This window comes from Prunus avium, chromosome 4, assembly GCF_965620075.1.
Source record: "Prunus avium chromosome 4, drPruAviu1.hap1.1, whole genome shotgun sequence".
NCBI classification, from domain to species: domain Eukaryota; kingdom Viridiplantae; phylum Streptophyta; class Magnoliopsida; order Rosales; family Rosaceae; genus Prunus; species Prunus avium.
In genome coordinates, this window is record NC_142287.1 from 28,253,087 (window position 1) to 28,393,017 (window position 139,931).

At 36.4% G+C, this 139,931-nt stretch overlaps 16 protein-coding genes and 1 pseudogene across 25 annotated transcripts; 7 read left to right on the plus strand and 10 right to left on the minus strand.

The window, feature by feature from the left end:
• The first annotated feature begins 756 nt into the window (after positions 1-756).
• On the plus strand, positions 757-4,273 carry LOC110768974 (LOB domain-containing protein 4). The gene is made up of 2 exons (XM_021972864.2): positions 757-1,084; positions 3,652-4,273. Exons 1-2 carry the CDS (start codon positions 908-910, stop codon positions 4,009-4,011), a joined length of 537 nt encoding a protein of 178 aa, XP_021828556.1. The 5' UTR covers positions 757-907; the 3' UTR covers positions 4,012-4,273.
• A 6,048-nt stretch (positions 4,274-10,321) lies between these two features.
• On the minus strand, positions 10,322-12,016 carry ASML2 (activator of spomin::LUC2). Its single transcript, XM_088252543.1, has 4 exons — positions 11,483-12,016; positions 11,203-11,349; positions 10,779-10,943; positions 10,322-10,670 (listed from the first exon to the last, which is right to left on the minus strand). Exons 1-4 carry the CDS (start codon positions 11,939-11,941, stop codon positions 10,593-10,595), a joined length of 849 nt encoding a protein of 282 aa, XP_088108669.1. The 5' UTR covers positions 11,942-12,016; the 3' UTR covers positions 10,322-10,592.
• Positions 12,017-16,673: 4,657 nt separating this feature from the next.
• On the minus strand, positions 16,674-22,796 carry LOC110768978 (interactor of constitutive active ROPs protein). Its single transcript, XM_088251814.1, has 10 exons — positions 22,406-22,796; positions 20,969-21,037; positions 19,805-19,858; positions 19,603-19,666; positions 19,364-19,438; positions 18,169-18,426; positions 17,790-17,835; positions 17,615-17,693; positions 17,376-17,505; positions 16,674-16,983 (listed from the first exon to the last, which is right to left on the minus strand). Exons 1-9 carry the CDS (start codon positions 22,715-22,717, stop codon positions 17,413-17,415), a joined length of 1,050 nt encoding a protein of 349 aa, XP_088107940.1. The 5' UTR covers positions 22,718-22,796; the 3' UTR covers positions 16,674-16,983; positions 17,376-17,412.
• A 178-nt stretch (positions 22,797-22,974) lies between these two features.
• Positions 22,975-29,908, plus strand: CYP59 (cyclophilin 59). 2 transcript variants are annotated; one of them, XM_021972868.2, is made up of 16 exons: positions 22,975-23,362; positions 23,488-23,538; positions 23,968-24,074; positions 24,647-24,751; positions 25,145-25,262; positions 25,446-25,496; positions 26,228-26,319; positions 26,423-26,522; positions 26,989-27,111; positions 27,219-27,296; positions 27,379-27,425; positions 27,523-27,578; positions 27,876-27,916; positions 28,266-28,371; positions 28,694-28,829; positions 28,940-29,908. In XM_021972868.2, exons 3-16 carry the CDS (start codon positions 23,977-23,979, stop codon positions 29,739-29,741), a joined length of 1,953 nt encoding a protein of 650 aa, XP_021828560.1. In that variant the 5' UTR covers positions 22,975-23,362; positions 23,488-23,538; positions 23,968-23,976; the 3' UTR covers positions 29,742-29,908. The 2 variants fall into 2 exon arrangements, with proteins under 2 accessions (XP_021828560.1, XP_088107939.1); XM_088251813.1 differs by lacking the exon at positions 22,975-23,362 and having other exon boundaries at positions 23,375-23,538.
• A 354-nt stretch (positions 29,909-30,262) lies between these two features.
• On the minus strand, positions 30,263-36,949 carry LOC110768986 (cyclin-T1-3-like). Of its 2 annotated transcripts, XM_021972881.2 has the most exons (8): positions 36,624-36,949; positions 36,246-36,339; positions 35,802-36,121; positions 35,501-35,582; positions 33,078-33,212; positions 32,308-32,483; positions 32,072-32,223; positions 30,263-31,748 (listed from the first exon to the last, which is right to left on the minus strand). In XM_021972881.2, exons 3-8 carry the CDS (start codon positions 36,026-36,028, stop codon positions 30,685-30,687), a joined length of 1,836 nt encoding a protein of 611 aa, XP_021828573.1. In that variant the 5' UTR covers positions 36,029-36,121; positions 36,246-36,339; positions 36,624-36,949; the 3' UTR covers positions 30,263-30,684. The 2 variants fall into 2 exon arrangements, with proteins under 2 accessions (XP_021828573.1, XP_021828572.1); XM_021972880.2 differs by lacking the exon at positions 36,246-36,339 and having other exon boundaries at positions 36,624-36,948.
• Positions 36,950-38,092: 1,143 nt separating this feature from the next.
• On the minus strand, positions 38,093-45,967 carry LOC110768985 (cyclin-T1-3). 3 transcript variants are annotated; one of them, XM_021972878.2, is made up of 7 exons: positions 45,808-45,967; positions 44,071-44,390; positions 41,800-41,881; positions 40,673-40,807; positions 40,064-40,239; positions 39,831-39,982; positions 38,093-39,576 (listed from the first exon to the last, which is right to left on the minus strand). In XM_021972878.2, the coding sequence occupies exons 2-7, from the start codon at positions 44,295-44,297 to the stop codon at positions 38,519-38,521; spliced, it is 1,830 nt and encodes a 609-aa protein (XP_021828570.1). In that variant the 5' UTR covers positions 44,298-44,390; positions 45,808-45,967; the 3' UTR covers positions 38,093-38,518. The 3 variants fall into 3 exon arrangements, with proteins under 3 accessions (XP_021828570.1, XP_021828569.1, XP_088108150.1); XM_021972877.2 differs by having other exon boundaries at positions 39,804-39,982; XM_088252024.1 differs by lacking the exon at positions 40,673-40,807 and having other exon boundaries at positions 39,804-39,982.
• Positions 45,968-47,383: 1,416 nt separating this feature from the next.
• On the plus strand, positions 47,384-49,618 carry LOC110768984 (Tetratricopeptide repeat (TPR)-like superfamily protein). Of its 2 annotated transcripts, XR_002528510.2 has the most exons (4): positions 47,384-47,779; positions 48,039-48,227; positions 48,633-49,327; positions 49,414-49,618. XR_002528510.2 is itself a non-coding variant. In XM_021972876.2 (3 exons), exons 1-3 carry the CDS (start codon positions 47,600-47,602, stop codon positions 49,158-49,160), a joined length of 897 nt encoding a protein of 298 aa, XP_021828568.1. In that variant the 5' UTR covers positions 47,384-47,599; the 3' UTR covers positions 49,161-49,618. The 2 variants fall into 2 exon arrangements, 1 of the variants encoding a protein (XP_021828568.1); XM_021972876.2 differs by having other exon boundaries at positions 48,633-49,618.
• Positions 49,619-49,870: 252 nt separating this feature from the next.
• LOC110768983 (acetylornithine aminotransferase, mitochondrial) lies at positions 49,871-52,422 on the minus strand. The gene is made up of 3 exons (XM_021972875.2): positions 51,915-52,422; positions 51,339-51,773; positions 49,871-50,622 (listed from the first exon to the last, which is right to left on the minus strand). The coding sequence occupies exons 1-3, from the start codon at positions 52,332-52,334 to the stop codon at positions 50,083-50,085; spliced, it is 1,395 nt and encodes a 464-aa protein (XP_021828567.1). The 5' UTR covers positions 52,335-52,422; the 3' UTR covers positions 49,871-50,082.
• A 6,413-nt stretch (positions 52,423-58,835) lies between these two features.
• LOC110768995 (putative potassium transporter 13) lies at positions 58,836-63,841 on the plus strand. 4 transcript variants are annotated; one of them, XM_021972888.2, is made up of 11 exons: positions 58,837-59,146; positions 59,727-59,889; positions 60,058-60,289; positions 60,386-60,634; positions 60,774-60,824; positions 61,067-61,327; positions 61,406-61,458; positions 61,655-61,769; positions 62,100-62,354; positions 62,437-62,959; positions 63,089-63,841. In XM_021972888.2, exons 2-11 carry the CDS (start codon positions 59,788-59,790, stop codon positions 63,552-63,554), a joined length of 2,307 nt encoding a protein of 768 aa, XP_021828580.1. In that variant the 5' UTR covers positions 58,837-59,146; positions 59,727-59,787; the 3' UTR covers positions 63,555-63,841. The 4 variants fall into 4 exon arrangements, with proteins under 4 accessions (XP_021828581.1, XP_021828580.1, XP_021828582.1 ...); XM_088252163.1 differs by lacking the exon at positions 58,837-59,146 and adding an exon at positions 59,472-59,583; XM_021972889.2 differs by lacking the exon at positions 59,727-59,889 and having other exon boundaries at positions 58,836-59,146; positions 60,055-60,289.
• A 3,848-nt stretch (positions 63,842-67,689) lies between these two features.
• LOC110769004 (uncharacterized) lies at positions 67,690-68,590 on the plus strand. Its single transcript, XM_021972903.2, has one exon. It carries the CDS (start codon positions 67,758-67,760, stop codon positions 68,364-68,366), a length of 609 nt encoding a protein of 202 aa, XP_021828595.1. The 5' UTR covers positions 67,690-67,757; the 3' UTR covers positions 68,367-68,590.
• A 3,311-nt stretch (positions 68,591-71,901) lies between these two features.
• On the minus strand, positions 71,902-73,699 carry LOC110769005 (amino acid transporter AVT1I-like). Its single transcript, XM_021972904.2, has 3 exons — positions 73,574-73,699; positions 72,867-73,474; positions 71,902-72,490 (listed from the first exon to the last, which is right to left on the minus strand). Exons 1-3 carry the CDS (start codon positions 73,659-73,661, stop codon positions 71,972-71,974), a joined length of 1,215 nt encoding a protein of 404 aa, XP_021828596.1. The 5' UTR covers positions 73,662-73,699; the 3' UTR covers positions 71,902-71,971.
• A 1,141-nt stretch (positions 73,700-74,840) lies between these two features.
• On the minus strand, positions 74,841-84,235 carry LOC110769010 (putative LRR receptor-like serine/threonine-protein kinase At1g56140). Of its 2 annotated transcripts, none has more exons than XM_088252631.1 (24): positions 83,887-84,235; positions 83,159-83,345; positions 82,991-83,062; positions 82,826-82,897; positions 82,642-82,713; positions 82,323-82,394; positions 81,817-81,888; positions 81,635-81,706; positions 81,407-81,478; positions 81,247-81,324; positions 81,050-81,121; positions 80,687-80,758; positions 80,532-80,597; positions 79,815-79,880; positions 79,545-79,589; positions 78,852-78,916; positions 77,981-78,357; positions 77,607-77,802; positions 77,349-77,507; positions 76,778-76,896; positions 76,104-76,314; positions 75,792-76,026; positions 75,515-75,665; positions 74,841-75,430 (listed from the first exon to the last, which is right to left on the minus strand). In XM_088252631.1, exons 1-24 carry the CDS (start codon positions 84,008-84,010, stop codon positions 75,038-75,040), a joined length of 3,120 nt encoding a protein of 1,039 aa, XP_088108757.1. In that variant the 5' UTR covers positions 84,011-84,235; the 3' UTR covers positions 74,841-75,037. The 2 variants fall into 2 exon arrangements, with proteins under 2 accessions (XP_088108757.1, XP_021828602.2); XM_021972910.2 differs by having other exon boundaries at positions 74,842-75,430; positions 75,792-76,023; positions 83,887-84,234.
• Positions 84,236-108,868: 24,633 nt separating this feature from the next.
• LOC110768970 (auxin-responsive protein SAUR72) lies at positions 108,869-109,921 on the plus strand. Its single transcript, XM_021972858.2, has one exon. It carries the CDS (start codon positions 109,064-109,066, stop codon positions 109,481-109,483), a length of 420 nt encoding a protein of 139 aa, XP_021828550.1. The 5' UTR covers positions 108,869-109,063; the 3' UTR covers positions 109,484-109,921.
• A 5,537-nt stretch (positions 109,922-115,458) lies between these two features.
• On the plus strand, positions 115,459-116,190 carry LOC148295167 (uncharacterized; annotated as a pseudogene).
• A 2,507-nt stretch (positions 116,191-118,697) lies between these two features.
• Positions 118,698-121,058, minus strand: LOC110768976 (sedoheptulose-1,7-bisphosphatase, chloroplastic). The gene is made up of 8 exons (XM_021972867.2): positions 120,838-121,058; positions 120,518-120,637; positions 120,180-120,365; positions 119,934-120,015; positions 119,632-119,853; positions 119,394-119,494; positions 119,212-119,283; positions 118,698-119,098 (listed from the first exon to the last, which is right to left on the minus strand). Exons 1-8 carry the CDS (start codon positions 120,952-120,954, stop codon positions 118,817-118,819), a joined length of 1,182 nt encoding a protein of 393 aa, XP_021828559.1. The 5' UTR covers positions 120,955-121,058; the 3' UTR covers positions 118,698-118,816.
• A 559-nt stretch (positions 121,059-121,617) lies between these two features.
• Positions 121,618-129,692, minus strand: LOC110768975 (nucleolar complex-associated protein 3). The gene is made up of 13 exons (XM_021972866.2): positions 129,139-129,692; positions 128,807-128,976; positions 128,498-128,688; positions 128,177-128,385; positions 127,585-127,687; positions 126,995-127,158; positions 126,165-126,303; positions 125,406-125,582; positions 125,172-125,308; positions 123,806-124,123; positions 123,348-123,487; positions 123,169-123,266; positions 121,618-122,359 (listed from the first exon to the last, which is right to left on the minus strand). Exons 1-13 carry the CDS (start codon positions 129,303-129,305, stop codon positions 121,847-121,849), a joined length of 2,526 nt encoding a protein of 841 aa, XP_021828558.1. The 5' UTR covers positions 129,306-129,692; the 3' UTR covers positions 121,618-121,846.
• Positions 129,693-137,278: 7,586 nt separating this feature from the next.
• Positions 137,279-139,053, minus strand: LOC110768973 (filamentous hemagglutinin transporter). Its single transcript, XM_088252632.1, has 2 exons — positions 138,766-139,053; positions 137,279-137,953 (listed from the first exon to the last, which is right to left on the minus strand). The coding sequence occupies exons 1-2, from the start codon at positions 138,982-138,984 to the stop codon at positions 137,423-137,425; spliced, it is 750 nt and encodes a 249-aa protein (XP_088108758.1). The 5' UTR covers positions 138,985-139,053; the 3' UTR covers positions 137,279-137,422.
• Positions 139,054-139,931: the final 878 nt, after the last annotated feature.

A 139,931-nucleotide genomic window follows, 5' to 3' on the forward strand; every position in this document is an offset into this window, starting at 1 on the left:
TTCCTCACTTAAAACTCTCCGTATATAATATGTACGTACCTTTGTACTTGATTAAGATCATATGAATTCACTAAGTAATGAATTATTTTCCTTAAATTGATTTTAAATATTTGGAAGCTATCTATTATTTTTCAGAATTTTTTTAATCGATCCAAATTGTTTATTTTTCAAGTATTCATTCATAGATCATTCTTCTAAAATATCATGCGAATTGAAAATCATTAAGGCATCTAGTTTGGACCAACAAAATAGACAAACAAGGTGCTTCAATAAAAGACTTAAATAACAACCATCTAATTGAGTGGTCAAATGGTTTCGGATTCAATTTTTTTTTTTTTTTGCATAGATGATCTTTGAGAGAATATCTAAAAACTAGATAATTCGGATCATTAAAATACAATATGGGTTGTCCCTCAAATGAGCCTCAACCTCACTTAACTTTCATTTAGTTGGTTTTAAAATATAATTACTTTTATTAATTTGAAATATAAATTGAATCTGTTGGAATCCAGTATGAGTTTCCCACATTAATCTGTGAAGAATTTATATTCTCTATATAAAAGCTTTTATATACGAGGCGGGAAAAAGAAGAAAAAAAAAAGGGAGACAAAATATATTATTGTTGTGGGGCTAAAGATCTTATCAAAAACGATGTTTTGTCCAACAAAATCTAGGGGTTCGTCTTTTATGGGACCCCCCAAAGATTTTCTGTCACTTTGCACTTGTCTATATAACCTCCACCACGCCTTCACCTCAAGTCCCCTTCCCTCCCTCTCTCTCTCAACACCCTGCAAATTAAATTTGGCCAATTATATACCTTGTTTTCTTTCAATTTTTCAGTTAATAGCTCCCTGAAATTGTAATTAAGCTTTTAGCTTTTGAAAGAACAAAAAACAGAGCTGGGAAAATGAAGGAGAGTGGCAGAAAACAAGGTGCTATGTCTCCATGCGCAGCATGCAAGCTTCTGAGAAGGAGATGTGCGCAGGATTGCGTGTTTGCTCCTTATTTTCCAGCTGACGAGCCCCAGAAGTTTGCCAGTGTGCACAAGGTTTTTGGTGCCAGCAATGTCAACAAAATGCTACAGGTTCATTTCTGTCACTATGCATCTCTCTCTCTCTCTCTCTCTCTAACATTATTCTTTAGGGTTCTGTTATTACTACATACATACATCACATATTATGTTGTCAAATTTTCAAAATAAACGGGCGTGCATTCAAAGTATGACAGTCTACCTAAAAGTATGCTCAGTACACCGTCTAATTAAAAATATGACAATATAATATTTCAAATTACCATGTGAAATAATATTTCTATTGTTTTATATATAAGTCCTTTTCAAAATATAAATATTGGAATTGTGACCTTTGAGTAGTTAAAAAAGTCTCAAATAACCAAGCAGATACCCAATCAATCCTTTTATGAACATTATTTGAGAATGCTTTGAGGACTACCCCTTGTTTCTTTTCTTGGAGTGATTATAGAATACTACAGTAGTATAGCTACATGGTACATCTTGTACACATGTTATAATATAAGTGGATATATTTATTGATACTATTCCCTAAAAAATGAGAAAATAATAAACCTTGTCGTCCACTCATATTATAACATGCGTACAAAATGTACCACGTGACCAAACTATCGTAATATTTTATAATTTCTCATGTTGTTGGCCGTCAACTTCAAATAAAATAAGTGACTTGAGAGGGATATTGCAACATTTCCTTTTGATTAATTTCTTGTTACTGTCATCACAACTGTTGTAGCATGTGGTGTGACTATGAGGATTAAACTTTAGCAAATAGACCCAAAAAGCTTAAGATAGAGAAAGGTTATTAGTTTATTGGTTTTGGGAGGAAAAAACAATCTTTGAGTTGTTAGCTATACATTAACCAAGTTTGTATAATGAGGTGGTTGCTTCTAGCTACCATCTACAAAAAAAAAAAAGATTTAAGGCACTTTGATATTCTATTTAGCTTTGTTTTGTTGAGATCTTATAATGATGAAACCCATTATAGGTAATTAGCAAGAGGGAAAAAGCATGCATCTTTCTTTTCTATCACTCAAAATGAAGGCCATGCATGCTAGAAGGATCATTATTATATATGTCATCTCTATGCATGCAAATGAATATTGAGTAGTGGATAGAACTACATATGTATTCCTCATTAGGCAGAGAAGAAACTTTTTAGGGTTCTTTTGCTATTCATGCTATGCCTTTGTAAATCTTTTTCAAAGAATTTGATACTTTGTTACTATTTTAGGAAGAAAATATTCAAAAAAGCTGAAAAGTGTTCTTCCATTTCTTCCCCCCACCTTTACTTCAGTTATAGTAGTTAAAAACAGTTGAAGACCACCGGTCGTAGATAAGAACATTGCTCATCCTTCTTTTAAAAAAGTAGTGTATATATATATCAAATTACTGATTCGTTTGTACTTAAATGAAAGAAAATCAGGGGTTAATTGTAAATCGATCGGAATGCTAATTACTTCTCGATCAAGTTACGTATACACGAGTATAAAGGATAAGGGAATTGAGTGGTTTCCGAGGAATTTAGTTATAATCTTGTGTTTATCTTCAACTTTTATGATCATTAAGTTGCTTTTTTTTCTGGAAATGAGGCTGATTTAAGGTTTTGGTCCTCAAATTCGAAACCTTTATGTACACTTAGAAAAAGAAAGTCGGATGTCTGCTTATGCATTCTCTTTGCCTTTTGCTTTTATGATTATGGGTTACAATGTTGGTATAAAGACAAAGAGGGTTTACATATACGTCCAAAAAAATGTTGATCCCAAGTAAGCGTAAAAAGTTCTTGAATATTTGTAATATTTCAATAAATTTAGCTAAATAAATATGAAAACATCATGACGTCACGATGACACACACACACATATGTATATATATATATAATATGATGGCCATCTTGTAAATTCCAATTCTTTCAATTAGTTAGATTGGATGCATGTTTTTGTTTTCAGTAAAAGAGATTTATTATTTATTTTTATATTTAAATACTTGTGCTTAATTTCTTTTTCTTTCTTTTCCTTTCTAATCTCTCGTTATTAATTTGAAGTTGGCAACGTTGATGTCAATCAATTAATGTTGACAATTGTCAAACCAAAAGCCTCGATGAGGAGAGGAATCAAAATGTGAAAGACTGGAAAGCTTATTCCATGCATGAACCTAAATCAAACATCATATTCACACATCATATAAAAGGCACCAAGCTAAGTAAGATATAAGATGGGTGGCCCTACTAATTGCATAACGAGGCTCTCTCGGAGTACTTGTTGAAATTTTTATTCGAGTTAAGTCCGAGAAAATATCAGTAGTAGAAAGAGAAATAAATTATCTACGCACGTCCTGGGAAGTAAAATTATTATTATTATTTTGTCCATATGAAACAGAATTGTTGATTATGATGCATTTGGAGTGGGAAAATAGCTCCACCACTTTGGTTGGTGTCTTTTGTTGAAATTCTTCTACATCTTGATGCTCATAATTAAGATAACTTTTGATTTTTCTTTTTGCAAACTTTGTTTTTCCCAAGAAAATTAAAGCAAATTCTTCTTCTTTCTTTTTCATTTTCTCAAGTTCTTTATCGAGATTAAGTTTCATTGACATAATAATTAATGGATATAATTAACTAGGAATTACCAGAGCACCAGCGCAGTGATGCAGTGAGCTCCATGGTGTATGAAGCAAATGCCAGAGTGAGGGATCCAGTGTATGGCTGTGTAGGAGCAATCTCATCTTTACAACAACAAATCGATGCCCTCCAAACCCAATTGGCCATTGCTCAAGCTGAGGTGGTGCACATGAGAATGGGCCAATTCTCAACTTCATCAGCAACATCCAATGCTGCCACCACCACCACTTGTTCACCTGATCAAAAATCAACGGCTCCTAATCATTCTCATCATCATAATCATCAGACTACCAAATCCTTTTTTACCATGGACATGGTGGTTGATCAGGCCAATATGGGAGAGTCTTTGTGGTCATGTTAGCTACCTACCTTAATTTGCATGCTAGCTACCACTTTAATTATTATATATCTGTTGTTTTCTAATACGTAATTAGTACATGGGCTTGCTTTAGTGTCTGCCTCTTTAATTATTACCTTTTTTTTAAAATTTTCCTTTTACTTTCTTAGTGCATCTCCCTGTCTCTCTACTTGACTAGGGATGATGATGATTAATGAATTAACCATATTGTAAATGTGTACTAATTACTTTTTGCAAGTATATATATATACGACATTAATTATAATATTGTTACTATGAGCTGCTTGCTTGATTTTCCTTTTTTAATCAACACTACCTTGTATTAATTTGATTATTCTCTCCGTAAGCTTCTCGTCTGGCTTAGGCCATTGAGAAAGTTTTATCAATGTCTACTATATTGTTATTGGGATGATTCCCTTTACAGTCCGTGTCCTTTGTATTCCTTATTCATATTTGTCTCAAATTTTTTGATTATTCTCTGCAGAAACTTCCTCAAAACATTTCTTTCAAAAGGAAAAGAAAAAAAAAGGAGAGAGAGAGAGAGAGATTTATGCTAGTCATGTCATACTCAATTCCTACACATATATCATCAATCACCACCACCTTATGCTTTGGCCATATGGAAAGAATAGAAATGAAGCTGTAGATGATGGTTTTTCTTATTATTATTTATTGATAGAAAAAAGTTTGCTGGTTATTATAGTAAATTCACTACAGATATACATATGCCATGCTCTGTACCTGCTGCAGCATCTAGAAATTAATTAATTAATTATATTACTTAACAGTTTATAAACTAATTAATCATCCTGTTTAATATTAGTAAGCATGCAAACCAATATTGTCTTTTCTGATGTGAGTTTGTGTGTGTATATATGTAGTTGGTTTCTATTGCGGAATCTTATAGGAGCATCCCCACCCCTCATAAATTCGAGGTGAGATGACTAGAGCTCTCTTTATTTCATTGTCGAAACCAAATATGTTAGTTAAACGACCCACTTCAGCTACCCCACTCCCCCAAAATTATAAATTTTAATACAGTGTGTGAAAAGAACATCACAACTACATCTCCACATGAAGACACACAGTACAAGGAAGTCGTGGGAGCACAAAATCTCCACACTAACACCAGAGTAGATCCACATTAGGGCCGGCGAACTCGATTGCCCCTACTCCCCATTGTCTCTATACGTGAAATTACCCGATGTTCTCGTTGATTAGATATGGCTATGATCATGAGGCAAGATGTTCAACAAAATACCTCGAAGAGGTTGGCTAAGGGCAACTGGGCAAAGTGGCACGTAGCCTTCACCTTGCCCCTGCAAAGAAAAGTTTCTGAATCCGCTACTGTGTACATACATCGATACGTATACACACACGGATTATACATCACAAGATGTGCATGAATTTCAATTTTCAATTTTCACATCAAAGTCACAATTTGAGCAAGAATATCAAGCCCGATGTATCCAGGTGGGTTTAAGCCTCAAAACATCATCCAGCTACCTTAAGATTACACGTGACCCAACTCTACTCAGCCCATGTCCAAGTCCAGTTAGCTGCTAGTTTAACAAATTCTTGTATTTTACTTTTTTGGAATGAACTGCAACTTTTTTGGTGAAGTTTTTGCTGTTATTGATGGCAAATTGGAAAAAATGTACACCCTTGACGGCCACGAACACCGAGGTTGTTATATGCATAATCTAAGATGTGGTTACTAATTAAGATCCTCCTCGTATACACAGTCTCCATATTAATCATGAGGCTTTAGAAACAAAGCCTTCACTTACTTGATCAGTCTAAAACAGAGCGCGCACACAATTTTGCCCAATTCATTGTTATTTTCAACCCATTATATTTGCATTAGGGCATCATCATACATATTTTAAGAATGTAAAATTTAGCACGGGGTTTGTAGCTTAATTAGTTAAGAGCAGTTAATCTTGCACCCGAAGTTGTGTGTTTGAATCTCCCTTCCCTAATATTGCTCGTAAAATTTGAGGGTATTTCTCCAACCACACAAACTTGAAGTATATATATCAAATTGACTTAATATCCAAGGAACTATACAGCCTTACATTTCACATACCCCATTAGTCCCTCCTAGACCAAGACCCTCTAATAAGAGTCCAAGAGGCTGTGCACTCAGTAATAATTAGGCAAGTTGGGTTTTGAGGGGACAAAATAATGACAAACTTGGAAAAATATGCACTCATCAAGATAAGACATCTTTCATAGACTAGCGCTGATCACTTGAAAATAAATAAGTATGAGCATCTTTCACAGACACCTTTTATATATATATCCTAGTGCAATTTTCTTTTCCACTTTCTAGTGCTGGACGTTGTTGTTACATTTGATATAATTGGGACATCAAAATCATATACTTGGAATCCAAACTTGACTAAACACAGTTGAAACTTGAAACACAAAATTCGAGGCTCTCATGTAGCATCAATAGCCTCACCGAAAGAAGCAACAAAAAAGCCTCACATGCAGTATATATTTCTATCATGCCGTGAGAGATCGGGAGTAGCAAAATAATACTATCTCCATTTTACACAAGTGTTTCTCCTCATGTAGCATAAATAGCCTCACCAAAAAGAAGTAACAAAAAAGCCTCATCACCTGCAGTAATTTCTATCATTTGCCTCCACAAATTCTGCATGAACTTGTGGTCCTCAAACTCAGATTAGTTTTAGCTAGCGCAAACACACACACACACAAATTTGGTCAACCAATACATTGTTCCCTAGCAATCCCATGGGGCCTGAGCTTGCAGTTGTTGCAATTGTGGCCTCTTGCTAGTCTTGTGGGTCATCCATGGTGGCTGGCTGGGTTGTCCATGATCACCGACATATCTTACTTGATGATAATGAGATTGAACTCAGTCTGGACTTGATCCAGGGAATCCCACTGAAATAGTAGTTTAGCTTTATCGATTCCATTGATTCTATTGGCTTGAACCCACTAACACTACTCTTTACCCTTCCCTCCCCTTCAAAGGGCAGACAATGATTTTGATCAATTTTCATTTATAGTGCTTGATTTGGATTTCTTTGCTCTTGTCATTTTCAGAGCTAGGCATATCTGAGGAAAATAAACACTCCAATGGTTCCGTATATATATCATATATGTAATTGTTGTCTATGCACAATACACCTCTGATTAGAGTGTTGAAATACTTGTGGCCTTACCAAACACGCAAATTGTGATACCACGTCCAATTCAAAATCTCAAGACTTACTTTATATATATATATATATATATTGTGATGACAAATTAAAAATGCACCAAAGGGATCCACTACTCCTCCAAAAGGAGGATCATGTTTCCACCAAAATAATCATGTTTGCATCCAATTGTTTGCTCAAAAAACGTACTGTTAATGTGAATTATTTAATTGTCACTAGGTTTAAGCCCCAATGAAAGTCATATTGCAATGGGGTCACCTTATGAACATGATAATGTTTCAGAGACTTTGGGGCTAGTATATAGTAGTGCGTTCTTACGATAGTAAGAATGCTTGCTTGTGACACTCCATTTCCCCCTTTTTTTTTAATTTCTATTTTTTACTTATCCCCAATTCCTTTTTTAGAGAAAGATGTGAAGTGTGAACAAACAAGCTGAAAAGACTCAATTTCTTTCCTGTTGCGTTGTCATAGACTTTAAATTCATTAGGAAACTCCCCCTAATTAATATTGAATAGAAAATGCATATATGGGTTTAGTCAAGTTGGCTAGAACGGATGTGTTCCCCACTCTGCATCTGAGTTTGAAATCCCTACCCTGTAATTTAGATGAGACTAATTAGAATATCGTTTGTAAAAAAAATTAAAAAAATTGAATAGAAAACAAAAGAAAAGAAAAAAAAGAAAAAAAGAGTTCCATAGGAGTTGGCCCTCTCTTCCTTCCCTTGTTTGACTTCCCTGCCTTTAGATGCCGGGGCCAAAGCATTCATCACTTCTAGTCAACCCATATCTATGAAGGGTACCTTTTCAATTTAGTTATTTTTCTCCTCTCTTTTGCTGGAAAAATGTTTTCCAGCCCACTTTGGAGTAAGGGAGAGAGATAGAGAACGAGAAGAGTCCAAGAAGTACAAAATCTTTGTTTTCAAGATTCAAAATAAAAATTATAGAGGTGCAAAAGATATAGGTGAGGGTCAAACAGCAAATCTAATCGTGTCGGGGATTTTGGTTTATTATTAGGAATTTTGGGTTTTTATTGGATAACGGGTAGTTTTGAATTTCGAGATTTATTTAAGATATTTAATAACTTTGTTTATAATAATGAGGTTAATTTTTGATTTGTTACCCTAAACCCTAAAATAAAGGACTTCTAACCATCTTCTTACCCTAGAATTAACATAAAGGACTCCTTGTTTTGACTGTATCTTACTATATATGTATCATTTGATAACCCAATCAAATCTCTGTAAGTGTAACTAATCCCTACCCTTCCCTTCTTTTTTTTCTTTGGTTTTTCTAGAATAATATATCCAAGCTTGGGACATGTGTACAAGCAGTTGTGGCGGGTTACTGATAGTTGCAGCATGGCCCCACACTTCATGGGCGAGTTTTTAGGCGTGGAAAACTCCCACTAAGTATGCCGACATGCTAGGGAGGCATCAGTAAGGCCATGAGCAGTTTTAGCAAGTTGCATGCATGAGATGGCAAAGTATGGTGCTGCCAGCAAATCCTAACGGTTGGGGGGTGTCAACCGCATGCTTATGTGTTGGCTGCTGAGTGGTGCAGCAAAGCATAGCAGTTGGGGGTTGTCCTCTGCACGTTTTATGAGAATTAATACAAGGTTTGGAGTGAGTTCAAGTAAAGTTTGCGTTTGATTACTTGATAGTATGTTTTCTTGAGTGTGTGAGAGTTGTCACTTATTTCTCTACGTAAAAGAGAGCTTCAAGTATATGAAGAGGTGTGTGTGGGATGATCTTAGAAGGTGTCTAAGAGCCAAGAAAGGGCAGAATAATTTGTTATAGTAGGTTAACAAATTATTTGGGTGGGTTGAAATCCATTTCACAACTTGTTTAACAAATTATTATACATTTCACATTTTTAAGAGGATACATAATTCAAAATCGAGATGAGAATTAGAATGATGAGGAGATCGACTTTGGTTAAGGGTTTTTATTTGGGTGGGTTGAAATTCACAACCCTAGTGTGCATGATGGAATAGAACATAATTTGTCAATATATGCAGCCACATATTTATTATTAATAATAAAAATTAAAAATTAAATAGTAAACGTGTCAAATAGGTCATTTCACAGGTTGACGGGTTGATCATAAACCCACCGTTAATTAGACATGTCATAGCAGTTTGACCCAAATTTGACCCGTAATTTTAATCGTGCAGGTTGACCCGCTAATTTTCAGTGCAGATTTCGAGTCGTGTATAAGGTCGTAATGAGTGTGGACAATCACTTTCCATGCATCAGAATGCATCTTAATCATCTTTTACGGCGGTGCTGGGCAAGTTGACCTAAATGCCAGGGCATCATGATTTTGTATTTTCTTCTTGTTAGCTTCCAGATCGATGAGAATATATTATATATATGACTAACACATCCCAAGGTGAATGACCAGAAGCCCTATATAGTGAACGTGATGATCATAATTCATTTTGAGATTTGGTGGGGAATATTATCATGATAATAACACCACTACTAAAAGCTCTAACTAGGTGAAGTTGATAGTTAAAAGAAAGTGGTTGAGGCCGCAATCAATACAGGCCTTGCAAATGTACTAGCTAAGTCCTAGCTACTATTCTAAATTTTCTTCGCCAATATTATACCAAAGGGATTTCATAGTTTTATAATATATGTGGCATGCATGCATCCTGAAGAAATTTCTCATGTGCGGACGACTGTCTGTAACACAACTCTTATAATATGAAATTCCTTAATTATTAGAAATTTTCACGTACGAATGACTATCTGTATGTGTTTGAGGTAATTAAATTGATGAAAAGCTCATAATTATAAAAGAATTGTTCCATATATAGTTTCATTATATGTTGACCAAATTTCAACCAGTATTTTCTCAAGTGAAAATTCTTGATGCCCCTTACGCGAGTTTGATTACTTGGAGCCAAACCTTATCTCTAGTCATTTCTTGAGTTCTTTATGGTCTGGAATTTGGCTTTTTATCCATTGTTTAAAATAAAAAATTCGGATTAATCAAACTGCAAGTCATCATCCCATTGGATTAACACGAAAGTTGATTTCATATGTCATTTCATTAGAAGCCTGTTGGAGTGTGTGTCGGGCATAAATATAGCGAAGAATCATTTTAGATAAATGGTGAAGGATAAAAAGAAACCTTAATTATTCTTTGATCAAATCACAAACCCTCTCCTAATTACAAACACCCTAGCTATACGTATACGTAGATACGCATTAAAACCAATGCACCAATTAATTTTACGAGTAGAAAAGACTAATTAGCTAGCTTGTTAGATCATATACTTGTACAATACAAGCGTGCCGTACGTACGTCTTAAACCCTCTCATTTCATTTCAATTAGACTATATAATATAGTTGATTAAGCAGCTAATTAAACTGCACCATATGATCAGCTGGTAGCATATGGTAAGTACATTAGACCCATAGCCTCTTGCAGCCAGTAGTCGTCCTCATCATATTTCATCATCTGTAAATTAAACGATGTACATGATTCAATAATGTCAAAATGATTTCATAATAAGTAGCTAGATGATTGTACTTTAATTTATGCCTGGATTAATTTGCATGCACAAACCTGGACTGCATCATTACTACAACACATTTCTGATCTCTGATCTTTGCAAGTATGATTGCTGTCAATCTTTTTTGCTGCTATTTCTTGATCACTTAGTTCAGTGTTCCTTGCAAATCTCCCACGAACTCGGACCCTTCTATCAGCTAGGGTTTTGCGACAAGCATACTGTACATATACATAGCCAATGAACACAATTAATGAATTTCTCAAACGTCGTAGATGCATATAGGATGGTTATATTGTAAGGTACTATAAACCTGAATCATTAATTATATTGTTTTTTTCGCTTAAATGTGTAGTTCAGACTTACAGTGTGACAAGAGAATGTTAGCGATATGTATTTTATAGATTTAGATTGATGAACAATAACCTATAGCAAAATGGTTGTAAATGTTCAAGTATATCGTGTGGATGAGAAAGAAACCTTGATGGTTTTGTTGAAGTTCCTTTGGTTTCTTTTCTTCAAATATCTGCCAATCCTTTCTTTCCTTTCTTCTTCTGAATACCTTCCCACCTTCATATTAGACTGATCTTGATCAATTGTAGGCACCTGCTGGTTCCCTTGAATTCCCTGCACACAAAATTGTACTTAATTAACAATCAGTATATCTTGATGAAAATTAATTAACCATATGCACAACACCTTTGCATCCTATACTAAATGATCAAACGCAATACCAAAGAGCTATCTAAAAATAGCATACCCAATTTTCTTGGCCAGCAAGGCCAAACGGCTTGATATCTGACATGTTGAGACCAGTACAACATTCCTCCCCAAACTGATCACACATATATGGTTGGCTAATTTCTCCCCCAAAATTCTGATTAATCCCTGCAAGTCCATGCAGCCCCATATTCCCATAATCTGAAAATGCAGCTGCAGCAGGCACAGAAAGATCCTCCGAAATCCCAAGTAGCTCTGGGAACGAAGCCGCCATAACAGACGAAGAGATGTCGGATTCCGGTGACACCACATCAAAATTTACTGCAGCACTACTAACATTACAAAATGGCACCAAGTTTTCTTCACAAGTAGCACCCCACATTGCTCCACTGAAAACCGAACCACAACCATTTTCTCCGGCCATTTCCGGAGTTGGGTAGCCGTAAAAACCACAAGGGAGTGAATAGTCATTGTAGAATTGATGAGGAAGGGAATCCATGGACAAGAGAGAGCTAAAGCTAGCTGGTGGGGGCTAAGGAACTGGTTGTGGGTCAGTTATGTTATGTGGCACTTTGTGTTAGTGAGGCTTGAATATATATAGCAATAGGGATAGTGCACTGGCTTTTAGCCTTTTAGGCAAGTTGTTCTACCCGTCCTGTTTCGGGCAACTGACTGGGGTGGCGTTTCTTAGACAAAAATAGCTAAGTCGAGCTAATTAACATAGCTAACACAACTAACTGTCACACTGCAGCGTAGTGCTTTGTGAGGCTGTAAACGCGTAAATATTTGTTGTTAAACTTTTTAAGTTTGTATATGTATTTTTGTTAAGACTGGTTTCTAGCTAGTGTGTGTTATTAAATAGTTGAGCTTGTATGCGTTCTTTCTAGAAACTTGGTTTAAGAGAGTTTTCAAATACAATCTTACCAAAACTAGCATGCATGCCATGTACTATAGGATGTCGTTTTCAGCAATAAGGAGCGGATTACAAAATTAATTACACAAACTAAGAAGATTACCAAAATTAATTATTTTATAAGGGTCAAAAAAGGATGTTGAAAGAAGCATATATATGATATAAAGTGAGTAAATATGAATCTGGGCAAGGCAAAATAAAAGGTGGGCTAAAGAGACCTGAAAAAGAGAATAGAGGGCCTCATGTGAATACTATTCTTATACTGTTTAAAGCTGCCTGTACACCCACAAGTACTAGCCTAGTATGTAGGCCAAGAATCTAACACATGGGCTTGTATTATATGATTTTGCTTCAACAAATCAAGTACAACATATATGCCTCAAACTTTGGTAAAAAACATTGGTCTAATCCAATACAGAGTCGGTTAAATGACAAATATACCGTCTGTAGTTATTTTTTTCTTTTTCCCAAAGTTAGAAGGGAGGAGGGGTTTTTCTCACACACATACACAACCAAAGTGTCATGAGAGTTCGAACTTGAAACAATTAATCTGCAAATCAAAACCATTTTACACTAGGCTAGATTCCGTTGTCGAATGCCTCTCTAGCTAGGTAGTACGAATATATGTGTAGTGCGCAAGGACAAATGGCCCTCGTAGTTAGGAAGCTGCTTAGTTTAATATGCATGGGCATGGAACATGTCCTGCTCATGATCACATATATGGGAAGGTTCTTATAGTTTTTCTATTTCTTGTTTTGGGTAAACAATTCTTTAGCATTTGCATGTGAATACGTACGCGACTAGGTTTTCTAGAATTTATCCCCTGTAAAATGGCAGAAATTTATTGCTCTTTATATAAACGATGAGAAAGGAATATATATATATATATATATATACTGGAGAATTTATAAAGATGGCTGGCCCCATTTTAGCTGTGCAACAACGCCAAGGTCCACATTGGATTGGAGGAATTATTGGTTTAAGGTTTAAAAATGAAAAGTGCGGCCAATCCTACCAATGCTAATACAAATTATGTGTTCCAGAAGTGTCTTAGTTTAGTAGAGGATAGAGATTGCATGATATTTACTATCTCATCATTTTCAGCCACAAATGCTCGTCACCCACCTTCTCTTGTCTTCACTGTGTTCAAAGTAGATGAGTTTTAATTGGATTGATTCTTATGATTTTTTTATTGGATTGATTCTTATGATTTTTTGATTGGATTGAATTGGGTTTTTAATTTTAAAAGTCAAAATTTTATATAGACTTAACAATGTTAACTTAGCCGTTAACTTGGAATTTGACTTGTCATACCTTAAGTTGTTAGATTATTGGAACAGTCAAGATGTAATGAAATGCAGGTAAATGCATGATTGTTAAATGCAAAGGCTCAGGATCCCAAATAGATTATTGATTCTTATGATTTTTTGATTGGATTGGATTGGTTTTTTAATTGTAAAATCCAAAAGAGGAATAATATATCAAAATTAACCCTTCGAACCCAACCAATCTAAACCGTACACCATGTAGTTTCTTCTGAATTGACTAACTTACTTACCAGCCCACGAGCACCATTAGAAGCACCCATATTCAAAGTATTTATGATAAGTTAATTTATTCCTATGTTGTTGGAACTTGGAAGCTAAGCTATAAAACTAATAAGAAAGAAAGGAAAAAGATTTACAAAAAGGAATAGAAATTCCAAAAAGTTTCAAATGACACACGCCATGTATAGCTTTTTTTGGTTGGGCAAAGCCATGAATAACTTAATAGGGACGTAACTACCTTTTCAGATTCACCCCACAATATAATTTTATGATGTAGTCATAAATCAGCCAAAACCAACTTGAAGTAATCGATAAAAACACTATAAAAAAAATAAACAGTTCGGATCATGAAATGATATTGTATGATGAGTCTCAGAAAAATGGTTCGCGTCGTATTAATTACACATTATAAATAGTGATTTTACAGCATCCATGCATGTATTACATGACTTTTAAACATTTGGCAAGGGAAGGGGTGATGGTGGTGAAATTTAGAGCAGAAATGAAGCACTTTTGTTATCTCTTCTGTTTTATTCTTCTGAGAGTTCTGTTTAAAAAAAAAAAAGGAGGGTATCTGGTTCAAAATGATTTCTTAAGGTGGTTTTGCACAATCTTTTGTTATCTTTGAAAGATTCCTGGCTTTACTTCCTTTCATACCAACTCCAGTATCAATTAAAATATTTAGATAATTCAAAAGGGCTCACAAGTTGGGGACCTGTTTTATCTTGAAACTAAGGTGAGGGAGCATTTTTGGGTACACTTCATGTGTGCAAAATTTATCTCTAGCACAGGCTATTTGCCACAAAAAGTAAAAATTGAGATAGAATTGAAGATTTTGTAGGCTAGTACATAGCATCAGGTCCTCTGGTAAACCTGCCCATCCCATCAACCAGCCAGCCAGCCATCTATAGCCTCTCCCCTAAAACCCACTTGCATGTGAAAACCTGTTCCTCACTTCTGTTCTTTTCACCTTGTCGAAGAGAGAATGAAATCCAAAACAGTATTGTCTAAAATCTAAACAGATATATATGATCTTAAGCCAACCCCTTATTTTCTATGCTAATGGTACATATCCAAATTTGTATGTTTTTTTTAATTTTTTTCTGGTAATATATGCGGATTTGATATGTGCCAGTCCTCGAACTTAAGACCTGCTAGATCCGGCTGTTTTATTTATTTATTATTGTTTGTGTAGCACAACTCTTACAAATTAAAGAGAAAGCTATAACTTAAAAGCTATCTTATCTTGAGTTTTCGAAAAGCTAATTTCTATTTAATTTTAGGAAATTACAAGTTGGTCCAACGAGGCATCTAAAGAAGATTAACTTTATGATCTATCTTAGTAAAATCGAAAGAAGATTAATTAGCAATCATTTACCACTTGTATCAAAAGAAGATGGGATTATTAAGATATTAACAATGATTAGCAATCATGCAGAAGATATTTGAGTTACCAAAAAAAACCAAAAGAAGAAAAAAGAACAAGAACTAAAAAGATGAGATTTAATTGGCCAATTGGACCCTGGTCGTCCAACATGACATGTTCATGTTGATACAACGTGCATGTTGCTTGGAAAAATGAATCTAGGCAGATTTTTGGAGCATAAGATCACCACAGCATTTTTTTGTGTTTCCCATCATTTACCATTCAAGATTTATTCTTGGTTCCATTTTGTTTCTATTTGCCAAGTCCAGATCCACCTGCACAGATTTGTCCAGACTTTACCAAACAGGCCAATCCTCTTCCAGGCTACGCATGGCCTCCTTCGTACAAATGCCACCACATTTTCTTCTTCTTCATATTCCTTTGAAAGATATGCTTCAAACCAGAAGATATGAAAAGAGAGGAGGCTTGGTTTTCAGTCAATCAATAGGAATACAAATGTACTTTGGTCAAACTTGAAATCTTCTTTGTTTTTTGGTCGGGAAGAAAATTTGAAATCAATTCAATGACTAGACATTAATGAAGCCAACAACAGGTAGAGCAAGTAGGCTTGATTTTCATTTCCCATGTAATTTCTGATATTTGTTTCAAATCCAAAAATACTTCTGAATGCAGATGGGAAAAAGATATCTCGTAAATCTCGGATCATAAGATTAACTCGAGCAAGAAAAAAATTAACATTCACTTATCACAACGATGGCAAAATATGAATTTGAGAGAACCATTCAAATCTGATTGCAAAAAACACAATGTGCAAGGCAGACAAAAAATATGTGAGTGTAAGTAAGATGCTATGTTCTTGAGAAATCAGATATAATCCAAAGGTCACTACAGCTGTTCAAAGACACAAAAAAACATAGGAGATTCTTTCCTGGTTTCTGTACACATTGATTAGGGACCATATGTTCTACACTGATCATCATTCCAGCCGATAGTTGCTAACTATTCAATATATACACATATATTGAACAAAACAGAGACTAAACTTGCACGGTAGATGAAATATTTATTTTGTTTATCATAGTAGACGAACTAATTTATATATTAAAAAAACCCACAGAAACTACATAGATATTGCAATTTAAAAAGAAAAATCTAATCTTGTCTATAGGTGGTCTAAAACTAAATAGGGAGTTTCACTATTTTCATGTGTGATAACATGTAAATATGCTCCTCAACATTGTTGCGTACTACCGGATGTTCGCAAAGTTAGCAGTTGATCCACATGCATACATTTATGTGTGTGTGTGTGTGTGTAAGAGAGAGAGAGAGAGAGAGAGAGAGAGAGAGAGAGAGAGAGAGAGAGAGAGAGAGAGAGAGAGATGAATTGAGGATAACTCCCAAGGTTCATTTGAAAGGTCAGGTCAATTTAGTTCTATCTTAAACAATCAGGCAGGTAGACTGAAAAATAAAGCAATTATTTACACAGCATACCTGCATTCTATGACATTGTGAAACCTACAAAACCCTACTCTAGTTTGCTGAAACTCAACTTGATGTTGATTACATCTCAAAAAATTATATGCCACAGAGAACGAGCCATGGACCTTCCATCCAAAGGACCAAAGCAGCCGAGAACAAGCTCAATCCACAGCCTAACACACACAGAGAGGATCTGCGAACAACTTTTGCACAACCTGTCAAAAAGAACTTTATTGTTCAGTATGATTGACAGGGATGATGAACTCAACATTCGGGGTAATTCAGAAGGATAAACATAGGTGAAATGTTTTTAAAATTACGAAAACTCCAAAAGGCATAAAACCCATCCGATGCAATCAATTATGGATTTCACAAATTATAAAAATCAAAGAGAATTGTTTTTTGTTATTATCCCATATAAAAAGGCCTCCTGACCATCCTTGCACCTTCAATTTCCAGTTTCTCAGGTCAATTCAAGGCATGGGGGGTATGCCATTCTCACATAACTCATAACAATAATGTAAATTTTGTGCGAAGATGGCTGGCATGCGACAGCACATATATGAAAGCAGACACAGAGAGAGAGAGAGAGAGAGGTTGGACATACCGATTATTATAAGTACCCAGCAACTAAGCTTTGAATGCTAGTGTATGTTGCGGTTGAGCAATCCTTGGAATGATAAATAAAGATCTTTGTTATCAGTCCCAAATATCTCTTCCGCTTTCCTTAGAGTTTCCTGGAAAACAATATATACAAACCATTCACTTATTTGGTAATCAATGGGTCTGGTATGTGTTTAGTTGCATCAGATAATCATTCAATCAAACAATTCGCTAGTGTTTTACCTCTCGGGTTTGCTTATGAGCATTTAGTTCCTTGATGTTAGCCAGAAATGCACTGAACTGCTCATATGACAGGCGACTCCTAAATTGCAGCATATTCAAATCAGTCCATGAAGGGCCTCATTACTATTGCAACAAATCAATCAAAGTGTATTAGAATTGCAATAATTACACCAACCTGGCTTGACGAAAGAACTCCTTTCCATCAATTCGAGGAGTGCGTCCTACCAAATTTGCAATGCAGAAGATGAAAAGTTTTAAAAGGTAACTCAAAATAGGAGAAGAGAGTGTTTGTATAGGGTCATCAATTACAACTAACTGTTGTATTGAAAGACTAAATAGTAGAAGAGAGTGTTCATATAGTGTCATCAACTACAACTCACTGTTGTAATGAAAACACATATAAAATTTATGTTGAAGAGAGGGGAGGACAATGGGCAGGGTTGGTTTTGATAGATAATTGCAGATTTGGGGCCAAGGGAAAAAAAGGCCACAGAGAACCGGCAGTTCCTATTTAGGTTTAGAAGAAAAATAGTGAAATTAACAGAATTCCAAACCTGGAAGTGGACGTCCCCGAGGTGGAGAGTTTGCTGCTGATGACTGCTGGCTTGATGAGTACCATGAAGACATTGACGTCCGTCCTTCATAGTGGGGTCTTGTGGGAGATGTGGCACCAGAGGATTGCAGAGGAGATGAAACAGCAGAATATCCTCTAGGTGACCCACTTGTGGAAATAATCTTTGGAGTTCCAGTTGGAGTAAGCCGCGGTGTGATATATGGAGTCACAGAAAATCTTTGCCCGGAAGTCTTCAAGGCTGTGAACCAATAATTAGGTTTCTAATCATAAAATAAAAACCCCTTACTCTGAACTAACTTGGTTTCATGATTTTCAGTAAACGAACGATATTTAAATCTGCAACTTCATAGTAACAAATTGACATAATTCAATTATGAGAAACAAAGAACGAGAGTATAAAAGTAGAAATAGCGGGAATCAATCAAGTGATTAGCAAATTTATTAACTAACGGACAAGCACCCACTGAGAGAAACCAGAAGGTTCAATATCGCAAAAACCACCAAAGTGACTAAATTATGAATCAGTACCCTCTAAACAAACTCAAGAGGTTCAATATCACAAAACCCTTCATTACCATTTCATGAATCACCAACAGAGAGAGAGAGAGAGAGAGAGAGAGAGAGAGTATTTTGTCTTGTTATTACTTTTAATTCAAGATTTGAACTAAACCATTGATTATACATCTTGAAACTTGATGATAAGGCATTACGGAAGTTAATTACTTGGATATCAATAAACTAACCATATTAACCACACAAGTCAGGGATATCGTCTTAAGGGTAAATCAATTCACTTCTTTTGTAGAGGAAGATGTGAAGTTATTGAAATCCCTCGAAAATATTTGGTACCGTAAGAATTATTTATCTCGGAGACACTACAACTTTTTGATGTTTCAATGCACCATGCTATTTTCTTATGTCTCACCTTTAAATGAAAAGGTGTTATTATTGTTCAGTAGAGAAGCTCTGTTAGAGGTGTCTGTACAATCATTATATGAAGGAGCATATGATGAAAGGATACTGATTAGGAACATATGGTGAGTTTATTATTCGATGACAAATATGTTCTCCTCTAATGTATGACAAAATATGCTTCTAAATGTTTGTTACTTATTCTACGAGGTATTATACAGGCAGGATAGAGATCTATGAACAGTAGGGTCCAGTTTAAATACCTTCATCAGTTGTATTCCCCTTATCTGTGGAACCACTTGAGGAATATTGTAGTGTGTAGCCATTTGTCTCCTCATCTGTAGCAGACAGAAATAATGCACATTGACCACCAAATCAAAGGAAATAATAAGAAGCAAAGTTAGAACCCCTGACCATTGAAAAAAAAAAAAGGAGTTGCTAAAGATCATTAATTTATTACAGAAAGACTATAGAATACTTGATAAAGTCAAAGAAACAGTACCCTTATCAGGATATGCCTTTGGAACTGATTGGTCACAGGTGCCAATATCAACAGTTTCAGTTGGCTATAAAAGGAAAAATATAGTTAATTAGTTTTACCATAGAAAACTTATCCAAGAACAAACTTCCATGAGAGGAAGAACAATAACAAACTTAAATTTTCAGAGATTAAAAACCATAATTGGTAAAGTTGAAGTCCTCACAGATGCATTATCATCATTTAGAGACTGCATTAGTTGTCTCTTAAATGTCTCCAACTGTCAACAGGGAAAAAAACTGTCATTCCTTAGGTCAACATGCTACAAGAATGAAAAGAAGTTGAAGAGATAAGTTTGCAATATCCTTAGTATAGATACAAATTGCAAACATACAAAAACAACGAAAATAAACAAAACGAGGAAAATAAACAAGGAAATAATCATGAGTTTGCTGGGTTAGAGTTTTATCCGTATGGATCTGGAAGAGTTGAATAATCATAAGAATAATAACACAAAACGCTGATGTCTATACAGTTGTAAACATAATATAAATTTGGTCAGTTTCAGCTACCCAATAGTATGCCAAACAGTTTATCTTCACATCATTCTAGCTTTTCTTTTCATTTTAGAGGCCTGCAAGCTCATGTTTGTGAGGCAAGGTGGGGTATGAGCCCATAAAAGAAAGCATAAATAAGCATTGCCACATAACACGAAGAATCCAATCTTCATTGATATGAAATCCTATAACAGTTTAATTAATATAATAATTTGAAAACACAGAATTAGGATTAAATCAAACATAGGCATGCAGGAGACAAGATTATGTATTACTACACTTCTGGACCACATAGGGCCTTGTACCATGTAATTGGCATAATATACTGAAGTTAATGAAGAACTACAATAGTTAATATTGCATCTCTAAACAAGTTATTGATAGGATACGAAAGGAAACTTTGAAATGTCACATTGCACAAGTTCAAACAGATAACAAATTCATCTTTTGATTCACACAGTTTCCTATCGAAAAGAAATGAGATGGAATAATTCATCTGAAGAGAAAAAGAAATGGATTAGCGCATATATTCACCACTAAGGAACACTGAGTGATTAGTGGCTTCCCCATTAATTCTGGAAAAAATGTCATATCATTTTCATTTCTACACATAGAATGTATTACAAATTCTAGAATATATCATCCATGAAACTACATTTACAAAGGGAAAATAATAATACAACTAAAAACCAAAAGGCATCCCCAAATTCCTCTTGCAATGTGTAAAAACTTTTGTGTTTCAATCTCCAAACAAGAATAGTGCATAAATTGTTTGAACAGTTTGAACAACGAAGAAAAAAACTCTTCCACTTAAAACAAATAACAAATCACACCTTTGCCAAGTCACGGTTGAGCTTTTTCGCAGTCACTGCCAGTGAATCTCGTTCTTTGGAAAGCTTCACCTTCATGAACAACAAGAATGTAACATAGCCATAATTAATGCAAGTTTGTTTTGACAAGAAACTCAAAAGGTGATGCACCATCCATTGTTGAGGACATAAAGTTATCAAGAAAAGACAATAGTTGAATCTTGAGTACTATTATTCTTTTTGCATAAAGACTCCAGAAAGTAAATGACAAAAGGAAGATGCCTCCACCTAGTTGAACAGTGTTACAACTAGTTGATGTAACCATGTGCACTATGTTAGTAAATCTTTATTTTTTATAAATAAAAAATTGAAAGAAACATATGTGCGTGTTTATTAGAAAAGAAATAAATTATCACATTTCAGTCGCTCAGCCTTATACAACTATCTCTAATATCCAAAAAAAAAAAAAAAAGACCGATATAACAATTCTGTTCAATTTTAAAATAAAATGTGCTTTCATCACTCCTGCAGGTCTTTTTTTTTTCATAGGAACTCCTGGTCATGTTGTACAGAAGGAAAAATTAATCAAATGGTAGCAGAAGAGGAGTAAAACGCAATGTTATTATCCATTGCTTACATTAAAAGCTACCTTTCTTTTTTATATAGGAACAAAGAAATTAGTTCCTTTCTACTTCATGGTACGTACCAAATTTATTTCAAGATCTAAAAACTTTATTGAAAAGTGCCATCCTTCTCTTTTCTCTAGTATGAGCCAAAAGCGAAAAGGAAGAAATTTTGTTTACATAGTAATGAACTAAGGAGTAGTATCGTCAAACTTAAGAATTTAGTGGTTGCATTCTTTCTGTGCTACATTCATCAAGCATCACCCCAGCTTCTCACTTTTCTAATTGAAAAGCATTTCAATCTTCAAATATTTATGGTTCTCCATCAACTGACTCTTGATTCCTGACTCCAGACTATGATGAAAAGATTTCACACTTATATTATCTACAATCACAATTCCGTAACCTAACCCAAATACTCAATCCCATTGAACCTAAGTCCCTCATATCCCACTCAATTAAACGAAAACAATTAATAAAAACAACAACCACAACAGTATCAGCAGAAAACACTCAATCTCCCCCCAGAACTCTCTCCTTTTCTTCCATTCCTATCAATTTTCTCAGCAACCAAACAGCAAAAAATAAGGACCACATATGAAATTCAGAATAAGGTATCACATTTCTTGGATGCTAATTTGAAAGGGGGAAAAGACAACTATAGTGAAACCCCCAAATATTCCCCAAAAAATGACTAATTTCTCTCCCTTCTCTTCCCTTTCCATAATCTTCTTAGCAGCCAAACAGCGGATATAAAAAAACAAGAAAGAATTCAAATTTGATACAATTCCCAAAATGAAAAATGAAAAAGTACGGGGTGGGGGGTCTTAAGCCTTACATTCTCATCCAGGGCAATTCTCAAGCGGGAGTCAGCCTCGTGGTTTGCATGTTGGAGGCGCGAGAGCCTTTCCTCAAGCTCAAATACAAGCCTATCTTTGTCCTGGAGTTTCTGCCTCATTTTCCCCATCTCCGACTCGAGCTTGGAAACCCTAGAGGCTATGGCCATGGACGTGATCTTTCGCGCCAGATCCAGCTGATCGTATGGATCGCTCGGTATCACCGATAAGATCTCGTCCGGTAGCTGAAAGTCGTGCCCGCCGCCATCACCACCAGCACCAGCACCTCCTGCGCTTCCACTGCCCTGCGACATAGTTGATTGCTCCTCCTCCTTCTCCGAGTCTCTCTGTGGTGGTGGTGTTGTTGGTTGTTGATTTGTTGATGGAAAATGCTAGGGAGACCAACTTGGTATACCAACTTGTGTACCAACTCTCTAACAGAGCGTGGACCCATTGTATTGGTGGGCTCCACCTCTATTAGAGAGTTGGTACACAAGTTGGTATCCCAAGTTGGTCTCCCTAGTATGACCCGTTGTTGATTGATTCTCTGTTCACACTTTGGGCACAACGTTGAAGTTGAATAGGATTTTCTCTATTTTTAAATTAATTTCAATTTTTCATTTGAATGAATTTCCCACTATCTGTCCTTTCCCAATGAAGAAAATTTATTTTCATTTTTTATTTTTTATTTTAATGTTTGGTTCCTTTTTGTTTTTGGGGTTGCTGTCAAAGTTCGAAATGTGCGGGGGGTTTCCCTCCAAAATCCAAACAAACTTTGGGTATGAAACATATAAAGCCCAATAAATTTTGGGCCTCATTCAAAATTGGGAGACAAAGATTTGTTCTTTTCTAGGCCCTAAGTAAAACAAACTTTTAGCTTATGCCCAGACCACCAAGAAGACACTCTCTCTCTCTGTCCCTCTGCTTCCAATTGCTCTGAACGTAACTCGAAGAATTGAGTGAGTTCTCAAATCGCTACTTTTAATCGTAATTTTCCCGCAAAATTTTGTTCCCTGGTGCTGTCTGTTTAGGGTTTGGAGTTTTGTTATTCATATTCTTCTTCTTGTCTGCTGTTACATCGCAGAAGGCTTGCAATAATAGCCCTTCAATCAGCTTCAACAAGGAAAAACAACAGGTTCGTCGAAACCCAGCTGTGGTTTTTAGATTTAAAGTACCTTTTTTTATTTTGAAGTTGGGGAGGAGGGGAGAGATTTAAGCTTTCTTTTTTCTTCTTTTGTAATGCAATATTGGGTTGTTAAAGTTTCAATCTTATGTCAAGATAATGCATTTTGCGGGTTTATTTCTAATATCTTAGTGCTCAAGCTCTGTTGAAAATCAAATAAATTAAAATATGAATAAATTTCTTTTCTTTTGCGTTTTGCTAATCTTTGAAAACGTATTTTTCAGATTAGATTGGACCCAATTGAATTTGTCAGTTATACATATGTATATGTAGAATAATTTTCATAAGTTGGTTTCAGTTTAACTTGAATACTTCTAGAAAATATATATAATTTTCTTCTGGGTGATTAGTTAATGAATTTAATACTTGCGTTTGATACAGAGAGAGACTATGTCAGTGCTTATAGTGACAAGCTTAGGGGAGATAGTTGTGGATTTGCACACAGACAAGTGCCCTCTGACTTGTAAAAACTTCTTAAAGCTCTGCAAGTAAGTATATCTTCACTACCCTCTAACTAAGACTATTCAGTTTACTTTTGTTTTATGTTGTGTTAATGTATGTAGATTGAGGAGAGGTCTTTTTTTCAGTTAAGAAACTTAACAAACAAATAAATATCTAAGCCTCGAGCTTCTTTTTCATTTTGTTAAATTCATGTATTTTCTCAGCAGCCAAATTTTTTTTGTTACTTCAGCTATGGATTAAATATATGAACTTTGAAAACATAAAACTGGGTTCATGTAGGATTTCCATTATTCATTGAGTCTTGAGATTGTATTTAAACTTTGTTTAAGTACTGGTTTCTATTTTCAATTGCTTACAAGCTTGTTAGGGATTATAGAGTTTCTTACTTGCCCCAGAAATTTTGGCACGTTATTGTCATGGCTGATTGGAATATCATTTTTAAGAATCATACTAATGTTTTATGGTTGGAATTTATCTTTCTCCTTGATTGCTTACTTTTTTGAGTTTGTTGAGTTTAATTATGAATTGTATTATCTATCTCAATTTTGGTATATCATCTTATTTTTTTCTCTGTTCTTTAATCTCAATAATGATTCAGGATAAAGTATTATAATGGGTGTCTTTTTCACACGGTTCAGAAGGATTTTACTGCACAGACTGGTGACCCAACTGGAACAGGCTCCGGTGGTGATTCAATCTACAGGTAAGGAGTCTGCCCGAGCTATTCAGTGCTATGGCTATTTCGCAGAGAATATTTTAGTTGCGCCAAAATATTGAAATATGTTTTTCTTCCTACACTTCTTGCTTCTTTTTTCTTTCTTGCCTTCCTCACATCAACAACTATTACTGCATGAATGGCTATTTTCGCATTCCCACTTTATCCATTTGCACACTTCCCTCATTGCTTTGGTAATTAAGTCAATGAAAGGAGAATCAAAGCATACAAACAAGGAGATGAGTGAAAACAAACAAAATGGGAGTGTGAAAATCACTAAGTTGCATGTGTTTATAGTTATCAATTGCTGTACTTAATGATAAGTGACTACAGTTTTTAAATTACTCCATATACTCACCCTGGACCACGTTCTACTTTCAGATTTTTATATGGTGATCAGGCTCGCTTTTTCAATGATGAGATTCATCTTGATTTAAAGCATTCTAAGACAGGAACTGTTTCCATGGCTAGTGCTGGAGAGAATCTCAATGCTTCTCAGGTATAAGATTATTGCTTCTTCTTTTTCTGGTATAAGCTAGTTTTTCCTGCATCAATAATATTGGGAATAAGATTTTGTTTAGTTGATTTGTGTACTTGTTATCAAACTTATGCTTTTTGAATGTTGAACTTTTCACTTTTCAATTACATTGAGGTGATGTGTTAATTTTTTTTTGTCGTCCAGTTCTACTTTACATTGCGTGATGATCTAGACTATCTCGATGGGAAGCACACAGTAAGTCTCCAGTCCCATCTACTAATATTTACTATTTATATGTATTGAATTATTTTCTCTTTCTCAACTTTGTCAAATATAAGAAACTTTATTAAATTTAAATTCCTTGCTGGGTGGATGGATGCTTAGGTCAATGAGACTTCAATCTTGATAGGAGCAGACAAGTGACAACTCAATATTGTGATATTGCATGTACGATAGTTCCTTTGGTCTCGATGTCTTTAAAAATATAATGAATAAAAATGGGCAATATTTCTTTGTTGCTACATCTGCTAGAAAATGCTGGATAGTGGGAGAGGGAATGTCAATCTACTGATGCACTGACTTAATGTGGAAAATCAGATATTGTTATCACCTTCCTATGCATCAATGCTTAGGGCTTGTGTTTCATATTGTAAACATAGGATTGTTCCTGTACAATAGCATTCTCTTACTGTTTGATGGGGTTGCATGATTATCCTTCCTTGTGTGTGTTTATGTAGAGTGTATTACATATATTTATGCTAACAGATAGTCTCTTCCAATAACTCTGCAAAATCTGCAAGCAGATGGCATATGCATGTCCGGCGATTATTCAGTTGGTCTACCCCTAATTAACCCAAGAGGGAATGTATGATTTAGAAGTAGTCTTGTCGGTCTGGTAGTTCTAAAATGGAAGCTTTTCTATGTTTGTGCTCCTGCAATTTGCTATTGGTTTTCTTTGATAACTTAAGTGATGTATGTCAATGCAGGTTTTTGGGGAGATAGCAGAGGGGTTTGAGACATTGACAAGGATCAATGAGGCTTATGTGGATGAGAGAAACAAACCCTATAAAAATATCCGGTCAGTTCCTGTTTTTCCTTGAATATATTTTTCAATTGTATGTATGTTTCAATCTAGATTGACTTTGTTATGGCTTACACTTATATTTTATTTGTGTTAGCAGAATCAAGCATACTTACATATTGGATGATCCTTTTGATGATCCTTCACAATTAGCTGAGTTAATTCCTGATGCCTCCCCAGAAGGAAAACCAAAGGATGAGGTAGTGGCTAATTGCAACTTTTCTCAACATTTATCGTGCAGTGTGAAACCCCAAAATGAAGATAAAAATGAAACATGAACTGCTCATATAACACTTGAAATCGTAGGTTCCCCAAATAGCATGGTTGCCGATCTTTAGTATGAACACTCTTCGTATTTTGGCTAGTGCTGATAAAGTTTATGTTTGACCACTATGTCCAAAAGCTTTGTGAAGCAATAGTTATTTTATACTCTACCCTTACGTCTGGGTCTCTCTCTATCATTAGGTAGCCCAACTTTTGAAAATTAAACTTTTATTGGAATGTTGCAATTGTAGGGATCCGAACTCAGAATCTTATGCTTTGATACGATGATAAAGTTTGTTAGTCTACCACCTTTCTCAAAAGCTTAAGCTGTTTGGATGAGGGCTAACAATTTATATATGTTCTCAGATCTTCAAACTTCTTACTTATCTCTATTCTGACTAGGTTGAGGATAATGTGCGGCTTGAAGATGACTGGGTTCCTTTGGATGAACAATTAGGACCACAAGAACTTGAAGAGCGTCTTCGTGCCAAAGACGCACATTCCAGTGCAGTTGTACTTGAGAGTGTAAGCACCTCAACCATAATTCCATTATTCTAGTTGCAGCGTGTGATGTTTGTGTATTCACAGCTTAATCCTCTTTTTCCCATTTTTCTTGCCACATCTGTTTACAGATTGGGGATATTCCTGATGTTGAGATAAAGCCTCCTGACAATGTGCTTTTTGTTTGTAAATTGAATCCAGTAACAGAAGTAAGTTGTTTTTCTCTTTTCCATTTCCTTTAATAGTTTTAACTTGTGGTGTGGTGCACATAATTGTCTGTTTTCGGTGCAGGATGAGGATTTGCACACAATCTTTTCACGTTTTGGAACTGTGCAAGCGTAAGTATTGATCTTGTTCTTTAATTATTAGTAGTGTGTGCGATGGGTGGGTTAGGGATTGTCATGATGCATATTGATGATATGTTACTGATGACAGGGCTGATATAATCCGTGATTTCAAGACTGGAGACAGCTTATGCTATGCATTCATCGGTGAGTATATTTTATTTGATTACTTATTTTTCTGTTTTATAGTAGGAAATTGACTATCTCTTATCTGCTGTGCCTGTTAATCTATGGTTTTCGCACCTTTGTTTGATGAGTTCCTTCCAATATTCCTGTCCTTTTAAGTTTTGTGCACAAGTTCATCGGTCAACCTTAAGTACTATGAAGTTCTTTGTCCTTCTGCTTACTTCTTTCCTGTTATTTTCCTTTTAATTTTTTTAAAGTAGTATTCGATTTTCTGATTGCGTACTCAAATCACTGACATTTGATATTTTGTAATGCCAGAATTTGAGACCAGAGAGGCATGTGAACAAGCATATTTTAAGGTATGTTAAAAGAAATTAACCTATTGTAGAGGATAGGAAAAAAAATAAAAAAACTTTGTTGTATTCATGCAACAGAATGGTTGACATTTTCGTATTTAGGCTATAGATTTGTTATCCTTTCCTGGCGTGCTTTGTTTCCACATGCATTTTTTAAAAGCATGCTCAGATAGTCCCTTCAAGTTTCAACAATAGGGTTGTAAAAATAGTATACTTGCTGCAGAACTTATGTAAACCTTGCTGAAGGCTTCCCATTTGTAGGCAGTCTTTTAAAATAAGGAGTGAGATCCTTTGACTCTATTTTATATACTCTGTTTTGCTTTCCTTTGCTTATTGAATTTATTTTTGGTAGATGGATAATGCTTTAATTGATGACCGGAGAATACATGTGGATTTTAGTCAGAGTGTTGCAAAGCTGTGGTCCCAGTACAGGCGCAAAGATCAACAAATGGGCAAAGGTATAGACTTCAAAGGATGCAGGAAACAAACATACATAGTTTCTTCTTTTCCATTTTTAATGTGTGCCTAGATGCAGCTTGCTTGATCACCTGCTACTGCTCAAAGGAATGTTTTGTTTGGAGAAAAATAAATAATTAAGTAAATGCCTGAATGTTGTTTTTTACTGGAAGGAATTTGCTATATGTGCATTGTTATGGCATATGCTAAAGGCAATCTGACATACTTTTGTATCAAGAATGTGTCCTGTATTCGAAATTGTTTTGGATCCTTCTTTAGTTAGAATACCTAGGGTTAATATTTTTCTCTTTTCTGTGGCTGTAGGCAAAGGTTGCTTCAAATGTGGTGCGCTTGATCACATTGCCAAGGATTGCACTGGTGATTCTGCCAACAGACAGCAACCTCAAAAGTACATATTAAAGGATGACAATGCGCAGCGTGGTGGAGGCAACAACTCTAGGTTGGTAGTCTTGCATGCTGTCGCTCTCTCTCTCTCTCTCTCTCTCTCTCTCTCTCTCTCTCTCTCTTATATATTATGTAATTGTATTTCTGATATTAAAATTGTTGCAGTTATGAGATGGTATTTGATGGAGACACTCCGGAAAGTCCAAGACAAGAACAGAGAAATCAAGGTCGCAATCCAAATGACCGTGGAGTCGAGAAACAAACGAAAAATAGGCGGAGTTCCGAGGACCCAAGGCATAGGGATCAAGAACATAAAGACTCAAGTGATAGGGAGAGGCACAGTGACAGAAGTAGAGGGTTCAGAGAGGATTCAAGTCGAGACAGTAAAGCAAATCGATCCGGTGGAAGCAGAAGCGGTCAAGATTATCTTGAAGAGCGAAGGGATAGAGAAAGGCATAAGGACAGAGAAAGAGGCACAGATGATAGGAGAGATCAGCGTGAAAGCAGAAAGAGATATGCTGATGATGGTACCTATGCAGAGAGGAGGGGTGATGGAGATTACAGAAAGAGGAGTGCAGATAGTGATAGAGATGTGCATAAGGAGAGGCAAAGAAACGTAGATAATAAGAATCAGCAGGAGAGTGGAAAGAGATATGCAGATGATTATGCGGAGAGGAGGGGTGATGAAAATTACAGAAAAAGGAGTGCAGATAATGATAGACTTGCGGAAAGGGGTAGTGACCGAGAGTACCGAAAGAGAAGTGCGGCTGATGATAGCCTTTCAGAAAAGAGGGACAGTGGAGAGTATAAAAAGAGAAGTGCAGAGAGGAGGGATGATATAGAATATAGAAAGAGATATGCGGATGATGACAGACGCAACAAGAGAGATGAACCAGTGCACAAGAGAAGAAGTGCAGATGTTGATGCCTTTAAAGGTAAAAGGGAAGACAGAGAACACGGAAGGTAATGATGAGACCTTCATCCCGAGAAATGGCAGAGCAGAGAAAAAAGACTTGTACTTACTATTCGTGATGTATAATTTTGACCTCAGAATATTGAATCAGACCCTTTTTTGTTTTTTAGCAATACACTTCTCTACAAAAGGAATTAAATTAACTTTTGTCATTTTATGCATGCAAACTCGTGCAACAATCACGTTTTGTTACTAATTCACTCATATTATTAATTTGTTAAAAATAAGTCATTTAAATGGAGCACCAAAAAGATCGCCTATAGAAACGTATTTACGAGATTGAAGACTATTAATGATGATACTCCATGATTTTGTAAGAAGACAATGTAGCACGTTAATACTGCTTTATGGAAGTAATTTGAGGCAATTTCTGGAAGTTAGGAGGAAATAATTCATACCTACATGTATAATATATTTATTGCGAAGTTTACGGTAACATAATCCAATACAAGATCCAACATTTCGCATTAGTTTGAACAAAGGAAGGGGAGGACATGCACGAGAAACAAAAGGAAGAAAAACAAAAATCCATTTCAACCATATACGACTGAGATGGATATACTAAACTGAATTGATTAGACAATATCGAAGGGTTTCTTCTCTATTTTTACTACAATGATTCTACAATCAAATTATCATCATCTAAACTAAAATACATCGTACATGGTTACATCCAAAACATCTTTAGAAAGACATGAGATTCAAAAAGAACCTTTATGTATGGTCCACTTAGGACTTTGATATGCCTCTTAGAGAATTCTGAAGGGCAGAGGATGTCATATACATGGAAGCTGGTCAAAATCATCAAGCTGAAGGAGCCTTAGAGCACATAAATACTTTCCCAGAAGCTGGGAGAAGACAGGAGAGTGTGCCCATGATCATCACCAAAGAAATCACAACAGAAACCGAGGATCGTTTGTGGCAAGCAGTACACACATCACACATGATTTTCCGGTGCATGCCTTTTGCTATCCCTTTCTGTATGGGCAGAGCGGCCCACCCTGTTGTGATCTTCTGTATAATCACCATGATTATGGTGATGGGGCCCAGGCACATAATCATGTCGCTGCTTCCTTTCCATAGGAACTGCTATTGGGCTTCCTGCCTTTCTCTTACGACTGCTTGATTTTGGTGACTGAAATTCTTGTCCGGCATCAAGTGCTGATACCTCACCTTCTTCTATATTGTTTAAATGTGGTCCGCCATCTCCAACACCGTCCGGATGTTTTCCCTGATGCAGGCCCTCATGTTCTTGTCTATTTGAGGGCTTTGACCAGCTTTGCCTCCTGTCCCGCTTGTTCTTCTCACTCCCCGTAGCCAGTTCAATACCATCTTCGAGTTCCCTCTCAATCAAATCATCCTCATCCAGCACATCTGTCTTCCGAGTCACATCGGCCACGGATTTCCTTCGTTTCTCCAGTGCTGCCCTTACCTTGTCCTTGTCAATTTTTTTTATAGCTTCCTGTGGAGATCGGCCATGTGCACTTTGTCGATTCTCCAAACTTCGGCCAAATTGTTTATCCTTTGGTTCCCATCCTTCCCTTGTTTCACCTTTCCCGACATTGCTCTCTCTTTCTTGTTCTTCACTATGTCCCTCTGACACAAACCTTGATATATTTTGAGATTCCCCCACCTTGTCTAGGTGCAGTGAAACTGCTTCGGGGGGTTGACTATCTTTGAATTCAACATCCATATTCTGATCCAAAGCACCTTTCATTTCAGCACTTCTGTAGTCATTACTTTGACTGTGGGTAGTTCTAGCAGGTCCACCATTCTCAACATAAGACTGCTCAGACCCTTGCCTAGATGCTGGCTTTGAGGTTCCAGGTCTTGTACCTCCGGCCTGCGAATGACTGTTGCCTGTTGCATGTTCTTCATTGCTAGTTGTAGCTTTTGCAGAAGGCTGATGATTAGCACCACTCACTGAACTTCCATCAACTTCATTAGTGGACGGCGGTAACCGATTTTGTTCATATAGTTCCAACATTTGATTGCTCACTTCTGCAGCAAATAATGGTCAATTGAAACTGATACCCAACATATTTAATAAGATTCTTAACTAAATACATTACACATGATCACAGGATTGTACGAACGGAGGAGGAAGGAAGAAACAGAGGGAGAGATTTCATTCCTCTCCAAAACATTTTATCCCCGCAATTGATTGGTTTCACACTGACTAACAAAAAGAATAAGCGCGCCGAAAATATTGGAAGAGTGAAGAGTGATGAAGTAAGTTCATCAGATGAAGAATATGAGGCTGGGAAAGGACACTATTGATTGCTCTGCAGCATCACTTATTGAAATAAAGCAAGGACACCCACCCTCCAATTGGCGTGGGGTGACATCAAACTCTTGCCACCAGACCTTCTCGCCATCTGATGGAAGCTTTACTTTGAGGAACTTAGCAGCAAGAAAAATGGCACCAGCCGCAATGTGGTGGGGCTTAAATTGCAAGCAAAGTGATGTCCGAAGTCTGCATGCCACATTCCAAGTTCAAGAAGAAACTGAAGAAAGGCCAAGAAGAGCAAGCAAGATATATGAACTAAGAGAACCATACCCGTCATTAACAAAATTCCATGCAACTTGAGCAAGGGCATTTTGAGCTACTTTGAATTTCTTTATTGCCTCAACCAGCGGTTTATACGGATGGTTTACATTAAGATCAAAAGCAAGAGTTGCAAGAACAAGCCTCTCTCCAAGTAAAATCAACTCTTTCTGCTGTTCATATACCTCCTGCATGATTGTTGCAAATGTATGAGAATAGATAATAAATTGCATTATAAAGCAAACAATAAATTAAAATCAAATTTGGATAGTAGTTCTGGGATAAAAGAAACATTAGAATGAAAAAGGGGAAAAGCAACAGGTGAGAGAGAGAGAACAATTAATCAAAGCCAGTTGGATTTATGTCTAGGAGATTTAGCAACTGGCTACACCTCTTGACATGTACAATTGCAGCATGGATATGCAGTCTTTGTGCTCAACCTATACGGGGAAGTTGGCATTTCTAAATAGTAAAACCAGGGTAACGATAGAAGAATAATAGTGCACACATCAGGATTATCTTTACAGAAATTAGGAAGAACTACATAAGTAGCATAACTAACATCAATAAATGTGTTGATAGATAAGTATAGGAATGCCAAGTGCAAGCACTTAATGAAAATTTTTTTCAGTAAGAAACCATACTTTTATTAAAATCACCAGAATGTACAGATCAGTGAACAAGAAATCCAGCAAAAATACAACCAGCAGAATCTTAAAACTAAAACCTCTCTCTACCACATTTCACCAGAATGCACTATATAGTGATAAGCTGATAACTACCTTTTGCTTGATTCTATGAACTGCTTCAGGATCCTTTTTATTAATAATTTCATACGAGACAAGAATGACATCTTTCAGCGGCCTGGGAGTTTCTTCAACCTTCCCAGCAAGAAACATACACACTGTTGCAATGGTCTGCAGAACAGTTTAGTAGAATTTAGTCAATAAAATAAAACATCATCCCTTTTTCTTTGATACGAATCATTTTCCCAATTAATTTCACCTTAATCGTTTGTGGGATAGGAAACTTAACAATTCTACAAATGAAAGTTCAACAATACAAAAACAGTGAAGCAGCAACACACTGAGGGTTCACCCAACATTAAAATTGCAGAAAAGCAATATAACCTTTAAAAAGAACTAACAAATACATATAACAACCAGGCCCTACCATAACACACAATAACCCAAACAAACAGTTGTCTCCAAAGAAAGAACAAACTTTAAACTCATCTACAAATGAAGCCCATAATGACGGGCAACCCTATCGAATAAGAATCCACTGCCTATGAACCCTTGCCCACAAACATCTTGCTACTCATTTCCATCCAAACAGAAAATTGCCAACACATTACAATTCCACTAAAACTTTGGTCTTTTTCCAAGCACAAGCAGGGGAACCACCCAGCTCAAACTCGCTAACAGGAATAGCTTGTACCCCTGAACTCAAGGCAATAGGGCAATGAGGAAAAATCTGATCAGTGATTTTGGATGCCTTATGCGCATGGTACACACCAGTGAGGAGATAAATAGGAGTAGGCTATTTCCTTCCAACAACATCAAAAGTATTTACTCTCCCACGAGCAATAATAGAATCATAAAATTGTACCTAAAAAGGTGCTCTAGCCTTTCAAATCATCAAGGATGGGTTGAAAAATAGGAAGAGAAGGGTTATCAATTAAGGGGACATAGTAAGACTTGCACGAATAACTAACCAAGGATTCACAATGACATGACCTATCTAAATCACAACAAATGTAAAGTGAAATTTTAATCAAATAAGGGAGGGAAAATAATTAATATCATTCAGGTTTCTATGGATATTAAGATTCCGGAATATTAGAAAGTAGAGAAGACCGACTAGCTACCTATGGAATACATTATGCGATGAGGAAAGATAAGACACAAATATTGTACCTCAGATGCTTCCTATTCATTGGATTGAAGATTATCAAGGTTTCGACTTAAATCTTTCATATGTTCCTTCTTCTTAGATAGATACTTAAATGAAAATACCCCTAAGCATAAAAGGATTGCATCTCATATGCGGGTGTAGCAATTAAATTATCACTGTTAACTATCATACAAAGTCAAGAGGAATTGTATATTAGGTTACACCAATAGGAAATGTAAACTCGATCACTCCATCTTGCGGAATTGCAACCACAAACAGACAGTATGAGTTTTCTTTCCAGAATGTAAGTGTTGGTACATTTCTAAATTAGATCTCCAGAATCGAACTATGTCCCACAAATAATTTGTACCAGCATATTTCAGGGACATGCATCATGTCCCAGTTAATCAGGATTAAGATTAAGGCTTAGTTGAGCAGATTCTATGTTTAATCTATGGTAACTTTAATCACATCATGGAAAACAGGCATAGTGATAGCCATTGAATGAGGTTAGTTGATCCACTAAAACCTATAATATATGCCACACAATGAAGATCAAAGGTCTAATAGAAAGCATAAGCCAAGTAAAGAAATCGCATGGCACTGAAATTCCTTATATCAATTAATACTAATTGTCTTGCATGGCATTTGCAATACAAGTACAATAGAGATTAGAAAACTATCATGTTTATTCTAGTAATATGCATGAAAGTCATGACAAAAGAGGTTGACATCAATCAGTTGTAAAAACCCACATAAAGAATCCTGCAACCATGAAAGGCATAATATTCCAAGCACACTGAGGTTTTCATTCATCTGAATCACACTCACAAATGACTACCAGTAAGAGGGAAGGTGGGGTAAAGCATCAATTGAAAAAGAAAGAACATGCATGGGGCTAAACGTCTTACTTCTTCACTGGGTACCACAAACACTTGTAATAACTACAATCAGCCATTTATGTCTTCACAATATATGTACATATAGATAACTTCAACAGGACGCCACATGATATGACTTGTGAGAGGCTGTTCAAACAGCAAAATATAGCCCGTTCGAATGGCCTCTCACATCCCCAAAAACGAGATCCTGCTGATGAAGGAAGAGTCATGTGTGTGTGTCACAAACAGACACACGAATGCAGACATATATGCATTTATATATGTGTGTGAAATAGAGACTAAAAACATGCAATAGAAACAGCGAACAAAATGCGCTAACTAGAAATTTTAAAGCAAACTCAAATATATATCAAATAGAACTAGGAAACCAGAGGGGATGGGGGCTATTCCAGTTTGTTAATACTCACCCTTCTATCATTCTTTGCATGGGATTGGCAAAGGAAGAATCGATGACAGAAGATTATGGCTGTTGCAATCGTTACCTGGGGTCTGCAAAATAAAATGTTCAGGATCAACATAATGCTGAATATTTGATCATAAATTATTTGATTCGGTAGAATTTGAGTCACAAAACAAGATAATGGTTTCAAATCCACTATGCCATAAAGACATAGAATGAGAATAAATGAAAACCAAACAACAGTAACACTACTTGTTAGAAAATAAAGGGTGAAGGAAAAGGAAATAATGGATGAGGCTAAAACTCACACTTTAAGTCTCATCCCCAAGTCTTGTAGAAAAGTACAGTATGACTTGCGTAGATATGCCTCTTTCTTTAAGTCAATTCCATCTATTTTAGATGGAGAATTTTCTTCAATTTCCTTTCTGGAAAAGTACCAACAGGCTCCTTCGTCTAGCTTGTCCTGAGTGTGTTTATAGGAACCAGCATCACTCAAACCATAGTTAGAGGAATCGCCAGACAAAAAGGAAGCCATAGGTATCTCTGTTCAGCACTTAATATAACTCTGACATAGACAGTTCATCAATGTTGAAACTGTGAAGACTAATCACCAAATTCCAGCAGCTTCCTGCACATGGATTATCAAGTCAGAAACAGTGGGCCGTATGAGCATCACAAAAAACTTCATAAAAAATAACATTGCAAAAAATAATGAGACACATTGGTTTAGAAAACTGTGACCAAGCACCCACCAAGTGATTTTTTCAAAAGGTCGGTTCGTTGGTCCTTTGAATCCTTTCTGTGGCTTCCTCTACTAAGAAATATCATGTATTGCTCCTTATATGGCTGAAAATCACTTGGGTATTATCTTAAAACTCAAATTCTCCCAATGAGCCAGGGGAAAATAAGGCACACATACACACACATGTTCCGCGAAATTATAGCAAGCAATTACTTTTCTGTCGAAGCAGAAAAGACCCAGTATCGAGTATGTGCAAGGTAAAAGATAACCTAAATTTCATACAATTAGATTACATAGGGATCGAAGACTACGATGCCTTCAACACAATTGAATACCGAAAAAGAAGAAAACGAAAACCAGAAAGCAAAGTTAAACAAGTGATTGTTACCTTGAATTGATGAAGGCGAGAGTCCCAGGGCAGGAAAGTGTCTACTTTTCCCAATTTGAACTTAGGGTTTTATACTGTGAAGCGAGCAAGAGGGAGAGACGATAGAGAATCGAGATCGATGGCTTTCCTGTTTTGTGAATTTTGTATTTTGGTTTCTTTTATTTATTTCTCCCTTTGCTTTTGGGTTTTGTGGGTTTTTCTTTTGGTTTGTCTATTTCCCTTTTTTTTTGTCTAAATTTTCTATTTTGTTTACAAGTGATCCAGTGGTAGCATATATAAGCAACCACGGATATATAATCATCATCATGATTTTATGCACGAGTGATTCTGCAACTTCCACCTAATTTGTTGGTCACTTTCAAAATAACTAAGATTCGAACTGATGTCCCTTCGATTGTTAGATTTCTTTATATTTCATCTAATTTATTATCACGTACATTTTGATCATTTTAAGTCTCATAGTCTCTCACCACAAGACTTGTCTTCTTCAGTTATGGAGTTGAAGAATGTTTCAAAATTAGAAGTGATTTGTCGACTCGACTGTCAATTTCACTAAGACTTGTCGAATTCCCAATATTGCAAATCATTGTGTAACCCTTTGGTTAAGGGCCTGTTTGGGAGTGCTTCTGAAAGGGCAAAAAGCGCTTTCTAATAACTAAAAGCGCTTCTGACAGCATTTGGCAGAAAAATTTAGAAGCGCTTTTGGGTCATAGAAGCGCTTCTTGGAGAAGCACCTGCTATGTGCTTCTTCAGGAAGCACTCCCAAGTGCTTTTCCACGAAGCAATTTAATTTTTTATGAAAATTCAAGATTTTTATAATAAAAGCGCTTTTGTTAGAAGCGCTTATAAGCAGAAGTACTTCCTAGAGAAGCATTCCCAAACGAGCCCTTAGCGCTTATGAGCAGAAGTACTTTCAATTCAATTTGGCCCTTCATGACCTAAATGAACCATGAAATGATCAATTTGCCCTCAAAAGTTCCTTACGGCAAATTGGATCAAATAGGTTAAAATCTGACAGTAGGGGGCACGTTTGCCATTTTCAATAGTTCGAATCTTTAATTTATTTTTTTATAATTAAAAAACATAGGGAAAACTGAAAATTACTTACAAATTTTAGGGGAAATTCGCAAAATACTCTTTATTTATCTATGACATAGAAATTGTGTGTTTTCACTTGATCATGCTTATATAAAATTATTTATCTAAAACCCTAAAAATGAGATGGAAATTTGTGTCATTGAGAAAGTTAACGAACTCCGCATAATCTTTAACCGTACTGATAAGAAGGTGAGGCCCAAAACGAAAGGTACCACATAATCCTTACAATACAACTTTATGCACCTACCAACTCAGTCATGGCATGTGCTTGCTGCTCAGATGGCCCCAGGGTTCAGTGGGTTGAGAAAGAGGGGGAGAGAAGGTCAACGCAAAGAATCATGGCAAAAAAAAACAAAACAAAAAAGGGAAAGTGCAAAGAAAAAGAGATGCGCAATTTGTAACCATTGAATATATAATTGATTGGATTCAACAATGTCAAAAGTTTCTTCCCCATTTAACCATTTCCCCTACTTGTATCATCACCATCAATAAATATAGTGTCCAAAACATTCTAAGAATTAGATGAGATGGAAAAGCACCTATTCAGGACTGATAAACCTCGCTCTCATGCCAATATATATCCGCAAAGGGAAGGAATACACAGAAGTTAGTCAAGACACCAAACCAACGGATTGCACTGAAATATCTTAGGGTGCCTCTGGGGAACATCAAAAAAGGATTAGAGCATACCAAGGACGCGGTCTGCGAAGAAATCACAATATACACTTGGACATGAAGAGAATTTGCACGTCATTAAATCAAGACCTCTCCAGCAACTGCAAGCAGTGCACACCACCTCAGACATGATTTTCCTGTACTTGCCTCTTGTGATCCATTTCTGTGTGTACAACCCGGCCAACCTCACTGTGATCTTCTGCATGATCAAACTGATTATGGTGGGCAGTTCCAGGTGAATAATCACACCGCTGCATCTTCTCTACACCATTGAGTGGAGGGCTTTTTCTCTTGCGGTCACTTGAAATGGGAGAATGATATCCTTGGCCACCATCAGCAAGTGCAGATACCTCACCTTCTTCCACATTGCTTAAATCAGTTCTACCATTCCTGGCATCCTCTTCTTGTTTTCCCTGATGCAGGTCCTCATTTTCTGATCTATTTGAGGACTTAACCCAGCTTTGACTCCCGTCTCCCTTGATTTTCTCACTCCCAGCAGCCAGTTCAATACCATCTTCCAGTTCCATCTCAATAAGATCATCCTCATCCATCAAATCTTTTTTCCGAGTCACATCACCCTGGGACTTTCTTCGTTTTTCCAGTGCTGCCTTCACCTTGTTTTTGTCAATCTTTTTTATTACATCCTGAGGTGACTGCCCAAGTGCACCTTGTCCATTTTCCAAACTTCGGCCAAATTGTTTGGCCTTCAATTCCCCTGCTTCTCTTGTGTCAAATTTCCCATTATCTTCTTGACCTTCTTCATGACGGCCCTCTGAACCAGATTTTGATACGTTTTGAGCATCTCCCATCTGCCCCTGGTGCAATGACAATGGTGCAGAGTGCTGATTATCTTTGAATTCTACATTCACATCGTGGTCTGAAGCATTTCTGATATCTGTACTTCTGTTGTCATTATTTAGACTTTGGGTATTTCTAGGAGGTCCATTATCATTTCCAACATCTAATTGCTCGGGTTCTGGCCTAGATGATGCAAGCTTCAAGGTTCCAGGTCTTGTATCACCACCCTGTAGATTACTGTTGCTTGTAGCATATTCTTCATTGCTCGTTGTAGCTTTCGATGGAGCCCGATGAGCAGCGCCACTTGCTGCAGTCCCTTCAACTTCATTGGAAGCTGGAACTCGATTTTGTTCGTATAGTTCCAACATTTGATTGCTTACTTCTGCATAAAACAATTGAATGCAATTAAAGCTGACACCCAATGTCTTCACAAAATATTTAACAATCTTCTTAATTTGTTTGAAACTTTGATTTTTGTAGTTCTTCCTCAAACCCCGAATCTATATAGAGAAACAAAAAGAATTAGAGGGACAAAAGTAAAAGAAAAATCTGGATTGATGAAGGATAAGTGTGGGGGTAAGGACACTGTTAATTGCTCTGTAGCATCACCTACTGAATTAAAACGAGGACACCCACCCTCCAATTGGCGTGGGGTGACGTCAAACTCTTGCCACCACACCCTCTCGCCATCTGATGGGAGCTTTACTTTTAGGAACTTGGCAGCAAGAAAAATGGCACCAGCTGCAATGTGGTGGGGTTTAAATTGCAAGCAAAGCGATGTCCGAAGTCTGCACGGCACATTCCAAGTTCAAGAAGGAAATGAAGAAAGGTCAAAAATGAGCAGCGTATATTAACTATGACAAGCATACCCATCATTGACAAAATTCCATGCAACTTGGGCAAGGGCATTTTGAGCTACTTGGAATTTCTTTATTGCCTCCACGAGAGGTTTATATGGATGGAGTACATTAAGATCAAAACCAAGAGTCCCAAGAACAACCCTCTCTCCAAGTAAAATTAATTCTTTCTGCTGTTCATACACCTCCTGCAGGATTTCAACTTGTATTATAACACGAATGACAAATTGGAAAACATAATTGAATACACAAGACATATTCTGGGATCATGAAATAGTATCGTTTACAGTTAAAAGCAAAAGTAAAAAGAAAAGGGAACAAAAAAAATATCAGTGTCCAGTCTAGTAGTATAGCAAGTTGCAACACAATTGTGCACGTCTGCCCCAACTGTAGGGGGAAAGTTGACATTTCCACATTCTATAACCATGGAGGCATGCAAATGCAGTTGAGAACTTGTGGTATAGTAGAGAAGCAAAAATAACGGTACGCATGCCATGACTACATAAAAAAATTATTATGAAGATCTGAATGAGTTCACAAAAGATAAGTAGCATCAATAGGAAAAATATTAACAAGTGAGGTAGAGGAATGTCATGCATAAAGGCACTGCAGTGAAACTACCTTTTGCTTGATCCTCTGTACTGCTTTAGGATCCTTCTTATGAATAATTTCATAAGACACAAGGATAACATCTTTTAGTGGCCGCGGAGTTTCTTCAACCTTCCCAGCAAGAAACATACAAACTGTTGCGATGGTCTGCGGCACATTTTAATTGAGTTTAGTGAACAGAATTTGATCATTTGTCCCATGAGAGTCTTACATTGATTCTCTCTTACTCTTCTTCTTACACCAAGATGAAAAGAAACCTAAATCTTCTACCTCCTCTTTATGACACATGCACACATGTACACCACAGGTGCACATATACAAAGGATGAAGTTGAACTTTGCAGCACTATAAGTAATTCTTGGGTTTTTTTTTCCATAAGAAACAAATTGTATGGTTATCTTCTCTGTGCTAAGTTCAAGAAATTAGTGTGGTGATAGATTGACTCCAGCAGAATCAATACACAGTTATTAACCTTAATCCTTTATCACCCATCCCATCCAAGAAAAACAGTACCCTAAATCCTTTAAGAGCGGACTTTGATGCCAAAATAATGGGAATTTCAAGAACATCATGGCATACTTGTCAGCCAATGAGGTTAATGTATCCACTCTAAGATCCACTACATGTATACAACCATTCATATGATAGACAACTGAATATCATTGGTCCAGTAATGAAAATAATCACTTATTCGCAGGTCTAACAAAAAGTACTCATTTAACAAATTACAAGAAACTCGAATTTGTGAATCAACTTATTCTCCCCATCACCTTGCACGCCATTAACAATATAATTACAACATAAGTTTGACAAATCTTCAGGTTTGAATAGGAATGGGTGAGCATTCATGCCAAAGCAGATGACACCAATTAGTTACAATTAAGACCCTAGTTGAATCCAGAAGTTGGCAGAAGTTGCAATTAAGACCCTAGTTGAATAGTAGTATAGCTAAAATTTGAAATCTTCAAACACGAAAACTCATAAAAAGAAGTTCACTAAGGCTAAACAGATGCACCAACAACAGCTAACACAACACATTAGGTATCACCCCAAGTAGAAAGTTGAAAGCTAACTCAGATATAGATACATAGACAAAGTTAGCCATAGGGGATGAGGGCATTCAAGTTTTCAATACTCACCCTTCTATCATTCTTTGCATGAGATTGACGAAGAAAGAATCGATGACAGAAAATTATGGATGTTGCAATTGTCAACTGGGGTCTGCATAAAGAAATATCCAGGATTGTTATCACGCTGAATCAATAAGTCAAAACAAGGCAAAAAAGAAAATATATCCAACCCTACTATGCAGTAAGAGATTAAAATGTTAGTTATGGTGGTTAATAGCCCTTCAACCCTACATGATTATTAACATTCGACTCAAAGTTATTTCTGTTTTAAAAATCATGCACCAATTAGATGGAAACTAAGAGCATGCTGGATACCTTCTGTACTAATGAGACTTAAAGATATACATAACAACCTCTCATGCCGTTTCAGAAAATATTACCACCGCTTTTGTCAGGTTGACCATACCCACAGAAGATTTAAATAATCCTAATTCAATTCATACACAAATGAGGATTAAAAAGGTACATTAAATATACAACGTGCCTAAGGTAATAATGTTCACACGTTGTCCAAGAGTTAATCCCAATTTTGAATTGCATTTCAACAGGGTTCTCTTTTTGCATTTGAGACTCTACCCAATTAAGCATTTGAAGTTCTAAGAAAGATGATTCTGCTTCTGCTTCTGTTTTTACTTTCACATCTTTAGGTGCTTCACAAAAAAATTTAAAGAATACTTTTATAAAGCTACTAATGCTTTGAACTTGTTTTTTTGACATTTTCACTCATATCATCATACTACCAATTAAACCTATCAACACATTACTCTTTCCTTCCTTTATACCGCAATATCACTTCTAGAATAGCATTTACCTAAAAACTACACTTACCTGCATAAACATTAACAAATACAATCAATTTATTTTTCACAACAGTTTTGGGGCACTACCAAATGGACCCTTAGTAATACACAAACTTTAAATCAATATAGAAACACTAAAAAATATGAACAATTCGCTTTGCAGTAATAACAGGATAAGCACAAAGCTGATAAAAAGTAGTGAGAATTTCATCAAACTTAGTTAATCAGATCATTGAAAAATTAAAGAAAAATGCAACGAACAAAACTTCATCAGGACTGTCCCCCATCATCTTAATCTTTTTAAGGTCTATATGAAGAATCTTTTTCTCTCGATGGAATTCCTGACGTTTTCAAACATCATCTCCAGTGCACGGAAGCAATCTAGGCCTCTAAATTTACATTGTTACACATTCTAATTGTCTTTTTGCCCTGAACTAATTAGAGACCATTGATGGAAAGAAACGTTCTAGTCAGTGACATTGGTCTTGGATAAATCTCCACGACCAAGACAAAAATGACGATGTGATGTAAAATTTACATAAATGCACTGGAAGCACCAAAAGAGATAAACTCCTCAGGAAACTATGCATCATAGAGAAATCCTCTCTAGAGGGACCTAGAAACTCCAGGAAAAATAGGAACATAAAAGATAGATATGAAAACTCCCTGAAATTTGTTATTGAAATATCATAATCCTAGTGCCCCTCATAGGCTACAGAATGACTTATATATAAGCCTACTATATGCACTCATTAAGGAATGTACATTCATAATGAACCAGAATTTATTAATGAGTGTAGATTATGTAAGCTCATAATGCATCAATAGTAGATATAAGTTCAATCGTGAACCAACTGTACAACACCATTACACAATCCAAGAATTCTCAGTTAACAAATTTTGAAAGAGAAATTGTTAATTCTTAGGGTTCAAAGGAATATTAGACTTTGAATTATTTGTAAATTAGAAAAAAAAAAGAAAAAACCCACACGAAAAATCTTTGGGTTTCAATCATAAACCGAATAGAGTTCTATTTATTTGTAAACCCGTGCAAGGGTCACATGCCTTTTTTCTACACATTGTAGCGTTCAAACACCTTCTACGGCAGCTTAAACACAGATTTTTTTTATTTGTTATATTTATAAAAGGTTTGGTATGGCTATAGAGTTGAATAGGGACTATTAAGGTTTATTATTGCTTAAAAGGTTTAACAGGATGTTCAAGATTTGGATCCCTAAATCCTGACTAAACGCTAAACTCTAAGCCCCAAACTATATCCAATAATGAATTAAAAAAACAAATTAATTGAGTGACACAAATTTAATTCTTACTAGTTACATTTTATTCTAGTATGGTATAGCAATCTTCTTGTTTTTCCTTTTTTAACAGAAGATGGAATCACAAACGATAGAAATAATACTTCATTGAAGATAAAGGGAAAAAAGAAAACAAAATTAGAGATAAGGCTAAAAAAACTCACACTTTAAGTCTCATACCCAAATCTTGTAGATAAGTACAGTATGACTTGCGTAAATATGTCTCTTTCTTTAAGTCAATGCCATCTCGTCTAGATGGAGAATTTTCTTCAATCTCCTTTCTATAAAAGTACCAACAAGCTCCTTCCTCTGGCCGGTCCTGCCCGTCTTTATAAGAACCAACATCACTCATTTCACTATGAGAGGATTCAGCAGGCAAAAAACCAGCCATATGTATCTGAGCTCTCCAATTTAAAAAAATTCAAATATAACGACTTGAGTGGTTGATAACAATAAAGACTAATCACCAAAGTCCACAAGCTTCCTGTTCATGGATCGCCAAGATGTGTCAGAAGGAGTAGGCCATAGACTATTATGTAGCAAGGTAAAATAAAATAAGAAATGAGTTGTAAACACAAAGTGAAAAACTAAAATCCATAAACGAAAGCATAGCATGCAATCATGATCATGATAGATTACAGAACTGTAAACTTCAGCAATGATTCAATTTCTAGCATTAAGGCTATAGAAGAAGACAAGATAAGCAAACACAATTGTTTTTTAACACACTCTACCTCATCTTCCACTAAATCTAACTTTCTTTCTTGTTTCCTTTTCCCAACTTTTTACTTTTTACTTCCATAGTGGAATTTACATCTTCATCTTCAAATTGAAATTTCCATTTCTCTAATACTCTTGTATATCGGTGCAAAAAGTGAAATTTGTGTCTTCCCAGTAAAGCTACTTATGATTCAGGTACAAAAACATGATGACCAAGAGAATGTCCAAATCTAATAATCCTTTAATTGACTTGCTTGATGAGGTCCAAATTGTGAAACTCATGTAACTTTATGTACTAAAGTTTTAAGATGAAAATGTCAGAGTTCTTCCAATCACTCTCAAGTCCTCCGAACGCTATCGTATATCTATACACTGCAGTGGAAAACAATGTAGGCCTCACCATGAACTATTTTATCATAAGCCATCATTCTCTTGAATTTACCAAAAGCTCAAAATCTATGACATGACAAGAACCACTTTCATTCATCATTGAACTATAAAAACTGTATCATATTTTTATCTTGGAAATATAACCAATTTATTACTTGTTCCACTTTCACAAGTTTGAAAGATATAGAATAACAAAAAAAAATTCATGTAGAAAGCCTTCTAGATATCTTTCACAAGTTTGAAAGATATCTAGAAGACTTTCTTAACCACTTCTTAGAGCTACCTCAATCATTCCCAAACTTCATCAATATACGAACAAAGTGAGTGGTCTCCTTGTTACTTCTTTGCTTACTACGAAATTCACTAATTCAACAAAAAATTGGAAACTTTTCAGTTATGATTATAATTAAACCACACACACACATATAATACCAGCAAAAGAAAACCAAACACAAACTCACGCGTATATGTGTATATTATTCAACATTTAATCCTTAAAGCCAACCCCACTCCTTTTTGAAGCCTATTCTTCGAAAATTCAATTAACATAAATAGAGCATCATCCTAAAACCCCAATCTTTCTCAGATAAAAACAAAACAAAAAACTATAGCAAAAGGTTCTTCCACACAAACAAAAGACAAAACCCATTTTTAAGTTTGTGTATGTGGGATTGCGAATGAGCAAATTTACGTAAAATTATCTTAAACGGGTTCGAATTTCGAATGAGTAAAATATAATGAAATGGAGAAGCTAAGAGCTCGAAACCAAAGTTAAGAGATGTTATTGTTACCTTGGATTGACGAAGACAGCAGAACTAAGGCAAAAAGCTACCCAATCTTCCCAATTTGGATTTTAGGGTTTATGCTGTGCAGACTCTGGAGAGGGAGAGCGCGAGAGAAAATAATCGCTGTGTTTTTAAGACTTTTCCTCTTTTTCTTTTTTCTTTTTGCTTTTTTTCCGCTTTTTCTGATTGGTTTTACATGGTTGCCACGTAGGCACGTGCGGATGTGTGGGATCACATGGTTCTTAATTATTTCTTTTTTCCTGAAATGCTATTCTTCATAAATAAGTAAACTAATTACTTGTTAAACGGTTAGACTATTTTTTACTAATTATTTACGCTGATAATAATATTTCAAAAAACAAAAACCTAACTAGGGAGAAAATTTTGTCTATGGATAGACCGACCTCATTCTAAGCTTTTCCCCTCATACTGGTGTTTTTGAAAAGTGAAAATTTCAGATAGTAATTTTTTTTTTCCTTCATAAATGTATATTTGTTTGTAAAACTAAAACCAATAATTTTATACTTTATTAATTTCTCAATCCCTCTAGTCGTCTACCCGGCCTTTTGATCAGATATAACACTTAGAAACTTATATTTTCTTTGCAAGAGGATTGTAGCTCAAATGGTTAAGAGCAGTTATCCATGCACTCAAAGTTCTGTGTTTAAATCCCTCTATATGTAGTTTGTGAAACCAACTCAATTGTGTATCGATGGTAATTTTATATACAAAAAAGTATTAATAATCTATCATGCTAATTATGGTCTAGTGGTATTTACCTCAATTCCTATGTTCAAATTTCTCCACGTGTAGTTTGTGAAACCAATTCAATTGCATATCAATTAAATTAGCCAAGTGTATTCACTATTGTTTGATGAACTCATAAATGTTGTGACTAGACTTATTAAGTTGGATGAGTGGAGCTCGTAAAGGCTAGTTTGGACTCGACTTCAATTCATTTCAAACTGAGCCACCAAATGAGGTCGAAAATCACAATTCACAAAGGCCTCAGATAATCAAACCCTCCCACCCCTAACCTGGATTCAACTTTTTGATCCTAATCAAAGCAAGTAAATTTTGTTTTCTTAAGATGAATCAAGTGCGAGGGAATTGTGAGTTCAAGACATGAACTTTTTGCTGAAAATAGCATTCTGGATTTGCAATATATATATATTTGATAACAATGTATCAAATAAATATAATTTGATGGTGGATAAAAGGATCTATTTCTATCTTTGTTTCATTGATTTTAGATCATTTTCTTGGATTTTATGTTATACAATATTAATAGATTTTAAATTGTTTGCATTAAAGAAATTCTATGACGGATAAGACGATCTAAATGTATTAATAAATTCTAATGACGGATAAAGAAAAAGGATATCATGCGATTTGATGATTTGGTTGCGAAGCTTCTAATTAAATCAGCTAATTACGATTTAATTTACTTCCAGTCTAAAATTAATATTTTAAATATAATCACCCAACCAAAGCTCTCAATTTGTCGTGTTAGGTCGATTTACATGTCGGCAGTCACGTGTGACCCCACCCATATATATACATATAATTTTTGCAAAAAAAGTACAATATTTTTGAATTTAAACAAAAAAGGAAATCGAAATCGAAATCGAAATCGCTGTCTCATACTCTCAGGCTTTGTAAATCACAATTCACAATCACTCAAACCCCAAACTTTCTCTCCCTGATTCAATTTTTTGGGGGGTAAAAATCATAAGCGAACGCTGAACAATTTTGTGAAATTTTGGACGGCTGAGATTGGCGGGCAGAGGAGGATAGCATGGCGTCGGCGCCGGTGAACAAGATCGAGCGGGCCCACCTGATGTACCGGGAAGGGAGGTACTCGGAGGCGCTAGGGTTTTACACGGAAGCCCTATCCATGGCCAAGACAAAGCCCCAGAAGATCGCTTTGCACAGCAATAGAGCTGCTTGCTTCTTGAAGCTTCACGATTTCAAAAAGGTTCGCGCTTTTTTCTCTATCGTTTTCTCTCTGCGTTTCTGTAAAGGAAATTCTCTATTTCTGAAATTTTGATCTCAAAGGAGTTGCTTAGAGCTAGTAATTTTGGTTTTCGAATGTTCAGTTCGGTGAGAGAGAGGAAATCGTGAGTTCAAGACACGATTTTTCTGCTGGAGATAGTGTTCTGGAATCTGATATGGACTTGAAGGATGAAAATATGGCTTAATTGGTTTATTAATTGACTTTATTTTGACTATATTAGGCGGCAGACGAATGCACCTCAGTGCTTGAGCTTGATTTCAATCACACTGGAGCTTTGATGTTGCGGGCGCAGACCCTAGTGACCCTCAAGGAATATCACTCAGCTCTCTTTGATGTTCATCGGCTGATAGAGTTAAATCCATCATCAGAAGTGTATCAAAACCTTCAAGCCCGTTTAAAGACACAAGTGGTATAATTCCTTTGTTCTTGCTGCTAAATTTTTCGTTGTTTTACAGTTTTTTGATACAGGTTTCTCACATTCTTATTTAGTACATTAGTTGAAGATTAGGGGCTGTTTAAGATTTTTTTTGGTCGAAAGGGGCTGTTTAAGATTGATGCATAAGTTTGCTTCTTTGTTCCTATCCGTCCTAAACCTCTAGGGTTTTGTTCGTTGTTGTTTGAAACACTTTTTTGAATTATAAGCATCATCATTATCATCATCATGTTTGCAATTATGAACACCACTGTTGCAATAAATTTACAATTATGAACATCATCATCATCAGCAGCTGTGCAGCAGGTGCTGAAATCATAAATTTGCAATTGTCAATTTCCTGGCTGTGAGTAAAGAGTTATTTTTTCTGCTTGAGGAAAGTCACTTGCTCCAATACCTGAATCCGAAGCAGAGCTAGAAGAAGAGGAAGAAGACGAGGATGAAGTAGAGCTAAATGGATATGAGGAGGAAGAGGAGCAATACAATGGATATGGGGAGGAAGAGGAGCAATACGAAGGACAAGAAGATGCAGCATTTTCAGGTGCAGTAAGGGATCAGTTTGCTGAGGTTAATAGGACGACTGCTGTTGCTGATGTTATTCCTCCCAAGACACCAGTAAACAGGGAAGTTCCTGAACAAGGAAGGGATCCAAAAGTTAATTACACAAAGACTACTTCCCCAGCTGAAGTTGCTGCCCCTCGTGCAGAACTCATCAAAGTACCGTCTGAAAAAGAAAAAGGATGGCAAGCAATCCCAAAACCCAAGGGGCACTCTTCTCTGGACTATGCACGGTGGGACACAGTAGAAGATGACTCTAGTGAAGATGATGACGATGACGATGATGATGAAGAGTCTCAACCTCAGTATAGATTCCGTGTAAGAACTGTTGGTGTCCGACCAGTTAAGTGAAGAGGCGGGAGACGAACAAATATACACAATACTCAAGATAGATAGCCATCATTATTGCTAAAACCAGCCACAAAGTCAATATCACAGTGAATTCAGGAGGGGAAAGTTCTTGTAGTTTCATATTCAAAAATTTTGAAAGCTATGAGAAAATTGGCTTCAACAAGCAGGTGAGCTTGGAAACATATCATTTGTAAGAAACAGGATTCTGCATTTTAGTTCTCTGGCTGAAGTTGGATTTATTGACTTTGTGCAGTTCCTGTTATGCTGCGATTTTCAAACAATTCATCCCATGACACAAAAATAAGTGGAGGCTCGGTCTGCAAACAGTTGAAATCAAACTTGTCCTGGCTGATTAGTGCTTACAGGGTCAGGTAAATTATTGGTTCTGTGATGTAAATTTTTATTGTAATGCTTGTAAGAAAATAATGAAACCTAAAAAGTTTTCGAGATTGCTACCATATTCAAGCAACTTGTCGACCAGAAAGATGATACAAACTTTTATTTATTTATTTTTTATTGTATTTTCTGGTGTCATGTGGACTATGTATATCGGTAATCGATGGCCTGATTTCTATTTTGTTTTTAAATTCAGAAACGAATAAGAGAATTTGCCTAAAATTGGTGAGGCAACCAACTTGTTAGATGTGTTTTGAGCCGCCACCCAATATGTCCATCCAAATAACAAGAAAACTCAATAAAAAAACCTAAAATTACATTTAAGCACTTTTTTATTTCTAGTAAACGGTTCTAGAACCTAGTTATAACAACATACTATGATATACCTAGAAAAACAAAGGTCAAAAGAAAATACAGAGTCCCCATGCCAACTTTTGCCATTTGAGCTACAAAAATACATCAGTGTCAAAAGAACTTAAGAAGCAACAGCTGCAACAATATATTATATGATGCAATTTTCTTCCTCCTAATTTGAATTAGTTGCATCAAGTACTGGCAAAGCTTGGTACAAGATCTCAGCTGCAACATCAAGCTCCTGCTCTGTTATGATCAATGGAGGCACTAGCCTCACAACGTTGCCTTTTCCAGCAGTCAATACTAGCAGGCCAGAATTTCTACATGCATCCACAAGGGGTGAGGCAGAGACATCCAATTCAATTCCAATAATCAGCCCGAAGCCACGTACTTCTCTAACATGCGGGTTCCCTCCCAGCTTCTGCTTCAAGATATTTTTGAAGTAGAGACCTTTCTTGGAGACGCTGTTCAAAAAATTTGGATTTGATATTTTGTTAAGAACGGCTAGGGCAGCGCTACAGACCAGAGGTGCACCAGCAAAAGTACTTCCATGGTCACCGAAAGCAATGGCGGAAGCAACTCTTTCGGTCACCAATGCTGCTCCAATGGGTAGGCCTCCAGCAAGTGGCTTAGCAAGTGTCATTATATCTGGGAATACACCATATGCCTCATGAGCCCAAAGATACCCAGTTCGGCCTAAACCACATTGAACCTACAGAAAAAATAGTGAAAGAAGCACAAACATAATTAATTGAGAGAAATTGAAATCATACATAAAATACATGTAATCAGCTCTATAATCTTGAACCCTTGAACTTTTTTTTTTTTTTAGGTGAGACCCAAGGGTATTATCCACCGCCGACAGTAGTGACTAATCCCTATTGCCGCGGGAGCTCTCCCAATGGAGGTAAACGGCTGGCCACAAAATGCGCTCCATTCCCAGAACCCTTGAACTTAAGTTGCACCAAAAAGAGACTAGTGGTATAATGTATACCTTTAAAAAGTATCCAAAAACTGCAAACAATGGAATCATTATATTGGGCATGGTCATGCACGAAGTTTGGCATTTGAGAATTCCAAATTATAGTTTGTTTGATATCCGCACTCCTAACTCTATGAAAGCATAACATAAAAGGGGCAATGGGGGCAAAATTGTGGATTTAAGAATTGAGAAGGAAGGAAGAAACTAATACAAGAAAACCAAATACATAAAAAAGAAATACTTTCAAGAACCTTAAAACATGGACTGAAAGACGAAATAGAATCGATCAAATGCAATTGCTACCTTAAACCAAACTAGATCAAAACAATTTTGGGGCAAACACGAAAGTATAAAACTATTGTAAATAAGATATCCTAGCCAAACAATACACCATCTAGTTGCATCAAAATTTGGACACAATCTGAAGATAAAAAGTAGCTGATTACCTCGTCGAACACCAGAAGAGCACCGGCATCATCACAAGCTTTACGCAGAAACTGCAAGAACTCCTTTGAAGCACTGTATATTCCTCCTTCACCCTGGATAGGTTCGACAAAAACCGCAGCAGTTTTTCCAGGCTGAATCAATTCTTTGGTAGCTTGTATATTTCCATACTCTACGAATGTGACTCCAGGCATGACAGGCTCAAAAGGAGACCTGTAATGCTCTTTGCTAGTCAAGGCAAGAGCCCCCATGGTCCTCCCATGGAAGCTGTTAGTGAAAGATATGAAGCTTGTAGCAGGCTCTTTTGCATCAGGATTAGTGTGTCTCTGAAACTTCCTTGCAAATTTAATGGCTGCTTCGTTTGCTTCAGTTCCAGAGTTCGTGAAAAACACACGATCTGCAAAACTAGAAGCCACCAGACGCTTTGCCAGTTCCACCTACATACACCAAGCAATTTGGCAACATAAAAAACTTATCTTTAAAATCAAAATGCAACCCTTTACATTTTCCCTACACTTTCTCGGCAACCAAACAAAGCATAATTCCAAAAAATAAATAAATAAAGATGAAGGCCAAACCTGAGGGATGGAATAGTACACATTGCTGACATGAGTGAGGGTACTGGCTTGCTCAACCACAGCCTTGAGCCAGTCCTCATCGCCATGGCCAAGCGCATTCACCGCAATCCCAGAGGTCAAGTCCAGATACTCTCGCCCCTCGGCATCGTACAATTTACAACCTTTGCCACTGGCCAACACCACCGGAGTTCGCGCGTAGGTCTGCACCACGACCTTGGCCTCCGTCTCTATAACCTCCCTGCTCTTCGCAAGCCCTAATTTTGACGCGGTATCTGGTGCTTCCACGTCCACGCTAAGGCAAGCGGTCACCGCTCTCCGGCCGTTGATTAGTTGGACCCGTCCGTGTAAGCTGGGGCTGAATCGACGGCGGAGATTGAGAGGTTGAGAAATGGTGTTGGGGGCAACGCGGAGGGAAGCCATCCTCTGTTTTCGTCTGCAAGGAAAACGTGCGAAATAGGGGTTGGCGGAGGAGGCTGCTTTTAGAGGCGAGAATTGGTAGGAAAAAGGGAAGGAAATAGAGAGAGAAAGTGAAAGTATCCCATCTCTTAACCTAAAACGACGGCGTTTTAATGTGTTTGAATTTTAATTTAGGAATTTTGAACAGTGTCAACTTCAGACAGAGTGATGACTAGGCTTGACAACAACTCAACGAGTCTGTTATTTCGTATTTGCGTAACGAGGGCAACAAATGTAAAAAGTAAGCCAACTTCATTCCATTCCCTGTCGATAAAAACCAGAAATTTGAATAAGTGTTTTTTTGTTTTTTATTAAAAAGACATTTCGTATTGAGGAGGGCAATAGCGTACTAAAATGACACGCACTATAAGAATGCTAGGACTCGAATTTAGGAACTTTTATGGGGGAGCAATTGCTCCAAATCACTACATTAATGGATCTTTTGCTAATAAGCTTCTTTTTTAAAGTGTCGCATGAATTTTGTTTTTGTTAAATCTTTGTGGTTTCTGATTACTTTGTTGTTTTGGGAGTTTTTAATTTGAGTTTTCAAGTTTGATGCCTCTTACATATGTGAGAAAAATACATTCATCTTTTTGACGAGGATATACCATGATCTTTCTTTTTTGTACATAAATCTGTTAGTTATTTATTATTTTATTAAAATTCAAAACTTATTATTATTGTTATATATCTAATAGTAATAATTATTTATTTTAAGAGTCATATTTGTTGACCCAATAGACGTGACTTTATAAAAGGGTGTGTGGAGTCTTATAAATAAGGAACTCCTCATTCATATCAGAGTACGAACAATTCTCTGTTACTCTCATACTCCATATCTAAATCACACTCATCATTCTCCATCTCCTACAATTCTCTTTATCTATTTCATGGGCAATCGATCAACACTTGGCATACCCGTCTGTCATTGGCGTGCATAACGGACCAGACATCCTGTGAGGCTTTTGGGTTGTATCTTGGAGTTGTAGACACCGCCATAACCTGCACGTAGGAAGGCGTCTACAGCTTTAGGACAGCGTTTATCGTGCCTCTCTTGGGTTCACGGGCCAGACTTTCTTTCTCCTTTAATCTACCTATTGTTAATTGTGATTGTTTGACGTATTTAATCCGTTTTATATTTACACAAATATGCAATTATTTCTAACAAAATCTTTGTGGGGTTTGATTGCTTTCTGCTTTTAGGTTTGATGGTGTGGATATTGAATTACTATGTAAATATGGAATCTTGTTGAATTATTATGTTGTTTGTGTTGTCTGATATTTCAAGTTGATGTATTTTCGGTTATTAACATCTTAGATGTGGCTTAGATGATTCATTATATAATGATAGATGATATTTCAATTAGACTACACACACTAATATCAAGACATTTTGATAAAATATTGTAAGCCGCTTGACACTATACTTTTCAAATATTATAATATGTTTAAAGCGGCCATATTTTTAAAATATTCGAATATATTTAACGAGTATAGTCGCACGGTGATATTCTTATATACATTTCCTTCTTTATGTATTTCAAATTATAATAAAAGAAAATACGAAAACCATGTACAATGGAATTCTTTATAAGAGTTTACACATATCCTAACGATCATAAAATCTTACTAAATGATTTAAACATTCATAAACTGCAGGTTAAAAAATTATTCCAATATAAAGTTGCCCATAAGAATCGAAAATACACAAAATTTAAAAACATGGTGGTTCCTTTCTGTCGCTGTAAAGGTCAAATCTAAATCAAGTTAGTTGATTGCCTAATTGAGTAATTGGTGTCCAAAAATTTCTTCCACCTTAACTATTTCAGCAAGAGAAACACTACACCCTAGGCTTGCCCACTTAACCTGAAGAGGAGAAATTTCGGGCATGTTTACGTATCAGTAATGGGTATGTGAGGAAATGGAATGATTTCCATTCCTGACTTTCCCTGCGTTTACTTGCAATCAGGAATGAAAAAATAAGTGAGCCCTACCTCAAAATCCGTAATCACATCCCCTCAAAAAAAGAAAATGATAGATGTGTGAATTTAAAATATTAGAATATATTAAACAAGTACTGCCGCACGGCTGTACTATTTTAATATTTTAATAAGGTTAAAGCGTATAGCCGCGTGGCTATACAATTTAAAGATTCGAATTTATTTAAAGCGTATAGCAGTCGGCTGTACTTTCCAAATATTTTAATATATTTTAAAATATTTGAATGTAGTTAACTCGTATAGCCGCGCGGCTATACAATTTCAATATTTCATATGTTTAAAGAGTACTGCCGCGCGGCTATACCTTTAAAATATTCAAATATATTGAACAGTATCGCCGCATGGTTATACTATTTAAATATTCGAGTTTATTTAAATCGTACAGTGAAACGCCTAGCCTGTCCAAATATTTTAATATATTTACAGAGTATAGCCGGGCGGCTATACCTTTAAATATTCGAATACATTTAACGAGTACAGCCGTATTATTTTAATATTTTAATATGTTTAAAGATTATAACCGTGCGGCTATACGTTTAAAACATTCGAATATATTGGAAGAGTAGAGCCGTGCGGCTATACTATTTAAATATTCGAATTTATTTAAAGCGTATAGCCGCCCGGCTATACGTTCCAAATATTTTAATATATTTAAAGAGTATAGCCTCGCGGCTATACGCTTAAAATATATTTATATTTGTTTCTTTATGTATTTGAAGTTAGTCTTGGGGTATATTTGAGTTGAGTGACCAAAGTGTAACTTGGGGTATAATTGAGAGACAATTGCTGCGATATGTATTTGAAGTTAGTCTTCAATCCTTGCAGCCTCGGTTAGTTCTTCATTCATTTCAAACGACATGCTGCTTGGAATTCGACTTTTGTAAATGTCAATCTTCGAAAGACAACGCATGTCATAGTTGAGGGCTAGTGTGAAAGACTTTTCAGCATCATCATACTTCCCATTCTTCTACACGAGTGTTGCCGAAGAAAGCACTTTGTTTGCAAAAGAATACCCTTTGCTACAACCTTCACAACTTGATCTTTGGTGCCAGAAGCACTGCCTGACATGTTTTTGCCAAAGCGTTGGCATGGTTGCTTAGACAACTTATGAGAATAGTTGCAGTCCCGACTTTGTCAGCCTTGTCAGCGCGCCGATCGGATTTAAGGCACTCGATGCAGGATGTTGGTACCTCAGCACTGTGACATTCTGCTGGGATTAGTTTGTCATCTGCAATTAAACGGTTGACAAGTTATTAATTAGAGCACTGACCAGTTGTCCGTTTACATTGTAATGTTTGTCTCATTAGGGTTGGTTTGAAGTGAAGATCATATCTCAGATCAGACCTCTTTGCAGCCATTGACTCTTCATGTATATGATTCATGAATTGCATGCCATCGTAGCATTTCTACACAGATTTACTCGTTCTATTTCTATGGAAACAAAATTAGTAAAGCACAGTTTTATAGAACTTCAAGTTTTTTACTGCAATAGATGTGAGTCAATTTTCGTTTTCCTGCTAAGAAATTGCAAATCCTGACAATAATTGCTGGAGATTGGTCATAAATTAGATATTATATGGTTGAGATGCATCTCACTGACTCGCAGTGTATCTCAGCCATCCATTTCTATGCACGTATACTAACTTGGGCCTTGGGCTTAGCAAGCCCAGCACGGTTTTTCTTCAGTAAATGTATGCAGTAGAGGGAGATTTAGCCCAGCCCAGTTTTGTTTGCTTGCTAAGAAATTGCAAATCGTAAAAGAGTTATTAGAGATTGGTCATCACAACTTTAGTTTATGCAGGGACAGTACAGTTGTGACGCCTAAACACGCATCAACAGCCTTGCTTGATGTACTTCCAATTCACACTGATAAAGCCTTTTGCACTCAGAGATCAAACTGAATTGGCAACTGCAGGATCACCCTTTCCCTATTTAGACTTATTACCCCATAAACACGCATGATCAAAAGAAGATGAGTCAAATATCTACTTCTTGTCACATTAAAGATTAAATGCAGTCTGAAGGTTGCAATATGCCAAATCAGAAGACCTGTAATTATGGGCACCAAATCAGAAGACCTGCAATTATGGGCACCAAATCTCATAAATAATGATGTATCTTTTCCATCTGTCCAAAACCCATATTAATTTTTTCTCTGTTTTGTACGGATAGACTTGTGATTCACTTGAACTCCCAAGTTTCAAATCCAATTAAGTTGTCGAGTGGGGTTACCACAATGGTTGTGTATCTCCTCCTTCCCCCCTGCTTGGCACGCAGGATCGAAATTCCAGGGTTTCTTTCCTCTAAATGTAACCAAAAAATATTCCACTTAAGTTAGATTCAAAATGCTTGGATATGTACAACTTTTTTGGGTCAACATCAAAATGCTTGGCAAAGTAAGGCACCAAAATGGTAGTAATAACAAGTTTGTGAAATACTCCTATAAACCCACAAAAGTTGAATGGTCAATCCTGTTTTTGATTGTCCAACAATCCAACGAGTACGCTATTAGTAAAATATGATTAACTTTGGTTTTTTTTCCCCACCTGATTATGTGAACTCTGTGTTACCTTTTCTTCCAAGTCAGCAAACCTATTGAGATCCTAAGTGTCAAAGATGTCAAAGATGTCAAATCAATCCAACTTCAATAATTGGGTGAAAACTGCATCAAGTCATGAACTCATACATAAGAGAGAGGTCATATTTCAATGGAAAAAAAAAAAAATCAAAGCATGCATGCCCAATTGTTTGTCTATATTCTTTAAGTCAATATAAAGAATGCCAAGATCACAAAGAATGACAACCAGAAAGTGATGAAATTGCATGCATAATTGTATACCACACCAAACAAAATGAAACAGAGACTAATTATTTTTCTGGGTTCTTTTTTATACTGGTTGGCAGCCAAATGCGGCTGGACCAGTGGATTTGAGTTTTGTTGTTTGACTGAAACTAGTTTATTCAGTTTGGATGCTAATGGGAAAGTCTTGACTTTTGAGTGAAAGTAGTTTCCATTTCCAAGCCTATGCAATGAGACCATGCATGAATATATGCAAATCACATGTGACATACAAAGCTTTTTGTGTCTCATTTTGCCATTGTTTTTAACAAAAAGAAGGAAGCAAACTTTGGTCCCAATTGTTTACTTAAGATGATTTTCTAGCCCATCCATTACATTGCCCACATGCTATGCTGCAGAATTTCTTGTGTAAGAATACCCACAAAAAAGAGTGGCAGAAAAATGAGAAAGACAGGCAACACCTGTCTTCCGTACATAGTTCACTGGCTTTGGAGTTCTCAAGCTCTTCCTCTGATATTTATTTTTGGTTTTCTGCTCTTGTTTTTTGCGGTGCAGAAAATGTCTGGTGGAGGCTTTTTTTGTTTTGACTTGAGAGAATTCCAGATTATTCCGATGCAGGAAATTTAGTTGCCGTCTGTCAGGATACCAGCTCCCAATTTAGATGTTCTCAGTTAGATGTGACTGGTTTATTAATATTTTCAACTCAATATGTCATGCTGTTGCTTTTGTTCTCACTCATTTTGCAGAGCTTACTAATATTGACTTGTGATTTCTGGAAGTAATTATGCACACGAAATAAGAATGCCATTGGGAAAAATTATTATTTTATTGTGAACCGGTTTCGTACTACGAGCACGAAATTCAAGTGCAAGGTAGATTACTCTTATTTCTAAATTATCAGTTGTCAATTAAATCTTCAAATTCACACGTATTTCCATGACAAACTGTGATTGACCTCTAACGTTGCCGTACAAGAGTATCTTTTGTTTTGTACAGCCGTACAAGAGTAACTTAGGTTTAAAAAGGAAGAAAAAAAACAAGATATTAAGGCATATTGTAATTCTTGAATCTTGTTCATTTCTCTTTAATAGAATTAAATATCTACTTTTTTATTATTATTTAAATACAAGTAATAGTCTAAATTAGAGTTTCTCACACACACAACTTATATTATGGGGGTTCGAACTTGAGACCTCTAGTCTGCAAGTCGAGACCCTTTTCCACCTATGACTCTATGAGGTCTAGTTGAACAGAAAAGTGCATTGACTTATATACTAGAGGTCTCAGGTTGAACTCCCATGTCATCAATTATGTGTGTGTGTGTGAGAGAGAGAGAAACCCTCTCACTTGTAGTTTAGAACGGAAAAGCCACGACTTACATACCAAAAATCTCAAGTTAAACCCCCATATCATCAATTATGTGTGTGTGAGAGAAACCTCCTCCCCTATAGTTTAGAGCCATTATCACTTGTACTGAAAAAAATCTACTTCTTAAGTTGATTAGTCAAGCATTCTTTAACATTAAGAAGTTGACCATCTTTAGCAAACAATCAACAACAACAACAACAACAACAAAAAAGGAAGAAAAGGCAGCATGACTTTTCTTGACACGTAACTTGTAACTTGCGCACGTATCCCTTGAAAGTTCGATTCTTTATAACTGCCTTCTCTCCCTCCCTCCCTCCCTCCCTCCCTCCCTCTTTCTTTCTGTTTATTGCCGTAAGTGGCTTCATTGAGCACAATTTCACTAGAAACTTTGAAACCCAAGTTCGGATCTTTAAGTTCTGCTTCTTTCTTCCACTATTTTCCATTTGGGCGCTCTTCTTCTTCACCAGTTACAAAACCCATTTCAATATGCGCAGATTTAGTGGTACCAGACCACTGTGTTGAACTTAACATTGACTGAGAGCATTGGGCCCTGAATGGCAAGGCAAATGGACACAGAGTCGGCTTCTGTTTTACGGGGTTTTCGACCGGTGAGTGTTACTACTTTCTCTGTTTCGTTATGTTCCTATGCCCTTGGTTTTGCTTTCTTTCTGTGTTTGTTTCCAGGGAAAGTAAAGTAAGCAACATGGGAAAGGAAAGAGTGAAATTTTTGAGTCTTGTGTTACCATTTTTTGTTTTTGGAAAATGGGTTTGTTGTTTTTGATTTCAAACACTTTCAATCTTTATCATGTGTTTTCTTCTGGAATGTTCTTAGCAACCAAACGACAAATGCATTTTCTTTTTTATTTTATCACTATCTTTTGGTCTATGACTATCGATCTTATCGACTTAGACTATATCTCATTGTCATTTTTGTATTCCTGTAGGAATCTGATTTGTTATTTGTGTTCGTACAATCACTGAAATTTCTCGTTTTCCATGTTACTTTTGGCTGTGATATGAAGTTTATGTTTTTCCATTTGTTTGGGTATGTTTTTCCATTTCCTATGATAATCACCTTCATGGCTTCTTAGTTTTCTTTTCACTGGTGCTGCATAAAACAGAATTTTTAGAGGCTTTCATCCTTAAATTCACGAATTCAATCCACCTTTATTTGCCTTTTTTGTTTAGGACTTCTTCACTTCTAACTAAGTGATCCTTCTGTTTGAGCATCATCAATTCATTTGGTTGCATGGAAGACAAAGGATGTGAGAAGAACTCACCGTGTCCGAACTCCAGGATACCCGGAGTTGATTTCAACATCCACAATTGTCGGTCTAGAGAGTTTAATATGGTTGTGGACTGGATTAACTCATTATAGAGCACACATTTTGTCTTAATTCTGTTCTGCATTTCTTTTCTTATTGGTTTTTCCTCTGCTTGGTTATATTAGTAAATGGAATTCATTTCACTTTAAAATTTGCAAACATAGTAACACTTATCTTACTTGTTTTATTAGCAGAATCTGTACAAGACAACTCTATGCCTTGCTTATCAGAGCCTTGGTATTGTTTATGGGGATCTAAGCATATCCCCCATATATGTCTACAAAAGCACTTTCTCAGGTGATCTGCATCTATATGAGGACGATCATGAGATTCTTGGAGTACTTTCTATCGTTTTCTGGACTTTGACTCTTATCCCCCTTTGCAAGTACATTATATTTGTGTTAGGAGCAGATGACAATGGTGAAGGTACTTACAGTTAGCTCAGTTAACTTATAGCATATCTGGGTTTGAGATTATAATTGGTTCATGTTGGACGTTTGAGATTCACTTTTAGTTTTACAGGTGGAACTTTTGCTTTGTATTCATCACTCTGCCGACACTCAAGGATGGGCCTTTTGAACACAGTTCATCCTGCACATGAACGTATATCTTCTTACTGTTCTGAAATACCTACCAAGGATACAAGAATGGGCTTACTCATAAAAGAATTCTTTGAGAAGCATAAGAGTTCTCGAATAGTATTGCTACTTGTAGTTTTCCTAGGAACTGGCATGATAATTGGTGATGGTATCCTCACTCCAACAATGTCTGGTATGATTTCTAAAATTATCTCTCTGGCCTTTCTGATTGACCCTCTCTTCAATTGAACATGGGAGTATCTTCCAGTTCATGGTTTCTCTCTGCAGTCACTGATGTTGACCTAATGAGGTTTTGTTATATATGCTGGCAGTTCTTTCTGCAGTTTATGGAATCAGAATTAAAGCTCCGGATTTACATGAGAGTAAGTGAATCACAAATAGATAAATAAAACGTTCTTTTTGTGATTCTTGCGACGTCATGGGTGTCAATATGAAAATTTAAATCTTGTATACGGATTTTTGCATCGGTAATACATGGAGTTGAGTTGAGGAGAATGAATATTGTGCAGCATTACTTATTGTCTGATATCATGCAATATAATTTTAACTCAATTTTTATGGAGAACTACCTTTTCTAATTGCATTTTACGTTCATACATGGCAGATTATACTGTGTTCATAGCTTGCATCATCTTGGTTGGGCTTTTTGCTCTTCAGCATTATGGGACACACAAAGTTGGGTTTCTTTTTGCTCCAATCATGTTAATATGGTTGCTATGCATTTCTGGGGTAGGCATGTACAATATCTTCCGCTGGAACCCTCGTGTTATAGGTGCTCTGTCACCCTACTATATTTATTACTTCTTTAGAAAAACTGGAAGAATTGGGTGGAGTTCCCTTGGAGGCGTTGTTCTTTGTCTCACAGGTTGGTTGATAGGAAAAAGGTTCTCTGTCGCCCTACTATATTTATTTCTAAGGCTAAAATAATATTTGTCTATGACAGGTACAGAAGCAATGTTTGCTGATCTTGGGCATTTTTCCAAACTCTCTATCAGGGTAGCTTATTCTCATATTTTAATTTGACTCTTTGAAGCATAAAACTGCTTAATAGTTGTTTAGTTGTCTTTTAAGGATTTTTGGTTGATGGACAATTTTCTCTTGCTTGTTTCTAGCAGTACCACCACATGTATAGCTGTTTTTCTTCGTTCTAGCCAGTTATTTATGACTATTTCTTTTTTCTTTTTTCTGGCAGATTGCATTTACAGGCCTTGTTTATCCTTGCTTAGTCCTGGCATACATGGGAGAAGCTGCTTATATCTCCAAGAACAAAATGGATATTAGTAGCAGTTTTTACAAGGCCATCCCTGGTAAAGCTTGATTAGTATATCTTTCTGGTGTAATGCACCAGCTAGTTGTTTTAATGAAAAGCCATTCTTCTTATTAGGGAACTAAAATTTCAATTCTCAAAAGCAATGATTTCGACAAGTTTAGCTTCCACTTCCAAGTTAAGGCATGTCATTATTCTTGGGTATAGCAGGCTTTAAAGTATAGGGCGATTATTTTTAATATCCATTATATGATTAGCTTTTTTACTGTGTAGTAAACCTTTATTGTAGCTTCTGAATCTTTAGAAGTGTCAATCTGTATGCATTCTTGTCCCAGTTTTGGATTTCATCTGATCTCTTTTTGCTATTCAGAGGTTATGTTTTGGCCGGTATTTATTATCGCAACTCTTGCTTCTGTGGTGGGAAGTCAAGCAATAATTTCAGCTACCTTCTCAATAGTTAGTCAGTGCAGGGCACTGAGGTGCTTCCCACGCGTGAAGATCAAACATACATCAAATCAGATACATGGGCAGATATACATACCTGAGGTGAATTGGATGTTGATGATGTCATGTCTTGCTGTCGTTATTGGATTCAGAGACACTCGTATGATAGGCAATGCATATGGTTTGTACTCTCTCTCTCTCTCTCTCTCTGTGCAGTTTTGCATTTCTGAAATAAGCATTTTTACGCCATGTTGCATGTTCAGGGCTTGCTGGAGTGACAGTGATGTTCATCACAACCTGCTTAATGTTTTTAATTATTAGCACGGTTTGGAAGAAAAATGTTCTTCTGGCAGTCTTGTTTTTCGTAGTCTTTGGATCTCTAGAACTACTCTATATTTCTGCCTGTCTTGGTAAAGTACATCATGGAGGCTGGCTTCCCCTTCTATTCGCTCTTGTAATCATGTCTTTGATGTCCATCTGGAATTACGGGACCATGAAGAAAGATGCATTTGAGCTGGAAAACAAGGTATCAATGGATAGGCTTCTAAGCCTTGGGCCAAGCCTAGGTATAGCAAGGGTCCCTGGAATCTGCCTACTTTACTCTAATGTTGCCTTTGGTCTACCTCCAATGTTTGCACATTTTGTCACAAACTTCCCTGCATTTCATCATACTCTCATCTTTGTGACCCTTAAGTCTTTGATGGTTCCAAAAGTTCCAGATGTTGAGCGTTTTCATGTAAACCGAATTGGCCCACCAGAGTTGTCTATTTTCCGGTGTGTTGTAAGGTACTTTCCATAAAGTTTTTGTGGTATGAAGCTGAACTTCATCAGGTTTTGCATGAAACTGAATTGTGATTCTTAAATATTCTGAATCAAGAATAGTTCTTGAAATTCTTTAATGCTGTTATGTATCAGGTATGGATACAAGGAAGTGAGAGATTGCTACAACTTTGAAACCCAACTGATTGAAAAGGTAGCAGAGTTTTTGAAACAGGAGAGTACTATTGAAGACATGACAGTCAGAGGGCAGTCACCAAACCATATATCTGCTGCAGTGGGAAACGAGGTTTGTCGTGACATTGCTGAGCAGCGGAGGAAGGAGGTTAGTGGGGGCAGTGGTGAGCAGTGGAGTAACACAGGGTTTCAAAGTTTGGGATCCCATCAGGAGATGAAGAAACTCATGGAGGCACGGGAAGCTGGTGGCGTGGCCTACATGATGGGCAATCCTTATGTTGTGGCAAGTGGGGTATCACCATTCCTGAAGAAGTTTGCCATTAACATTGTCTATGGTTTTCTGAGACGGAATTGCAGGCGTCCAGCAATTGCACTTGGAGTTCCACATACCTCACTGCTTGAAGTGGGAATGCTTTATCAGGTGTAGCTATAGCATGTAGTAAATAAACTCAGAGGTAAGAAGGGAGGTTGACAGAGAAAAGTTCTTTCCTTTACCAAGCTTTTTACTCGATGAAATAGAAATGCAGTTGATATGGGGCATTGACAGGATGTTTATGGTTAGCAAATATAGGGATAAATGTGCTTAGCTGTGTATATGGTGCAAGTTGTATTCTGATAATAGGAAACTTAAAATGAAGTGCTAACAGCCAACACTCTTATGTACTTCAGGAGATATATATAATAAACAAGAAAAAAGATTTGGCAAAAAACTCATGTACATGGTGTTTTCCTTTTGTCGAACTTATTTACACTAACCTTCTCCATGATCCATTGGTTTATAAGAGGAAGAACTTAATGATACATTTCCTCAGGCATATAAGTCCCCGACTCCCCAACCTGGGTGTTGGTAGGTACCCGAGACCTACGCTTTGATTCTAAACTTGGCAGCTAGGACAACAAAGTCCCACAAGTTTGATTCTAAACTTGATTCAAATTTTCAAACCAAACAAACTCGTTTTCTCATTCCAGTCCATTCCACAACCAAACACCAGAGTTTGCGTATGAAAATTGGACACCCAATTGAGGATTGATGATAATAAATTTGGTATTATAAAAATTGACAAATAACCATATAAATATATTGTATGGCTATGGAGCTGCAACATATCCTAGTTAACTTGAAACTTAATTTGATAGCTTAGGGGCCAACTGCCTGGTGATGAGAAGTCAATTGTGTGACCACAAATCACTCCCTTAAATCAATGCCTTACAGGGGCAGCCTCACGCTTGTTGCCTGTCAACTTTTGGGGTTTCCGTTTCATTAATAAATTATATAACGTCTTCCACTATATCAACCTTAGTGCACGGAACATATTTTCTCAGGCATTTTTCTCTCTCTCCCTCTCCAAGCAAAAGGGCAGGCTCTATGTATTATTTTTCTTTAGCTGCCTATAGCATTTTCTTCAATGCATCTAGATATCTACTTATTCTTACTGTATTTCTCTTGGCTTCACTTTATGTGTTCTTGGCCATAGAGGAAGCCAAAATCTTTCATGAATTGGCAGCTTTGGCTTGTAAGCAAGAAGGCAAGAACTTGGTTCATCTGCAGTTTCAGGAGACCTCTGCATATAATCATTCAAATGGCTCATATTACAATGATTTTGGAGACCGGTGGGATGATATTGATTAGAAGATCTAAAGAAATGGACGTCTGTGATCGTCATGTCAACCATGAAATCTTATGTAACAATCATACACAAGTAAATTGTAGTTCTTTTGGGGCTTCATTTAGTAAAATTATTGTTGGTTCCAAAGGGAAAATATTGTATACCAATTATAATATATGATTTACTTAATACATCTCTATTGGGGTTGGCAAATATATATATATATATAGTTATTCTCTTATCCGGATGTTCGCACGTTATTATCGTGCGGATCCTATTGTAAACAGGCAGGAAAATAGAGAGGGGTAGTACAAAATACACGGCGTCCACACGATAATAACGTCCGGATGTCCGTATAAGAGAATTTCTGAGCCTCTCCGCACGCGTTTTCGCGTCTACGAGAGGCTTTTTTTAAAAAAATTTAAAATTTATTTTAGAATTAAAAAAGATAATGGATAGTTGTGTTCATAGTATTAAATATCGATAATATCCCCGATATTATCCCGATAATATCTGATTTTTGGGGGTCCGATATTTTAACAACTAACCATAGTGTTATCGTCAATATATCGATATTATCGGGAAGATATTTTCAACATTTTTATGAATGATTTGGGCAATATATTGAGATATTATCGATAATATCCCGATAATATCCTAATAATATCCCTATAATATCCCGATACGAAACCCAAAAATATTTATATACATGGTATTTGTGAAAACCATTTTACTCCTTCAACACCTTAACCACCATATCACTTATGTTTTTTGTGAAAATACTAAAATATTTATATATATATACATGGTTTTGTTTTGAATTCTTTTTGCAAGAAACAAATTTTCACATGAGATGAGTAGTAACTATGGTTATACTCATAACCAACCATTTCCCTACCCTTCATATCCCATTCCTGTTGGGATGGAATCAAGCAACTCATGGAAAGAATCCGAGACTCAATCTTCAAATGATTTTGCTTATGGACAACGTCAACCAATCTCAGATCCATATGGGTGGCATGTTAACAATTACATGCAAAACTATTTTGGGGATTTATCATTTGATGACTACTCTTCAAAATATACTTACTCTACACATAGAGATGATGAAGATAGTGAAAATTTTGAACATCATAGGAACTGTATGTGGTACTAAGTCACTCATGTATCTTACCATGCAATGTATAAAGTGTAAAATATTGTAGTAATTCATTATATATAAATGATTATGGTGTGTTTAATCTTCTTTCATTAATTACTACATATTTTCTACACTTACGGTGTTTGCTAGCTCGCTATATAATCAACTTAAATCAGTTAAATCCATCATGCAATGCATTTTCTTCCAATTTTTTGTGATAAACTAATAGATAATTGACTAAATAAACATCCTGCAAAGTTTCAATAAAAATTTCCAAGTTTTTCTTACAATTTCCGTGGTTTTTATTCAATTTTTTCCGACACCGATAATATCCCGATATTTCCTGCGATATTTCCGTGTTTTTTGACTTCCGATATTTCCGATACCTCCGATATTTAAGACCTTGATTGTGTTCCATAAAAATAGGCCATTATCTGATTTTTTCTTTTAATTTTAATTTTTTTAAATATGAAAAGGTGTGAATTTACCATATTATTCTCATTTAATTAATAATTTAAATTCTTAATGTTTGCATTAACCAAGGGCATTTTTTGGTATTTTAAATGTTTCACCATTCTCTGTCTTTTGCTTTATATATACTAGCCTCTTCGCACGCACTTCCGTGCCTGCGAGGGGCTTTTTTAAAAAAATAAATAAATTTATTTTAGAATTAAAAAGATAATGGGTAGTTGTGTTCCATAAAAATAGGATTCATTATCTGATTATTTTTTTTTTAATTTTTTAAATATGAAAAAGTATGAATTTACCATATTATCCTCATTTAATTAATAATTTCAATTCTTAATGTTTGCATAAACCAAGGGCATTTTTTGGTATTTTGAATGTTTCACCATTCTCTGCCTTTTGCTTTATATATATAGATATTAATAAACTACTAGCATTCTGGGCTCTACTTCAAACCCATTTGCTAGATTTAATTGAGGACTTGCAGTTTTGGAATTTGTCATTATAGAAGGCCCAATACTGAGACTAGTTTTATGGACCTCACCAATGGGTCACTATTTGGTGTGGGTTGGCCCAGGTGAGCCACTAGAGTCTATCTCTGGTGAGAGTTTATCATTTTACTACCGGCATGATCAAAGTTTGACTTCAATCAAACCATTTCTTGGGTTGAAATAAATGAAAACCTTTGCTACATGAGCAATATGGCATACTTGCGAGTGCCTTATTCTCAACTGTAGAGATTTTTGGGTGTTACTGGTTAGACACGCTCTTTAATAAGTCACGTGATGAAAGAGATAGATTCATAGATACATACAAAAATCATTGTTAATTATGATAAAAGAGGCATTTCGGTATCCCAATGAAATAATTTGTTGAAATATCATTTATCAAGTTTCAATGGTTAGATAGATGTGAGATATTTTAAAACAAAAACAATTTTGTCAAGGAGAGAATCCAAGTACTTAGCATGACTAATGAATTTTCCATGGCTTCTTATTGAAAATGAAAATTTTCTTTATTTTCAGACAAAATTTTATGATCATATCAAACTACTTGTCTTTAAGTTTTCACAACATGAATGTTATTCGAGATAACCTTTATAAAAAATAAAAAATAAAAATAACATGCAAAGAATATTAGGGCACTTATTTAATTCATAATGACCGTTGGAGCTTGCCACTCCAAGGGGACAAACATGGAATTTCAGACGTCATATGTCTGATAATCAGAAAAATTCCTAGCCGTTACAACAGCTCGCGATCTCGTGAATACCTGCATACGCTAGGGGCAATTTTGGAAATAAAGCATTCAAATTATTCAAAATTCGACCGTTATAAGACTTGAAAACCTCGCGACCGTTTCCCAAAAAAAAAAACAACTCAGCCCCAACTCTCACTCTCTTTCTCTATACAAATCCATGGCCGACGAGAACGCAAACCAGTCAATCATGGAGCCAAAATCCTGGCACCCTCTTCACCAAATCGCAGAGTCTCCAAGCCACAAGCTTCTGCTCAAGCAATGGCTGAAAGAAGAAGAGCTAATCCTCAACAGGGTCTCTCTGAAAGAGAACCAAATCGACTCAGTTCGCAAAGAGATCACAATGCTCTTCATATTCTTCTTCCTCTTCCACTCCACAGCTCTGATCCTTCTCTTCAGTTCCTCCTCGAGGGACCCACATGGGTTCGCGTGCCGCCGGTCTTGGATCCCGTCACTCTGTTCTCTCTGCTTCTCTCTGGGGATCATTTGGGCCATAAGGTACAAGACTGACATGGAAGGTCACTTGGAGAAGCTTCTGGAGAGAGAGAAAGAGGATAAAAATCTTCTGGGCAAGTGCATCGAGGAGTTGAAGAAGAAGGGTTTGGAATTTGATTTGTTGAAGGAAGTTGATGCACTTAGGAGGGCCAAGAGTTTGAGAGTTGAAGCTAAAGAGGTGAGGAAGTGGTCTGCTAGGGACTTCGTGACTTTGTTTTTCTTCACAGTGTCTTGCTTTGTGCTTGTTATCACAAGGGCTATTTTGTGTAACTAGGAGTTTGAAAAATGGGGTAGATTTTGGGATTGGATTGGTTGGTTCTTAGATTCATGTTCTATTTTGGGTTGGATGGGTTTTGCCAGAAGATTTTGGATTCTGTCAAAGAATTGGTGGTGGGATAAATTGGAAGCAAATTGACTGCAGAATGTTTTGTTCTGCTTATTTGTAATTTGGGGAATTTACAATGACATAGTTATGAAGCAAATTTGGATGACTGCTTATTTTGTTGGCCTTGGCATGTTCTTTATAATTTGTTTGTTGTTCTTGGATTCATTATAAGCTTACTGCGATTGATGATCATTAATTAGTTTGATCCCATTTTAAAATTAACCTCAATACTTTAAAAGAGGCAAAATGCCTCAGCAAACACTTCAAGTTTGATGGCCAGCAAATCAAACAAGTTGAAGCATCACATCTGGTCTTTTTATTTATTGGAACCTACAAGGAGAAATTTATTAAGAAGTAAACAAAGTGGGGATAACTGACCAAACCCAACCAACCCCAAGGATGGGATCAAACCAAACACACAAAATCAAAGAAAGCGAAACATGGAAAAACTCACTAAATCTTTACCAAAAGCGGTAAATCCCACGAAGGTAAGGAGTCCCACCAGTAATAGGCACGATTATCATCACCAAAATTTGCTAACATATATGCGACACAATTACCTTCCCGATAAATATGAGTGCAAACAAAATTCATCTGCACAAGGAAGCCCAAATCTTAATTCATTGCAATGCACTCAAAAATCACCACAGATCCAAGGATGAATATAAGGCTTCCAAATAAGAGCACAACTCAACGGAAACCTTGAGAGAAACCAAACTTTGCCCAAATTGACAAGAAAGTGAATCAATCGGTACTTAACCATTACGTTCTAGTTAGTACCCAATTGAAATATAGATGAATAAGTCCCGAAGGCACCTGCTAAAGCTCCAAATACAATTAGTCCTACAAAGCCTAATAGCTTGTACTTCCAGCTCCTATAGCAAATTCTACAATAGATGAATAAGTCCACAAGACACCTGCTAAAGCTCCAAATACAATTAGTCCTACAATGCCTAATAGCTCGTAGTTCCAGCTCCTATAGCAAGCAGAAAGCTTGCGATAGCACATGCATTGGATAATGAATGAAACCGAAACAGTAAATATTGAGCCGACAATCGCCGTGAGGGTCTCATAGTAGGGGAAGACATAGGCTATCATAGTGGAGATGACCAGTAATGCCATCCGTATAAGCAGTTTAACAGGTCTCCAATTTTTGTAGTCTTCTGAAAGTCCACTTTCAATGGCATCAGCTACTGGGGTTACTATCACAGCGATTGTCCGCTCAATATAGCACCAGCTACTGGGGTTGCAATATGCCACCAGTTGAAATGGCAAGGTGCCCAAGGGCCAAGCCACAAGGATTAATTATGGCCGTTGGGTTTTCTTTTTTCTTTTTTCCTGAATTTTTAGTTTTCTATTTTAAATTTGTTAGAAGTTAACTCTGTTATATGAGGAGTTAAGTGAATGGAAAGGTGTCATGCAATTATATAGGGGACAGAGAGGGGATAGTATGGGGACAGAATGGCTTCTAGCCTAGCCACCATCAATTATTGCTTAATAGGGTTGCTTTTTTCTTTTTCTTTTTGAATACAATCGATATTGGGCAGGGCCGGTCCTGAGTTTGCAAAGGCCTAGGGCGAAATTTTAAAGTGTGCCCTACACGCATTAATCACTAACACTAACACTAGTATACTTTTTTTAGACAGTATTTATTCCATTGGTTTATCAACTGTTTTATCAACTAAGCATTGGTTTTTTTGAGAAAGTATTTATTCCAAGATATTTTTAGACTTTGAGCAATGTCTTTCATATTCCTAAACTCTCATCATTGATCCTTTGTTCCAAAATTTCAAGAATGCAAGTCAAGCCAATATCAAAGAATTTCTTTTAAAACTCTCATCATGGATCCTTTGTTCCCAAATTTCAGATCCATTTCAATATCCTATTCCTAAATTATGGAAAACAATGTGTATTTAATTGTGATTCATCTTACAAGAAAAATCGAAAAAAAGAAAAAAAGGAAATCATCCATGTTATTTTCGCAGAAGAACAATTCCAACAGTAAAGCAAGGTTTCTATTTGAAAAGAAAACCCCAGAATAGTACATCTATTAGTGATTCAAAGGATTTGAATGAATCAATCCAAGAAAACCCCATGATTTAAATGACATAGAAGAGGAATCGATAGAGAAAAAGAGCGATAGGAAAAAAAAAAAGCAAATCACCCATGGTTAAATCGCCCATGGTTATTTTTTGCAGAGGACGAAACTGAAGAGTGAAACATAAATGAACTTAGGAGAGGCTTAGATGAGATGGGATGAGATGAGATGAGAAGAGAAGAAGAGGAAAAACAAGAACAAGAAGAAGAAATTTTTAGAATAGATAACCTGGAGGAGTGGAACACCAGCGCAAAAGGGTTCTTGAGGAGCGGAAGAGATGCGCTTCTTCCAGAACGCGAACACCATTTTGTTCCCTCAAAAATATTAAATCAATTTATAATATATAATATAACACTTATAAAAATAAATAAAAATTGGGCCCCCCTGAATAATGGGCCCAGGGCAGTCGCACTGACTGACCCTGGTCAGGGCCGGGCCTGATATTGGGAAGGGGGAAACCTTTTACCTTGGATGTAAGGGTAAATTCTCTTAATCACTTTAGCTACAAGTTTTTTGCTAGATTCACTTTGTTTTTTAGGAAGAGTTCTCTTTTGCTAGTCTGTATACTTTGGTTTTAGCTTGAACTTTTCCAAGTTTACTTTTGTTCTTGCTGGGATCAGTTAATTCAGCTTGAAAGCAGCCAATCCTAATTGGAGAGTATGGTATTTTCCTTGCTGAATGCTGCATCTGCAATCTACTCAAATCCCAAAAGGAAACTAACCATTTCAGAGTAGTTGAATTAGGAGGAAAAGACAGAGAGAAAGCAATAATGGTAACCATATTCAAGCAATGTGAAATACGTACAGACAAGGTATACAAGTCTCTGTCTGGTCCAGACCAGGGTTTATAGTTCACGTTCTCTCTGTATCTTCCTTGAATTCACCTTAATGATTGCTTGGAGAAGCCATTAATATTTACAGGGTTTTTATGGAAATACCCGTTTAACGCGGTATTTTAGGTGGATGAGATATTTGATGAAAATACACCTTTAAAGTTGGTAACGTTATAAAGTTTTGTCTATGAAGGACCACATTGATTGATTTGAGAATTTTGAAAACTAAAATAAAAACTTTGAAAAAATTCACAGACACTAGTGATAAAAACCCACACTTATAATAAGGTACATAAACAATGCGGTTCAGAAACCAGAAATCAAAGGTACTTTTGAATTGAGATGATGAGAAACTAATTGTATATTCTCGTAAGACAAGAAATCTCATCTTTATCCACCACCCACCAGGTTCACAGTCATCTGATGAGACCATGCTAGATAAATTGCAAGCCCATTATTCATGTAAGCCATTGATGGATTATTGTAGTGTGATATATTATATTTTCAATGCTAAAATGTATAAGTGTGACAATTTCTTGGTGGACTGAAGTTCAATACAATTATTCAATACTCTTGTACAAGTTCTACCATCGATGAGTAAGTCCCTAAGACACCTACTAAAGTTCCAAATGCAATTATTCCTACACTGCCTAATAGCTTGTAGTTCCAGCTCCTATAGCAAGCAGAAAGCTTGAGATAGCACATGCAGGGGAGAATGAAGGAAACCGAAACAGTAAATAGCGAGCCGACAATCGCCATGAGGGTCTCATAGTAGGGGAAAACATAGGCTACCACTGTGGAGCTGACTAGTAATGCCATCCTTATAAGCAGTTTAATAGATCTCCAATTCTTGTAATCTTCTGAAAGTCCACCTTCAATGGCATTAGCTACCGGGGTTACCATCAACGCATATCTTGCGATTGGAATAAGTAGAATGGTGTATATTGCAACTCTTGCACTCACTTCTGTTGTTGGTAGATTCAAAGTGATCTGCGATTCGACACCATCTCCATACATAAGATAGCCCGTGACCGCGGTTAACATGCAAGTGATGGTTATGAGTAGAAAGCTAAAGAACACAACCTGCATATCAATCAACAAAGGATTAGGTTATTAAAAGTAATTGAAGTAAAATGCCTATCATATTATCAAATCTTTATGCGCACAACATTAACATTCGTCTGATAAAAGAACATTACACTATATAGGCCGGTTTTAAAGTACAGTCCTTTTGTTTGGCTCAATGGGGTTTTGTTCCAGTTTTGAAATCAAAGGATGGCTCAAAATCAAACACTCATCGCACTAATCATCAAATGGACTTTGGATTAACTACCGAAACCCCTTCCATGCCCGTAAATTTTGCGAATTCCTTATTATTACATCCATATACATACATAACACATACATATATGTAATCTCTGTTTCATATTGGAAATTATTTTGTCTATATCCTGCATACCTTGCTGAACTGATTTTTATCTTGCGTAGAAACGTATATTGAAGGGATGATTGCATGTCCTGCAAAGCAAAAAATATACAAGCTTACAGCGGTAGGAAGGCCCCCCACATTTAACAAGTCTCCACTGGCATGAAACCCAACACCTCCAAATGCACCAACACACACAATGGAGCCAACAATGATAAGGCAACAGAACACCCCGGTGGCCGAAACATAGGACAATATACTCATCTCAGTGATCAGCATTGTGGGCAAGATGATCAAAGCTGTAACTAACACAAATGACTGTCTACCACAGATTAACAACGACCCGAGCTTGATCCCGAATTTTGGAAATAGCTTATACAAGCTATCACTTTCTAATATTATGAGGCCTACGGCAACCAGGTACAATTCTGTGCTCAAAATAATTAAGACTATGATTCTGGCTGTTTTACCAAAGGCACGCTCAGCAATGTCAAGGTAGCTTGTAATTGATGGATCAGAATCCATGCAATTCTTTAGCAAGATGGCTGTGTAGAAGGTGATAATGGAAATTAGAAACAAGAGCACCAGGCTTAGCCACCCTCCCCTTGAGAGGGCATAAGGAAGTGTTACAAGACCAGCACCTGAAAAATTAATCAAACAAGGGTAAATAAATTGTAATAGTCCTCCAAAATAGAAACACAGTAACATGAGAGTGAAAAAAAATTAAATATACTGCTTACCCAGGAAAGCATTTGTTCCATTAAAGCAAGCTTTCAAGAAGCTGGATCCTTTGCTTTGAGTTAGTGGAGTTCTTAACTCATTTGCCATTGTTTCTTATGTTGGAGAGAGAGAGAGAGAGAGTATCTCAGAGGTCATAACTTCTGAAATTATGAGTATATATATATAGAGCTTCTATTGAGGGATCCCTCAAATATGGTTATTTGAGGGACACCTTTGTAGAGCCCACTCAGCATTGTATTTCATTAATCCAAATGTTCATTTTGTAGATATTCATTCATATATCATCTCTACAAAAAATCACTTGAATCCGATATCATTTGACCACTCAATTGAATTATTGAAATTTTAGTACTTTCCTAAAGCACTGTGTTCATTGATTTTGTAAGACACAATTGGATATCGAAACGGTTTCTGATTTGTCTAATTTTTGCAAGGATGATCTATGAATGTAGATTTTAAAAATAGATGGTTTGGATTGTTGAAAAAATATTTGTAAAGGACCCTAAAGGGCATCAAATTTGAGGAATCCCTCAATAGAATGAGACTGATATATACATGTATATACTTTGGGGGTCCATCCCAATTAATTAACTTCTGAAATGATGATAAATTGATAATGTTGATGCTTATGTATAGCATCAGTAGTGATTAATTTTGGGAATTCTAGGAACATGATCAATAATAAGTTATTTATTGCATTTGTTGGACTAGTTACCCTAGCTTAAATGGCTTATCGCTCTCTACCGAAACTGATCATGATATGCATAAATACAGTGGGCCTTGGATTGTTGTCTCAATGTCAATGTCAATGTCATGTACAGCTGGGTGTCCATGCATATGCATGATGCATCACATTCATATGGAATCTCTGTCTTGTCCAAACCAGGGTTTATTGCCCTTGTCCTGTACTGTGTTTATGGTTCTCTTTGTTTCTTCCTTGATTTCACCTTCAATGATCGCTTGGAAAAAGCCATTATTATTAATAATAAGCCACATAAACAATGCGGTTCAGAAACCAGATATTCCTTCTTCTTTTTTAGGAAATTTGGAGAATTGGCCTTTGCTCTCCCAAAATGCCTTTTTGATTCCTGGAGCTTTCTCCATATCTACCAAAAAGGGATATGCTGGAATTTTGAAGGATGACCTCGTAGGGATCTCTCTGTTGTGAATTTGAAAATGCCTCTTATTCTATTGCTTTTTAGAAGAAAATGCAAAGCTCCAATTTATCTTAGCATAGAAAAGGTTCCAAACATCACAATCAAACTAAGAAAAAGTCCAACCAAAAAACATACAGAATAAGATATAAAGACAATGAATTAAGAATTTTTTTATACATATAATTACATATATGAACAAGAATTAAAAATTATGTGTATATTCATTCCTAACTCTCCCAAGAAAAACAATAAAGAAAAACCTCAATCACTAGAGCTGTACCTCTTTATTCAAGTCCATCAAAATTCTCACCTGCCATTGCTAACAGTACTGTAAATTAAGGGTTGAGTGGCCTTTGCAGGTAATTGACTTGTATCCCCCACCACGGTTGTACTTGCCGACGAGTTGTAAACGCTAGAATCAGTTCCTTTAGTTGACATATCGATAGTCGTACTGTTTATACCACTTATATCATCAAATTTCCAGTCAGTCAAGTAACCAGGCTTTGAAGTTACAGTCGCCACTTCGATATCTCCTGAAAGCATTCCCACCACACGGGACATCGATGGTCGTAGCAATGGTGATGCTTGAGTGCACAAAAATGCTATAGCAATTACTCGTTTTACTTCTTCCTCGTTGAATTCGGATAATCTGGAGTCCACTAGTTCAACTTCACGTTTGGTTTCATGCAAGTACCAAGCCTAAGAAGTAAGACCATGAAAGTGCATTAAGACATGGAGTGAGCTGCATTGGTCCAAAAAGTGTTAGAAGCGACAATTTCTTACCCATTCAAGAAGATAAATCTTTTCTTCATCCAAACTCGGGTCAGAATTTGGCCTACCACTGACAGTTTCTAGGGCCACAACACCGAACGCAAAGACGTCACTCTTCTCTGTAAGGTGTCCACGCATGGCATATTCTGGGGCAAGATACCCACTGCATCATTGACAATAATGAGTACTACTTATCAACATAACATATTTATAAGACAACAGGAAATGAAGAGCTATATTTGAAATCATAAGTAAGGTGACTCTAAATCTTTAAGAGCTAAGAGCTTACATTGTTCCTGCAACCCGGGTACTGATGTGGGTCTTTTTATCATCATAAAGCTTGGCTAAACCAAAATCTGATATTTTGGGGATGAGATTAGAGTCAAGCAGGATATTACTGGCCTTCACATCTCTGTGCACAATTCGAACCCTTGATTCCTCATGAAGATAAGTTAAACCTCTTGCGACGCCCAAGCATATGTCAAAACGTGTTGACCAATCAAGATTCAAACTTCTTTTTCCTGCTTCATACAAGCCATTATTATAAATCTTTATAATCTTTTATATTCTACATGAAACAGTAATAATGTTATTCTCATACCAAATAATGCTTGATCAAGACTGTTGTTCTCTAGATACTCATAAACAAGGAGTCGCTTATCTCCCTCAACGCAGAATCCGTACAAATCCACTAGGTTATTGTGTTGCACGGCAGAGATAGTGGCAATCTCAGTTACAAACTGGTTCTTTCCTTGATGGGATGCTGCAGACAATTGCTTCACAGCAATTACTCTTCCATCATTAAGTGTTCCCTATTTACAAAATTCATTAATGTTTAGAGAAATTAATATATACATATACATGTGTATATATATATGTATTATCAATATCCTTTAGTGAAAATGAAACTTCAGCAGCTAATGAGTTTGATGGTTTGGACAGGCATACACACTTCTACATATAAGGTTAATTTCTTTTACTGGAATTGCAACGGCTGGCATCTTACCAATCACTACACATGGTCTCATTGTGAGAAGTACACTGCTGCCAGTGCGAGCCCATAAAAAGTATGGAGACCATTTTTAACAGGGACATAAGAAGAAAATTTTAGAAAAACGAAATCAGAAACGAGGATGAAAACGTATGATGCTTCAAGAGGCTATGGTTACATCCAGGCATATGTGATAGATGTCACAGTTCTATGCTTGTATCAATTAGTAAATACTGAGGCACTGACATGGGTGCAGCCACATGTCGTTTAGAATAATAACTTACCTTATAGACAGGTCCAAATCCTCCCTCCCCAAGCTTATTAGCTGGATTAAAGTCATTTGTAGCTGACTTCAGTTCCGAAAAGCTGAAAGTGAGTGGCCCGATATCTATCCCAAACAGCTCTGCATATTTAGCATAACAACTGTTATATTTGTGAGCCTGTTTATCCAGAAATCAGTTTGCTTCTTTTTGCATTTTTTTTTTTCAAGTTTGCATCTGCTTTAGTAGCTTGTAGGCTTTACAGCAAGGAACATGTAAAAGTGATTTACTTATAAACACCCATGGATATTTTTTTTATTAATGTTTTTTGGAACATAGGAGGGGCCACCCAAAAATGCAGCTCATTTTTTGTTAAGTATGGGAAGCGCAGATGGCTTGCCCAACGACAATATTGAATCACATTTAGAAACACAAGGGTTTGAGTTTAAATTTTTGAACTGCAAAGTGATAGACAAAGGATGCTCTAATACCAATTGATGCCTAAAGTAGAATATATTTATTCTCTTGCATCAATCATCAGACACCTTTTGATAAGTCAAACTTGCATTGATAAACAATAGAAGTAACAATTTACCTTCATCGTCCATTGTGTTAGGACTTTTTCTTCTTTGGAAAATATAGAAAGCAGCCACAATCAGAATTAAAACTCCAGCACCAACAACGATTCCTACAATCAGCCCAGTCCTATTCTTCTTACTAGTTGGGGGGTTGTTACTGACAGTAGGTATGAAATCTGTAGAAAAGCTCTGTAGTCAACAGCATGGCACCACTTTGGGAAAACATTAGAAGCTAAACTTCCTAAATCATATCTGAAATTTGAACATCATATTACCTGGTGTAGCACTGATGGCTGAAATAACAGGTCCATATGTACCCTGCCCAGGTATGCAGCAAGTCCCCTTTCCAGCCCAAAAGAGATGAATTTCTAGGTAGTTCTCTGAAACCTGAGCCGTGTACTCCTTCTGTACGGCTTGGAAAGATGCACCTGCCTCCTTCCGTATATCAAAATCCTTTAGAAACAGATTGTCCTGAAAACAGAGAGAGGATAGATGAAAACGGGGCGATTAAATTTGTTATACACACTTAAAAGTAATTGCTTTGGTTCAAATGTTTTCTTTGAAACCATGACAATCCCAAGTCATGACCAAATAATTTTAAACTTTATGAACTTAAACAAGGAAAAAGTTTCCTTGAGATGATACATACCTGGATATAAATATCAAATACACGTCTTCCAAGACTTTTCCATGTAGTAGAATCTAGGATAGCTGTTTCTGCAAATTCAAGGGTCACAGTGTAGTTACCATTCTCAAGGCCCAAGCCATAGTATCTAAGTGATGAAGCTGAAAGCCTTGCAGTCTGGAATATCTCAGAATCTAAAGTATTTTTGAATTGGGATGATGAGAAACTTGTATATTGAGGATTTTTGCTCCCAGTGAAATATCCAACATTGCTAACTCCCCATCTGCTTGTGCCAGTCACAAAATATGTAGCTGGACCAAGGGTCTGATTTTCATTCTCATACACAATGCCGTTGGAAGATGTAATCTGAGGACCACCACATTTAATCCCCAAGTTATAATCTGCACAACGATACAAAAGAGGTACATATAATAGTATGTTCAGATTCAGGCAATGAAAGGATAATAGTTTGTACAGGCATACTCATTCTCCATGTAAATCACAAACTTAAAAACAAAATATAAGTTAACAAACGACACTACCCAATGCCGGTCCTACCCGATTGGATCCTCAGAGAGATCTGATTCAGTCCTAATTCTTCTAACATTTTTACATAATTGGGCATTTTTAAGAATCAGATTTCACGGAGCAACACTTCTGGAATGACGAGAAAATTGCCCCAAAAAATAGAACAATGGGACTAAATATAGCGCCCTATGATTTATTTCGCTATTAATTATCTCCATTTTCTTTTCTCATGATGTACACTCCGAGTATATTACTACCGAATAATGTGATCGTTGATTGGTGATACATTTTAGCAAAATTTCATTCTAACACATATCCTGCTTGGAAGGATAACCACAGAAAGAGGCTAAGCTCTGACTATACTTACAGAGTCCAGTGCCACGATTGCAAGGAAAGTTCTGTTGAAGGCAATTCAACCCTGAAGGTAGTGCACTGAAATACATTAAAAAAAAAGAGAAGAAAAAAACACTTAGAATATGTCAATTATTTGTTGGATAACAAGAAATAAACATTCTCTCAGTCCCCCGCCCGTGCAATCCACCCAGGGAAAAAAGACAAAAAGGAATAGTGAAAGAGATAAGAACTAAAATTGTTATTTGAGCACCTAATGACTAATCATAATTAAAATAAAACTACCCTAATAATAAGAAATTATCTTCAAGTGAGAAGACAAATGATTTTCCTTACTCCAGAATTCTAGGTGCTTTCCATGACATGAAGATTCAGTAAATGGGCTACAATATGACATAATTGTCCGCTTTGGTAAAAGTTGCCACCTAACTGTTTTAGGTCCCATTGCATCATTATGTCATTAGATTGACCTTATAGTGTGATAGCAGGATCCTGAGTACAGAACTGACGAGGGATTTGATTCAGGATCCAAGTTAGCAGTGCACCCATTCAGATGAAGCCTGGACTGTGGCGTTACACTAGTAACTTCAACTACCATACTTAAGAATCAAACAATGACACATATACATTCTAAAAGTGACATGCAACTTTCACATCCATTATAAAAAATGTTCAAAACACTAAGTGAGCTGCAGATCCAAAGATTCACCTGCTGTTTGAACTTTCTATGCTGAAGTTGTTGGCCACTAAATTACTGAAAACAAAGTACACCCAAAAAACTCGCAGTGTTAGTTTCAACTAAATTGCCTGCAAAAACAAAATCTGTAGGGCTGTTGTTGAGAATGGCAGACCTAGCAATTGCTATATACGAAGAGTAAACAAAGTTATTAAACTAAAAACCTTTTAACTAAAAGAAAAAAACTATATAATGAATGGAAATAGAAAAAGCCAAGTATATAGTGAAATATCAAGAACATACAGCTGTAACTTTTCTTCGTTGACCCATGAAGGAAAGCTCCCCAGTAGATTATTGTAAGATAAATCTCTGCATGCATATATCATGAGAAAAAACATCAAATACATAGTTCATACAATTAACATAACAATACTGTGATCATTATTTTCATACATATATTGTGATTTATGCTCCATATTAATTTGAATATAAAACCTCAACTTCTCTGTGTTTCCTCATGAACCTAAAAGAGCTTTGCTTTGCAAGAATGGGTAACCATGTCTTGAGGACAAAAAATATGACTGACAGAAAAGACTGCAGGACTAGGAATGGTCTCCAAATCAACTTGCAGGAAGAAAAACTTCAAAACAATTTGAGATTACTAAAATTGTTACAAAGTAGCCTAGGTGAAATGACTCTAGTGGTGAGCAAAATCTGTTCATGACTTATTGTAGCTTATTGCATATAAATCTGTACTTCCGTGAAGTTGTTTGCTTAGTTCTAGGTATTTAGTATAAATCTCCAACTCAAAGTCGACCTTTAGCATCTAGTATCAGGGTTGGAAAAAGAAAAGTTGGCCATTCAAAATCCTTCAAGTTCATGTAGAAGCTGTACAGTTCAGATAAACCCAAAGTAAATGCATTCCATTCATCCACACAGATATGACTTTATCAAATGTAAAGAAAACTCAAATTTAATGCATTACAGTGATGCTCAAAGTAAATAGGCTGATATACTTACATGTTGAGAAGAGACGGATTTTTAGATTCAGGCAGGGTACCATTCAACTTATTGTTTCCAAGAAACCTAATTATGAAGACAGAAATACAAGCCTCAGAACTTTAAGCGTACATTCAGAAGGAGTATAAAAAAATTAAGAGGGAGTGATATATTACAGAATAGAGAGCGAACTCAAGTTAAACAGCGAGCCTGGTATCTGTCCAGTTAAATTGTTGAAGCTCAAATCCCTGGGGGGGAAAAGGAATAACTCAGGTATGTCCATTAAGACAAAAGCAGCTAGTACTAAAAATTCTTATAAAACAAGAACCATCATGTTGATGAACTAAAACTGGTAAAATTGAATACCCTCATGGTAATATTAGTAAACCTCAAATATATTATTCAATTATTTTATAAAAGAGGACAAGGTTGCATTTAGGATATGATCCACGCCAGTACTTCAGAAAAAAAAAGGTTCCATGTTGAGCCCCTTGGGTTTTCCCAACATGTATGCTCACCCATCACCAAAAAACACTTACAGCTGAGACAAACTTTGGTATTCTCCAATGTTGGAAGGAATTGAATCAGAAATATTGTTATTCCTCAGCACTCTGCAGGATATGCAACCAAGTTATCATATTAGATTCAGAAGGAAAACAAACTAGAAAATAGAAGTATGATCTTGTTGTATAAATTTATAATAGATTCAAACGTAAGCAAGAAAGATTTTCCTTACAAAATACTGAGAGACTTCATATCCTTAATAAATCCAAGAGATGAGCTCCCGTTGACATTGGATAAATCACTAATTCGCCTATTGTCATATCAAACATAAGATAGTTAGCTTTATATACTCATAAATAACCAAAAATTGACGAGTAGAACTAGATACTCACAGCTCTGTCAGAGAAGTCAGCTTGGAAAATGTAACTGGTATAGGACCTTCAAAAGAGTTTCCTTGAAGCCTCCTAAGAAATTATTTCGCTAAGAATTAGTGGAATATAGAAGTGATTGATTTTTCTCAAAAAAACATTGAGCTTACAAAATCTAAATAAAGACTTAACCTATTATCATTTAACTGCAACTGCATGGAAATAGAAAAGCACTTATTTAGATTATCTTACAAGACAGAAAGCTTTGACCAATTTCCTATGAAGTCAGGTATCCTGCCAGTCAGTTCAGTGTCCGATGCCCAACTGCAACAAACAAATGAATTCCTCTAATATATACTAAAGTAATAATTTTTCCTATTATTAATAAAAGCCTTTTTATCCGGAGAAAATAAACTTTTTTCTAAAGTTCTTACAGTGTCTCCAAGTTTTGCAGATTAGCAAATGTTGATGGAATTTCGCCACTAACTCCAGAACTATCAAAGTAACTGCGAAGGTAAACAATAATGAAATATCATAAATTTATTCCTACATCTTTTAATAATCACGAGTTAATAGTTGCTAAGCCATCAGTAAAGAACAGATGAATGTGGAAAACTAACAATAGAATATTGTAATAAAGTAACTGAGATATCAAAAGAAATGATATTCCCCAGCTCTAAGTAACGGAGGTATCATATCCATTTTTAAGACGGTTCTATTGGTATACATTCACTTTAACTTGGCAAAATGAATATTTGGGTGCAACTATGTTTTTTCTTTTATAAATGAAGAGGCCCTGTTACATCCAGAGAACCTTGTCTTGGTAGAAAATATTCACGTTGTGCAAAAAAAAATTCAAGTCCTGCTACCATATCCTGAAAAGATTCTTGGAATTTCGCACTGCATACAGAAAAGGAAATGAACAACATATCAAACTTACATCTCTTTTAGTTTTGATACACTCCCTAGCTCAGATGGCAGAGGACCAGAAAAGTTGTTTGCTCCAAAAGCGCTACAAAATTGACAAGTCATCAATCAAAAAATTTCTATGAATATTGTCTTTTAGAGGTTCAGATAAGATAATTAAGATTAAGTACAGGAACCAAGTATAGTACAGCAGGTACATGATTGAATTGAGCAGTACAGAAACTAACACACTTGGATCAGGGGATGACTTCATGTCCAATTTTGTAGGGTAATGGCAGACTGTCTGGCAGGGGAATATTTTCGTATACAGAACACAAAACAAGAAAACTTACAATGATATCAAATCAGTGAGATTTCCGAGTTCCTTCGGTAGCTCGCCTGATAATGCATTAACTCCAAGGCTCCTATTATTTTAAAATCAAAATCGAGATAATAATCATGAACACCAAAAAATTAAAAAGAACAAAGACAAAAATTCGGAATCAGTATTTTCAAATAAAATTCAGATGGGCTCACAAGTATTGCATGCCAGTCAGATTTCCAATGGATGCAGAGAGAGGCCCTGTCAAGTAATTCTGACCCAAATTCCTGCAAGAAAATGGAGGAAACTTTAAAATGACAACTTGGGCATTTAGCAAATTACACAAACTAATCAAAGGCAGAGCAAATTAGAAAGCATACAGATTGAAAAGGAAAGTCAAAGTCCATAGCTCATCTGGGATTACACCAACGACATCCAAGGCATAAACTTTCCTGCAAATGCAGATAAGCAAACAACGAAAGGTGGGATTTTGAAGGCAAAGAAAGTGAAGCTCTTTCAGAATGGCATTGGCGTAAAAAGAAGCTTACAGTTGGGTAATGTGGCAAGTGGAGTTGGCGTCGAAAGAACAGTCGCATTTGATGAAGGGGTTGTAATCGTTGTTGTTGAAGTCGGTGGAGTCTGTGGCTGCTCCACTGCAAGGGTCGCCGGTGGTGTTCCATTGCCGCTGATTCGCCGAAATCTTCCATTGCGCAAAGATTGAGTTTAAAGCTCTCACTGCACCTCCAATTACAATGAGTATTCATGACTTTCAAATTAACAAAATAACAGGACAGGCATTTTCTTTGTTCTGATCACAAAAAATGGACACCAAAAAACAAAAAGAAAACAAGGAAGCAGGCCCAAAGCACTTTTTTTTTTCTTTGATACGGAAACAAAAATTACAAAACATAGCACATTTTTTCCCTCAGAAAATCATATAGTTTTGTGTAATTAACAATTAAATCCTACAAGTCTAAAAGGACTTTTTTTTAAGTAGCCAAATTTTGGACAACTCTTGACCAAAAAAGAAAACGTGCCATAACAACTCCTGACCAAAAAAAAAAAAACTTGCCATAACAACTACTTCTTGTTTGTCTGAAAAAAAAGAAGTAAACTCGTTCTCGCACGAATTTCACATCGAATATAATTATAATTTATACAACCACTATATACTTGTCATGATGAAGAGCTAGCTAGCGTGAGAGAAATTAACTGAGGTCTTGTTAAAAGAGATAAAAAGCTTATGATTAAGAGAGAAGTGAGAGAATAAAGGGACCTTCAGATGGATCAGTGGTGGCTTGAGCTTCTGCTATGCCAAAGATGCAGCAGAAAGCAGCAACATACAAGAAAAATACGACCAAAGCTGATGAGGAGGAGGAGGAGCCGTAGGTTCCTGACATGAATTATTTGATGATCTTCCTTTCCTTTGTAACAATAATATTTTTATTGCTGAAACCGATCAGCCATATGGAAACTGAGAGATGAGATTATAAATAGAGGTTGTAACGTCGTGTTTAGTCTCCATTCAAATCCAGCCGCGCTCAATTTGAGAAAAGTCTCACACACCCAATAATAATATTTGTCAAGGAACTTGTTTTGGATCAACTTTGGTTATAGATTGTGTCGTTGTGTACTCACCATCATGTATATAATAATATCCATATCATCGATCTTCATCGTATTTATCAATAAAAACTATCATCGGTAACTAGGGTATAATATTTTTTTCAAATTGAGGTATAAAGTTAATTAAAGTTAATCTACGTACACAAGTATGAGAACTTTCTTATGGTGGCTAATCTCTTTTATTTATTTATATAATAGCCAACATCATCATCATGGGACCAAAATCTTGAAAACCAAATTTGACAAAATGGCAATGGTAGCTCTACCTGATTAAAAAAGAAATGATCAAAACGGTGTGTTTCACGCTTGATATACTTGTTCAACCCTGCCTATTATATATATCTAGAGTTCACATTTGGATTCTATAGATTAGACTTTCGTATCATATGCCAAGAAACATCGTTATCAATAAGGGCATGCATGTTTAAATGTACGTACGTAATTAAGATTAAGACCATATAATTTTCTATTAAATTATTATTAAGCTACAAGTTGTTGGCCAATTCATCTCAACCTTAGATAATATTAATTAACAGTAGATGTTGATTTGAATAACATATAGTTTATGTCGTACATATAATATGTGATTGAGTTGTCAATTTATTTTTGGTTTCGTTTGCTTCAATGAAGGAAAGGCATAAAAATAATTGGTAAATATCCTAAAATTATGAAGTATTTACCAATTGTGAGTTCGACAAATTTGAAAGAATTAAATAAAGTAAGTTGCACAAGTAGAAGGGTATGTCATCCCATTAATTTGTACACGTATAGTATATGTACATACTTAATATCTAGATAATATATAACTTGAAGATGACTACTTTTGACAATTAACATGATTAAAAATCATGCAATCACACAAATGGTTTTGTGAGCATTCACATTGGTGTTTGCATTCATTCGAGTAGTACATGTGTCTTTGTTTGGATGGTGATGCATAAAATATTCATATAACCGTCGAGCGGGTTACTACAGTGATTGTGGTCCTCTATCATCCTCCCTACTTGGCACTCAGGATCAAAATTCCAGAGTTTCTTTTCTCTCAATATAACCATTTTTTTTTCTTTCATAAAACCATCTCAAAGGGGGTTTAAAAATAATCAAAGACAAAATATGTGCAATCTTCGTTTATTTTGGGTAATATCTGATCAAGAACCATTTATCTGATTTAGCCCATGTGTTGGGATGTCATGTGTCTAATCTAGTATGCATTTACTGACGCCATACTCGATCGTTACTTAATTAAGTTATAAGTTTCTCTTTGATTTGACCTTATCACTATTTGATTTCTGACGATCAATTAGTGACTAAAACCCACTTCCCAAAGGGTGACACCCAAATTAAGTTACAACACTAATCTCCATCTAATCGAATGGAAAAAGTCCGCAAACTTTCTAATCTCCAAAATGATAGAAAGCATCCAGTCACCTCGACGGTTATGCTTCGAGAGATGGTTGATTATTTCTTGTGAGTCACTTACTGTGTGCATTTTTGCTCACCACTTTAACCATAGGTGTACCATCACCACCATTCTCAATGCTTGGCACGTGTTCATAGGTATAATCATGATTCCATAAAGGCTTTTTATCACAAATGATCCTTCAGGTTTGTGAAATTATCACTTTTCGTCCTTAAGGTTTTTTTGTGACACTAATGGTCCTTAACGTTACCTTCAACGCATCAAAATGATCCTTGCCGTTAGCTTCCGTCAAATTTTCTGTTAAATTGATGATTAAGTCTTTTTATAAATAAAAAAAACTAAAAAACCTACATCCATCCTCTGCGTTCTCCCTCTCCCAGCTCCCCTACCCCCATCGCAGACCCACTCTCAAGCAAATTAAAATCTTTTATTTTCGATTCAAATGCATTCGAGTACTCCAGCACTAATTTTTGAATCGAACCAAGTTTCTGCTCGTTGGATTTCATCTCTCTGTCATATCCTTCAATCAATGTTTGTTTGTTTGGCTCAACCTCCTATACAATGCCCTGCAATTCCTTGGCTTTAGTTCTCATCACCAAGTTAAAGTTCAACTATTTGGCTTCAAAATCCGCCAATCGAGAGGCCATTTCCTTCTTGAACACTTGGAGCTCTTGGAATTCCTTGGCTTAAGGTGCTCGATGAGTGGGTCTGCGATGAGGGGATGGCTGCAAGATTTTTAGTTTTTTAGATTTAATATTTTTTTATTTATAAAAAGGCTTAATTTTCTTTTTAAAATTTTTATATGGGTTTTAAGTTTAAAAAAATATTATATATTTTATTTAAAGTCATGTGGCTATATACTATTGTATGTGTAGGCTCCACATATGTGTCACGTCATCAATTTAACATAAAATTTAACGAAAGCTAACGGCAAGGACCATTTTGATGTGTGGAGGGTAACGTTAAGGACTATTAGTGTCACAAAAAAAACCTTAAGGACAAAAGGTGATAATTTCACAAACCTGAAGGACCATTTGTGATAAAAAGCCTTCCATAAATACAAAGCAAAAGTTAACTATGGTTATATCTATGGACACGTGTCAAGCATTAATGATGGTGGTAAGGGTACACCTATGGTTAAAGTGGTGAGCAAAAATGCACCCCTTAGGTTTTTAGGGGTTTGTGTAAAAAAGAAATATAATAATAGTTATTGAACCTTTTGAGAATGAGATTGCACGTGGTGGCCTTAGAGTAGACATGGATTTAGCTGGCAGGGCCCATGTGGTACAATAAATATATTAATTAATATAGGATATCCAATAATAGCATATATAGGGTGCATTTTTGCTCATCACTTTAACCATAGGTGTATTGTCACCACCATCCTCAATGCTTGACACGTGTCCATAGGTATAATCATGATTCCATAAATATAAAGCAAAAGTTAACTATAGTTATGTCTATGGACACGTGTCAAGCATTGAGGATGGTGATGAGAGTACACCTATGGTTAAAGTGGTGAGCAAAAATGCTCCCAAACCTAAGAGGTTTTCACCCCTTTTTTTCTCTTTTCTTGGTTCTTTCTCATTGCTTGTGAGTTTTTTTTCTTTTAAACTCCATATTTGAGTTCTAATTAGGTTAACTCATTTAATTAAAGTGTGATATCTTTCTCTTAGTTTTTATTGTTTTCTCCCCACCTGTGTTTTTTTTAGTTTTTTTTTTAGTTTGTGAAATTTTGATTTTCTCTTTCTATTTATTTTGATGGGTCTTTCAATTTATGTGTAGAGAGAGTACTACGAATATTGTAAAGAATTGGTTACGCAACCAAATTGGGGATTTATGGATGTTTTCTTGGCTTGGCTTTGTTTGGTTATGTTTTGGTTCTTCTTGTCTTGTGACTCTTTGCATACTCAACAACTCTTACGTTGTCCAAAGGACTACGATTGTTCTCATATGAGGTTTTCTTTGACAATTTTGGGAAGTGTTGGTGTGCTCCTTGAGAGTTTCTCTTTGTTTGTCTTCTTTGTTTTGCTCGTTGTGATTCTTCTCCTGATGTTGACTCTTTGCGTGCTGATTAATTCCTACATTGTACGAAGGACTATGATTGTCATCATAGGAGGTTTTCTTTGACAGGCTCTAGGATGAGTTAGTGTGCTTTTGTGGGGTCCTTCTTTGTTGCCTCATCTCTATTCTTTCTTGGTGTGTTCTCGTGTCTTTGACCCTTGTCATTCTGAACAACTCGATGTACAAAGGACTATGATTGTTCTCATAGAAGTGAATCTTTGACAGTTTGGGATGCATTGGTGTGCTCTTTTGCGGGGTCTCTTATGTTGTTTTTTTTAGTGTGGTAGTTTGTTCTATTTATTGTATTGGTCTTTGTTTGGTTATGCTTTGGACTCTTTTTTTAGTTTGTGGCATGTGTGGTAATCTTTCTTACTCTAGAATTTTCCCACATGATTTTCCTATGAAGGTTTTAACAAGGCTGTTTGTACCATATCTGACCCTCCACTCGTACAACGACACGTGGATCTTATAAACTCGCCCAAGTACCCAAGGCCTCGGACAATCGGCATCGGCCACCGATGGCATTGTCTCAAAGCTGCGAACATCCATTACGAGCCCAACTCGTCTACAATCGGCATCCCCTACCGATTGTAGATAATCAGCCTCGAAGTTCCCGCCCAAAATATCTAAAGACTCGTGTCGACCTCAGAAGGCCCTCCCACGAGTCCCACATCGAAAATGAGCACTAAGAGCATACTAAATGCCCTCTATAAATAGGCCCCTCCACTACAATACAGGGGTAAGACTTTTCAGCTTGACTTTTATACTTTTATATGGTCAACAGCAAGAGCTCTTAAAACGACAAACTTACTTCGGCATCGGAGGGTCTTAGGCTGGTTCCACATCGGTACCATAGACCTTACGAGTCTGGACTTCTTTCTATTCAGGATCAGCATCCAAGGACAGGAAGAATCGGCATCCAATACTCAATCGGTCTCTCGATTGTCCATCTCATTTGTAAGTTGCACTCATCTCTATCTGTTCAGATTTAGCGCCAACAGATTGGCGCCGTCTGTGGGAAACGACACAAAATGCTATGTCGTTCTCCTTCACGAGTGCTCTCGGCACCCTTTTGAGCCATGACCTCGGCACCTCCTACAATCGGCCTACGGCCTTCGGCACCCTTGCATCATTCGGCGCGTGCGATGTCTTCACATCCCCCCAATGATTCGGCATCTGCCTTTGGCCTTCGGCACCCATCATCATTCGGCACGTGCGATGTTTTCATATCCCCACAATGATTCGGCATCTGCCTTTGGCCTTCGACACCCATCATCATTCGGCGCGTGCGATGTTTTCACATCCCCCCAATGATTCGGCATCTGCCATCGGCCTTCGGCACCCATCATCATTCGGCGCGTGCGATGTTTTCACATCCCCCCAATGATTCGGCATCTGCCTTTGGCCTTCGGCACCCATCATCATTCGGCGCGTGCAATGTTTTCACATCCTCCCAATGATTCGGCATCTGCCTTTGGCCTTCGGCACCCATCATCATTCGGCGCGTGCGATGTTTTCACATCCCCCCAATGATTCGGCATATGCCTTTGGCCTTCGACACCCATCATCATTTGGCGCGTGCGATGTCTTCACATCCCCCCAATGATTCGGCATCTACCTTTGGCCTTCGGCACCCATCATCATTTGGCGCGTGCGATGTCTTCACATCCCCCCAATGATTCGGCATCTGCCTTTGGCCTTCGACACCCATCATCATTCGGCGCGTGCGATGTTCTTCACATCCCCCCAACAATTCGGCATCTGCCTTTGGCCTTCGGCACCCATCATCATTTGGCGCGTGCGATGTCTTCACATCCCCCCAATGATTCGGCATCTGCCTTTGGCCTTCGGCACCCATCATCATTCGGCGCGTGCGATGTCTTCACATCCCCCCAATGATTCGGCATCTGCCTTTGGCCTTCGGCACCCATCATCATTCGGCGCGTGCGATGTCTTCACATCCCCCCAAATGATTCGGCATCATGCTTCGGCCATCAGCATCAGCTTCAGCCATGCCGAACGGCACCTTCTAGGAGACACTTCTCCAGCGCCTTTTCTCACGGCCATCAGCTTCGGCCATCAGCTTCAGCCTTCGGCCATTAGCTTCAGCCATGCCGAACGGCACCTTCTAGGAGACACTTCTCCAGCGCCTTTTCTCAAAGCCATCAGCTTCGGCCATCAGCCTTCGGCCATCAGCTTCAGCCTTCGGCATCAGCTTCAGCCTTCGGCCATCAGCTTCAGCCTTCGGCCATTAGCTTCAGCCATGCCGAACGGCACCTTCTAGGAGATACTTCTCCAGCGCCTTTTCTCAAAGCCATCAGCTTCGGCCATCAGCCTTCGGCCATCAGCTTCAGCCTTCGGCCATCAGCCTTAAGCCATCAACCTTCGGCCATCAGCTTCGGCCATCAGCCTTCGGCCATTAGCTTCAGCCATGCCGAACGGCACCTTCTAGGAGACACTTCTCCAACGCCTTTTCTCAAAGCCATCAGCTTCGGCCATCAGCTTCAGCCTTCGGCATCAGCTTCGGCCATCAGCTTCAGCCTTCGGCCATCAGCCTTAAGCCATCAGCTTCGGCCATCAAGCTTCGGCCATCAGCTTCGGCCATCAGCTTCGGCCATCAGCTTCGGCCATGCCGAACGGCACCTTCTAGGAGACACTTCTCCAGCGCCTTTTCTCAAAGCCATCAGCTTCGGCCATCAGCTTCAGCCTTCGGCCATCAGCTTCAGCCTTCGGCCATCAGCTTCAGGCTTCAGCCATCAGCTTCGGCCATCAGCCTTCGGCCATCAGCTTCGGACATCAGCTTCAGCCTTCGGCCATCAGCCTTCGGCCATCAGCTTCAGCCATCAGCTTCAGCCTTCGGCCATCGGCACATCATGCCGTCTCTTATCCAAGCTCACTCCCTTGGGCACTTGGGGGACTACATACCACCATCGGCAACTATGGGACCATTGTGTCCGGGTCAGAATGCCGAATACACATTCAAGTCCCCAACCGAGAAGCTTCTCAATCGGCAACTTGGGGGACTACTGTTTGTACCATATCTGACCCTCCACTCGTACAACGACACGTGGATCTTATAAACTCGCCCAAGTACCCAAGGCCTCGGACAATCGGCATCGGCCACCGATGGCATTGTCTCAAAGCTGCGAACATCCATTACGAGCCCAACTCGTCTACAATCGGCATCCCCTACCGATTGTAGATAATCAGCCTCGAAGTTCCCGCCCAAAATATCTAAAGACTCGTGTCGACCTCAGAAGGCCCTCCCACGAGTCCCACATCGAAAATGAGCACTAAGAGCATACTAAATGCCCTCTATAAATAGGCCCCTCCACTACAATACAGGGGTAAGACTTTTCAGCTTGACTTTTATACTTTTATATGGTCAACAGCAAGAGCTCTTAAAACGACAAACTTACTTCGGCATCGGAGGGTCTTAGGCTGGTTCCACACCGGTACCATAGACCTTACGAGTCTGGACTTCTTTCTATTCAGGATCAGCATCCAAGGACAGGAAGAATCGGCATCCAATACTCAATCGGTCTCTCGATTGTCCATCTCATTTGTAAGTTGCACTCATCTCTATCTGTTCAGATTTAGCGCCAACAAAGGCCATTGTTCTCATGCTCATCTTTGTATGAAATTATTGGATTATGAATGAAATCCCTTTTTCTCTGAAAAAAAAAAAATTATTAAAAGTGAACTAAGGGCTGGTTTTTTATACATGACTATTTTGGCATGTACTATGCTAGGGACTATCTTGACTTGACTTGGCTTGACTTGGTCTAAGTTAGATAACACTTATCCTGCATTTGGGGTATGCTTGGACTAGGACTAGATTTTTTTACTTTATATATAGATATATGTATATTATTAAAAAAAATTAAAAAAAATTAAAAAAGGAACCATTATAGCCGCACGGCTATACTGCGTTTTTTAATTAATAGTATAGCCGCGCGGCTATCCTATTTATTTATTAAAAAAAGGGTCTACGCCTAGGTGGCCAATTATTTTTATTTTTATTTTTAAATAGTATAGCCGCGCGGCTATACTATTAATTAAAAATATTTTAAAACTACAGTATAGCCGTACGGCTATACTATCTATTTTTAAAAAATTTAAGGGTTATTCGCAGCAATGGTCCCTCAACTATACCCGTAGTTACACTTTGGTCCATCAATTCAATTATTAGTTGCGGGGGTCACTCAACTAGGTGCTATGTTGCACCAGTAGTCCTTCCGTCAAACTCTGTTAAATTTTCTGTAAAAAATGAGGGTAAGTTTGGAAATTCATCCACAACCCCTCCCTCTCCTCCACAACCCTCCCTTTCTCTCTCTGAGCGAATTTAAAATTTGCAGCCCCATTGGTGTAGAACAAAAGAAACCCTCTGCACATTCCTATCCCCAGCAAACAATAAACTCATGAATATTCATGGTCCCAACCTTTTAAATTGAAACAGTAACCTCCACATAACCACCATTAATCCCGATTCCAACCACCTTCTGGTTACCATAAAACCCAACCACCCTCTTTCTCTCAATGACTCACTCTCTCACTCGTGAAATACAAGTAAAAACACAAAGCAAGCAAACCCCAACTCGAAAGCTCTAACTCACTGAGTTAGGCATGGCGGTGGCCTCCACATCTCTTGCTTCCCAACTCTCTGGCCCTAAATCCATCTCCTCTTACTCCGGTCTGCGACGATCGTGCTCCAAGTTGGACCATACCCAGTCTCTCTCCCTCTTCCAACACCTTCACACTCCCAGCTCCGCCTCTCTTCCTCCTCCCGCAAAGCCTCCAGAGGCATCGTCGCCATGGCCGGCACTGGAAAGGTCTTATATTTATTTGAACTTCCTTGTTTTTATCTCTCCTTGTGTTTTGTTTCCGATTCCAACCACCACTTAAACAGTATAAAGAAAACCCAGCCACCACTGCAACATAAACAAGAAAACCCAGTCGTAGAGTTGACGCCGGCGCCATTTCAGGTGATGTGAAATTGACGATGGTGGTTTGAAGAAGCAGAGAAACAAAAATTATAAAAAACGAAAAGAAAAATCAAAATATAAAAACAGGGGAGGATTGTGACCTTCGAGAGGTTGAGAGGGAAGAGGGGTTGGTGGGTTATGCTGGTCTGAAGGTATTTATTATGAATATTTGAAAATATTCTTGTTGCTGTGCGTCTTCTTCTTAATTGAATTTTTTGGTGTTGGCAAGGATTGGGTTGCAGCAATGGAGGGTTGTGGAGGAAATTCCGAATTTATCCTCACTTTTGACAGAAAATTTAACATATTTGACGGAAGGACTACTGGTGCAACATAGCACCTAGTTGAGTGACCCCCACAACTAATAATTGAATTGATGGACCAAAGTGTAACTACGGGTATAGTTGAGGGACCATTGCTGCGAATAACCCAAAATTTAAAAAGGACCCAGTATAGCCGCCTGGCCATACTATTTATTAATAAAATCACTTTTTGTTTTTCAAAATTTTAGCTACTCGTAACACGAGTCTTATTCAGCAAATATGGAGGTGTCAATAAAATTCGCAAATCTTTTTACCCTTTTTTTGTTGTTGGAAAACAATCTTTTTACGTTTAAATAAAAAGGGTCATTCAGTTTGTTTAATCATGGGTTGGGATCTGGCCCGGCCCAGCCCACGCAGTGCCCCGAAAATAAAGGGCCCAAAGAATTATTAAGCCCATGTAGAATATTGAAAGATTATTTAGTTGACCAGCAATACAAAGAGATCTTCCTTTTTTTTCGGTCGAACACAATACCAAGAGATCAGAAGATTGATTTAAGGTTCTTTTTTATTTTGCTTTAAGGTCCATGAATAATATTTTTTTGGTTAAAGGTCCATGAATATTTGAACCATAAACCCTAAATTCTCCATGGCAGGGCTCATATCGATCTTTGCATTTCTCTCGTTGAGAAGCAGCACATCTCAACGCTTTCCCCAACATCTGTCTATTAATCTCATTTCTGGATGGAAGGCCAGCTACTCCACATTCTCAAGCACATATGCTTTTGAACAATTATCAACCGCTAATGCACGTAGATTAATATCGTGAATTTCACATACATCAACATCGTTGTCGCATGCAATTATGCTTCTTTCTACTTTTACCAAATAACTGTATAAACTTGTACTGCACTAAATGTTAACTTTGGTTGGATAGATGACAACTGAAGATGTCAAATAAAACTGATTATAGATTATTGGTTTGTTGGTGAAGGAAGGTAAAGATAATAATGAAGGCAATACAAGAACACAACTGCATTCAGAAACAGAATTGGAAGGACATAGAGACTGGAAAAGTGGTTGATTTGTTGCTTTCAGATGTAACATACCTGCCTGCTATATACGTTTCTTCAGTCCCAATTCCAAACAATTTCCCGTGACTAAATACTAACTTACTCTAAACGACACGCAAGGGGCCATGCCCTCTTGGCCTTTTATAGCATTTTCAAATCTTAATACTATCTCATTCCCTCATTCTTAGATTTTTTAAGTCGTTTCATATTTGGATCCATTTTCAGCTTATTAAACATTGTAGGTTTAGATATGACTACAATTTTTGGATTCACATAAGAAAATTGTGTGAGTTACATGTTAAAATCTGTAATCTAATACCCTCAAAATTAGGAATTGAATCAGTTATAAGTAATAATTGATCCATTTCAATTACTTAATTCCCTTTTCTTTTCTTCTTCTTTTTTGCATACAAGTGATAGTTTAAACTACAATAAGAAGGGAGTTTCTCACACACATTATCAAAGTACCATGAGATTCTAACATGAGACTTCAAGTCAAGGCCCTTAATTCCAAATGGTTGGAGATGGAAGAGAGAGAAACTAAGTCTAAATACCTCTCATACGTTTGATTTTTACAAGTGTAGACTTTTCTGATTCGTCATTGTGTGTGTCACACACGTATGATCAATGTTGTTGAGATTTGAATGGCCATTGCATTTCAATATCTACACGATACTTAGACTAGCAACAAGAGAGAGAGAGAGAAACAGAAACAAAGACAGAGGGAGGTAATTAAAAAGAAAACTCTCATCTCTCTCAGCCTCAGCTTTTTGCAATACAAGTGATGACAAGAAGAGCACAAGTGGGTTTCTTTTTCGTTCTTTTCTTTTTAGGGTTACATTCTCAAGTGGATTTCCATTTCCATCATATGATTACAAACAAACATCGCGGCATTGCTCCATTCTCATCAGCTCTTGTCAATTTTGTCACAATTCCATCTCTTTCTTTTGCTTTTTCGTTCTTTAACTTTTTTCGTCCAGTAGGTCAGGGCTTGCATGTGCTCCTCTCTCTCTCTCTCTCTCTCTCTCTCTCTCTCTCTCTGTGACCGTACGGCTATTTACACATTGCTTACAAATGGGGAAAAAATAACAAAAAAACAAAAGAATCTCCCTTAAAGTTTTGGTAGGAAGAAGAAGTCTCCTTACCTCTTGAATTATGAATTTGATGGGATGTGTTTCAAGATTTTCTCAAACTCCTTGTGAATTTAGTACATTTTGAACGTAGTTAGATGAAAGTATACGCAAAGTTGAATGATTTATTCGGAGTCGAAGACTTGCAGTGTAGGCAACCATGACTAAAACAAGTTACGGCAATTGACAAGACAACCGTCGACCAATTTGTGCAATGTTCTTAAGGCCTAGTCAGCCCTTGCTAAGCAGTGGGGGCCAATTTGACGAGATTATTGCTACATAACATAAGTCTTTGATTATGCATCTTCAATGAAAGAAACTAAAGAAGAAAATGGGGCATGGGTCCTGGTCGTCCCCTTGGATTTGGCATATATTGGACTTGAAAAGTTGAAACTACATTAACATTTCGATGAGTTTTCTTTTTCTTATAATCGGAAAATAAAATTGGAGTTTCTAGAAACACTAACTTTAGCAACAAGTTTTTGGAAATCTTGAATACTGCAATGCATGTCTACTCCTTGCGTATAAATTACTCATTTCTATTTCGTTATCAAAATAATGAAACAATCAAATAATTATTTGCGATTTGTTTTCTTCAGATCGTTTCAGCTCTAGAACCGACTCTAGTCACTGGGGAAACTTTACCCATGTATGTCGTATTGTTAATCAAGATGGCTCTTTATGTACTTTTCAATTCATCTAATAAAAAAAATAAAGAATTGGAATAGTCCAACTCTTCTAAAACATCAAAAACAAAGTTAATCTCTCCGAAAATATGCTGAAATTGGCCAATTAGGCTTGTTTTGAAATGAATGTTGCAAACACATTCCCTCATACGTACGGAAAACATCTAAACCTATTCCAAACACACTCCCTCACACGCACGGAAAAGATCTAAACTATACCTATGTTAACCTAGTCAGAACAAGATCGCGACCCATCTCATAAAGTAAAAAAGCAAAAATGAGTGGGTGGGAAAAATGGTTATTTACACAAGAATTTATACACCCGAATAATAAGATAAAGCAAGGGAAGAGCGCGCCTTGGAGTTGCTGATGCGAGTGTGACTCTGTGCGCGCGCGTCTTTTTCTTTCTTTATCGGTTGCCTTTTGCCTTTTGGAATGGGGCAAGAGGCATGGGACCCGCTCAACCATTGGTCATTGGGTTTTGGGCTTGGTCTGTGTCTGTCCGTACTCGCGACTCTCCGTCCGTACCGCACCACAGATAGTCCACATGCAATTAATTTTCAAAGTTAAGACGTAGAATAAAACTTAAGCAACTTTCTCCATCAAACTAATTACCAATTAACAAATTTTTTTAAAAAAAAAAACTAATTACCAATTAAATTAACCAAAAGATTTGGACCTTGATTAATTATACTAAACAAATTTATTAATTTTCATTTTCAATTGCTTGGGCAGGCAGTAAAAATACATATATATCCTTCCAAATTGATCGGGTCCATATTTTTGTTTTTAAGTTATTATTTTGACTCAATCAGATTGTTGCAGTTGGATCAATATGTAGGTTAACCAATACATAATCTAAGAAATTGAATAAATGAAAGGTAATTAGTGGAGTGTTGAATTAAAATAACGATGTATACATGATTCAAACATAAAATTTTAAGTATATAGGATATCTAGATCCTCTAATTGTTTAATCTAAGTGATCTATTACAAATCCAATGGGTAAATTTGTCAATGATTTTTTATTTTATATAGGCTTATTATCACAAAACATCCCTGACGTTTGTGAAATTATCACATTGCATCCCTAACGTTTTTTTGTATCATTAATGGTCCCTGACGTTAATACAGGTACTCTTAAATAGTCCTTCTGTCAAAAAAACCGTTAAATCTAGGGGTATAATCGTCAAATCAATCCAAAATTATAATTTTTTTTTTCCCTTCTCTCTCTCTCTCTGTTTCTCTTTTTTTTTTTTTTTTCTCCTCTCTTTCCTCCTCTTTTCTTCTTCTTTTCCTTCGCTGTTTCTTCTTTCTCTCCCTTTTTTTTTCTTCTTTCCTTCTTTGTTCCTCATTTTTCTTCTTTCCTTCTTTCTCTTTTTTTCTTTTTTCTTTTTTCCCTTTTTTCTTCCTCTTTCCTTCTCTCGGGGTGGTGATTTGGGTGGCTAGAGTGCTGGGTTGGTGGGCTGTGGAATGGGGCAGGGAGAGAGTTGCAGAGAAAGTACATAGAGGGGCAGGGGTATAAGATCCCACGGTGGTGGTTATGGAGGTCGAGGTGGTGGTTTGGGTGGCTAGAGTGGATGGGTTGGTGGGCTGTGGGAGGGGGCAGGGAGAGAGTTGCAGACAGAGTAGAGAGAGGGGCAGGGATATAAGATCCCACGGTGGTGGCTTTGGTGGTTTGGGTGGCTAGAGGAGACAGAGAGAGAGAGAGAGAGAAGGGAAGGAAAAAAGAAAGAAAGAAGAAGAATGAGCGGGGCCAGGCGGAGAGAAGGAAGAAAGAAGAAAGAAAAAAAAAGAGAAGGGAAGGAAAAAAAAATTATAGTTTTGGATTGATTTGACGATTATACCCTTGGATTTAACGGTTTTTTTGACAGAGGGACTATTTAAGAGTACCTGTATTAACGTTATGGACCATTAATGATACAAAAAAACATTAGGGATGCAATGTGATAATTTCGCAAACGTCAGGGATGTTTTGTGATAATAAGCCATTTATATATATAGATATTACACCCTAAACAATGTGGGTACTTAAAGAATAGCAATGATATGGTAGTGTGTATGTGTTTGCACTCGAGTTCAATCCTCCTCTTCATATATTAAAGTAATTTAGAATATCAATTTGTCAAAAAAAAAAAAAACAAAAATTACAATGAGCTATCACTTGAGTTAGAAAGTTTGAAACAAATGTTAGTAGACTCAATTGCTCAAATATCACTACTTCAAGTTAGAAACTCTTACCCCCAACTAGTTATACATGTTAATTAACACAAACTTGGAATGGTAAGTAACAATGTACCACCATATATATTAGTTAACTATACTACTAATTAATAAATCAAAATAATAATAATAAATTATGACAAAAAGTTTAAGGGGAGATTGGCTACTTTCACCATCAGAGTTAAGGCAGATCTTCAACCTCGAGCCAGAAGGACTTGCGCGTAGCATCCAACTGTCAGTTGCCACCGATATGGATTTATGTAGAAAATTATATATCATGCACCAACGAGGATTGTTGGCAGCGGGACTCAAACACTGATGGGGCTATACACAATGCATGAATCTTACTAATTGAACCAACCCTCATTGACAAAATAATCATTTTGTCCTTCAAAATAGAAAAACAAAAAAACAAAGCTATAGGTCACTAATAGTAGTGGATAACTCACTCCATAAATAGTGTAGTGCACGATAAAGTCAACAGAAAAAATTTCTGCATTATCTCCTCTATAATAGTGTACAAATTCCAGTCAACATTTGCCTACAAAACCAAAAAGAAAAAAACAATTTGTGTACACACGTAGGGAGGATGATTGATATGAATAAAATCCTTCCCCATAATCTTGAAGTTCCTAAAAAAATTGTTTGTTTTAATATTTTCTTTTGTTAAAAACCAAATAACTGCAAAAAAAAAAACCAAAATCCAATAGGATATAGTCTATAGATATACGTAAAAGAAAAAGAGGACATTAAATAATCTTGCACAAGAGAAAAAGGACTGCTTTGGTGCTCCATTTTTATTATTTTTAATATAAGATATTTCCTATTAAAATGAGTGGTAATATACTAAATTCACACACAATACAAGAATATTAGGACTCAAAGCCAAAAATTTTCTTTGGTGCTCCCTTTAGTTGTCTTACTTTTGGCTTGATCGCAAAGTCATTATTAAGAACTAATATATATATCCGGCCACATATAATATGTACAGAACCTAACTTCATAAACGTCACCCTTTGACTGCATGCAAGCCAATAGGTGGGGGCACCTCTCTTAAGTACACTGTTCTAAGATCAGCAAAACACCAATAATAAAACTCTAATGGATAGATCCAAAAGAGCCGTTGAGAAATTATTAGAATCAGATTTGCCACTAAAGAAATGAAGCTCACTCGCTCTTGGGAACCTATAGCCTTTCCTTTATACAACATACATATACAGACAACCTAATTTGAGCGATCTTAATAATGTATTATGCCAACAAGTATAACTTGTATAGATTAGTGATCTCAAGTTCGAGCCCTCATGACACCTTAGTAGTGTATGTAAGAAATCCTCCCTTTCTTGTAGTTCAGACTATCACTTGTATTAAAAAGAAAAATAATATCTTATACATCAAAAGAGTAATAATATATGACATTTGTTGATCGCATTATTGACTGTTACAAAATAAAACTCATTCGCGTAAATTAATTTGAAGTAAATCTCACAATCGTTGGTTAGTTAGCAAACCTTCGACTAGAGGAATCAGCCTTTGACACCAACAACCGTAAATGTATTGGCAACAATGTAATCCGGGAGTCATAATTAGGGACAAATAGAAATAGTTTTTATGTTAGTTAGAAGGCTGCACAAGACTGAAAGATTTGATTACTCAGAGAGAGGCAGCTGCCTTCAAGTTGAAGAATAGTTTGATATTGCCACCAATTTTCTTGGTCAAATCTCGAAAATTCAATGAAGACTGAATTAAATCTAGACGTTTATAATCTCTGACAAATATTATAAAATTTATTTCCATGAAAATCCAAGGCATGTAGGGAAGCAGTGTGGCCTATGCGTGTTTATCATAAATTCATAATTGATAAGAGAGCCGACAAGAGGTCAGTCAAGTGCCAGGGATAAGCTGTGGATGGCCAATCTGATTAGATTATTGCAGCACCCTTGTTGCAATTTTAGACCAGAAATATAAAAAACACAAATCTTTGACTGGAAATGTGATGGCAAGATCTTGGAAGCTGACGAGAATATTTATAGGAACTGGGAAGTTGAAAATACATAGGTGATATTGCCTGGTATGTTCCTGGTGGAACATGTACGGTTTGACTTGCCTGGTATGTTCCCTTTTTAAGTTCTAATTGAAGGCGAAGTGCTAACCAATATTCAAAGTTCAACTCATACTTGTGTTTTGTTTTTCTTCTTGGAAAAAGAATTAAGAAGAAAACTTTCTCTATTGATGGCTTGGATCGGGGGAGTCAAAGCTTCGACTAAAGTTTTTTTTATGCGACGACTAAAGTTTTTTATTTATTTATGCAAAAAATAAAGTATTTCAACATCTACTGAATTACTTGAAATTAGTTACCGGGATCTAGTTTAGTGGAAAAATGATTTAACTTGCAGACTAGTATGGCACATTGATAGTGTCTGTGTGATAAAACCCCCTCTTTGAAGCAATATTTTTCACTTCAATTATTTCGATTTTGACAATTAAAGGTTAGGCCAAATTGCATTTTCTATCCTTGTGATTTGGCTCATTTTCCACTTTATTAATCATCGTCACTTCAATTTTGATTGTTTTAAGTCATGTAATTTTGTTTGGTTACAAATAAGTCCTACAAGTTTCACAATGTCAAGAAAAATAGACAAAATTCTTAAGATTAACTGTAAATATTTTCAAAAAGACAGAAATACCCTTACTCGTAGCATTATCATGCTGCCGCGTCGAATTACATATATTAATTTGACGAAATTTATGATTTGAAGTTGATTGCAAAACAAATTAAACTACAAGACTAAATTTTTAAAATTTTGAACATAATTTGACTAGTAATAAGTCCTACAAAGATTCACAATGTCAAGAAAAATAGACAAAATTCTTAAGATTGACTGCAAAGATTTTGGAAAAGACATAAATACCCTTACGCATAGCGTTATCATGCAGCCACGTCGAATTACATCTATTAATTTGACGAAATTTATGATTTGAAGTTGATTGCAAAACAAATTAAACTACAAGACTAAAACTTCAAAATTTTGAACATAATTTGACTAGTAATTGATGGCAAACAAACACAGTCAAAGCCACGTGGATAAGGTGGAGCCCGCAAGAGTGCTAATGACTTTAACAATAGGGCAGGGTGTTGGTGTGTGGTTGTGTGAGTTCAATACGACTCACTCTCACTCACTCTCTGTACGGCACGACGGCAACGGCTTCCATATCATGTCTATATCTATCCATCCATCTATATAAAAATAGGGTTAGAGTGTGCCAAATTTTGCACCTCTTTCAACGGGCTATGTTTGTGTGTAGGCCTCCCTGCCCTCCCTGCTCTCCCAGTCCCACTTATTACGTAGATTTCAACTTCATCCACAAGACTTGAACCCAACAACCCGGCCTACAACCCTACAAAATACAAATGGTCCCACACCAAAACAAAAAAAAAACAGCCTACAATTGTTGAATTTCTTTTCTTTTTGTTGTCTTTCTTGCTTACTCCGAGTCTGTGTGAAAGTGAACCCTAATTTTTTTTATTTTAATACAATTGATAGTCTAAACTACAAGAGGAGAAGTGTTTCTCACATACACTACAAGGATACCGTGGGGGTTCGAACCTATGACCATTGTTCTATACAAGTCAATACCTCTTTTTCATTGGACTAGACCTTGTTGGCAAACCTGATATTATTTTCATGTAAGCATAAATATTCAACCAAATTTGATTTTATAACCTTATTATGTACGTTTGTGTACTTTTCTAGATGCGACTAGAAAAATGCCATGTACCTTCTATAAATATCAATCTTATATTTGGATCCTCTACTTTCTGTAATCCAACCATATTTATTTACGTCGGAATTGGATTAAGATTGATAATAAACACAGTTTGATTGACCAATAGGACGAGAGAGTCGCATGGTTACAAAAAGAAAAGGACATTTAATTTCATGGCTTCGATCAATCCACTGCCTGCCCCATTTTATCAAATTTGATGTTAAACATGTAAAATATATTAGTATACCGTACACAGGTTGCGTCTGATTTTTGTTGTCATCACCCAGAGTGGCTTGCAGCCATGAAGGGAGATGAATACGTCTAAATTTGTTTGTTGGGTCTCTATTCATTTTTTGTACTTAACAGTAAACTCATTCGAGTACTATTCAAAATTCAAGAAATTTTTTATTCATAAATTTGCCGCCTCTCCTCTTGGCATATGTTTTGTTCTGATACTTTGTTTTCTATGCGCCAATAGTTTCTCTTGTCACTAAATAAAGCATGGGGTTCTACAAATTTTTATAAATTTCCAAGCATACTTGAATATCATTTTACGCTATCCATCGCATCAAGAAGAAGAAGAAATTGAAAACCTCGAATATCTAGCAATGATAAACGAGAAGAAGGGGGTGACTTAATCTCCTTGATCAAGTGCAATATATATCTTGCAAGAAATGAACTCTCTTGTAGCTTTCCAAGCAGAACCAAACCAAACGTTATTATTTTGACAACCATATAGTAGTGCTTTTGGAATTTTGAAATTCCCTAAAAGTGATTATAAATGGTCCTCCTCCCTCCATACTTTAAGTTGGAATATTCCTAAAACTAGCCTCTAAATATTCTGCTAGAATAGGAACAAATTGAGCTTGCCAATATGCTACAAATGTTACACCACAAATGAATTAAGGCATATGCTTTCAACATTAAAGCATTTGAAAGCTTTAGTTTCCCTTCCATTGTGTGCATGCATATGGATTAATTCAAAGTTAATTAGGTTCCTAATCTTGTTTAAAAAGAGAGTCATGTAATTAGCACTAACCTGAAATATTTAGAGATCAATCAAGGACGTTTGCTCGTGAAGCTTCAATCCTCGATCGGCCGTCACAATCAATGAAAATTTTGCAGAGATTTTCTTTCTTGTTCATTACATATATATAATATATACATATATGTTTGGAAGTTTCAGAACGGAAGCTATGGAATTAATAAGACCTGGTTTTTTTGCATGCATTATTGGTAATAATTTAAACACGCTATCTCTCCACGCGGTCTGTGGAAGCAGCGGTACGGTGATGGTGGTGATGAGCTGCCATGAATGATTAAAGATGACTTTTTCAAGCTGGCCATTGTTCATTCACAGTTCAACGACGACGAAGCCATAAACAAAAATTATTTTATTTTGAAAATTAAAAGAAATATTTTATTGTTCTGCGGTGCACCTTGGTAAGGCATCAACATGGCTTCTGGGTTTTCTGATTTAAATTAATAAACTATATACGTGACAGTTGGTTAGTTGATTCAATTAAAGAACATGGGTTAGTTAACAAGTTGAAGGACTTGGAATACCAAATTGAGTTCACATTTCAGCCATCAATGTTTTTCAAATGCTTTAGGTCACCCCCTTCTTCTCGTTTATCATTGCAAGATATTCAAGGTTTTCGATTTGAGTATTGAAATGAAATAATCATTCAATCATTTGGAAGTAGAGTTTTTTAAAAATCGAATTAGCATGTGTACAATAGTCCAACATGTTTACCTAGTCACGACATTCTGGTGTCGTGACCAAATAAAATACAAGTATTCACTCTATTGTGATTAACAAATTTTCATCTTACATACGTGATGAGCCGTGAGTATTGTCTATTCATGCCCATGTAGTTGAAAGATATTTGGATCAACTTTGTTTTAAAATATCTCTATCTCAGAAAATTATATTTAATCTATTTAGCATGTACATATGTACACGGTATTGATTTTTCAATATATATTTGTTTACGAATATATATATATATATATATATATTATTGAATATTATGATCTCATTTTTGGCCTTGTATGTGTTCAACATATTCTAATAATTCTAATAGAATTATGCCAATATATTTGGAAAAATATTTGGTAAAGAGAGGAGCTTAGGCATATACGTCCCTATAGATGCTTCTTTATAAAGTACATGCAGTGCAGGGGTACTCATTTCAACTTATTAAAGCAGGGATTTTCCAACTAGCTTGTAAATCTTCCACAGCCGCCCAAGCTACCTAGTGGATATAACTTTATACTAGGGTTAAGTTGCAGCCCCTAAATTTTGAATCTATGGACCACTTATACCTAGTTGCACTTGTTCAAACCATGTATTTATTGGTACGAATAAGTAGGACCTAGCTAGGACAACAAAAAGTTACTAGGAACTTAGTGCCACAACAAAAATGAGCCAATTTCGATCCAGTCATATCATGAGCTTTAATCTTTTTTATACGGGCGATATTGAAGGCCGGAAAAATCAAATTTAAGACCCTGACTGCATGAATAAATGCTCTAAATTACTTGAACTATAAGCCCATTTCTCATTAGCTTTAATTAGCTTTTTCCACAATTTTGTTTTTACATGTAATCACGCAAGCAAATCACGAGTCAATGAGAACTAGTAGGGTTGATCAAATATTTAAAAATTCAAGTAAACTTAAGAAGAAAAAAGACTTGCCTAACTAGTTCCATCCACAAACTTTGAATGAAACATATTTTCCCTAATCTTTGGTTTTTCTTGTCCATTTGTAGCACATCCAACCTAGCAAAGTTTCTTTCGTGTCATGTATGACATGAATATTAGGGAGGATGAGTCATTCAAACTTTAATTCTTGTGCAACTTCGCGCATGCACATCTTTATGTGTATAAAGATTATATAGTAATAATATTACTTTTGTGTCGTTCTTAATGTTTTAAACGTTTTGGATTACTTCAAAAACCTTTGGGTTTGAGCGCTAAATTTGTCAAATTTTAAAGTGAAACGACACTGCAAATTAATCTAGACCAACACAAGGGGAATAACTTTACACATGAATCTCGACTTTAGTTAATCTCGCAAATTCTGATTTTCAATCGAGGGAGGTACTATATCCATATCCGAATAAATTGGATTATATCCACTAGCTATACACCACTATAACATGTCGTTTTTACCCTATTTCTCCATAAAGCTACTTAAAGTATATAAATCTTTTACATTTAACCTAAATATGAGGATGGAGAAATACTTTCGAATTAAAATATTCAAGCTACTCCTAGATCAATTTCTACTTCCGCCCTTGACCAAAAGTACTGAAAGGACATCCTTCTCCAATTAAACAACAACATGCCGAAGGCACTTACCAAAAACCAAGCTCGCATAACCTAAATCTTGAGACATGTGTCATCACCACAATGATTTGGCCAAAGTCCCACATCAAAAGTTGGGCAACCATCCACTTCATTTTTGCCTGTAAAAGGGGAAAGATGCCAAGGTAAAAAGGTAATTAATCTTTACCTCATTCTTACTTTGCCAAAATCACATTTTACCTTATACTCTGCTGACTTCAGTATCAGAGAGCATTCAGCCGGTATCACACCGGTGCCGAGGTTTGGACGATTGCTTTGTCTCTTTAGTTTTTGCAGATTTGCTTACTTGCTCAAGGCGTTACTATCGAAGGTCCTCACCTTCCCACCACTTGCTAAAAAAACCACACTTCACCCCTTTTAAGTTGAATTCAGTTTTGGACATCAACAGTATTTGTAAATGAAGGACGGAATTGTATCGATATTGCTATAATGTATTGATAACATGTCGGTATGTTTTGTTGTTGACATGTTATTGAAAATGATATCGACGCGTTATCGATACAATATCGACAATTCGTTCTTTAATGACGAATATACATTCGTTTAAAAAAGAAGAACTACTTATCAAAACATGTCAAAAAATTAAACTCCTTGAGATTAAAAATTTGTCTTGAGAGAAGTTCAATGAACTAAGTTTGCATCATCAAATTAGACATCATATATGCTACAAATTTATAATCAACACGTATGTGGATAATTTGTGACACACGCATGTGGATAACTTGTGGCGGGCGATAAATATGGCACATGAGGGAAATTGACCTTAGCAAAATTATCAAATTATCCTAATCTTTGCTTAAATATTACACCAACAATATTCTGGTAAACCAGCCTTTACCCACTGACGTGACAAGACTGGCAATCGAAATGTGACATACATGGGACTAATCTTTGTGGGGATTCTTTCACAATTTTTCTGGTGCCAAGTTGCTCTGATTCCCCCACAAAACAAAATCAATCCAAAAAAATATTTTATGTAATGCACCTTTTTAAACCTTTAAACACAATACAATACTTTATCCCGAAAAAGACGAACACATAAATCGCCACTTTTTATCCGGGCTTTATAAAGCGGACCACAGGGCCACACGCAACGCACGACCACAGCGAGCACATCGGACCAGCGGCGATATCCCATTGGCGCGTTGATACAACGGGAGCGGAGGCCGGGTGGAGGGAGGGAAAAAGTGACACGTAAGAAAAAGAGGCAGAGGACAAAAATGCTTAAAAGCGTGAATCAGGAGTCACGGAACTGTACCTGCAACGGACTACGGAAAACACGACCCATCCGGAAACCGCTAATTGCGCTCCCTTCCTTTTCGCTTTGCTTTTTTGCCCAAGTCCTTTACCAGCGGTTTTAATTCTCACTTTGTCCCCCTTTTTAGGCCGGTTATTTTTACTGTTTTACTAGCTTTATACATAAAAACCTTAATATATAGGTATAAAATATGAAATGTTATTCAAAATCAAAATGGTAGATACGGGTTAAGCTGGTTGACCTAAACAACGTGTCCGTCATCTTGCATCTGAATTCGATTCATATTCCCGTACATTACAGTAACTTGATTATACTTACTTTCAAACACACTTAAACATAACGACCCGATTTAATAAAGGGTGGGGGGTTTTGTATATAATTTGTGATTAAATAAAGTAACTTGTTGAGTTAGTAAAGTAACACCTATTGGTTTAATTGTATAGGTGTTTTTAAGAGGGGACGAGTTTTGAGGCAAATAAGCAAAATGCCTCTTTCTCGAAGTGTCCTTTATAGAAACTTCCGTTGAGAAATCAACTGAATTATACAATTTTATTTCATTTGAATGGACCAATAATTTTATAGCAAAGTTTATTTGACCCAATTAAATTTTTGAAGGGTTTGCCGTACATTTCAAATATAGTTATATTATCTATTGCAAAGTTCACACATGCAATTGCGAAGTAGTCACTAAAGACTATAGAGATGTTGCATCATGACATGGACTTAGCTAAGTATTGTCTTAATTAATTTAAACTCAGATATTATAAAATGTAATTTCCACTTGCTCGCGTTTTCCATTTTATATTAAGCCATCCCAGTAAAGTAGAGGAAGCAATAGTTGAATAATCATAAACTTGCAGCATAAGTAAACCTACTTTTCTCAACTCTATGTGAGAGTTGCCATATTGGAGTTACGTGATAAGGTGTAATGAATTGTATAAACAAAGCGATATTCTGATTATACTATACGGAGTGGGGAGGAGAATCGAACTCGAGTGCAAATAAGAGGGTATATCATATCTTACTAAAATGCAAGAAGTTTCTGACAAAACCACACTTTTTTTTTTTCTAAAAGAAAAGGAAAGAAATTATGACATAAGTAAATACAAGAAGTTTCTACCAAAATCTAGGATCGCTTTCCAAAAACAATTAAAGGAAAAATCTGACCTAAAAATTGGGAAAAAGAGGCAATGCGATACTTTTATCGTGTCAACTTTGAGGCAGTCTTCGACTTTTGTTTGGTTCTCATCTGTTTGAGCAAATGGCAAACATGCCATAAAATCATCCCGTGAGAGTTTGATTTCTTGTGAAATGTTTTATTTTTATTTTTATGTAGGTTTCTTTTTGTGGCACCAAATGATTGGAGCATGCAAAAGTCTCAATAGCAACTTGTTTGTGCATCAATCAAGGCATCGATCTGCGCCCTAGATTTGCCTTAATCCATTGTTTAATTACTGTTCTTGACCACTGATTGAACCCCCATTGAGAAAGATAAATAGTAAACAACCAAGAAGGTAAAACAAAAAAACAAAAAAAAAGGATAAAGGGAATGTTTTTACTACCAAACATTGCTTAAATAACACCCAAATTTTAAAGGGAAAATATACATTCGTTAAAAAAAATTATTCTTACGTGACAATTAATGTATAGTTGTTCACGATTGATTTATTTGTAAGAAATACATTATGTGACAATTAATCGACGACACAATGCGCAGACTTTCTACATTGATTGCTCAAAAAAAAAGTATTTCGATTTTCCATGCCGATTTCTCACAAAAATGACTTTGCTTCTGGTGTTGATTTCTCAAAGAAATAATTCAATATCAATAAATAAATAGCATGTCGCACATTGTTATTGTCAGACGATGGTTCATTTCAGTGGCGTCACACGAAATTTTTATCGATTAAACGAATACTTTCACATCATACCATTTAGTATCCGCAATTTAAAAACCTTTGTGTTTGTGTACGGACAACATTCTAACATTCCAAGAATTATTGCACTATAATGTAACTTACGAGAAAATTCATAACAGTTTTTGAGTATGCATAGACAAAGATATGGGTGGATTAAGAGTATGATATCATAGTAGAATAGAAGCTTTCTTTTTCGTACTCAAGTTTTGAAAAAAATCAGATCAAATATGAACGCCAAACATCAAGTCTTACCTGCTAATGATGGTGCCCTATTAATACGCAATTAAAACCAAAAACGAAAATAAGATTAATCTACATTTCTGTAATCAAGAAATAAAGAAAGATGCATTATTTTAATCCAAGTTTAATTAAGGGTAAGAATGAAAATAAAATAAAGAGAAAAAAGAAAAGTCCGTCTCACTTATTGTACCTGCCAAGTACGCCTAATTGTACCTCCCAACCTTCTCTCATCATCACCTTTCCATGTCTCACATTACCTTCTCTCTCCCTCTCCTCTCCTCACCTTTCTTTATTCCCTCTCCTGCCCTTTATATATTCCACTTCTCCCCTCACACCTCTCACACCCACCACCACTCCATCATCTCTTCTTCTCTCTCTAAAAACACTCCTCTCTTCGGCTCCTCGCACAGTCCGTACACATCATCATCATCATGAAGCAGTTGATCAGACGGCTCTCCCGCGTCGCCGACTCGTCTCAGTACTGCCTCCTGCGCTCGGCCGACACGGCGTCGTCCCGCCCGCGCCGAAGCGAGTCGTTTCGGGTGAAGCTCCGCCGCCGCAGATCCTCCGCCGGCGAACCGGTGGTTCCCGAGGGACACGTGCCGGTCTACGTTGGCGACGAGATGGAGCGGTTCGTTGTTCACGCCGAGCTGCTGAACCACCCGGTCTTCGTCGAGCTCCTGAACAAGTCGGCTCAGGAGTACGGCTACGAGCAGAAGGGCGTGCTCCGGATCCCTTGTCACGTGATCGTCTTCGAGCGCGTGCTGGAGACTCTCCGCCTCGGCCAGCCCCCGTCTAGTGACCTGCACGACCTCCTGAGCTCGATCTCCGACGACCTGAGATCCTGGTAGATTCGGTAATTCAGGGAAATGTTTTGGCCTTTTTTGTAAATACGGTGGCGTTTTCGATCGAAGCGAAGCAAAAGAGTAAAGAGCAGTTGCAAGGTCCTTAAAAAAAAAGGTTTTTTTAGTTTTTTTTTTGGGTGTTGTAAAGGGAAAGAATACTACTCAGGCTTTAGAGTGTGTCTAGAAATGCTAGTGCTGGTCTCTCTGTATAATTGAATTACAGTCATGGCAAAAACGGAAAATACTTGTACTTTTTTGTCCTAATTTTTGTGTTGCTTCTTTCTCGACTTATTTTCTTTCTTCTTCCTGTTTGTTTCCCGGGAAACCTGGGGAGAAACGGTGAAGAAAATCATGTAACACTAAAATTGGGGTTCCGTGAGTGCCAATTTTCAAGAGGGATGATTGTCTCTGTTTAATTTATGGAAAATGGACGATGATTTCTGAGATTCAAGCGTTTTGGGGTTGTGATTGGTTTGTTTTCCGTTTGATACATTTTGCATTTCCCGGGAAGCCGAACGGGCAGGGCAGTGAGTTTTGGTGTAATTTCCTGGGCGGCAGTTGGAAGCCCATGAAGTTGGTACTAAATTACGGAACTGGGACTGTAACGTCCGCAGCGGATCTGGAAAAATCTCTGACACGATATGACCGAGTTGGCTTTTGTCTCTCTACTGTAATTTACGCGATCTTCGGTGGCTCTTTGGGTAGGGTGATAACTTTGTCTGTCTAGATTTCTGGTGAGGGTGTTTTGGTCAATTTCGCGGGGATGATGGTTTCGGTGGCTTATGAGATCATGGTGATATGCTGTTTTAACGGTTGTAGCTCAAGCCTGGCTGGCTGTAGAAGCACAAAGCACCTTAATTACAAGAAAATGTGTACATTAATATATTTTTGTTTTTGGCTTCACTGATTTATATTTTTGTTTTAGGGTGAAATATAAATTAGGCGGCAATAAGCAAAGTTGTGTCCTATGATATCGCATCGTATCAGGAGAAAAACTTATCTACAACAGAGTCTTATCTACAACAGAGTCGTATGTAAACACAGTTGTTTGATCACTCGAGGCAATTAAGTTTTTCTCCGATGCAAGAGCTTGCGCCTCGAGTTTCTCCGGGCGCAAGAATGTGTGAGAGGAAAAGAAGAAAGAGTACATTTACCAACTATACGGCCAAACATGTACATGAACATGCACATAATCCGGCAGTTAATCTCACCTAACACAAAATGATTATAAGAAACTGTCAAAACAATCTCATTCAACCCACCAACGATTTAGAGAGTCCAAATTAGACAAGTCTATATACACAAATCAAGGCATGCACTGTCCACCTAAAGCGTAGACACCATGATTAATGGCTTAACACATTGGCCACCTAATATGATTAGGTAGATCCTCATCCGGTAGGTCTGCATACTAGTATATATTGCTCTTGCTCTTGTTTTTGGGGATACAATATTCCAATTTGAGTTCACTAATGAAATTGCTAAATCTGTACGGACACTTGATTAGTAACATGTTTTTTCGGTGTTAAGCTTAATTAGTAACATTTGATTACATAGCTAGAGGCTAGAGCTAGGCTCTTGGTCTCTTGGATTAGTTGAAATGTAGATTGATTTTGGAGAGGAAACTTCGCGCAAAGCTTACCCTGCAAGAATACATTACTGAAGCTTGTCAAAGATGCTTTGGTTTTGTCTCTGAAACTTGTCAAAGGTTTCTGAGTAGGTGAGTTTTTTATTAGTCTTTTCAAACAAATGTACCAATATTACTTCAAATTTTATCTTGAGTAGGTGATACATATATGTCATCAGTCATGTTTATACCTAAGTATATATCATGGGGTTGATTATTTTGGATTTTAACTTTAGATAAAAATCAAGTGTGTTTATATTTTTTTGAGAGAACCTCAACAGAACGAGGGAAACTTTATTGATAAAACGAAGAATTACAATGGGATGACAAAACGCCTAACCCCGACTCAAAAAATCACATAATAATAGGCGTCCTAAATAAGATCAGGGGGCACCTCAAACCAAATAAAGTTGTCCACATTATATGTTAACGCCCTTAGACTTCGTAAGTGTGTATTGTTTTGCCATGGCAAAACAAAATCTTAATTTGAGCACAAACTAGAACGGAAAATACAAAGTCTACCTACCTTTCTTTAATTAGAGTAAAGGACATTATTACTATGCTACAAAGCCTGGTGATTACTAATTCCATGCATGGTCTTTCTTTCATCTAGTAACACCTTCATCCCTAAAATAAGGATAAAAATGAGTGTTTGAGGGATTAATTTCGTGTGTGTTACAATCGAGCTCAGAATTTATTAGTACTTATCTTCTCAAATTTGACAGATATCTCAAGTTCAAATTTTATTTTTCTATTGATTAAAGAAAAATGCATGTACGATTCCGTCAAGCCTCGGACTCGTACATTGCATAGGCATAGACAAGAAACTTTTAACCTTAGTGATTATACATAAAGCATTAATTATGGCTAAGTAGCTCATTAATAGAAAAATTAGTTCCAATGGACAAGAAGTACACAAAATGCGAGGGCTGTTACTCAAAGGAGGCAGTTTATGTCGTGAAGCTCCAAAGCAATTGAATTGTGCCGGGCCAAAAATTAAACATGAACAACCGTTAACTTGGTCCACATGGTTCTACGTACCATTTCGTTTTCTCTGTTTTTGTATCTGATTTGCTGTCTCTAATTAACACGTGTCGAGAGCTCGGAACTTGAGCACTTGATAACATGGATGTGTTTGGCATTCCTAATTGTACATTATATCATTTTTGGGGCAATTGCCAAATATGGCTTTTTTGCTTTGAATGGTGCACGAGACTCTTTTTTTTTTTTAAAAAAAAAAATTTTGTGGGAGGCCATTTGTCCATTCAAGTTGCCCAAAGCGGATATGCTCCCCACTCTGCATCCGAGTTCGAATTCCCTTCCCGTAGTTTTGATTAATTTAAAATAGAATATTATCGATTGTATAAATTAAAAAAAATTAAAAAAAACTCAGAAATCAGATTCTGATGAGTGTAAAATATATGTAATGACATATGAGTAGGCTAAGGTGGTCTCAAACAAGAAATCATGGAAAATGAGTGGTGGGAGAATATTTTGGTTTAAGACCCCACAAGAAAATTATTTCAATTTAGAACATTACTTTATGAACATTAATATATATAAATGAATTAACATGTATAATATATATGTGTGGACAGTGAAGAAGAAGAAGAAGAATAATTAAGCAAATTTTGATTGATTAAGGAGTCAATCAAGTGAAATTGGATTAATTGTGGACCCAAAATTCGATCCGTCTTAAAAAGAAAACAAGCAGAAATGGACAAGTAATTGGAAAAAGATAAGGTACCAAATCTCAAATCTATATGGTGGCAATTGCAAAACTGATCATCATGTGAAGTGAAGTGAAGGACGGGGCCTGCATGCTGGCCTTAACTAAGCAATGCTTTGGAGGCGTCACAAGGACGTATTTTTTACACCATTCATTGGAGTTTCTCTTTTTAATTATCTTTCTTAATTACGGATTAGTTTAAGTTTATCCATAATTAAGCTCAATCACTAACGACAGCTCATATATATATATTTATATATTTATATATCCTTATAGAGTGATTGATGTTCTATACACTTGGAGAAATTTCAAGTGTGAAACCAAACCAGTAAAGGGTATATAAAAGTGAAAAAGAATAATATCATTTAGGATTGTTGCTCATCTCTCCTCTGCAAATCCTTATCTTTTTAGAATCCCAGATTGTTATACTCAAGTAGAATATTAGAGAATAAGCTTAGTATATTTATATAATTAATATACCACTATATATATACTTAATTTTGATTAACTAATGTACATATATATACTGTATACAGTTCTCTCATTCGGATGTCTGCACGTTATTATTATGCGGATTTCATTGTAAACAGGGAGAAAGCTTTTTACCAACTAGGGTTATGCTAATTTGATCTCCCCTTACTTGATTAATCAAACCCAATAGGGAAAATAGTTCTTGCATGCTTACTGCATTTGTATATACAAAGAAGGCCAGACATATACACTAATAATTCTTGCCAAAACGCGTGATTCAAATCCACAAATCCGGTAGTATAAGTTTAGGCTACCAGACATTTTACAAAGGGAATAATAAAAAGGAAAAGGAACAAAACCGTACTAGGCTACCAGACATTTTACAAAGGGAATAATAAAAAGCTGGAGCCGTGGAGGTGGTGGAGAGGGCTTTACAGCTTATTATTATAAGACACAACCCATTTATGCCAGCCTATTCAAGTACGTACTTGACTTGTGTTGCCAGCTACATAAGCTTATAAATAAAATTAAAAACATAGGTTTCGACGTGGAGTTCATGATTAGCTAGAATGGAATTTTGTGACAGTTCATGTGTGTATAGAAATGTATTATTTTTCTCCAATAATCTTCATCACTCCCCATGAAGAAATAGAAAAAATAATTGAATTTTATTTTCAAATGGGTCATCATGAAGATCTTTAAAAAAAATCCAAGAATCATGTTAGATGAGAGATACTACGCGTCCCAGTGTGAAACAACTTGTGATTTGTTCTTCTGGGTTTGGGTTTATATGCAGGAAATGAGCCAGTCGAGATTATGGTGTGAACTCTGTGAAAATATTACATAACCTAATTATTATTCCAAGATTTGAAAAAAAAAATGTTGAAAGTATATGCATGCCCTTGATTTGAGGCCCCCCAGAGGCACATGGCATGCACATTTGGGGTTCAAGAACTTGTAATGCACGTTCTTCTTTGTAATCATGAAGCTATATTTCTGGGTTCTGTGGAATATTTTGAATTCTTTATGGAAAAGGATGAGCTCTGAGATCCGTGAAAATGGCAAAATCTCAGTCCGTACGTACAACAGAAGTCGATTGGGGGAGAAATGTCAAATGTGATGGAAGCTGCTTGTGATACGGGTCACATGCATGGATATAGGTATATAGCTAGCTAATTAAGCTGGCAATATTGACGAGAAATATGAGATCTTATAGGCCTTCGATCGGCAATTTTCCCCCTTGACGTTTAGAGAAGTTCACATGGGTACGTAATTCTTCAGCATGTCATACATTATACGAATCGTTAATACGTGACACTTCAAAAAACAGTCATCCTACACTCGTTTGATATATAATTTTCCTCTTTATATTATTTTGTTGTAAAAGAGGAGTACATAATGAGACCCCCTTATAACTTATTATCTATACTTTGATTAAATAATTCAAATTACTATTTTGGACTCAATAGAAAAAACTTTCACCACTTATCCTTATAGAATCCAAGGAAAAATAAGTGAGATTAACACAAATGCCTTTGCGGCCATAATAAGGCACCGAAATAAAAGTAGCGGTCAAGGCATATCAAATGTTTGATAGTAATTAGTGACTTTGTTGCGTAGTGACATAATGGCATTACTCCCATATAAAAAAATTTAGGGTTATTCGCAGCAATGGTCACTCAATTATACCCGTAGTTACGCTTTGGTCCATCAATTCAATTATTAGTTGCGGGGGTCACTCAACTAGGTGCTATGTTGCACCAGTAGTCCCTTCGTCAAACTCTGTTAAATTTTCTGTCAAAAATGAGGGTAAATTCGGAAATTCTTCCACAACCCTCCATTGTCGCAACCCAATCCTTGCTTCTCCTCTCTTGTACCAAAATCTGGGCAGAAAAAAGAAAAGAGAAAGACAACTCAATTGCTTCTCCTCCCTTGTACCAAACTCGCCACCCAATCCTTCCTCCCACCCCAACCCAGCACTCACTGTAAACCATCAACCATAAACATCCATCAATTTCTCTGTTTTTATATTTTGATTTTTCTATTCATTTTTAGGAAGGTGTAAGCATCTATAAAGCCATCCACGGCAAATACTTGCACCACAAACGCAAACAAAAATTGTTCTCAATTTCTTTAGCTGCCACGACGCCATTGATGGAAGCAGACGAAGTAATGGAGCTATATGATTCTTACTGGTTTCAGCTCGGAATCTTCGAAAAGCAACCAAATTCATCAAACCCATCAAGGATTGAAGCAGACCCGGTTCTTGAAATTGAAGAAGAATCATAAAAACCAGAGCTTTTACGCATCTCGACCCTCCTCTGTACCAGGTCCATGAGCGACAAATTGAGCTCCAAAACAAGCTTCAACTTCAGCTCCACTCCCTCACCAGACTCAGTCCTCCACAGACCAAAGCTCTTCACCATTCTCTCTGGCAAGGAAGCCACATAAGTTGAAACCCCAATACAAAGACATGTCGAAGAGTCGCCAAAGAAGATTACGAGACGGAGGAGGAAGAAGAAGAAGGGTGAGAGCAAGAGCTTGACAGACCTTGAATTTGAAGAGCTAAATGGGTTTATGGATCTTGGTTTTGTTTTCTTAGAGGAAGACAAAGAAGATTCAAACTTGGCTTCAATCATTCCTGGGCTGCAAATATTGGGGAAGAAGGACGGCCAAGATGAGGTCTTTGACGAGTCTACAATTCCAAGGTCTTACCTTTCTGAAGCTTGGAAGGTGAGGGATCAAAGAAAGAGAGAGAAGCCATTGATGAATTGGAGGTTTCCTGCGTTGGGCAATGAAATTGACATGAAAGACAATCTCAGATGGTGGGCTCACACAGTTGCTTCCACAGCTGCTAATCGTGAATTTAGCCTGCCTAGCCGCTAGGCGTGCAGAGGGTTTCTTTTGTTCTACACCAATGGGGTTGCAAATTTTAAGTTCGCTCAGAGAGAGAAAGAGAGAGAGAAAGGGATTGTTGTGGAGGAGAGGGAGGGGTTGTGGATGAATTTCCAAACTTACCCTCAGTTTTGACAGAAAATTTAACAGAGTTTGACGGAGGGACTACTAGCACCTAGTTGAGTGACCCCCGCAACTAATAATTGAATTGATGGACCAAAGTGTAACTACGGGTATAGTTGAGGGACCATTGCTACGAATAACCCAAAAATTTATGTCTTGATATTGTGAGTGTGGACAAAAGGAAATTTAGGGTTTAAGGTTAAGTGTTTAGGAATTAGTTTGATTCATATGTCCTCCCTTTCCTTAGGCCCTAGACACGTTTTAAATAATTAAAGAAAAAAATTCAATTAGCACTCTTCAAACTAATTGTATTAGCCCTTTTGTAGCTTGTGGCTGTTTTGACTGAATTATATATGCAATCCCAAAATTTCTAGAATTAATAAACTAGATAGATAGATACATGGATAATATGCTCACCCAATCAATCATACGAGCGCATATATAGAAAAGTTCACATTCAAGGAAATGAAATAAAAATGAGTTAATTGCTTGAATTAAGATATGTGTGGCCCAAAAATATATGAAATAAAATGAAATGTTTGATAATTATATCTTAACTTCCAAGAAAGTTGGCCAAGCGCCCACCATTCGATAGTCTTGGAGTTCAAGATTTGACTCAATGATTCGTAGTCCAATGTGTTCATACCTTCTTTAATTCAAACATACAAAAACAAGTATTCATCACCAAGGACTTCATATATATATATATACATATTTTCAACCTAATATATAAATGCCGGCCTTAAAGCTTATTATGATGAGCCTGCAGCACCTGCAGGCCTTACATTACATTAATCAAACTATATATAGCATAATAATTAATAAAATAATTTTAGTTATCTCTTAATAATTATATTAATTTGTTTGGATACAGTTGATGCACATGGCAGCTTGGAAATTAAGTACTTTGGGTTTTCTCAGCAGCAGTCGCAGCTGCCATGTTCAAAATATCATAACTCACCGCCAATATAAATGATCCAGAAGATGCAGCACATGCATGTTTGATGAATAATGTGCATGAAATTTATATATAAATATATAAATTAGGGTTTTTGAGTGAAGCCAAGGCATATTTCTGCTGTGGAATTTCAGAATCTTCATTAATGGAAACATGAGTGAAGAACAAGAACATATTTGGAAATTAAGGACCAACTTGCTCATCACATGCAATAGCTGACATAATTCATAGTACGATTTTCGATAATATTCTGATCCCATTTGTTTCAGAGATGGCATATATATTATATATTGGCATCTACAATCCTTTAAGGCTAAGGCTTTTCTAGATTTTACACACACATATTAAAATTTGGGCTTAGCCAAGTTAGCTAGAGCCGATATGCTTCATGCTACTCTGCATCCAAGTTCGAATCCCCCTCCCCGTAATTTAGATTAAATTAAAGTAGAATATTACTTATATAAAAAAACACACTCACATTAATTTGAATTAATTTGCTGATAATGTTGATAAATTTATTTTTCTCTGGCCATGGCAAGTGGTTTAAGCATAATTAAGGGAGTTTGTATTCCATATCTAGAGTAGCATGCCTAGCTACACCTGGCTCTGTTAATCTATTTAATCCAGATTTCTAGAATTAATGATCACATGTGGAACTAAACTACCATCATGTCTTTATGCCCCAAGTCTTTCCAAAATTGTTGATAGAGTATGGTTTGACGTGATCATATGATAGGAAAAGGAAAATAATAATGGAGATTTGGGCATTGCATTTTCATTGGGCCTGAAAATTTGCCCAAGCTTATCTGAAGGAATGAATTCGAGGCCTTATAGAATTTGCAGGCCTCAAATGGCTCAACATTTCTATTTTTGTTTATCTTTTAAATCTTGTTTTGATAGCCTACTATTTTGCATCAACAGCAAACTGCTTCTTGGTGGGCTTGCCGCTTTTTTCAAAGGCACTTTTCTGCGAGTGCACAACTTAAACAGATAGTCTTATTTCTTTTGGTGTAAATGTTATTCTTCTGTAGTCCAATGCAAGTGTAGCAATCTTTTTCCTACTCCAGGGATTTGTCCAATGTGATTTTTCCTAGAAAGGTTTTTAATGAGGCTGCGTTCCTACATGCAGGTTCATTTGTAACGTTTTCGCTGATGATTCTAATGATACACCCCTTTGTCTATAAAAAAAAAAAAAAACTTAAACAGACAGTTTTCTGTTTCTTCCATCAGAGAAATGTGTATTTGTTGTACCTCAGTGCATTGCTCAACTGGTGACTTGAAGCTTACCAGTTATCATGCGCACTTCTATCCATATATAACTCTTTCGTTAATGGATCTTAAAATTCATGGACGCTTATGTTTTCTGCTGATAAAATGTTTTTCAACAATTTTTACTTGATTTATACTTCTTAACACAAATTCAACCTTGCATCTCCAATTTCACAATAACTATTTGAGCTATATAGCTTAATTTTTCCAACAAAAATAGAAAAGAAAAAAGGGGGTGGAAATAATTAACCAAGTAAATGTTTGTCACTAGGCAGCAGCTCCAACAGGTACTGCTCCCTTGAGCCTGGACGATCCGTATAGAGTTTCTTCGAAGCGGATAATCTCGTTCTTGGATCCGTAAGCAACTTGAGTCCGATCGTCAAGATTAACGATCACCTTGTCTAGCACAGACTGGTGGCCATCACTACTGAAACCTCCAGCATTTTCAACCAACAAGCCTAATGGAGCTACCTCAAACAACAGTCTTAGCTTAGCCTTGGTAGTTGGGGATATCACATTGGTGAAGATACCCTTCTCTTTTACAATAATCTGCAAACCCGATAATTGTGTGTCATTTTAGATGCATTATCTTGCTTCATGACTAGAAATTAACAAAACTCAGGCATGTCAAAGGGTGTTAATTAATTAAGATAAGTAAAGACCTGGTTAACATCTGGAACCATTCCTCCAGTGTATCTCAGTGTGTACTTCTCTTTCACATAGTAGTCAATCAGCTGTTAAATAAAAATTCAAGAAATAACACCATGAGTAAAAAAAAGAAAAGAAAGTAGCATGTCTTCTAAAAACACATCAATAAAATAAAATTTAGGAAAGCAGAGTTGACCTTGCTGTAGTCAGGGTTGTCAAATGTGGCTCTCAAATTTCCAGGGGAGAATAGCTTTCCTTCACCAATTTCTGTTGTCTCCTTAACATGTTGCCATTTTCCTAACCAATGCATTTTGTAGAGAAAATTAAGGGAGGCCATGTATTAAGTTTGAAATTTATCATAGAAGTGAGCTGATCAAATCATTGTTGGGTGAGAACTTTATATGAGATTTAATTTTGTGATATGAAAAGCAAACCTTCATCAAGAAGAAGGAACTCATGGGTGCCAGGGAAGCCTTTAACAGCAAGAACATATGTTGTTCGAGGCCCATAAATCCCCATGGCTGCAGCAACTTGATCTCTTCCTGTTATCCCAGTTAACTTATCTCCTGGCCACACCCCAAAAATTGTCCCTACAGTGAAATTTGTGTCGACGATACTGGAGCCATCAAGTGGATCAAAGGCAACACTGAATCCACCTGTATATGTCATGATTAACTAGTGAGTAAATGTTCAAATATATATTAAATACATGAATTTCCATATAAGACTAGCAAACCTTCAGCTGGGCCTCCCATGTCTTGGAGCTCTGGAACTTCTTCAGAACAAGCATATTTGCAAACGTGTGAATAAGTTAAGGCCTAGATGTTGAAAGACAGAAATCAGTTTGGACAATATTTTGAAGACCAGAGTTTACAATCAAGTTTGGTTTAGGAGAAGTAACATGCATTGAAAAAAGTATATTTCTTCTGCAAAATTCAAACTATCCCTTTTGTGCAATATGCATACATAGATTGAGTCTGACCTCAAAAAGAAGTTTATCAGCAAGCATATCCACAGCAAGCTGCTCATCTCCAAAAGAATTGACACATGCTGTTCCTCCACAAGAAGCTGTCCTCACTTTAAATCCAATGGTCCTTAATGCTTCCCCCATTGATATCAACAATGTGATCAGTTTCTTATCTGGGGTTGCCTTTGTTAAGAATTCTTCCTACAATCACAAATTAATTGTTTTTTTTAAATTAAAAAAAAAACTTGTATTTAAGCTCCATAAAGACCCTTTTGCCTATACTGGTTGCAGCTCTTTTTATAAGCCAGTTTTAACTTTTAGGAAATAACATGAGGTTTCTTTTTGTATCTTACCAAGCTATCACCAATTGCACATTTGGGTACACTGGAACTGTTCTTTGACTTTAAAACTCTCAGGGATGATTTTGGCACCATACGCAATGATTCCCCAAATAGAGAGCTTGTTCTCAAAGCCTGCCATGCATACAAAAATCCTTTAACAATATGTATATTTCATTCATCCACCATTTTCATTAGAGCACCATTTGGGCACGTATCGAAAGAAGAAGTCCATTATATATTGGTGTATATTCTCAAGCAGCAATTTGTACTAACTTGGCCAAAAATATCTGCATGCATATATGTCTGAAAGTGAAAACTCCATGTGTTAATACCTTAGAATTGAAAGATGAAGAGATGGAAGCTGGAGAGACTAGGGAGCTTGAATGCTGAGATGAAACATTACGCACTGGAAAAGCTCCTCTGGCGTAGCATGCAACACTGGTCTCCATATTTGACAGTGAGCTTCAAATTGAGCAAAACCAGTTTTTGCAAGAGCTAGCTGTGCTGTGCTTTCAATCTATTTTCCTTGGGCATGGAAACTTGGAATGAGTAAGGATTGTAGATATATAACCAGCTAATAGTGTTTTGCCACGCGGCACATGCTAAGTTTATAAGTTGAAAAGGGGGAGTGGGCTGAAGTTAATTAGCATCACTCAAATATCTGTGGCTCTGCTCTGGTCCCATGAAGAGATATGGTTTAGTTGAAACCCCACTTATATGGCTATGTATGTCACATTTCAATGCAACTGGGAGCTCCACTGGTCATTTGTTTTGTGCTTTACTAGTGGGTAGTTAATAGGATCTGTCAGCAATTTTTTTTATTTTTTTTACAAGCAATATTGAGAAAAGGAGGAATCGAACCTATAACCTCGGGTTTAGGGTAATAAAACCACCAAGTTCTTGTTTTCCCTTAAAAACCATCATTCAGAATATCCGCAGCATATCAAGGCCTAATAACCATAACTCTGGAGCACTAAATATAAGCCAAGAATGTGACGCATCCAATGAGCTAATTGATAAGATCTGTTGCTTTACGAATAGATTTAGGAGCTAAATGATGGGCTAGACACAAATTCCACATGTGATACAAAGATGCACGCATTATCCAAGAATATCATGAAAATTAGTATTCTTTAGAATGAGCAAAATATGACATCTGAATCCGAAAGGAAGGCTGACAGAGATCACTGTTACAATCAAAATTTCTCCTGACCCGTTTCACATTTCCCTCTTCAATTTTTCATTTTTCATTTTTCTTTTTCTTTGAGGGTCTAAGAGAGAGTCAGGTTCAACTGAACAAATTCACTGAACTTTTCTACGGAACTTGCAAGACCAAGAATGTTACTTGACAGTCAACAAAGTTTTACTTTTCTTCGTTTTTGGCTTTTTATCCTTTTCCTTTTGCTGCTTATACTCTTCATATAGTTGTATGGATGATGTAGTGTCATCTAGCTCAGCCCTTAATCTCCGATTCTCCTTAATGTCACGAAGAAGCATGAAATGAGCAGAGAGTTTCTTTCTCACATCATCTTCATCGATTGAAGTTGTATCTGCAGAAGGTTCTATCACAGCTGATACAGAAGGGTCACTTCCTCTTTTCCTTTTGTTATTTGATTTTTTAATGTCACTCGGTGGCTTGAAAGACTCTGGCCTCTCCAAGGAAAAGTCTGTGAAAGCTTGTTGAGGAGAGATGGTAGAGAGATAAACCTGGTTATGAGCAGTGTTCATGCTAGATATACTTGAAGCCATACTTGAGACAGCTGGATGATAATGCTGGGTTAGAAGATTGAGTTCCCAAAGGACTGAAGCAAGAGCACCACTTAAATTGGGGTCCGAAGCATATGGGTGATATTTCTGTGCATCAGGAGGGAGAGAAAAGAGAGAGGGGAACGGGTGTTAGATTCAGGATTATAATGAGCGTAAGCACGTAATGATGCCAAATGTACCAAACCAAAATCACATATAAACTAAAAAAATAATTATATAAAATCACTTTATTTAAGATTACTTGCTGAATGAACATGCATGATAGACATTTCTCATTTTTATATCACATAGCATTCTGCACAGAGTGAATAATGCACTAGCATCATTTGAACTATTGCATGCGTTTGTGCAAGTTTAGGTGTAAGGTCTTTCTTCCTTTTTCTCTTTGTTTTTTCTTTTCCCTTCCTGCTTGACAAATTAACTAGTGCATTCAACTGGATGAGTCTTTAATACTACATTTATAAGACTTCAGATTTTGAAGTGAGGACCACTGTGAGAAACATAAGCATGCAGAGACGAGAGCAAACGAAAAGTTTATTTGTCTAACATCCACATGGGAGACTTAAGGCCACACAGACAAAGTGAGTAAAACTTTATCAGTGGTATCATGGGTTCATGGGGAATTATTGAGGCATCCTTGAGGGAAATTAAAGGACTCCAGCATGCAAAACGATAGTTTTGGCCTCTCTACTGTGGATTAGAATTTAGATAAAAGATAATTCTACAGTTTTGGAATCCAGACCTGTAGATCAAAATTTAAATAAAGCTAATTCCTTCACATGATAATCAAAATGAAAAGAACTTGTGTTTTTGGAAATTTATTTTCAGAAATACAAGCTGGCCGCAGGCTCCAATTCATTAAATATCATGAAGCAGATGTTGGCATGAGAACTTACAGCAACAGAACCTGACACTGAGCCACCTCCAGCATCATTTTCTAACAGATTTCGGCACTTGACATTCTTCAGAAGAAGATGCTTTAAAGTAACCAAAGCTGCAAAAGATTCAAATGGGGAACAGGAATAAGAAATCCATAACAAGATATTGATAGCTTTGTTTCTAAACAAGAACATACCAGCCATGGACTCTGCAGATCCGGAACATAATGAGAATGTGGCCAAACGCTTTACAAATGCAGCAGCCTTCTGCATGTCATGTTGTCTATCTTCACACAGCATTATCTTCAAAGCTTCAGCTAATACTTCACCCTGATCTCTGTTCCATGAACATAACCAGTAGGAAATTTTTTTTAGGTAAGTCATTAGTTGAACCCACCTAGAAAGCATGCACTTATACTAGTCTCTAAGGTGACAGGAAAAATCAATACACCCATTGCAGGAAATAAGCTTATCACAACAAATATTCTTAATAGAAAGATGCAAATTAAGTTCCAGAACTCCAGTAAATATGGGTATAGGAATTTGAGGATGTTATTTTCTTCATCTAAAATGCACAAAGATACCAACTAGATGCCACAGAAGGTAGAGAAATGTTTTAACACCAAAATTTGACATTAAAAAGTTTAGTGCAAACCTTCCAGGCCTATATTCAAGTATAATATTGTAAAGCTGAACGAAGAAGTCCTGTAGATCAACATTTAAGGCATCAAGATTGCTCTTCATCACTTTAAATGCAACAATGCAGCAACGGAGGCGCTCAGATACAGTCAAACATTTTGAAGTATTCTCAGAATCGCTACCACCAGAAGCAAGCTTTTTCAGATAGTTTATAAGATCCCCCATGAAATCCATGTCAATTAGATGCGAGAATTTTCCTAATCCTTTCAGACACGGAGCAAGTAAAGGGTGGGGCTCAGATGCACCAGTAGATAAACTAGCATTTGCTTCGGATCTGAATGGAGAATCACAGGAAATTATTCAATACATTTGAAATCTGAAATAAAGGGAAATTGCAAATCCATAAACTACCCAAAGAAAAAATTATAAATGCTTTCCACTTTCAATCAAAGCATATCTATGACAGACTTCAAAACTGAATATATCTCCCATTTCAATCATCACTCTCAAAGTAGCCATTTACTGTTTTTGGATACCTAGTTCCTCAAAGCAAAGTGCATGCATATTCGTAAACAAGCTTATCTGAGCTTATGCCATTTAAAATATCACTCAGAAGATCATTCATGTTTATGCATTTATCAACATTATGAATGAACTGTCAAAATATCAAAAGGTAAAAGATAGAAAATTATAGAAATATGGTTGACCAATATGAAAATTACACGAAAAATGAACTGTTTCACAATACAGCTATATTTAATGACAACGTAGCTTGAGTGAATTTTATAAAGGACGGAATCAGATACCTACGTTCTTTATGGGCTTATTTGAGCACTTAAGGAACAATCTCTTGAGGGTGATCTGATTGCGAAGGAGTTTTGAGCTAAATGAAAATGATTTCTTGTTAAGCACTTTTAGTTTTATGCCAAGATGGACATATTCTCCATCTTTTTTCTTGTACTTAATAGTAGCGAATTTCCAATCAGAAAAATTTACAAATCCTTTTGGTCGTCAATGATACAAAATGTGAAAATTCACTTCTACAAGGAGATTCTTCCACAATGCATCCATTTACCAGTATCACACGCTGTATTTACAGAAAAAGTAAACATGAGTGCCCCATAGTGCCCATAGACAGAGAAGCCATTTTTCCTGATACCATGTGATCAGTCGTCTCTCAAGTTTTAAAACTCATGTATGCTAATGTATATGCTTAGTTTACAAGCTTGTAAATCTTCTCTTTAAAAAAATTAAAATTATTTGTACAGACTACAAATAGTGAGCAATCTGCTCTTTCTTGCTCTGGTTTGTCTTTTAAGCTAAAGCAAATTCATAGGATATCACAGATCCAAAGTTATCAGAATCATGATGCGCAAACAAACCTGGAAGCTGATGACTGCATTGTATGTTTCAATATGCGAAAATATGTTTCAAACACAGCAGAAAGTGCCTCTGTCTGCATTCCTCTCCGCTCCATAACATCTGGGGTCAAAGCAACAGCCTTGTAATCAGCAACAACCTGTGTATAGCATTACAAAATTCAAAAGGTTGAGAGGAAAAACCACTGAAACAAGCAAGATCAAGAAGTCAATGGATTTTGCAAAACAGAAAAACACCTCCTCTCTTGTCTTCGTCAATAACTCTTGCCTACTCCTTTTTTTGTCATTTTCCTTCAATTGACGTGCCTCCTCATAATGCTTTTTCTTCTTACTTTTTTTGCTTTGGGGTTTATGTTTCTCATCATTTCTTGCAGCCCTCCCAAGATCCTCATCGAATGACAGAGACAAGAAAACCTGCAGAAGTACTAACAATAATAAGCATGGAAGGAAAAACAAAATCCACAAGAGTTCTTATTATACAATATGATTCCAACACGAAATTCATCTTCCCATTATTTGTAGATTACTAGGCAGAAAAGCAACAATTTCCTATCAACAATCATTTGTTTATGTGAACCTGTGTATGACACAAGTTATGGTAACATATGTAATTTCAACTGACCAAATGCATTATGTATTGCAGCAAAATTACCAGAGAAAATCTATATCCATATACATTTCTGTACTGTAAAACAGTAAAGCTCCTTTTAAACAAAACTCAAGAAATATGCCATCTAGTTGGCTGAGCATGGAGTCCAACGGTAGATGACGGCCATAAGTAAGGAAATAAAAACTTTATCTTAACTCAATATAACCCTGATTGTAACCCTATAAAACTACAGCATTTGATCAATAATTTTCTTTTGGCAGAGGGATATAGAGAACTGGTCTTATTTTCTCCTAGTAATGGTTAGGCAAGATTGTCCAGTATTGAGTTGATCGGCACAAAAATTGGTTAAAACAACATAAATAACAAATAGATAAGTAATCTCATGCCTCCACAGAGTCAGGGTGTAATTGGCAATTATGAGCTTTCACATGATCTGCAATTAATCGAACAGCCTCCACAGTTGCTTCACCACCATGTTTTCCCTCGTTTGTAAACAGTGACTTGATGGAAGAACAGCATAGTTTCCTGTTAAAAAGTAGTTCATAGTTAGATGAATGAAATAGTAAAAGAAAACATTGGCTATGATCATGGACACAATATATTATGAATCAACCGAGAAAAGTGACACGTATCGACACAGACATGAGAGACGTGATACACATGGTACATGGACATGAACATGAACGTGTCATGTCAACTTCATCCCAAAAACGATCACACATCAATACATCTGCAGTTTTTTTATATTTATATACATATCTGTTCACATTCAAACAAATCTTTATATGAGAACATTATTCTTAAAAAATAATTATGAAAATAATAACCATGTCTAATTTTTTTGACAAAAAAGGTCGACACCTTGGCAATGTTGAACTGTTTCTAGGCGAAAGAAGGTATTTTAACACCCATGCAGTCTGCAGCCAGAAACATCATCAGTCCTTAACCAAGTTTAGAATATTTTTCCCTTTTGTCAGATAGAATTTTAAATTGAGACTCTAAACAAAGAACAATATTTCCACTTGAATGTTTTGTTCAATCCTAAAGTATAATAAATGCTGGCTAATGCTCATATTTAGAGTTAAACTGTGTACTCCAACTTGAAGATACAATCATTTTCCAAATTCTTGCGTCGATCATGACCTTCAAAGACACCTTATAAGACTACTTACCAAAAGGATAAATTAGGGAACAAAAACTAAAGATAGAGCAAAACCTTACAACATCATCTGGGGAGCCTATGTTTCTGATGACAACACCTAACAAGCTCTCCCGGTAGTTGAAGTGGGGTGCTGCATCAAGCAATGTACAGATACAGCGAAATGCCACATGCTGAAATGAGGACTGCTTTTCTAATGCTGCCAACTTCTGCAGGTATGCCTAAGAATGTGCATAAAAGAAAATTTTAACAGGATTTATAAGGACAACAACACAAGTTAACTCAAAATTTTATCTACCACTCTTCAAAACAAAATTGTTCTTCAAATTTACAAAAATCAACAACATTTTACAGGTCTTTAGGTCTTTTTTAAACAATGAACAAACCCAGTGTAGGTTCAGTGATTGGTCCAATGACCCAAACAAACTTTACATCCCCAAAATCTAAACAATACAATATCATCCATCAAAATGACCACTAAGAAAAAGAAACAAATTTACAAATGGCAATTGGCATGATTCAAAATCCACTAGCTTAATAAAACTAACTAATAATTTATTTTGTTCAAGGTGTAGCAGATCCATCAGAAATCAGAAGTAAGAAACAAAAACCATAACAAGTAACCAGGCATAGAAAATATTGCCAACCTTGTATACAGATAGCAGTGTTGATTCATAAAGCCGCATTTTCTTAACATCCTTTGAGACCTTCATTTCTAGCTCCTTCTCAGTAGGAAGCCTAATCCGATATCTGCAATACATTCATATAAGAGTTATAGTCCAATGCTGAAATGCAGACAGAAAAACAATGTTGATCATGATTAAACATGCACAATGGTTTGTGGGCAAGGACACAAGTTTCATGTGTCAACACAGACACAGGGCGTCCAACACCTCAACAGCCAAAATTATATAATACCAATGTTTATTCTTAATTTGAAACATTTAGCACATATTTACATGTGCTCGGTGTATATTCTTCCAGTGAGAATTAATAAAAAAACAATAGACATGAACATGATAATTGGAAATATTAACGCTGTAAAGTTTCTCCAAAGAAATCAGACCACCACAATTCTCCTTTATTTTGAGAGGCTTTTTCCTCCCAAGGATCCAAAGGTGTGACAGAAATGGGTAGGCACATGTCCTAAGGCGTTTGTACACCACATTTCATACTAAAGAAGAGTTCTACAAATCATAGAAGATCAATGTACATCATGGAACAGAACTGTGGTCTTACCCAGGAATAAGGTCTTTAAAAACAGCCAACAGAGATAGGAGTCCAAGTTTGACAATGGCATGATTGTTATCTTTACAGATCTGTAATATCTCCTTCAGAGATTTTATATTAGAAGCTGGATCAGCAAGCAGCGCGATTCCCAGCTCTGCAAGTTTGTTCTTCTTACTTTCAAAGGCTTCTTCAGCTGTAAGATCTTCTTTAACCTCAGCCTAACCAAAATAAATAAATAAGTATTTTTTATGTGATACACAGATAATACAGTATACTAAATGTAAAACTTAGAAGCAAAACAGAAGAATAATTAGTCCAATCAGATGATACCAGCACTGCTTCTTGTGGTGTTTGTTCGACTTCAGGTTCAGCCTCCTTTCCTTGTTTCTTAGCCTCTTTCTTACTTTTCTTAAGCTTTGCCCTCCTTTCAGCCTTTGTCAGCCTAACTATGCTTTTATCTACAGCACCAATGGCTTCCTCTTCAGTTGGATCGTTTTCAGATGCTTTTGATGCCCTCGTTGCTGCATCATCACAAGAATTTAAAACATGCACACTCAGTGTACGTCCAAAAACCTTCCAAAGACAGCTCCCCCAATTACCATCATCCAAACTAGAAAAAATAAAAAATAAATGAGGAACCTGTTCGATAGTAGAGTTGTCCATCTAAGGTTTTAACAGGAAGAGCATCTACACGATCAACTTGAATCCCAGGATCCTCTTTTTCTTTCTGCAAGGATTTCCTTTTTAAGCGCTTTTCATACAAAGCTTCCAAAGCATCCTCCTTTACATCAGCAACGCGTGTAACATGCCTTTGTTTAAACATAAATGTAGATTAGATGAACCCAAAAATGACATTGAAATCAAAACTTTGAAAACTTAGGCCCAACCAATGAAAATTCAGAGGTATGTAAGTATTAAATTTTAAAGGAAATTAAGGTTCAAAAGCACGAAATAAGAGAAAAGGAACAAACTTGGTGATGGACTGGGTGTCTAAGGTGGAGAGAAAGCCAGCGTATTCTCGGTTTTGATCGACAAAGTCCCTGTCCTCGTCCGAGACTTCAATTTCGTCCTCTGAGACCTCCGGTGGGAGCTCAGGAGGTAGAATGATCCTCTGCTTTTGCTTCCTCTTCGCCACCATTCTGTACCTAAAACCCTAGGTGCTTGTTGGTAGGGTTTTAGACAGAGAGAGAGAAACTGAAGATGAGTCTCAGCTAGTTAAACTTTCGACTTGCTGACCCGAAAAAAACACTTTGGGCCCACTTCAGTACGCTTCGGCCCATATTTTATTGCTCGAGCCCACTAAAAGTCTCATGAGTTTGACGGCAAGGGGTAAAAGTGAAAAGATTTTGAAAATTTTCTGGTGATTTTGCCGGCAACCAAAAAGAAGAAGAAGGAAGAATGAAGAAGAAAAGAACTTACCAGCTTTTGCAACTGTTGCGAATCTTCAGTTGCAGTGTGCGTAGAAGAGGCGGCTACGTGAAGAAGATGATGTTAGGCGCCCCAATTACAATACGCACCGTTTTAGGTGCAGGTTAGGGGGCTTATGTTTTTATTTGGTCTGAAGTTGGCCTACGTTATAACAAAGTGTTTTACACCATTTTTATGTTTGATGCATTCATTTGGGCCCAAGCCCAAGAACTGAAACAAGTATATGGCCTAGAAACACATAAGGAACCAGAAATTTAAAATTTTGGAAAATAGAACAAAAGGAACTTTAAAATGCTAACGAATTTCAGTTCATCTAAAAGGATGGGATTTAGTCTGGAGCGGCATTTTAGTTCAAATTTTATGAACGAAAGTTTGTTACATTCACGAATAAAACATATAAAGTTTACAATTTCTTATATGGCTAACCTATAAAGTATAGTGTGAATTAAGTTCATTAGAATTGCCAACGGGGTATAGCTTAGTAGAAAAATGCCTTGACTTATAGATCAGTGATCTTAAATTCGAACCCCCATGGCATCTTGATAGTTTGTGCGTGAGAAACCCCACTCCCTTTGTAGTTAAGATTATCGCTTGTATTAGAAAAAATAATAATAGTAATTGACAAGCATCCTCTTTTCATTTTGTTGAGTAAGTTGATTAAACTAAGTTTAATTTTTACCATTTGTCTATTGATTTGGTGGGTTAAATTTGCATGTAATTTAGTAGCACACCATATGTATTTCTTTTCACACAAACACACACGTGCAAATATTTTCACAAACAAAAAAGCGATAAAACACTGCACATTAATGTTATACGACATTGCAACAAGATGATACCATAGGAAAGAAATCTTGTGGTCCATTTCTCATTTATTGCTGCTGCTTTTGACATTTCAACCCCTACTCTCCTCTAATAGATTAGGACCATATTTTCCAAGTGTGACATTAATGTGGAAGGTTTATCTAGTTGAACCAATCTCATAAAGATGATGGTGACAAACTAAGCATTGAAAATGGGCTCTTGTGCTTCTTTAAGGTTTGATTGGGGCAAATCTTTGGGTGGGGAATGAGAATGTATATTCTAATTCACACTGTGCTTTTGTTGTATAGGATCCAATAATTTATGGATCACAAAATGATTAATTACACACTCATCAAAAGAGGTTAATTAGGACTTTTTTAGATTAGCATCATGAACTATAACATACTTCAACCATTCATTAAGAATGAAAGTCTTTTATTTTTCGTACAATTTTTCATATCATATTATGTTCTTAGAAACGTGTGCTTAAGGATATAACCTAATCGTTGCTTTTTGAGAAAACTCTAAAGAAAAATCCCTAGTTGCCGTCCTTTTTGGGTGTCGGCGGCCACCCTTCCTACTCCATTCCCTTTCTTCTCCTCTCATCACCTTTCCTCTCCTTCCCTTCATTTTCCCTCTAGATTCTTTGTATTTTGTATTTTTGTTTTGTTTTGTGATGTCAAAGCAGTTACCGTGAAACTTAATCATCATCATGATATAGTTCCTGTCTTTTGGCCCATGCATGCAAGGATTTGGCTCTAGTTGTCACCCTTCAATATAGATTTGGAGCTACGAAGCGGGGATGATGTCAGGTTGTGTCGGGTTCAGGTTTAGCTGGTGCAGGACTATGGGTTTAGTAGGTATGGCGTTATGGCTCTCTTCGGATTGCCCAGAAGGATGTGTAGCGATGGTCTTATTTATTAGTTCGTTTTAGTCTAATAATTCTCATGAACTCTTTGGGAGTTTGATGTGGTTTGTTTTTTGTTTAGGATATTTTATTTCATGTTGGCATTTGGCTTCCGATACGGATTTGTCGTTTCGGTTGTTGCTCAACATATCTTTATTGCAAGTTTGAGTATATGTGCTTCTGGTTGCTATTTCAGGAATTCTATTCATTTTTTGGGTTGTGCATATTCTCTCAAGATCAATTCAACTTTGTTGTTGTGTTTGGTCATTGGAGAAGTTGCATCTATATTCAGCACCATAATTGATTTGTTTTTATTTATCTTATCAATAAAATATTATTGCTCTTTCATCCAAAAAAAATGTGTGCTTAAATTCAGGGTCTAATAATAATATATCATGCCACGTATTTGATAACAGAACATTAACCCTTTGAAATTAAAACCCTTCTAAACTTTTGAGGTGCACATATAATTACTTCGCTGATGCTTATAAGAGCACTTCCAGCGGAAGGCCTTTTGCCCGAGCAGGAGAGGGATTAGCACACGAGACGGCTCCAGCGCGCAAGGGCAAGGCATGGGGCCTACCAACCTGGGTGAGCCCACAGACAAAATTAGCTCGTGCTACTGCCTAGGCAAGTGATGTAATGTTGACGTCATAATGACATCAGCAACCAATTTAAATAACAAAAAAAATTGAAGAAAAAATAGGAAAAAAAGACTCCAAAAATCAGATTTTTTAATTATAAAAATTTATAAATGCCTAGCCATATTCTTTACTTCTCACACCAAAATTCTAAACAAATTCCTCTCCTCATATCTCATGTGAATAGTGGTTGTCCTTTAGTTGCCATGGCAATGAGTGGAAACACAACAAGCCTTTTGCAAGGGCTGCCACTATTCACGTGAATACTAACAGCCATTGCCTCCCCTTACCCTTCACCATAACAAATGGGTGGAAGTGTTCTAATTGATCTGCCCAACCCTTAAAAAAATATATATAATATTGACATTCCTAATAATATAATATACATGAGAATTATAACTTCACTCGTAGAATATTTTACTACACTCGTCGTGAGTCAAGGTAAGAGTTCGGTTCTTATCATTTCCATCTCTTGAATAATAATAATAATAATAATAATAATAATAATATATAGTAAATGAATCCTTGAGTTCATGAACCTTACTTTCAAAAGGAGAGATCAAGTTTAAAGTTGATTGACAAATCCACACAACAATATGAGACTCATAAAACATTGACATGTGTCATGGAGTTTGGTTATTGTATGACTTGTCTCTTGATTCTTACGTGAGTTTGGTCTTTAGTTCAAAATTAATGTTCTCACTCATAAAACATTGACATTTCAAAGAAAATAAAAAGGGATAGTTGCCGTGATATTGTTATATTATGAACATGTAAACACAGTAACAAACAATCATGAAATTAGAATGCATGTGCTTTTTTTGCAATAGTACGTCTCTGGGTACTAAAATTTCGTCAGGTGAGCAATCCGCTCATGTTATAATATATATATATATATATATATATATATATATACTGTAAAGTATAAACTTGTCGTTCACCCTTATTACATGTAAACTAGTAACATCACATATAGCAGTTAATATCGAGAACTTTCGCTTACCTCTCGCTCATGCAACCGTGCGCCTTCTTTCAATATTCGCGTTCACTAAACCCTAACCTCCTACATGAAACTTAGGTAAGTGACCAACTGGTCCCGTTCATCATTTATTGCTATAGTTCAACTTCATTCATTTATTTGTTGATTGTTACTTCAACTTCTTTGGTTTGGACATTTCTTTTGTTTTTGAGTGAATAGCGGTTGTATTATTTGAATGAGAAAGGATTACAACGAGTGTTCAAACAAGGCATCATGAATGAGAGGAGGGGGACATTTCTTTTCTTTCATTTTCGCATTAACGCGTTTCATTAATGTTTGCATGGTCATGTAGGTGAAATGTTTTTTTCTGGTAATTAATTTAGTTGAAATGTTTTTTTCTCTGGTGATGTTGAAGATGGTCATGGTGGCCGAGTATGACCAATGTATGCTTGATATATAATTACTTGCATTACCTAAGTTCAGAAGTTCAACCAAAATATATATATATATATACAACCATATCACGGATCTAAACATACTTATATTTTGTGGTAATTAGCCTCTGTTTTGTTAGAAAATATCCTAAATTCAAATCTCATGAACGAAAAATGGTTGAATTGAAAGAAAAATAAAAGTTATGATACAACACAAACACAAACTATATATGTTATATCGTGAAAACATGCATGACAAGAGTATCTGAATTATATTAATTAGGTCAAAAAATTTGATACACCAAATGAAAATTGCTCAAAATTTGTAAAGTCAACCCAACAATTTATGTCAAAAGTTAACTATATATATACAATCCATTTCTATTGAGGGACACTCTTTAGGGTCCCCTACAAAATTTTTTCAACAATCCAAACCGTCTATTTTTCAATCTTCATTTATATATCATCCTTATAAAAAATCATGCAAAATGAAAATCATTAAAGCATCTACTTGGGACCAACACAATGCTTCAAGAAAAAATTATAATAATACCCATCTAATTGAGTGGTCAAATGGTTTCGAATTTAGGGTTTACGTAGGAAAACTTTCTTTCATAAAAAAAAAAAAAAGATTTCGGATTCAAGTGATTTTTTATAGAGATGATCTCTGACTATATATGTAATAGTTATCTAAATATTCCAAGGGGGAAATAGGATTAGGTAGCTTGGGTTAGGTGCAACAAGAAGACCATATATATCACTAAAAATTGAAAAACATACACTTGCAATAGCATATATGGATCATCGTCTAAGAACTCAGACAGATCCCAAATGAGCCCCACTTGCAGGGAATATGTTCCATTTTTCCTTTTACCTAGCTAGGCCATATACGGTCAATAAGCGCATGAACCCTTGTGGCTGACATTGAAACCTCAAAAGTGTCCGAGGGCAGGGATAGGCCTAACTTAGCCCACCTACAAAAAAATATGGGCTATTTGTGTATATAAAAGCCAATATATAATAAAAGATTTTCTTCTTCTTTTTTTTGGTTGAAATTATATAGGGAAAATATTTGAGATATTTAGTCATATACCCCTTCTTAGCATTAAAACTATAAATAAACTCTACACCATTTAATTTTTATAAATAAACCCAAAAAATTACAGCTAGCCCTATTGAATATAATTTTGATTATTAAATTACTTTGATGCCCTATTGAGTGTTTTGGGCTTTTTTATGAGGTTTTGGGGTTATGTTTGTTTTAAAAAATCAATGGCAGTTTTTTAATTTCAAAGAAGTTAAAAGCCTTTTTGTTATGTTGTACATGGACTTTGGGTGTCGTTCTAAGAGCATGTCCAATGCAGGGGCCCTGCCCTGGCAACAAGCCCCCCGAGAGCCCAAATCCCCCCTCCAGCGCAACAAAACCAGCCCGGGCAAGCATTGGGACCCACAAGCCTGGGCTCAAGCTCGAAGGCGCTGACATCAGCGTTGATGTCACGCTGACGTCAGCAATCGAAAAAAATCCAAAAAAAATTATGGATGTTTTCCCTATAAATACATAACAATTTTATTCACATACAAACTCTTCTCCTTCCAATATTTGTAAATTGTAATCTCTTTTTTTTTCTTGTATTTGTAAATTTTTTTTATATTTTCTTCCATATTTATTTTTTTCTTGCATAATCATTTTATTTCTTACATTTCTAAATTGTTTATTTTTTGTTGCATAATCTTTTTTTTTTCTTGCCCTTGCCCTAGCCTTTTGGGGTGGAACCAAAAAAGGCAAGGCTACCACTATTCACATAAATAGTGGCAGCCCTTGCCTTGCCTTAGCCTTTTGGGGTGGACTTGCTCTAAAGTCCATTTCATATAGGGTTTTTTTTAAAAATAATTTAACCTCCTATATTGGGTATAATAGTGAATCTCCAAAAATATTTTGGCCAGAGAAAATAAAAAGAATTAAACTCTGAGAAGAAGGTAGGTAAGCAAAACTTTAAAGGAGTATGATGAAATTAAATTCTCCATTTAATGTTCGTTAGGTATATTAATGAATTGGTCTACTAAATGCCCATAATTAGCTCCACGCAGGAGCCATTAAACCACATCAGTTTGACAATTTGTAGTTGAATGCTGTTTTCAAACATTTATACGACACAACCATATTTTTTGACATCACTATCTCTTATTTATAATTGCACACCACCAAACCCAAAAAGATTGTTGTGGAGATGAAGAAAAGCCCCTATATTCATGTGAGTTAATGCCAGAGGATGGCCAATATGTTGAATCACTTCAAGGGTTCCAAATGCATGGATACAAGTCACAATCTCCGATTAATGAGTTTCCTTAACTAGCCTGGTCCTCCTTGCCACATTTCATAGGTGATGTACGTATACGTAGAGCAACAGTCAAACGTTACAAAATTACGAAATGTCATGCGGCACTAATCGGTCGCCGGGCTCACTCCAAAATGTCATCTCATGATAAGTATAGGTTAGGTAGCACTAATCAAGCCTACCTAAATACATATACGTATATGTTGTGTATAATGTATGTGTTATGTTATATAGTATATGACTACAGGACAGTCAGGAAGAGGGTGGGTATTTAATATGGCATGAATGCTACCATGAGCATTTATAGACCTAACCTGAATATGTGTACCCCTTAGTTTTAATCAGGAGCAGAGTTTCCTCCAGCTTTATTTCTGGATTATGATGTTCTGCATCAAATTAAGAAGGGACGCCAAAGTAGGTGGGAAACTAATGGTTATCTTGCTTCCAAACACAACACAACAAAACAAACAAATAATTAAGTAATTAAAAATATGGTGGCTAAATTGATTGACAAAACATGTGTAGATTGTGGTGGATAACCTTGACTTCAAATTTAGTGTTGTGTCTAATTGAGATGGCCGGCAACAGACAGTGATGATGTCAAAATTTGAACCACTTCCCCCAAGAAAAAAAAAAAAACTCAACTAGATTTTAGATATATATAAAATAAAAAAAGGGCAAAATCAGCAGGCCTTTTAAAATAGGATTAATGGATGGGAAAAAAAAATTGCAAAAAATAGGTGAGGTTAGGTGGAAGTGTATGGTATTTTATTTTCTTTTGGCAGTGGCAACTGTAAAGCAACTCAGTTGGATTTTAATTCTTCAGAAATTGAAGTGCATTTACTACAGCTGATTATGACATTATAATAGCACTGATTTTCTAATCTAGGTGCTTCAGGATAAAGTTCTAGATTGGTAGGTTGACGCTTCAATTGGAATGCATTTCTTAATAGATTAATGGCATATGAATGCAGAGCAAAGGAAAAATAAAAGAAATCAGGTTTTTTATTTATTTAAAAAATAATACAATTTAAGTTTTTATCTTTCAGAAATTTGCAATCACTCTGTTAAATCATCTGTATATATATATATATATATATATATATATATATATATATATATATATATATATACTGAGATGAGCTTCAACTTACTGCAGAACGAAAATGATTAATAATGCCAGGATCTGTAAAAGTTTCTGCAGAACCTCTGCCATGTTTATAAGACATACAAGTTCTTTAATATACCCCTGTGGTCCATTTGGCATGCATATAATGCTGCCAATAACTTGCCACAGAAGCAACAATTTTAATTCAGAAACTGAATTTCATAATAGCTCTTTACAATCTATTCTTCTTTATATAAAAAAGGATTCTCTATTTACAAAATTCGGGCAGGATTAGCTAAGTTGGCTAGAGCAGATGTTTTGTGCTCCCCACTCTGCACCCGTAATAAATTGATGCATCCATTTATGCCGCAAATTGAAAGAGGACAATGAATGGTATTTGCTACACGAGGCCAGGGAACAAAATTGCCATAACACAGAAACAGATCAGAATGTGGAAGAAGAATGAACAAGGCATAAACCAATAGAAGTCTTATAAATTATGCTAGAAAAAGCAAACAACCTTTTGAATGTACATATTACTCTTCTATAAGAACTAACAGATCTACTCTTCATGAAAAAGACTAGTTGTAGAATATCATATACAAAAATCATATGAACTCAAGTTGATCTGTTAAGATCAAGCCGAGGTTTCTTCATCATTGGCAATGGGACAACGGAATTGCACCTAGGACATTTCGGGTTATTTCTCATTATCAGTACATAAGATAAGCAACCAGGACACCCTGCTGCAAATGGTGATGCAAATAGTTTTTCTTCACTCTCTTCCTCCTGAGTTTCTTTGATGGATGACGACGACGATGAGTAGGATGGTGATGATGACAACGATGACTTCCACATTGACGAAGATCGCCGCTTAATCGGTTCCTTCTCTGCCCTTTCAAGGGCTGATTTTACTTTATCCAAAGTGCATAGGCTCTGGTAATTGCATGAGGGTGGTGATGAGGGAACTAATTTTAATTCCAGGCTGGTGCTTGTGTCATCAAAGAGACTTAATGGGGCTTTTGAGGAGGATGATGGAGGGAAATTTAAATCTTGCATCTTTGGAACTGTTGGATTGGTTTGGTTCTTCTGATCTGAGATTGAAAGTGAATTTGGAGCACTGCACCTTTGAAGATACACTTTCCCAGACTGCAGCAATCAATATACAATATGTTAATTACAGAAATAAAAAATAATAAATGAATTGCTTCACAATTAATTTACTCATGACATAAAAGATAGTTTTAAAGAATCTACAATGGGATTAGAACTTGCAGAGCATTGAAGAACATCACCAAAATAATTGACAGAATACACAAATATATCCTTTTGCTATTAATTACAGTTGTTTTTAATTTTAAATATTATATTTTTCAAGCAATAGCAATAAACTATTAGAAAAAGATTGTTCATCTTGAGGATATTCATAAACATCAAAAGGCTCTGTTCGACTGCAGGGGAAACTCAGGTCAGGAATGAAAAGAAGAAGAAAAAATACTGTTATATTGAATTTCAAAAGCTACAATGGACTGCAGGAAAAAAAAGAAAACATGGATAATGGAAAAACAATATTATGATAAATTGAAAATCTTATGAGAATTAAAGAAATGGACTGCAGAAAGCTACAAGATTTCTTATACTCCATTACTATCTGCTTCTCAGCAACCAAACACACAGCTAAAGATAACAGAAAATTCCAAACCAAAGAATTAGATTGAAGAAAATACAAATAAAATACAGCCAATTGCAGTCAAACCATGAATGAAACAGAACATGTCATGAAATCAGAATTCAAAGCCACCAAATCAAAAACAAGAACACAACCATACAGCAACATGAAAATCAAGTTCCCAAGACTATTCTACCAAGAAATGTCAAATCTTTCCCAGGAAAATTATGACAGCAAACTGTTCCATTAATTCCCGGGAACCAAACAGACCCAGATGAGAAAATAGACCAACCTTCAAGTCCAAGCGCTTTTCCCAGCCATTAGGGACCTGTAAGTCGAGGTCCAGTTCCTGGGACTCGTTAGCAAGCTTGGAAGAAGACCCACCACCAAGCAAGTCTCGTGTAATCAAAGCCGTTGATTTCTCCCCACTAGAATCACTCCCCAGACTCAGATGTTGATCGTCGCTGTACCCACTTAGAACCCGAAACAGAGAGCTCACGTCAGCAGCCATTACTGGGACTTCACAACCCTTCTTTTCTGAGAGAGAGAGAGAAGGAGAACGAGGGGTTCTTGGGATTATATAGAGCTGAACTATATATGGCAGTAAATATAGCCCGTTATGTAATATTTTCAATGAAATTAAAATTATATTATTATTATTATTTATTGATTGGCTTTGATATTTTCTAGTATTAAAATTAGTTTGAATTTGAATTAAGCTAATAATAAAGGTTATTAAATTTGATTAATTGATTCATTTAATGTTTGGGTTATTAATTGATGGGGTTGTGGGAGGACAATTCAAGGAAAGCAGGCACCTAAAGTTATGGTAGCATTAAATGCTTTTGGAAAACTAATAGCCTCTCCTTTGGCTTTAATTCAATGTTTTTTGTTTTTTTACGTGGATATTATAAATATATAATATATTTTTAATTTGGAGGGTTTCTGATTTCCTTCTAATAAAGCTCTTAAATGAAGTGGAAATTGGTAGAAGTAAAAGCAAAGTGTTTAGAAAGTGCTTTTGACATTTTCAAGATGAGTGAACAAGATTTTGACACGTTTGCAAATATAATGATATTGCTGTGTTTGGAAATTCATCTTTTAAATTCAACAACGGGATGATATAGAACTCTCGTTGAATCTAGGTCCCAGCTATCCAATTCAATTAATTAATATTTATTTTTTAAATATTTAAACTCTAATAATATATTTAGCTGAAAAAGAAATACCACGTGACATGATAGAGGCTTCAAGTGTGCCACAAAATGCAAAACTTTTAAGCCTAGTTTTGGCTTGATAGAGATAGATAGACTAGTTGAATGATATATATGAAGAAATAACCTTGTAGTTTTTTTTTTTTTGGGGACAAAAAGGTAGATTTCATTTGAGTAGAAAGTGGAAACATTGTGTATGTTTCGCTTGGCCTCGTTAAAACATTCTCGGAAAAAACCACATAAA

Excerpts from the sequence above, each read along its gene's own strand:
- LOC110768974 (XM_021972864.2), top strand. The coding sequence starts at position 908 with ATGAAGGAGAGTGGCAGAAAACAAGGTGCTATGTCTCCATGCGCAGCA. Across the intron at positions 1,085-3,651 it reads ATGTCAACAAAATGCTACAG|GAATTACCAGAGCACCAGCG; the intron begins GTTCATTTCTGT and ends ATAATTAACTAG.
- ASML2 (XM_088252543.1), bottom strand. The coding sequence starts at position 11,941 with ATGGATTCCCTTCCTCATCAATTCTACAATGACTATTCACTCCCTTGT. Across the intron at positions 11,350-11,482 it reads TTGCTGGCCAAGAAAATTGG|GGAATTCAAGGGAACCAGCA; the intron begins GTATGCTATTTT and ends TTTTGTGTGCAG. Across the intron at positions 10,671-10,778 it reads GTAGTAATGATGCAGTCCAG|ATGATGAAATATGATGAGGA; the intron begins GTTTGTGCATGC and ends TTTAATTTACAG.
- LOC110768978 (XM_088251814.1), bottom strand. The coding sequence starts at position 22,717 with ATGTCGCAGGGCAGTGGAAGCGCAGGAGGTGCTGGTGCTGGTGGTGAT. Across the intron at positions 19,859-20,968 it reads TCAACCGTGACTTGGCAAAG|TTGGAGACATTTAAGAGACA; the intron begins GTGTGATTTGTT and ends CCCTGTTGACAG. Across the intron at positions 17,836-18,168 it reads TCGGGGACGTCCACTTCCAG|GACGCACTCCTCGAATTGAT; the intron begins GTTTGGAATTCT and ends CAAATTTGGTAG.
- CYP59 (XM_021972868.2), top strand. The coding sequence starts at position 23,977 with ATGTCAGTGCTTATAGTGACAAGCTTAGGGGAGATAGTTGTGGATTTG. Across the intron at positions 27,579-27,875 it reads CTTATGCTATGCATTCATCG|AATTTGAGACCAGAGAGGCA; the intron begins GTGAGTATATTT and ends TTGTAATGCCAG. Across the intron at positions 28,372-28,693 it reads AGATCAACAAATGGGCAAAG|GCAAAGGTTGCTTCAAATGT; the intron begins GTATAGACTTCA and ends CTGTGGCTGTAG.
- LOC110768986 (XM_021972881.2), bottom strand. The coding sequence starts at position 36,028 with ATGGCTTCCTTTTTGTCTGGCGATTCCTCTAACTATGGTTTGAGTGAT. Across the intron at positions 32,484-33,077 it reads TTCATAGAATCAAGCAAAAG|GAGGTATATGAACAGCAGAA; the intron begins GTAGTTATCAGC and ends ACAATCATGCAG. Across the intron at positions 32,224-32,307 it reads TGGAATTTTGTTAATGACGG|ACTTCGGACATCACTTTGCT; the intron begins GTATGGTTCTCT and ends TGTGGCATGCAG.
- LOC110768985 (XM_021972877.2), bottom strand. The coding sequence starts at position 44,297 with ATGGCTGGTTTTTTGCCTGCTGAATCCTCTCATAGTGAAATGAGTGAT. Across the intron at positions 41,882-44,070 it reads TTGGGTATGAGACTTAAAGT|ACCCCAGTTGACAATTGCAA; the intron begins GTGAGTTTTTTT and ends TTCTTTATGCAG. Across the intron at positions 40,808-41,799 it reads ATGCAAAGAATGATAGAAGG|ACCATCGCAACAGTTTGTAT; the intron begins GTGAGTATTGAA and ends AATGTGCCGCAG.
- LOC110768984 (XM_021972876.2), top strand. The coding sequence starts at position 47,600 with ATGGCGTCGGCGCCGGTGAACAAGATCGAGCGGGCCCACCTGATGTAC. Across the intron at positions 47,780-48,038 it reads AGCTTCACGATTTCAAAAAG|GCGGCAGACGAATGCACCTC; the intron begins GTTCGCGCTTTT and ends TGACTATATTAG. Across the intron at positions 48,228-48,632 it reads CCCGTTTAAAGACACAAGTG|TCACTTGCTCCAATACCTGA; the intron begins GTATAATTCCTT and ends GCTTGAGGAAAG.
- LOC110768983 (XM_021972875.2), bottom strand. The coding sequence starts at position 52,334 with ATGGCTTCCCTCCGCGTTGCCCCCAACACCATTTCTCAACCTCTCAAT. Across the intron at positions 51,774-51,914 it reads TGTACTATTCCATCCCTCAG|GTGGAACTGGCAAAGCGTCT; the intron begins GTTTGGCCTTCA and ends TGGTGTATGTAG. Across the intron at positions 50,623-51,338 it reads CTCTTCTGGTGTTCGACGAG|GTTCAATGTGGTTTAGGCCG; the intron begins GTAATCAGCTAC and ends TTTTTTCTGTAG.
- LOC110768995 (XM_021972888.2), top strand. The coding sequence starts at position 59,788 with ATGGAAGACAAAGGATGTGAGAAGAACTCACCGTGTCCGAACTCCAGG. Across the intron at positions 60,635-60,773 it reads CCTCACTCCAACAATGTCTG|TTCTTTCTGCAGTTTATGGA; the intron begins GTATGATTTCTA and ends ATATGCTGGCAG. Across the intron at positions 62,960-63,088 it reads ATTTTCCGGTGTGTTGTAAG|GTATGGATACAAGGAAGTGA; the intron begins GTACTTTCCATA and ends GTTATGTATCAG.
- LOC110769004 (XM_021972903.2), top strand. The coding sequence starts at position 67,758 with ATGGCCGACGAGAACGCAAACCAGTCAATCATGGAGCCAAAATCCTGG.
- LOC110769005 (XM_021972904.2), bottom strand. The coding sequence starts at position 73,661 with ATGGCAAATGAGTTAAGAACTCCACTAACTCAAAGCAAAGGATCCAGC. Across the intron at positions 73,475-73,573 it reads TGGAACAAATGCTTTCCTGG|GTGCTGGTCTTGTAACACTT; the intron begins GTAAGCAGTATA and ends TTAATTTTTCAG. Across the intron at positions 72,491-72,866 it reads ATAAAAATCAGTTCAGCAAG|GTTGTGTTCTTTAGCTTTCT; the intron begins GTATGCAGGATA and ends ATTGATATGCAG.
- LOC110769010 (XM_088252631.1), bottom strand. The coding sequence starts at position 84,010 with ATGTCAGGAACCTACGGCTCCTCCTCCTCCTCATCAGCTTTGGTCGTA. Across the intron at positions 82,714-82,825 it reads CTGACTGGCATGCAATACTT|GAGCCTTGGAGTTAATGCAT; the intron begins GTGAGCCCATCT and ends TTAAAATAATAG. Across the intron at positions 81,325-81,406 it reads CTGACTTCTCTGACAGAGCT|GCGAATTAGTGATTTATCCA; the intron begins GTGAGTATCTAG and ends ATATGACAATAG.
- LOC110768970 (XM_021972858.2), top strand. The coding sequence starts at position 109,064 with ATGAAGCAGTTGATCAGACGGCTCTCCCGCGTCGCCGACTCGTCTCAG.
- LOC110768976 (XM_021972867.2), bottom strand. The coding sequence starts at position 120,954 with ATGGAGACCAGTGTTGCATGCTACGCCAGAGGAGCTTTTCCAGTGCGT. Across the intron at positions 119,495-119,631 it reads GTTCCTTCTTCTTGATGAAG|GAAAATGGCAACATGTTAAG; the intron begins GTTTGCTTTTCA and ends TGCATTGGTTAG. Across the intron at positions 119,099-119,211 it reads TGGTTCCAGATGTTAACCAG|ATTATTGTAAAAGAGAAGGG; the intron begins GTCTTTACTTAT and ends TCGGGTTTGCAG.
- LOC110768975 (XM_021972866.2), bottom strand. The coding sequence starts at position 129,305 with ATGGTGGCGAAGAGGAAGCAAAAGCAGAGGATCATTCTACCTCCTGAG. Across the intron at positions 128,386-128,497 it reads CACCACAAGAAGCAGTGCTG|GCTGAGGTTAAAGAAGATCT; the intron begins GTATCATCTGAT and ends TATTTTGGTTAG. Across the intron at positions 127,159-127,584 it reads CACTGCTATCTGTATACAAG|GCATACCTGCAGAAGTTGGC; the intron begins GTTGGCAATATT and ends GCACATTCTTAG.
- LOC110768973 (XM_088252632.1), bottom strand. The coding sequence starts at position 138,984 with ATGGCTGCTGACGTGAGCTCTCTGTTTCGGGTTCTAAGTGGGTACAGC. Across the intron at positions 137,954-138,765 it reads AAAAGCGCTTGGACTTGAAG|TCTGGGAAAGTGTATCTTCA; the intron begins GTTGGTCTATTT and ends TGATTGCTGCAG.